Here is a 144,179-nt window from a genome sequence, read left to right as displayed (position 1 = left end):
GTGCGGACACCATGCGGAACGCCCAATGTCGAACCTTGCCAGACGGTCACACGTCGGGACAACTTCCCAGCCACGTAACCACCCGAACTCCCGAACATTAGCCGGAAGTGCGCCGAAGTCAGCTGATGCCAACAGACACCGACCGACCTGTTGATTTTTTAATTGAATATTGCCAATTTTAGCGCACTTCGCTTGGCGTAATTTTCCTGAAACTGAGGCTTGGCAAGGAAGACTGGAGATTTTGCAATGCTTTTATAACATGCGCATAAAACGGCGGCGGCTGCTCAGCAGAAGAACCGGCAATGTGTACGTCATAAAATTTTGAGCAGGAAGTTCCCAGAAGCTACTGTACCAGTGCCTTCCCTGGGTACTCATCCGAGTCTACAAGGTCGATCACTGCTCGTACCGCCAGCATGCTACACATGGTTTGAAAGCAAGGCAGACTAAAACCACCCATTGACTTGGGCAGTCTCAGCAGTGCTGGCGACAGAGTTTCTGTCTTTCCCGCCCAAAAGAACGATCCAAACTTCGTGGCGAGCTGTCAGGTGAATGGGCGTGGCGGTTTTGCTACGCGTGCTACATAAAAAAGCGCCGCCACGACGGACAACATAATGATGCAGCTTCGCTCTGCGAGGGAAAGCCTGAACTTTACTGCAACTGCAAGATGCTCCTCCCCAGTCTCGAGGAGGCACTTCCACGTACTACCCGCCACTTCACCGGAGGGATGGAACACCTCATCAAGTACTAGAAAACCCATCACCCATTTCACGTCGCCCGCCAAGCCATACGCAAACGCGCCAAAACGCACAGCCATACTTTTTCCCCTGTTCAGTCGAGACCCCGACAGCTCACCGTACTCATGAAATAGCCGCATAAACGCTTGATAGCTGTCCTCGTGCCGAATGAACAGGGACATGTCGTCCGCATACGTAGACACTTTAACTTGGCGCATGCCTGGAAACTGAAAGCCGCGCATGACAGTGCTTGCATCAATGCCGCGGAGCAGCGGGTCGAGACAAATGACAAAAGCAAAGGCGACAAGGGGCAGCCCTCCCTTATCCCACGGGTAACAGAGGACGGACTACTTAAAAGCCCGTTGACAGGGATTCGAACACTCAGGTCTGATTACAAGACATGGAACATAGCTGAAAAGTCTGGAGGAAAGCCACATTGACGCAAAACTCCTAGTAAGTATCGGTGGTTGACTCTGCCGAAAGCTTTTTCTTGATCGAGAGAGATGAACACCCAGAAGCGCTGACTTTGTCGCGTAACTGAACAAATCACGGACTAATGCCAGGGACGAGAAAATTGTGCGACCTGACACGCTGCACATTTGCGCTTGGCTTATAATATCGGGTAAAACGGTACTGAAGCGTCTGGCTAAAATAGATGAAACTTGTGGACAGTATAGATCTTGAGACAGTGTTCAAGGGTGCTATTCTAGAAGGGCCAAGATTGAGCGGAACTCGGGAGTCACGAGCTCAAGAGCGTCCACATAACATCATGATAATGTTTCGAGGCGGAGTTCAAGCGCTTTAAAAATGTTTAAAAATGCGATTCATGCTATTTGCTGATTATTCAGGTGACGTAACCTGTCCATGGCAGCGCGCTGCAAGGAGGCGCGGCTAGGGCGCGGCGTATTTGTCAGTGCTTTCTCTCGCTCCACGGCTCCACTGGTGGCTACAGGGGGAAAGAAAATCCAAATACATTACTTTATGGTGCTTTAATACATTAGCGTGTATTTTAATACGAAGTTAATTTATTTTTTTTTCTTTCAGGCGTTCATATGAGCTTTTTGTTTTAAATTTGTGGTCATAACAAGCAGTTTACCAATTTTTGCCGACGGGGGCAGCCAGTGCAATCACGTGACTAAGGCCGACTGGCAAGCACAAGTGATGGAAACGCGCCACATTCAAAATATTTGCTTCTCGGTGTTACGTTATGGAAACCCTCTGTCCGCTCTTCGCTGCCTGTTTTGGGTGATGTTTGTGGAACCGCTGTTGTGCTTCAGGCAAAAGCTTGGCGATACCTATTAATAATTTTACTGATACATTGTACTTGCGTCTTTTTCCTTGCTTTCATTTCGTTGTCTTTTGGCATGAATTACTTCGACCGGCTTCTTTTCTTCTACACGGTGTTTGTGTCAACTTCTTCTCTTTCATATCGTAGCGAAATAGGTCAGCAACAAGACTGGCACACACCACAGCCTTCCTAGAATCAGGCCTCTGCATGGCTGGTGTGCACCTTTCCTCCTGACGTGCCATCACGTTCACCTGTGACGCGGCACGCACTTTTCTACAACTTTTACTTTCCGTATTCACAGTTTTGTGAATTTTCGCAACCGGGACCATGAGCTCCCAAAAACTCCCAATTGCGGGCAAATCGTCCAAGTAGACATGTGCTACGAAGAGAGAAATAACGTTCACCACAAGTTTGCTTTATTTTGCTTTGCTTCTTATCGCTCTTATTCGGCGAAGCTGTCTACAGTCGTTCGTTTTTTATAGAGTTCAATCCCCTCACACTCCTCCCTACCTTCGCTTTCTTTCTGCTCTCGCTCGCCCTCCTTCTGGCGTCACGCTGTTAGTTTCGGTCCCAACTCTCCCCTCCACAAGCTTTGCATGCTCTGCTTCCTGCCAGACGACGAATATGGTGGGCAAAACCCGATAAAATGCGTAGACATCGTCTCCGAGAACAGATACGCGCTGTTGATGGTGATGATAATGGTTGGGTTTTAACGGCGCAAGGCTAGGTGGGGCAAAGTGCGCCAACACCGTGGTTGTATACGAGAGATGACGACATAAACACTAAAATCCTCAACAACAACACAATTAAAATCAGTCAACCACAATGGGGATGGCTGGTGTAGAAGGCCAGGTTGTGATGCGTGGTATGAGACTAGGTATAAAGAACTAGGTACGCGTGATAGGACAGGAGGTGCAAATATTGATTTCGCTCAGAAAATTAACGTGCGTTGTAAAGGAATCATGGGGTCATCCTCTAAAAAGAGCGCTGAGTGCAGTGGTATGTGTTGCCTGTATAGTTGTGGGAAGTTTTTGTGTCTTGTTGTGTGTTGTGCTTGCTTTTCATGTAATTAGAATATGAATTACGGAGAGGCCCTCCCCACACCTACCACACCAGGGCCTTGGACATCCAGTGAGCAGATGGGAGTGTGTCGCGTGTGTGTGGCCTATACGTAATCTAGCGAGTGCAACTTCAAATAATCTGTTGTGTGAGTCAGTTGTGTATCGTCTTAAGTGTGGTTTTATATGTGTAACTTGTGTGTCTGTGTACTCCAGTCGGGTTGCCATGTTTTGCGAAGGTGTTGTGTTATGTGTGGCTTGAGGTTGGTGTAGGGTATTGTTGTTATGTACACAGTATTTCAGGTGCAGTAGGAGCGGCAATTTGATCCACGGTATCGTTACCCGCGATTCCAGCATGGCCTGAAACTCAGAACAGGAAAAGTTGAAAACTTTGAGCCTATACAGACACTATGGCATTATAAGCTATATTGACAATGCAAGCACAACGCTCAAAGAGTATGTAAAGATGATGGACTGAGGAATTTGTTTTTTAAGAATGTGTTGTACGATGAGTAAAATGCCGCATGCTTCTGGGGAGAAGATAGGGGTGTGTATGCTCATGGTTCTGCAAGAATTAAAGTTAGGGCCATGAGCGGCACACGACACCATAATTGAGGTTTTCGAGGCATCACTGTAAAATTCGGCACATTTATATTTATCCTGGAGGGACAAGAAGTGCTGCACAATCGCAGTTCTCGGAACCCTGCTTTCATCTGTTTTCATAAACGATAAATAACATGATACAATGTGAAGTTGCCATGTTGCAAAATGTCAGTAAGGTATGATTTGCATACATATAAAACCCAACGGAATGGCCTGATTGTACCCTATCCTTCTAGTAACGTCTGTGATGTGAGGTTACGGGAGACTCAAGGCGAGGTAATTGGAAGCAGGTTTAAGACAAAAACACGCAGATTTATAGGGACTCACGCAGGGATAGACGGAGACAATAAAGGTCACATACAACACGAACATAGACGACGGAGGAAATGTTCGGGCAGCAGGAAAAGGGATAACTGCTCACTGTCACATTACGTTGTAAATAAAGGTTAGTGCGTTCTTACGAGGTAAAGAAATGGCTGCTCGTGGCGAGGCACATGAGGGCAGGGCATTGGGGATGCGCCGGAGGCAGCGGCCATGCGAAGTCTGCAGCAGAGGCGAAGGGCGAAGTGATGGCGGCCGCACTTCTACACAGTGTAGAGGCTCACCAGGTCGATGGTCGGGACGGGGTGCCTGGGCGTCCTACAACGGCCACAGGACACCGCGGTTCTGGCCGTCTTACGAAAGGCTACCGAAAACCACGACGTGCCCTCTGGGCAGTCTTACTCCGTTCCGAGCATCCTTGCCTCTTCTTCCTCTGCGTTCCTCGGCTGGGATTCCTCGTTGAAACGTTATCACCATACTTTCGGCGGATTGGCCACCCCTCTTGACAGCTACCTCATCACAACGTGTTTGCAAGAATGGTGCGACCCGCAACGACGCAATCGAAACTGTTTGCCGCGCTGACGACAAATAAAACGCATGTCATGCAATGCCTCCTTCAAGACAGTTTTTCAAGCTGACGACAACCGAAGCGCACGCTCCGGCTCAGATGCATATACGCATGGTAGAACCTGCGGAAGCCATGTCCGGTGAACCACATACAAAAGGAAAAAAATGTGTCTGCACTAATCTTATTCCGCACATACCCGCAGACTGTCCACTGGTGGCGGTCGCTGGTGCGGTCACAACCATCGCTTCCGTGGAAGGTGCCCGTCGCGTAAAACCACATTGCACAAACACTTGCTCCTCGGCGGTCATGGAGCGAAAGCCTCCTCAAAGTCGTGGCAAATGGGTTGGTTGCCAGGTGACTGCACAGCCAATGTACAATACTTTTCGAGAGACGAAAACGAGCTCAAAATTAATCCTCCACCTCCGCTAAAATAAAAGATCTGTCGGGTTACGGCGCGATCATGAACACTGCACCACGCCGCAGCAGCCGCCATAACGAGCCTCACGAGATCGACTCGGCCGTGCAATGTCAATGCCGAGTTTCCTCCGATTCTGCGTGTCAATCAAACACACACACAGCATTCGTGGGTGCGGCGTAGCGACCGAAGCCCGACTCAATCATAGCGGCGACTTAGCCGGTGAAGTAGCGTCGCAGCAACGAAACAATTTGCATTTGACGCTGCAGCAACAAAGCTCAGCAGCAAAGAATTAACGAAGTCCCCAGGCCACCGTCAGTCAAATACTGCTACAGTCGTAGGGATGTTCGGTCCGAATGAAGAGTTCGCTGTAATCCGAACGATAGGAGCGGCCAAGACGACAACATTTTCCCATGGCAGCCGTCTTCATACACAGAAAGCCCAATCTATGACAAGTGACACGGCTTCAACGTCTAAAACGCACACGTCAATGTTCATACACGCTCGTGACACACTGAATTGGTGTGATTTCTGATACTACGCCCGCCGTCCGCACGTAAACAGTCACTAACATTAAACAGAGTCGGACGAAGGGCGCGTTTCATTCGCTACAGTCAACTCCTTCGCTTACTTGGTTTGGGTTCGCGCTGAGCTGCACTGGGGTCACCCTCAAATCGCATAACAAACACAATTCAGTGGAATAACAGAACACTAAGAAAATCGGAAACAACTGGCGCCGATTTTAGAAGGCGGAGCTTTGAAAGAAGGCTGGCGCCAGTCCGGAGTTTCAAAGGAACCCTGCAACACTTTTGATAAGCGTTTTCATTCTCTCCTTCGCGTCTGGAAGCACGGCGACAGCTATAGTTATCGCCTCCACAGAGCAGCACTGCATGATTTGCTCGTAGCACCAGATACGCCTTCCATTTCTGGTTAGTTTTTCTTGATTTTTTTAAGTAGCTATCCTTACCGTCGCAAGTGCACAAGTGGACTGCACAAATGTCGCAGTGGCAGGACCCTCACCGCCGTTATCCACCACTGCAGGCTATTGACCCGCGCTGTAACTTCCGCTTTCCCCGTGGCCTCAACAAGCGGTGTGAAGGAGTGTTGCACCGACTGAGCCTGAACTTAGCGTTTACTCGGTGTTTTAAGTTTAGATAGGTTGGGACGATTCGCCCCTGTGCCGGACTTGCGCTATGCGTGAGACTGTAAATCACTTGCCCTCGATTCACTGCTGCGCGAAAAACTGCAGCGAGCTTCCTCTCTCGTGTAGGTAATGGAGGCAGTCTTGAAGTTTGTAATTTTCGTGGGCCCTGGGCCAATAGTGCTGACAGTACCTTAGGTACACAAGTTCTGCTCCAGTTCCTACGAGAGACTGAACTGGACAAATCTCTCTAGATCATAGACAGAGCAAGTGTGTCACGATATCTACGCTTTTGCCCTGTGGCGTACATCTATTTATTTTTCTTGGGTTGGTGTCACAGTGGCTTTCATCTATTTATTTTCGTTGGGTTGGTGTCACTGTTGCGCTCATCTATTTGTTTTTCTTTGGTTGGTGTTGTTACTCATTTTTGGTTGCGTAGTTTGCTTTTCATTTTGATTCAACGTTTACATTAACGGTTTTATTTTCAATGGTATTTTTATGTCCGGACTCTGCTGTCAGCATTCTATTATTTTTCTTTTTTTAACGTTTTTTGTTTGTCTTCTTCCTGCTGTACCCCTCATGTCAATATTCACCACTCATCAACGTAGTCACCCCCAGCTGGTGTAGAAGGCCTTGTACCTAGCAGGGCTGACCTCACCAGTTCACATTAAAGGGCATTCTCTCTCTCTCTCTCTCTCTCTCTCTCTCTCTCTCTCTCTCTTTCTCTCTCTCTATGGAAAAGTGTTCATTTTTGCAACTGAAGGAAACCCGGCCAACAGCCGCTACATGACCTTAGTGACGTAATTCGAGCCGTCGAAGAACGTCAACACCGGGAAAGAGAGCAAAATCCTTTGAGCGAGTTTACAAGTTATCTGATGGGCATACAGCCGTAATTTTTGGTTGTGGTACTTTGTGACCCCCTACGTTCTGCAAGTACTTAAGATTTCAAAAAATTTTGGAAGAAGTGTTACAGGGTTCTTTTAAAAGGAATAGCCGGGTCATCGACTTTACGCGACGGAATGCTTATTGCAACTAGGTTTTAGACGGCGCTGCACGCAAATGTTTGCACATGCCGTGCTTTTTCAACGTGAGCGGCGTTCATTGGGCGCGCTGAAAACACCAAGCGTGCCCCACGCGATTGCGCCGGTTTCACTCGAGCTTATCTGATGCTTTACTATCACTGCTTTGTGAACAGGAGCAGCTGAAAGCTTGGGAGCGAGGTATCTCGGGCCTTCTGCAATAGCGCCCCAGGAGTGTCATCGGTCGATACGGCTGGGGCTGCGTAGGATCCTAGCGTGGTTTTGCGATAAAGACGACACGGCCCTCACGGAAAGATTCAGGTCGCAATCCGCGTTGAAGATAGCCGTTCATTTCGAGGAGTGCACCCCGAATGGCCGGAAGAAACTTTTAGTAACTCACAATGTCACGCGGCGTTGGAGTGCCTTGTCGTAGTCAGCAGGCGCGCCTTGTCGTAGTCCGCAGCCAGGCCACTACACTATAAAGGGAATAACAGTTTCCGGCGCCCGGTTTCGAACCCATGACGCCGCGGGCGGAGCGCAAGGTGCCCGGCGCACTACCGACTGAGCCACGAAACCGACACAGATTTCGATGCACCGAACGCGCCTTATATCCTTCACTCATTTCTGGTTTGTTTCGAAAGCGCCACAAGTTGTCCCGCGCCTCCGAAAGATGGCGACACGGGTCCCGCGATCGAGAGATACGACTTGCCGGCGCACCCCCTCGGAAATGCTCTGCATTTGATCGTGCCCCTCGCGAGGGGGATGTCTTCTAGTCATCATGCTATCTCATTTTTGCTTCCGGTGAAAGAAAACATCTGAAAAGGCTTAACTTCGGTTACTTTTTACAAAAACTTTCGTCCCGTGAAGCGAAACCTGAAGTGTCGGAGTAGAACTTTGGACTTTCCGTCTTTTTTCTTTTTGTAAAATCTTGCAAGGATATCGTCAGGCCCAGGCGCCGATAAACCGTTCGATTTTTTAACACACTCCCTCAACTCCTCGGCATCCACAGGAGCACACAGCAACTCAACCAGGTGATCTGGCACGCATGGCAGCACCCCACAAAATGCGCTAAGCTTGTCCTCAAATTCTCTAAATCCCAAGACACGCTCTCGGTCGAGAAAAGGGTGGCGAAATGCCCCACGAACACATCGGCTATATCTTCAGCCCTCGTGCTAACCGACCCTTCAGCGAGTGTAACATCTGGAACAATGGCTAACCCAACCTCGTCAAGCGAGCCAGCTCCAATACGCCGTATTACGAAGGGGTCCGAGACAGCCCTGCCCAAGACTACGCAAGGCTCGCCGCTTGTGATGACTACCATTAGAGAGACTCGTTGAGTATTTCCAGCAGGTTGATATAGTCCCGCATCGCGAAGGTTAAGGTGCCCCCCTCTGTACGATGGGAAGTCTACTCAACGTGTCGGCCGTGATGCGCACCTTGCGCGCACGACCCTTCTTAACTAAAGGCACGCGCCAGTGGTCCTTCCACTCATCCCAAGGGAGAGAACTGAACTCGCACAGAGCAGTCAACGAAGCCGTTAGCGCTGCAGAACTGTCCCTGTCGGTTAGCAGACGCTAGTCCATCCGCCAGATCTGGTGGCGGGGCGTACAGTTGACAAGGTTAAGCGTTGCTAACACAGGCCGGTGATCGGACACTAGACAAACTCCAGCCGGAAAGGAGAGGACGGCACAGCATTCCACGTAGCAGCTCAGCTCGGGTGGAAGATAGAACTTATCTAGCCGACTGCCAGATTGTCCTCTTTCCCAGGTAGCCACAAACCTGTCGCCGTGAAGCTGCACCCACGCGTCGGAAAGGCATTGAGCGATCAGGTCCTTCAACGCCCCAGCAGCGCTATAGGACCGACCTTGCCCACGTCCCCGCACATCACGCTGAGGGCGGTCAAACAATTAAAATCGCCCACCAAAAATGCTGGGTAAGGCTCGAGCATGAACGCGTCCAGGGATGCGAAAAAAAGAGGACGAGTCAGACTGCTGCGCAGGTGCATACACAACAACAGCTCGCATGCGACGAGCGAGCAAGACGAAATCGACTGCGAGCACGCGCCCTCCAATCCCAAAGGTAAAATGAGCCCTGTGGCCTACGGTTACCTCTAGGGCTTTCATCAGTTCATTCACAGTGACGTCCTTCGGGGCCGCAAAGTAGAAAACATGTGCCTTGGGCGGTGGCTGAGCAGCCTCCCAAGAAGACATGATGGCGTGTCCTTAATACCCAAGATAGACGTTGTCCACGAGGTAGGGGCTACCCAAACGTAAAACGCAGAGTCGACCCGCTGCAGTCACGGCAAAATTAAGAGAGCCGCTCACTGATGACGTGTCCTTACGGAGCACAGAGCCCCGGAGCCCCACGGAGAAACTTGATCTCCTAGTGCTGTGATCCGTGGTTTGCTGCAGAGGGGTGCCCATCGTAGCGGCTGTCGTTTTTTTTTTTTTTTATTGCTGGCCTTCGACAGTACAACACAACAGAAATGTACAAAAAACACACACTCCACAATAAGGCCGCCATGCCCTGGTGGGCTGGCGTTGTCTTTTAAACTTCCCGAAGCGTGGTGAGGGGTCACACCCTTGGCAGGCACTCACGAACAGAAGACTGCGTTCTGTAGTTCAACAAACGGGGTAACAGTTTAGCGGAAATATTGTCGCGTCGGCCGCGCGTCTACACCACAATGGAGCCATGCCATGCGTGACCGCCAAATACTGTGCAGGCCCCACAAAATGACGAGATCACACGGCACCCCATTCGCTCTCTCTATACACAAAAACTGTATGCTCCACAGTTTCCGGTTGTTTCAGCGTATAACAGTTAGTTCCCCATGGCATAGAAATCCCCTTATCCTTCACCCATGTTGCGACTGAAAGCATGCTTGTATGTAGTTTAAAGAAGAAAGACTTCGCTCCTGCTGATACGTCCATTCGGTTCACCCTTTTTAGAACAGCTTGTCCGTGGCCTGCACAGTATAAAACTCTGCATATCGCATACATCCTTTTGTATTTTTTTCCGCGTAGCATTGCCCAAATATTGCATCTAAAATCAAGCAAACAAAAAAGGAATGACACAATAAAATCTTTAAAGTATCCATAACAGCCCGCTGTCATACTACCCGTAGAAACTACGAATTCGGGCAAAGCCCACATTAGCCGCACTTGAACTACTGTGCGTATAAAATGATCTTGAACATCCTGCAAAAACAAAACTCGATTCACGTGTTGTCTTACAAACAGGTGCGTCAGCCCTAAACCGCCATTGCGGGCTTCGGCTTGGCAGAAGACCAGTAGAATTAATTTTTTTTCGCAACGGCTATTGTTGCGGCGTCTCACGGAGGCTTCGAAAGCGAAGCGGTTTATATAGTCATAGGCGTTCGAAACTCGTGAACCGCTGGCGCTTGTTACACATCTCCCCGATATTTAACTCAAAGAAAACTGCAGGTACATTTGATGCAAAATATACGTAATTAACTGTCAGCGGCCGCGTTCATTTTGTTAGGAACGCTCGTTGGGATGGTTTTTACGGTAGTATGCGAAAAAATTGGCTGACGATTACGGTACTCCCTAGTGCGATATTTGGGCGCAGCAGCAGTGCGCTGAGGAAGCACTTACTTGTGGGTTCTCTCGACGGCAGCGATGACGAGCCTTTGCGGCGGCGGCGCGAAGTGCGTCTCAGGAAGGCACTGCGACCCGCATCTTAAGCAGGGAACGCACACAATCATCACACGCACGTCCCCCTCACGTTTTCTTCAGCGTCGCGCCGACCAGAGTCTGGTGCGGGAGCAGCATAGTGTCCCCCCTCCCCCACCGCACACTTTCGGAGTGCGCTCGCACCGCTACGGCGAATCGCCCTCTTCTCACAATTTCACGGCATTCACCTCCTTTGCTTTCTTTCACTATTCGGTCTTCGCGACTCTCCTTCTTTGCTTTCTTACACTATTCGGTCTTGCCATCGTTCACTCGGTTACGACGACGGTGCGGCTCAGCCCAGAGACGGCCGCCAAAGGGCTGCGCCCTAAAACGTGGTAGTGCAATGCCGGCATTTGCGGAAGGAAAAGCAAGCACAAAAATAACAGAACTCCTGCAGGCACAGTTTCAGGTACGGGGCGCGAGCACGGCGGAGGCGGGAAATTCGAAATGCGTTGGACAAGCCTCCATTGAATCCATCGGGAGAGGAGCGAGACAGGGTGGCGAAGAGCGTGACGGGGGTAAGAGTGAGCGGATAACGATAACGGCGCTACAGCACATTATGGCGAATCATCTGCACTTCCGACAGCTTTCACATTGAGTGGAACGGTTTTAACTTTAGTTAGCCCTAAAAATACGTGTTTCTTTTGTTTAGAACACACTTTTTTCCTAAATCGCAGCTCCCTTCCGGCTACAGGGAAAGTGGTTTTCTTCAAAAGACAGTCAGTTTACATATTCACAGACCGTCATGACTACTGGCGTCATAGTTGAGGTACACAAACAGTTACAGCCTATGCTGACCCTGAAGTGTTGCGACCAAATGCAACCAAAGGACCCAATACCCCAGCACTGTCATGTTTCTTGGGGTTATCCCTCGTTTGTGATCATTAATGCAGTAAACCATCCCCGGTTAAGTAATATATGTAGTGATAACAAATGGCTGCTGAGCCGCCATGCTTAACTGTAAGAAGTTCCCACTGAATTGAGAATATTTTAAAAGAGCATATCTTGTTTCCTTAAAGGGGCCCTGAAAGGCATTTTGAGCACACTAAATGAACTAGCGCAATCGCTAGATTGGGTCGCCAACGTCACCTGTGCCAAGTATTACTCTTTTACGCGCAGCGGAAAGCTCACACTTTTGTTGCAAAGTTTGTCGCTTTTTTCTCACCCTTTCCTTCGTGTTTTTGGACGCCGCCATCTTCACATGTCTACATCATCGATTCCCAAATGTTCGTCATGAGCTAGACATCCTGCTATTGGGCGGCTTTTTCACGCACTTCCGGCAAAGAGATGAGTCGTCTGCTCAGCGTCGGCTCGCCGGCTGATCTGCCAGCGGAGTGCCGGAGTGCTTTGACATTTTACGACAAACGAAACAAGCGTAAACAAACGCTTAACCGTTTGTATTGAATGCAACACGGCCATAACACGACGTGGATTTTATCTTACGTGAGTACGTACCATAAAGAAAGTCCCGTGGCACTTCTTTGGTGCAGTCGCAGAGAACGCCCTGAGCCGAATGCCCGGGTTTGACGCGTACATTTTATTCAACTTCAAAACAATCCAGAGATGCGTTTCGAACGAACGCAACGTCACAACATGCGTTGCAAGTCTGAACCGCGATTGACAGACGATGAGTTGCCTCCTCCTGCCCGTCGTAAATACGGCACTCACCTCACACCCGGTTTGCGGGGACGAGCAGCAAGTCACAACTCTGGCGCGCAAGCGAGAAGGCTTTTAGCCAGGCACACTGCACATACCCCATGTGAGGTTGAGTGGTACGTCGTTCGAGGAAGATAATGCAGACCATGGGAAGCACTATCCACCCGCAGAAGTACAATGTCGCATTTCATCGCGTAACGAACGCGTCCACAACACACAGGAGGCGATGCACACACACACACACAGCTTCGGTCGCTGCATTGGCTTAGCTGCAAGCTTCGTTCGGACAATCAGCGATGCTACGACGATACAGAGCTGCGTGAGGACGGCGTGCTAACCACTTCACGTATTTAAAAACACAGGGGCAAAGAACTAGGTTCATCGGAAGCAAAAAATCTTTCCTCCATTATAGGCTCCGTGCAGTCAAGTTTGCCGAGCGAGCGCAGCGCCATCTACCGTGCCTCAGCGCAACACTGGGTAGGCCGAGCCGCACCGTCCTGGCCGGCCGCCTGCTTTAGGCACTGTGCAAGCGCCCTTGCGAAAGGCGTCTATTAAGTGGTTAGGTGCGCTTAAGTTTGCGGAATACGCTGCAACGGCGACAGGATGGAGTGTTATCGACCGAGAGGCTTTAGAAGAAACAGCGCAGAAGGAAAGCTACCGCATTCGCTTCCCTGATTCGTCCGAGTTGGGAGGGCTGGTCACAGCCTCATAGCACAGCACATGTTTCCGGGAAATTTTTAGAAAATACAACGGCGATGACTACCAAGCAGATTACATGCTGCTGTCAAAGTAAAGTATATCGGTTTACCAGCTGTTAATACTCGTAAGCTTACAATAAATTTCTCCTTTTAGCGAATACCGCGCGCATTGGCAGTATTTGCACGAAGGTTGGTTTCTCTGTATCATGCATGCGTCTTCCGCGGCATTTATAATGAAAAGTCACGCGGCACGTAACACTCAGTCATATTTTAATTGTAAGAGAACTAATTAATGGCTGCAACATATCACCCATTTCTTGGAAATATATGATTGTTTTTAAACAAAGTAGCACCATTTGTTTGAAAAAAAAAAGCTGTCAAGAAGTCGAAATACCTACGTCAGCAGAAGGTATAAAAGCAACGCGTGTAAGATCTTTGCCCTGCAAATAGATGCTGTTCAATAAAACAAAGTCGCTTTAACGGGGCTCACAAGAGCAACTTCATAGAACAATAAAAAATAAACGGAGTTTATAATAATTCTAATATTTGGAGGCCCTGCTTACCCTTTAGAAAGGAAGAATTAGTAATAAATCGTTCACGGGCATTTCCTGGCGAGCTTGCAGCGAAACCCGTGTACGTTGTGAATGTATTCACGGAAAAGGAGACGGAAGTCACAGAGGTTGAAATTTTCCCTCACCCCTTTCGCTCCTGAGGCGATACTGCTTGACCTCGTGCGCGGAGCAAGAAAACGTGTTCGCTCCGTGATCTCGGGGTGGGACGAACTGGCACCAGCGGAAACAAACTGCAGGGGCGAGGAGCAGGACGCATTCTCGGAATGTTTGCGATAATTCAAGCCGTGAAATTAAAAATCCTCGTCAGGTTCGTTTCCCGGCCGCAGGGCTCGCTTTCTGATAGAGGCGAAAAGCAAAAACGCCCGTGTGTTCGAGATGTCGGCGCACGTTAAAGATACCGCGGTGGTCAAAATTAATCCCAATCCCTCCACTACGGCGCGCCTCATCGCCTGTCTGACGCCGGCGCGTTGAGCCGCAAAATCAATCAATCAATCGATAATTACCGGCAGTTGGCGCGCAGTTCACGATGCTTCCCACTCGCCTGATCCACATTGGAGCCCGCGTATTTAAGGTAATTATACTTGCTTTGAAGTCAATGCTACTAGCACGTAGCGCAGCGTGCAGACCGCACTACACCCAAACAATCGATCCTGTGAGACGGAGCACCGTCCTCGCGAAACCACGGCGGTACGCGATTTCAAGTATGCCAACAAAACGGCTTCTTTCCAATGCTGTGAACAGCTAATTAATTTGTGTTTTCTAGCAGAAACACAAATTCACTTAAAAAACTGTGGAAACGTGAAAACGTGCGCACGAAATGCTCCACCTGCGTTCTCGCTATAGGGACCGGGCGGCCGTTGTATGGCACCACCGTCGTTTCAGCGAACAGCGCCGCCCGTGGCGAACCGCTCGTCAGTGGAATGCCGGTGGCCGTCAGCGCAGCGTAGTTGTGCATGGCTTTCTGTCGTTTTTCTGCGGTGCGGCTTGCAAAGCGAACGTAACCCCACGTGCATTTTTCAGATCGGTAAATCTTGAGTGTGGATGTGACGTTTACAGTATGCCATGTGTGTTATTTACGCCCATACTCAGTATTTACAAATAGCAGACGACGCTCAATGCGCCAAGCTGGAAGTCGAGCTGGAAGTGAAAGTTCATTGCTTCATGCAATTTTTTCATGCCTGCATGCAGTTTTGCGAATCGAGGAGTATATTCCCGCTAAATGCTCCCACAAAGCCGGTGTGTGCAACCGATCTAGGAATGCTGCGGCGAAGGCCTTTGGCAGTTGATGACGAAACGGCGCCGACGTCGTGCACAAGCGAAAGACAAAGTTGGAGGGTGTCTTCGAAGATTTACCTCAAAACAGAAACTGTGACTGATGACGCTTCCGTATCTTCATTACCTACGGCTGAAACGTCTTTAATTTCACAGAAATGCTCTTACTACAGTCATCGGGAATCCTTGATAGAATAAATACCGCATGATAGTAGAATGTTATTGCTTGTCGTGGAGAAGCATTGCTTTACAAGAATTGCAATGGTTTCTGGCTAGTTGGTAAATGGTTTTTCAAAAACCAATTCCTGCGTGACTGAAGGACGCAAGACAGGAGGGTGCCCGAAACCTGTACTCAGCTTCACAACTGAATGCTGCGGGTTGGTTTACAAGCTGTCACCTACACTTGAAAAATCATGCATTCGTCCGTCTAACGACGATGATGGTTTATCGCAAAGCTCTATTGTATGGATTTCCTTGGTTGCCTTCTGGATTTAAACTTTGACTAGTTAAGCGTCGAATTTGACCAGCACGCAGTTTGGTCTTTTGGTCGCAGCGTCTTTGACTTTGACCATTTCCCATTCGATTTCGCACGAAGAAAGCTTTGTGTTGAACCATCATAATCATTAGATGATTTTGCTGTTTAATTTTGAACTTCCATGCCCCCTCTCCAAATCTACACTTTTTCCAGTGTGTCGGAAATGTGTCTGTGGTGGAGGACTCGGGCTCATGCACCCATATTTGAGGCAACTAATCGCGCGTTTTTGGTGTCTTCACCAGGCATTACACAATTTTTTAGGTACTCTGTAAAGAATATTTAAGCATTAAAAAACACCGGCTGACGTTAACGCTGCCACATTTTTTAACTATCGGTGCCAGCCTTTATTCTACGTAGGGGGTAAAACGGGAAGGGGAGGAGGGATGGTTTTTAGCTTGGGCTGTTGAGTTGGTGAATAACTTTGGCTCTTGTTAAAATGACCACCAGAAACGTGGGTTTTCCACTTCGGCTTTCAGGCTCCCATGCTGTCACAGTGTAGCTCACCAAAACCGAAGGTACAAAGCTCACGGTTAGAGAAAGTGTAAACTATCGCAACATTTCTACGGCTACACGGTAATCCATCTCGTATGCAGGTGCCTTTCTATTTAAAGCACACGTATCGAGGTATCCCAGCGCTAAGGGTGGCGTGGAAACCGTAGTCATTGAAACCAGCGAACATAATTTAAAGTGGTAGAAATGAATTCTAATATTGCTAATAGTTTGATTCCTACTCAGATCGCGCGGAGCCAGGCGCAGAGCGCTGCAAAAGCGCTCGTGTCAATGTAGCCCTTCCCCAACTTTACAAGCATCCAATAAGTTTGCGTAGCCGTGAGTACATTTAAGAAGAAAATAATACTAATAATAGTAGTTTTATTCGTACTCAGAACGGGTGGAGCCAAGCGCAGATGGCTGCAAAAAGCGCGTATGCCATTGCAGCCGATACCCAACTTTAGACGGGTCCGACAAGTTTACGTAGTCATTACTGCATCTAAGAACCCAACACATCTGTTTACACTTCGTTTAATCTCACATGTCTGCTCCCAACGCCACCAAAACATACAAAGCATCGAAGCAAACACGACAAAAACAATGGGAGGCTGTGTAGTCCAATGCACCGGCTCATTCCACTGACGAGGGGAGCGCCGAGTGGTGGCACCACCCGTCCAGCTGCCCGGTCCCTATGCGTGGCACTGGGAAGTCAATATGGCTTGCCCCCCTCCTCCGTACGCGTAGTCAACAGTTCAATCCTTCAGTCTATTCCTAGCCCGGTGCGGTATAATTACTGTATTATGTTTTAATTATTCTAAAACTTAAAAATTGCCTGTACTACATTTCATCCGCTGCCGCCAAGCAGGAGCGCAACCGAAACCCGAGCACGCTGGTGAGCGGTGGCCGACCCAGTATTTTTCTTATAACCCGATGGCGGCGCTGGGTGTCGCGGCTTAGTGTCGCCCTCTGTTCACTGCACGGCGCCTATAGTGCCTGAAATATACTGGCTAGTGTGCCGAGGGCGGGCTCCAGGCGGGCGCCGGGAGCGATGTACGCGGCCGTCTGCCGCTTGGGGCGCTGCCGTGCGGGAGTGTGCGCGTTCATCCGGCCCGAGCAGATCGCGCGGTTACCTCCGAGCTGCGTAGCAGACGGCAGCGGCAGAACTTTCCATTCCCGCTTGCGACGAAAGCGAGCGAAAGCGACGGGAATTCTGTCGCGCAACCAAAATTTGTCCCGACCATTCGACAAAAACGATCGTCGCGCGACAAAGCGACGGAATTCCTGCCGCTCTCACTCGCTTTCGTCGCAAGTGCGAACGGGCCTTTATGCGCAATCTCAGCCCCACATAAAACAAGCTCTTGCTTGTCGCCTGAGCATACGGTTGATATCTGACTACGTTACACTGTGCTTGCCAGTGTATTTAAACGATGTCACTAGGTTTGAAACGTACGCGCTCGGCGTGCAGCTTTGTAAACGCAAGCGGTTTCACATACGCACGCTATTTTGCTGCTAATAGAGTTTTAGTACAGCGTTTGTGGCCTTTGCATACGCTAAACGCTAAATTTTTGCGTCCCGCTACGTGACACCGCGATGGGAGTTTTAGTAGAGCGTCTCATCAGTTTTGCGTAGCGACACACTAATGCATACGGCGCCATCTGTCAAATGTTTTCCGAAATGTCTCGCCGGCTGATCTGCTAGCGGAGTGCCGGAGTGTTTGGACATTTTACGACTATCCAAACAAGTGCAAACAAACGCTTTCCCGTCAGTGTTGAATGCAACACAAGGGTGCAGCTTGTCAGAACACGGGTTCTCGCTGATCGAGTGCAGCGTTGGTTTGCTCTTCGCCTTCACGTTCATCGCCGCTGATAAAGCGATCCGATCCGGCGCGTTTTGTGCACGCGTGTTCTGTGTCGGTTGAAAATGTCTTTTTTCACATGCCGCCGGTAGTAGGAATTACAACCACCGCAAAATAACACCCGGCACCAGCGGGGCCACATCTGAGACCGCGCTTTTTGGATAAACAGTGCGCGGTGCACCAAAGGGAACGAGCGCACGATTCTCCCCACGCGGCTGCGAGTTCGCCGCCGATACCAACTGCAGCCCTGCAGCTACGTACACCGCGAAAGGGCAAGGCCAGGCCGCACACATGCGGCCAGGTCATTCGTTCGCTTTTCCAGCCTGTGTCCATGGTGTCTACAGAGATGAAAAAGCCGAAAGAGCTGGCCCGTAGCAGACGGCAGTCTGTGGGAGCGCAATAGCGGAAGTACGTCACCGCTGAGGAGCGGAGCATCATGGGAGGGGAGGCCAACAGCGAAGAAACAGTTGAAAGGAGGAGGAAATACGTCGCGACGATAATTCGCGGTTTTTGATTTACGATTTCTCAGCTAATACTCATCGCTTTAACAAAATTCTTGCAGGAGGAGATTGCTAATACATTGCTTTATTTGGTTACATGTACATCCATGCATCGGCGGAAGGCATTTCAGGACCCCTTTTCCTTAAGTTAGGAACTGAACGCCCTTCTCGTAAATGCCCAAGGAGTGCTACATGGTAAAATTCATCGCCACTAGGACCATTTCGTCAGAAATGAATGTCACACAAAAGGCGAAGCAATCCTGAAAGCAACATGCAATCGATGACAGAATCTGCATTTTCCCATTACAGTTAAACCTGGATGTAACAAACCTCTATATAACGAATTTCTGGATTTAACGAAGAATCTCAATTCTCCTTTGCCAGCCCCACTGAAGCCCATGTGTTTGCGACCTTTATGTAACGAAGGCGTTGTGACGGTTAACCTTGATATAACTAATTCGCTGCGCCTATGAGTCATTGCTTATCGCACGTTTTCTGAAAAATCGGCTGGAGAATGTACTAACTTAACGAACTTCGCCCGCACCTCAAACTACCGTGCATTTTCACGTGTAAGTGCGGTGAGGGTTAGGTACTAGGCCTGTTTGTCGGCGTGTAGTCGCACGAATCAAATGCTATTTGTGGCTGCGGTTTGTCGCTGATGAGTTCTGCTGCCTGAAAACGAAAAGTTATGTACTTTCAAGATAAGCTCACAATTTTAAATGCCATCTCGGCCCGGTGCAGTACGCCAGCTAGCACCCTCTTAACTATTTTGAGTGCGGAAAAGAGCATATCAAGGGCGAGAAAAAGCGCCGTTCATCATAGGCTCGGTCCTCGAAACGCGTTAAGGCACCGAAATGTGTCGAAAGGCTAAAGTGATACTTACGTTACGTTTGCGAATGTGGCGGTAGGGGACCTTGCTTCTTTGGAATGCCCTTAAGTGACTTAGCTCGTGGGAAACCAGTAGGCGCAAACCACGGAGTTTTTCACTGGAAATAAATCCTTGAAAGGTGAGCTCACCGTCACTGACGCCAGAATTTTGCTTTCGTTTCTGCTTCATTCACGCAAGCCTTAACTCGAACCTGCATGTAACGAAAACTTGCATGTAACTAAAAATGACGAATTTTCGTAAACTTCGTTATATCCAGGTTTACAGTATTACTGCTTTTGCTGTATGCATTGGCCTTTGTTTTCAGCAAGTCTTTTTGTAACCTGTGCGAAGAACTATTCCTGCTTTTGTCGTTGTTTCTTCTTTACTTTGTATTCATTGTGGTTCATAATGTGCTCTGCTCAACTTCTCAGTATTGCCCCCCCCCCCCCCCAACCGCAATAAGGTAATGTCTGCGGTCCCTGAATAACTTCTGAAATAAAATAAACCTAGACCTATTGTTGGATTCTCGACCGGTTCCCCTACTACCCGCAGCCTATCGTCAGTAAAATAGTCGATGGACGTAATTCTAGAATAGATTTGCTGTGAATTTTTACCAAGCGTTATTGGAAGGCGGGGAGTGAAAAGCACAAAACATGCCTGCCTCCCTGGACGGGATCGTGAAGCAGAAACATGAGGCAGTTCGCTAGTGTATAGGAGAGCGACTAACCCTAATGGAGGCAGATAGACACTCAACTGGGTGCTACCCACATATTTCCCTCTCATCCCCAGGTTTCCGGCTGACATCTAGTTCAGCCATGGGCCACCAAAGGCCCGGGAATGAGCGAAATTGTAAGGGTAGCGCTCTTTCCTGGAGGTTTTCAGAAACATTTTAAAATGTTCGGCGAAGTATTTATCATGCTATCATACGAGTGAAAACTACCCGTATGTAAAATATGGCTTACATGTATCGATTCCACTCGGTTCCTCAGAAGTTTACATTGTGAGTATTGCGGAGAAGTTTTAAGCATTGCGGGAAAGCTCCTGTAGGCTCCGGAACAGGCCACACGTTGCTCAATCGGTGGCCGCTTTGCCTCGTGTCTGAATCTTACCGGGCTCAAGATCAGGCGCATATTTTGAAAGAAGACAGTCTGTCTTGGGCTACTCAAACGCGAAAATTGTCTGTCTATCTGTCTGTCCCTTTAGAAGTTAACAGTCTGTCTTTGAAAAGCTAAATATACTTCTTGGATGAGACGTTTATACAGGAAAAACATTTTCAATGTAATAATATTTTGTTCCATATTTTTCCCATATTCGTCAAGACGTTTCAGCAGAAGATAATATCAGTCCTTTTTGATGAAGAACATCCATACATAACCGGTGTCAGCCGTGGTAATTTATATAAAAGTAGATGTGTCTTGGCTTTGCGAGATGAACTAAAAAAACGCGGTACAAAAAATTAGCAGTGGCTTAGCTCGGCTATGCCAGGATATACGTAGCCTGAGCTGAGGTCCAGCTGGTTATTCTTAGGCTTCCTGGTTGTCTAGGATTAGCTGATTACCGTGCTTACTGCTGCTAAAATGATTTACAATTCAATACAATCCACTGCAATCCAATTTATTCCAATCCAATCCCGTCGCTGCGGCGGAGGCTCCGGCGCTCCAGCTGTGCGCCGTGAGAAGTCACTGCTCCTCGCGAATGCGCAGCACGGCTCTCCAGAAGCCAAGCGAAACTGCGAAACTTCGGCCAGTGTAGCTCCAGCTACAAACGTTTTCACCACGAAATACAGGGTAAGGCGGCCGCCCACACCTCGCGCTCGGGGCTCGAGCGCTAAGTCCGAGTAGTCCCAACAGGTGGCGAAGCAGTGCGAACGCGGCGAAATTGAACTCCGCAGATCTCTAATGGGTTGACCGAGACGGGAGGGGAACACCGTGAGAGGTAGAGGCAGTCACGTGAAAACAGCCGCAGAATACTATCCTCTTTCGACAGAATCGAGAGAGAGAGAGAGAGAGAGAGAGAGAGAGAGAGAGAGAGAGACTTTCTTTATGGCCAGCAGGGAGTGGGAGGTCGGGATGCGCAGAGCCTCCACATCCCACCCACGTTCACGACGTCTTCGGGACTAGGCAGCGACGCGAGCACATGCGCAGCCATTTTTTTGCGTGTGTACTTCCTTACTGGCGCGTTGAACCATAAGCGGATAATGATCGACTACAGGGAAGCGGAGGGGCATGTTGTGGGTGCGCGGACTTTGTTCACGACGCTGGCATTAGCATTACCCCGTTACTTGGATGCGCTTGCTGTCCTGACGTTATGTCTGCGTGTCTGCCAAGGAGGGAACCCACAATGACATCCTGCATTTCATGAAGGTTCAACAAAGCAGTAAAAACCAATTACAAAAAATTACGGGAACGTTATATGATTCATATCTCGTTGGATTATTCAATTTTCGGCCTTGTTGGGTGACAGATACGGCCAAACAATCAATTATTGTCATGTTTTTTTGCTCATATATTGCGTGGATTTTTTTCAGTGATTTTTTTTTTGCGTTTTCAACTCAACCCTCACATTAACACCTGTTGCCTATGCCTTTAGGTACTAAAATAAATAAAAATACTAATAATGTTTAAAACTCTTTGAGACCTAAATGTATCGAAAATTATAGGAGATATATTTTTTAAATACATAATCATAGCTGCACTGGCAGCAAACTTTGAAAATTGAATGTTGCTGTAGTTTTCTGATCCTCATACGACTGTTATTCGTTTGCAGAGATACGACCATCGCTTTGCGCCGCTTATGCAGTTCAGAATATTTCCTCAATGCACGGAGTCCTACCTTGGACACTCATTGTAGCGGACCCAACATGTTCAACTTGTCACGCGGTGCATGACCAGAAACTCATGGCAACACCGCGTCGAAAGATAGATACCTGGCGTCGTTTTCCACTACAAAAGTGGCAGTCACATAAGGCAGGGCTTTTTTAAACGAATCTTTAGTGTCTTCAATGACTGCGTCTGCAACGCGAAAACGCCCTGCAGGAACTTTGTCTGGCGATGTTGATGAGTGATCGCGGGTGAAGTGAACGGAAAAAAAAAAAAACGCTTCAGTGGCCCGAATCAAACCTGGGTCCCTCGCGTTAATAGGGCGGCGTCTACCTGTTAAGTTCGGGCTCCGCATGTAATTAATGAAGGCCGCCGGTGGCCCATGTATTGGCGTCGCTTCCGCTGGTAGCTACTTTCCCGTGTCCCTTTCATGTAGCCGCACGGACGACAAGTTCGGAGCCGCGGAGAGCGTGTGTTGTGCCCGTCCTTTTGTGTGTCAAAGGACGGGGGTGCTTAGCCTGAGTACCTCTGTCGCGCCGGAGGTGGCTGGGTCATTCGGCATAACAAGCTGACGGGAGGCCAGATGATCGTATCTCTAAAGGCCCAACCACATGCACGCGTAAAACCGGCGTACTCGCGCAATGACGTAAACCGGCGTAAGCGCGTAAGGAACCGGCGTACTCCGGCGTACGCCGAATGCATTGGTACGCGCTTGTTACGCCGAAGTCAGAGCCCGCCAGATATCGACGCAAACTTTCGGGCGCACGGTGTTGACGTACACCTCTGGCGGTGATGTCATCGGAGGTCAGGTCGCATAACAAGACAGGGAATTGATAAATAAGCTAACGTCACTATTAATTATGCGATAAAACGAAGTAATTTGTAAGATACGGGGACCAAACAACCGGATAAAAAAACGCGAAGCAACGAGCAACTATGGGATCAAGGCAGTTTACGCCATATGTAGCGGAGGGTTTTGTGCCTGCCAAGTATGCATACTAATCCTTAACGTTTTTAATGTCCCAAGAACTGTTTTAGTTGTTTCTGTATTAAACATACGTATTTCTGTGAGAATAGGCATTATTTGTTTTAATTTGAGTTAATATGTAGTTGAACTGGTCGCCACAAAGCTGAGTCCGGAGTAGTCGAGCCACGCTGGGCGCCGCATTGGTTTACGCGCGCGTTGCGCCGATATGTGGTTACTCGCCCTCTCCGACGTCGTCGGTCGGCGCGAAGATGTCGCCGCAGGCGTACGTCGTTGCGCGAGTACGTCGATTTTACGCGTGCATGTGGTTGGGCCTTTAGTGTTGAAAGCGCGCGCGGTGTAAGTTTGGAAAATCTTAGACTCCGGCGGCGGCGTGGGTCGTTGACGGGTCAATCGCCTCGGAGACCACCGAGTGGGCCTGAAGCGCGTCTTCCGGTGGGACTGGCGGCAGGCGGCGGCGCCCTTCGTCTGGGAGGGAATTAGCAACCCTCGTTGTCCCGCGCGTCGCGGGACAATGGGGGCGTCGCTGGAGGCGCCGCGCGAAGGGAGGTCAGCCGCGCGGGGACCGCTCCGGGCCCTCGGCTTGGCTGTTGTTTGCGCAGATGCCGCCTGCTGAACGTAATGGATGGTTCACTTTAGGCCGCAGATGTCCTGTATTTTCTGGCCGGGTGTAACAGCGTGCGTAGGAAACGCACTTTGAGTGCATAAGAGAGAGGGTTAGGTCACGTGACCGCAGGTGAGGACATGTGTGTGATTGGCTGGTTACTGTGGCCAATCAAGGGTTTCTATAATTTGTTTTGAAAGGTTTTTCTCTCTTTCTTGAACGCCCCCTTTTTGGAGGCGGGGTTTTTGCTATCAAAACCGGAGTGTTGGGTTTTGTCGAGGGTCGGTCGAGAGGGGATCTTGTTTAGTATAGATCTCGGCCGAACAGGCTGCTGCTGTCAGAGTGACAATGTAACCGTCACTCTGACCTGATGTAAAGTTGGAGTAATGTAAATAATGTAAATAAACCTAATATCCAGCAAGGAACGCAGTCCTCATCCCTCACCCGCTCCAAGCATCGGTCGTCGGTCATCGGAGCGAGTCGAGATCGTCCTCTCGGCTCGCGCATCAAAAGAACATAACTATTTCGCCTCCATCAGTTCGCCAAGAAGATGGAGAGGCGAAATTTAACTCTACCCGACTGCTCCATTTCGATTTTTTTTATTACATGGGAGAACACGCTCAGACCTGACAGTACGAGGACTACATTGTCAAGCAAACAAAAGAATACACTGAAATTAGGGGAACTGCAAATAGATAGAAATTCAGGCAAACACACTCAAGCTTCCAAAGGGGGGACCATTCAGGTGGTTGGTCCAACGAATTATACCCGCTATGTGCAAATGGCAAAGTTTCTGGGAAAGATGGCTTTCGAAACTCAGTCCTAACTCTGACGACAACCAAAGAATCTGTCGCGGAAAATCTTCGCCTTCAAACATCGTCACGTGTTAGACGGAGGGGTGCATGATTATTTCTTTTCGTGCACTTGGGGTAGCCCAAACGCCTTGCAAAACGCCAACTAGCCACACGCAGGAAACTTGAAACGAAGCTATTAGGCTTTAATAATTTTTGGGAACAAAATAGTTTCCTAGAGGCGTAAACGCTTGATTTCCGCCGGCGACAATACGTCCAGCGGAGAAAAGTAAGCGCTCGCTTCGCACCCACAGTATAGTAACAAAAAGTTGCGTCGGAAGAACCCGGTCATGACAAAGCAGCTTCGAGCCGCTGCTATAGTCACGGCCGAAATATCATGGCCGGCCGGAAAAAATAAATAACTCATAGAGCCAGAAATAAAGCTTAAACGAGGTCGGGGAAACTGTTTTCGAGGTGAACACTACGAAGTGCTCTTGGATACGATACGTAACTTAATTTTTTATCAAAAGAGCTGTTTAAGCCTGAGCTTGGTCTCTTGGCGTTAGCGAAAAATACGAAAAAAAAAAATAGTCCCGTGGTGCGTGGCGCCCCACTCTACCTTCGCGCGCAGCAGCTTTAGCTAACAAAAACTCCCGCGCTCACGTGAACGTGCGCCTCAGGAGGAGCACCCGGTGTCGTCGAGGCCCTCGCGTGGACTTGCGCCACAGTAGGAGCTTCCACCCTTGTCGTCGTCGCCTTCGCCGTGGTTGACCCGTAACCCGCCGGTTACTACAGGCCCCCCCCCCCTACCCCCGTAGAGCCGGAAATCGTTGTATCACCCAACCCGTGACGTTTTTGTTCGTTTGATCTTGGAAATTCAGGGACTGGGTCGTTGAGACGGACAAGCCCTGGGTAGGTCGCAGGAAACTGGTGTAAGCGGCCTTGACTTGGCCGTCGCCGACGACGTCTTGGCGGCCGTTAATGTTGAGCGTGGCAGTCTTGGGTTGCCGCTCTCCGTACGAGGAACGTGAATAGACTTGCTCTTTATGCTCCATCTCTCCTGGGATCCGTGTCAGTGTGGGAAGAAGCCAGGTTGACCCCAGATCGGCTATTTCTCCGACATTGCACAGGCAGTGCAAGCTGCGCCAATTTATTTCTGCCAACCATGAAAGCAGACCTTATAACGGAAAAACAAATCACCCGCTCATTCCCGCGTCTGAGTAGTGAAAAAAAAAAACACAAAAAAATTGTCTTCTCTTAAGAGAAACGAGGCTTATACACAAAGCCATCTCCATGCTAACTCATTCAAATGAAAGTCCGAAATCCCCGCTCCTAAAGTCGAAAACTCAAACGGCCTAAATCCAAAGCCTACTCAGCCTTTGTCCAAAGACCACGCCCGCACTACGAAATCAAAAGAAATGCTGAGCGCTCCGAATGCGATGACAGCGCAGCCCGATAGACGGTTCGCGGTTTCATAACGCGAGAGACCCAGTTTCGACTGAGACCGCGGAAACGTTTTTTTCTTGACCCGCTTGGGTATTCGGAACAGCATCACGAGGTTGATGTACTGAGAAGTGGGTGAGTTTCTATTTATTCATTACGTAACTGCGGGGCAACACCAGAACAAAGAAAGTGGCGGCATACGATGCGGTGATTGTGCACAGGAGCGAAGGTTGACCTTCTTTGGACTAAATTACTCGTTTTCTGAATAAAAATTGGCTGAACATTGCTATACTCTTTAATGCGAAATTTGTGCACATCGTGAACTCCAGTCTTCTCGGTCACGGCGCATAGCTGCTGCGTCTCAGGAAGTGATGGCGTGATCAGTGAACGGAGGGCAGCGCGCGCTACTCTGCCCTTATCTCACAGTGCGTCGTCGCCACCGAAAATGTTGGTGTAAATCGTGTTTGAACCTCCCGCGCAAATGTCACGTGGTTAGGATGAGCCATGCAACGAAAAGGACCTGAAGCACATCCACCGGCTACCTCACTCGTTGTTCAGCACTCACTCCTGAGTTCTGCAGTGCGCTGAGGCAGCAATCACTCGTGGGTTTTCTCGACGGCAGCGATGGTAAGCCTCTGCGTCGGCGGCGCGAACTGCGTCTCAGGAAGTGAACACACATCATCGTCGTCCACACGACGGCACGCTCTCCTATGGCGTCATCTCGCAGCACGTCGCCACCGTCTAGCATGTCTCACTGCCTCCCCGTCACACTTTTGCCATGCATCGCCGCCGACGAGCGTCTCGTGAGGGATCGGTAGGCTGCCCTCCTTCGCACACTTATTCCACATTTTACTCCGCCGTTTTCTTTCTGTTTTCGTTCGCTAGGGTACGAAGCCGGCGCCGCTGTCGAACCACAGTAGCGGCGGCCAAAGTGATCCGCACTAAAAGCAGTTAGTGTGCGCCACATCCTGCATTATATTTGCATCTTCCTTAGTCCTGGCTCGTGCAGGTACATAACGAGCTTGATGTGCCTTTGTAGAATCCCATTGCATAAATGTGGCTTTCCCGCAGTGCGTTTGGCGTATCTAAATAACCATCAGCGAAGCATAGAAAGCTTCGCTTTAAAAAGCCGTCATCTAGCCATATGCAAGTCATGCCTTGTAAAGGAAACACACATTCAGTGAAAAAAGTCGAAGGCTGCAGTCGAATACTCAGCCGAGGTACGTCGTCCTCCTTGTTTATCTTTGCAGCGGAGGCGAAATAGGTGGATAGAAAATAAATTGCCTGCTAGCATTCATGCCGGACAGTGAGACGCGTTTTTGTCCTTTCCAGCCAATCATTTCCCAATATGGCGCTCGTCATTTTCAGCCGCGTAAGGGGGATTCTTGCGTGGGTTTGATGCTCATCGACAATAACAATGAAATTCAGGAGATATGAGGCAGTGTAGCGGCACACCAGAGAGCTCACCATAAGAAACGCGTTCTTTGAAGCTAGTGCTGCAGTTCCCTGCGCTGCGTTCGAAAAGCGAGTCAAGCTAGTCCAGGTGCAGCTTTTGCGCGGTAAATTCCCAAAATTTGATTATTTTACTTTTTACCACTATCATTTATTCGCGACACTGACTATACACTAGTCTTATGCTAAGTCCGGAATAAAATGACCTGCACACATATCAAGGCAGCAGCGAACGCAAGCAACGAAGCTCTGCAAACAACTTCCAGAAGTAAAGCCTCACCGCGAAAGCAAACCAACGAAGAAAAAACATGGGAATAGATGAACCGCTAAAGGCGTTGTAGAACTGCCCATATCCCATATATTCTTCGCTTCGTATCAAGATGTAGAATCAACGTGACTGCCTAGCAGTTTGGCACTGGTGACTGCCTTGACATCTTTTTCTAGACGCACTCTGGGGCACACACGGGCACGATGTGGAATATTGCCATAAAGAGGCCCGCCTGTAACAAACAAATGACAGGCAAGGAAAACTAGAAAGGCGCCGGAAGACAAGTCTGTCAGCGGCTATGTTGTATTCCTGTTCTGATTTGTTTTCAATGTAGCACTTAAGATGAGATGAGAAGTTCATTCGTCCAAACAAAACAAAACAAAAGTGCCTTGAAAATTAGCTTAACTTGAATAAGGGGTTGCCCCCTGCTTTCATCTTTCAATGCACGTGACATGACCATTTAGAACGTAACTTGGAAAATTATTTGAAGTATTGAGATACATTTCTAATGCGCGGATTTCAATACAAAATCCCTAGATTAGGAGTGTATACTGATGATTCACTAACGTTGCCTAGTGGTGTATTGCTGAAGAAAGTTCTGCCTTTGCTAATTGTCAGGGCAATTTATTTTTTTTTTCAAATAGTGCATTGCTAACAAATTATGGACAACAGGATTGCTTCCTTTGGGTGGATGGCATGCCAAGTCTGAACCTACTTGCTAGTTGTCGCACTTGCACCCGACCAACCTGTTTTGGCCACATTCTCGTTTCTGTTTTAAAAGCCGAAATTTTTGCCGAGATTTTTTCCAGAACAGCATTCGTAAATATTCCCCTTTTTATATGCTATGTAAACCAGATTATAGGTGAATTAATAGTAGAAGTCGACGTTTCCACCTCAGGTTAAAAAAAACGTCAAATGACCCCTATTTCGGAAGAGAGCTCCGACACGGAAATTTATGATATTTTGGCTGGTAGGTCACCTCAGCGGATGTACTACAAGTGTGGCTCACATTCGTGTAAAAAAAAAACATTCGGTGTGCAAGAAAAGCCGTCGGGACTGCCATGAACAAAATGTCACTGTTGGGGCGTGTTGTAAACAAACCAGGACACCCTTCCTCTCAAATTTAACTCGTGGGCAGAAAGAGTTTCATAAAAAACGAAACGCCTCAACTAAACGCCAAGGTTAAGATAGGCTCTGGAGGTACTTTAAGTAACCCGCAAACTGAAAAATCATACTGTTGAAAAATCATACAGCCGTGTTAACTTTTGTATCTAATTTTGGAACAGCCATAGATCCAGAGGGATTCCTAGCACTGATCGTGGCACTGTATTTTCTTGATACGACTTGATTTGACTACTAAGGATATCCCCTTTCCAAAAGAAACTAACATACCTATGTTTTACACTCTATATTTAATTTTAGGACAAAGAAACTAATACGTCTATGCTTTATACTGTCCGTTTAAATCCAGCGCTGCTTTTAGGGTAGGCTCAAAATATTTTTTTTCTGTTACAACTGTCTAGACAATATTCCCCTGTCTGCTTTTTGTCCACCAGCATTCTAATCTTCTTTTCGTCCCCTCGACAGCCTTGAAGTTAATTACCTTTGTGCTACCCTTAAATCCTAGGGCTCCTCGATGCCCAATGTTTTCCTTAAATAGATTTAGATGGATACCCTCGCATTATAACACTATGTGCCGCATAGTTGCTGTTTCTTTTCGGCAGACCAGGCATACCCCATCATTTTGTGAATACTTCCCCACAAAGCTCATAGTATTTAAGGAACCTGCTCTATCCTCAAAAAACAAAGCACTGCCCTTGAAATTATCCTAGGAGATTTTCCTCTGATATCGAATTATGCGCGCAGCTCTATCTGACAGAATGCGCGCCTTATAACATAGCAATTTGTCGGCGGGTTGGCTCCCGCATGCACCGGCTACATGGGTAGGTCGTTATCTATAGAGGCGGTTGTGCAATAGCGATTTCGACACGCAGTGCGAATGTTGGTTAACATTTAGCCACAGTTTACCCGGAAGCCAGTAACTAATTTACTTCATCCAAAGGCCTTCAAAAAGAGGCATAACAGGAAGGCTTAGAACCCAGTTCGCAAATTGTATCAACTAACAGCCTTCCCTTAATAAAATTGCACTTCCCTGCCACGCCTATGCAAGCTCCTGCTGCTCAGGAAAAGCTCCGAACATTGTTCTGGCGCAGGCTAGTAAACGCCAAGTCTGCAGAAGTCGTGGTGGGCACCCGGATCCGCGCTCGGCACAACTTGTGAGTCAGTTTAGGGCGAGTACGTGTGATTTTTTTACAGGTGCAACAAAACGTAAACATGGCACGGCTCCATCATGAAATTAGAACAATTTCGATTTTATGCGGCTGCCAGCATAAATGGTGTATATGCAGCCGGCTTTTATTTTAGAATGACTTTTTTGAAAAGTAACTTCGAGGTTGCTGGCTAGGTACATGGTAGAACAATCCCCTCAAGATCTCCAGCCCGTGCTCTGTTTACTTTTAATTTCACCTGTACATGCGAGATGAGGTTGCAACCAACTATTGAAAAGTCAGCTACTCGCCCAATCCCGCAAGGCTCTGCTCTCGTCTACACCTTACAAGGTAAGCCAGACCACGTGTTCATAGATTGAGGCACGTGTTGTTCATACGCAATCTTATTTTCGTGGAATACGCCTGCGTTTTCGAAAATTCTCCTGTCAAAGGCGCGTCGGAATGATAGGCCAGCTTCTTTCCGGCAGCCTCAATCCAACAAAGCACTTGCACCAACGGAAGAACAATACCTCTTTCAACCTTCCTTCGACCTTACCTTCATTTGGGTTAAGTGTGCAGGATCTCTAAACGTGTGGTTTATTTCTTCTGAATGTCCAGTCATTATTCACACCTTCAATGCTCTGTACATCCTGGTTCCAATTTTTAGCTCTTATGAACCACCTGACATGTAGGAATTGTCTTATCAGAACAACGAATATTTTCGCTTTTATTGCACCTTGGTGTAAAGAAGTCACCTGGACCAGGTAGTATTCCGAACTAATTTTTGAGGCGGTATGCCAAGTGGGTGTATGAGTATTTCTTGATTATTTTCACCGCGTCAATAAATCAAACCTAACCGCCTAATTACTGGCTAACTGCAAGATCTGCCCCTGTATACAAAAGTGGCAGTAAATATAATATTCAAAACTACAGGCCTATTTCAAATACCTACACGTGTTGTAAATTATTGGAGCATCTACAGCAATCCCTCGTTATAACGAACTCGCTTTACTCGAAATACCACTTTATTCGAAATTTCTTCTGGTCCCAACCAAAACGCATGCATTTTAGACCGCATTACTCGAAGCGCACGAAGAGCTGGACCCGCTTAGAGCGAAGTGTGGCTAGCGGAGGCGTCGCCGAGCGGCGGCGACGCAGCGGCGAGTCAGGTGGTCAACATGGTGGGTTAACAAGCTGGTGTTTCCCGGGAAATTTTCTCGAACCGGTCGCGCTCTATTCGCCATTCTACTTCAGAGAAACGGTCCAAAAGCGTGGTAGGGTGATTGCATTTTTTTCTTAGACATTGGACTATAGCCTGGACGCGACGGTGCGCGACCGACGACACTCCAACCGCAGAATTGGCAGTGTCGTCGACAGAGCAGGGCGAGGAAAAACTCTTGTTTTGCAGACTTCACTGCGCCACACCTCGGCAATAAATGGCCCAGTGATCATGCAAAGTCCCTACTGCAAAACCGGTCAGTTTTCATGAGTGTGCTGGGCACCCAAAATGACCGGTTAATCGTTTTTGGAGCTCAACAATCACAACATCTGACTCCACCCACGCCATTTGCGGCGCTTTCCAGCGCGAAACTCTAGTAGGGTTCCGTTAAGCCCGCACCTGCCACCTATAAGAGTGCTCACTGCCTTCCCCTCCTCATGGGCTTAGCAGTCTGCGAGGCATTCGGATGCCAGTCACTGCTTGGGCCAATTGGAGCAGGGGTTGCTCGCGCCTAGCAAAAACATGAAGCAGCTAAAGCTCACTGGCTTTTTTGCACCGGAGTAAAGTTTTTCTTCACTGAATACATTGGGCCTTTATTCTTCGCACATGTGGCGCAGTTGAATCTCAACTACTTTAGCTTCTATTGTGTGGTCGCTTATATCGGAATACCGCTTATAACAAAATTATTCACGGTCCCGCTGACTTCGTTATAACGAGTAATTACTGTACTTTCTAGAAGTCTTTTTACACACCTCGAATGTTGTAAGTTAATTTTTCCGAACGATAGCGGCTCCAGACGCAAATTGTCAACAGTAACGCAGCTCTTCCAGACAAGTCATTATTTCGCTAGCGTACTAAACGAATCAGGTCAAGTGGACGCACTTTGCTTGGTATCTGATCTCGTCCCTCACGCTAAACTTGTAATAAAAATTACTCACTTTGGAGTCAATAAGAACCTCGTTAACTGGAATAAATCATATCTCACGAACACATCGCAATATGTCGAGATTAAGGGAGAGACATCAACTCATTTAAAGGTCAAGTCCGGGGTACCGCAAAAAATTACCCTCAGCCTTCTTTTGTTGTAGTGCTACGTCAATTACCTTGCAAAGAGTATTGACAAAAAGCTTACGGTTCGTTTGTTTGCGGACGATTGCCTAATTTATCCTAAAATATCCTGTCCGAATGATCGAGTAACCTTGAACTCTGCATTGCAAACAATCCGCGAATGGTGCACGAAATGGAACATAAAAATTAATTATGAAACACCATTATCCGCAAGGATAACAAACAAAACTAAAACGCCCTCTCTTTTAATTAAGAGCTCCTTGGAAAAGATTGAAAACGGGTAACTTCAAGTAACGGGGGGTCAAAGTTTCTGAAGATTTAAATTGAAAAACACATTCAAATGAATTGTGTTGTGCAGCTTAACTGAAATTGAAACTGAAGCTGAAAGGGACTGATTACGCAACCACTGTCCGTCCACTAATACAATACGCCTGCGTCGTATGAGACTCTTCGAAGAAATACCAAATTGAAAAATTGAAAACTTCAAAGCAGGGCCGCGAGATATATTCTATTCAACTATAGGTAATCAGACTCGGTTACTGCCCTGCTAAATAAACTAAACGTGCCACCCGCCGCAACGCGGCGCCGAGCCGCGAGATTAAAGTTTTAGATGCGGAGCGCCTTATGCTCGGGGGTATGTCTCGCGGCGTCGACGGTGGTCCGGCGTCCACACACCACCATTTCTTGGCCAATCCCCCACGTGGGTACGCGCCATAGAAGAGGAAAAACAACAACAACAGCAACTTCGGTTGTGCTTGCGCTTGACTCCGTGATTCTTCAGATGAAGTAGGATGGAAGCAACAGCCCTGTCAGTAAGTGTGCTAAGTGAGAGCATCAGCGCAAACACTAACAGCAATTACATCCAACTACAATCCACGGAACGTGTATCGATCTCGTCTTTACCAACTGCAACGGCGACGACTACATACAACCGCTGCTACGAGATCCACTGACTGTGCATCTCAGCGACCATAAAGCCGTCATACTCAAAGTAAGAAGACGTGCAAACCTAAATGAAGACCTTTAGATACCACTTCAATCTCGTCTCACTCGCGTATATACGCATACAATAATGAAAATTACACCCATCTCCCCGAAGGGAACCATGAGTAGGATATATGACCATTACGGGGTTCACTACATTTCCACCAAATTTGGCTAACAAACATAATGGAAACGCAAACAGAACCCCCCTGACGCTCCGCATCCTACTCATGGTTCCCTTCGGAGAGATGGGTGTAATTTCTTTACTTAAGCAACGTAACTGCTTTAACACAGAGCAATATTTAAAACTTTGAATGTCTCGTACAGTTAGAAATAGATACACTAACCAATTAATGTCTACAATGACTTGTTTACATAGATTTAAAGGAGCCATGAAGGGAAAATACAACTTCGTGTAATTTGAGAGAACTAGGATTGAGTATCTTACTCAGCTCCATTACAGCCTCAAAAGATGTTTTTTAACGAAAAAAAGCAAGAAGTATTTAAAAACTTTCAAATTTCGCGCCACAGTGACGCGTTATGAGCAAGAATGACGTCATACGGGCCAACAATAAAACATAATTTTCAGTGCGTTAACTGCACGTTAGCATTCAAGTGATGCGGTGAAATGGAACTAGAGGCCCCATTACAGACGTCCAGTCATGCGTCGTCGCGACAGGTCAGTTAGGCGGCCCCCAATCGCACGAACAAGGTTCCGTGACGTCATAGAAAAGTTGCGGGAAATTGGATAGGGGGTCGCGACTGCTTCACACGTTTTCTTTAATATCTCCGTTATTTGTTCGAAGATTGCGATGATATTGGTACCATTGTTATCGGGACTAAGCAGTCTTTCTAATAAATCCAACTTGTGTTTTCTCTTCATGGCTCCTTTAAACCCTCATTCCTTCGCAATACAATTTAGGACTGCAACAATTTGCGGCCAGTAATTACTAAATCAGATACTTTATGACACTTTGAAAAATCCTTGTTAAACTGCACAGAAGCCGATAGTGCTACCTCTTCTTGAATATTTAACCCTATAGTCCTGTCCGCGCCTACACCGAAGCTATGTGCCATAACCAGTTTGGCTGAATTGCGCTTGTGAAATAGTTGCTTATTGTTTTTGAACCCTCGCCCTTTGTACCCTTAATGCATTTTGTACCTGTGCACAATATGGTCGCATACTATACCTGTGCATACTGCACCGCATACGTCCTGCGTGGCTCTCCGTGCCGGAGACGGCAGTTACTGCCTACATTGCCTATGTTGTTCCACCTTGTACCGGCCTCTGGGCTAACAGTACGAATAAACAAATAAATAAATTTACTTTCCTCCGAAGCACTGTTTCGATAGCACGTCTGTGCCACGTTGCGTGCTATCACTGCGGGCTTCGTGAACAGGGCATAGTTATCCTCCTTCAGCACCAATAAAAATGACTGGTATCGTAGTGATGATTTCAGCTAAAGCAGCAAAACATTTTCGCACACAAAATGGTCACGTACCTGTCCCTTTTGTTGTAAATGTCGACAAAAGACGATAGTATTTTGTCGACATTTGCCAAGTAAATGCCTCCCTTTGCTTTTCCGCTCACCTCCCAAGGTAAACACGCTAGAAGTGTGCCCAAGTCAATTTGAAGTTACCGCATTCCACTGCACCAGGCCGGGTGCCTCGATGCCAGCCCTGTATACGGTGGGGACGCGCGTGAATCCAAGCGCCCTACTTCAACGTTTGTAGAACCACGCTTCTTTTCTCCCTCGTCCGTTTGAAGCGGATCGTGGAACCTATCTGGTGGAACCTCTCGTAGCTGGTGCCTATTGATTTATTAAAATGCGGCCAGAAGCTATAGTTGCGCGAGCGACAGTAGGCAACAGAGTGCTTTTTTTCTTGCAGTGAATGTAGAGTTTGCCATCGTAAAAATCTACATCCATGAATGTTTCTCAAATGAGCACTGCAGATATCACGTATGTATTAATATGTTGCTCGCATTTGCATAATATATTGTTATTGCTCAAAAATTTCGACAAGTATGAACATTGCCACTGGACTTAGACGTTTAGATTTGGCTGTGGGTATACAAACCTATTGTGGAGCCGCTAATTCTCTTTGGCCGGGTGGATGAATCGAGGGACGGACGGACAGACAGACCGACAGCCAAACCAAAATTTCTGCGTTTAAGTAGCCCAATAAAGACTATCATCTTTAGAAGTTGCTTTGGTGGCATGTATTTTAGTTACAAGGCGTATTACCACACACCAGTCACCCATTAATGCGGCTATACTCGCGCGAGTCTTTCGCACGCTACACAATCGCGCCTTGAGCAAGATGCAGCTCTACATACCGTGGTTCATAATTAATATTAGAACAAGCGAAAGATTTCTTAATTAGGCTCCGCCAACCTAGACGAGTCACTGTATTTCGGTAGGCGTAAAGGCTGTTTAAATAGCGATGAAAAGTAAAAATTCCACAACTTTATGAATGTACTGCACATTGCTTTATTGTTTCGTGCTGCTGTCCATTGTATTGCTCAAAAAATTATACAAGCAAATTACCGGTGTTTTGAAAAAAATATTGACTGTACACCAGATCCATCAGTAATAAACTCTAGAAGCTCATGAAATGTTACGAAAACCACTTCTACAACGATGCTAACGATTATTTCTGTAGGGCGGCTTGCAGCTTTAGCCAGAATAAATCCTGCTGCTTTGCACAACCACCTACATAAGAGGCGTCAATATAGGTTCGCGATTTTGTCAGAAACGACAATACCGGGCTCATTTCGGATTCTCCAACAAGGTTTCTTTTGATGAAAACCAGGTGATCCTCTCGTTCACACTCAAAAAGACGATGCTGCGCCAAAGTTACTTCGAACATACACCAGCGGCTTTGACAGAACTTTTGGCTAATAATAAAGAGCGATGTGCGACTCTCCGATATGCAATGGCAAATGTTTTCAGCTATAGGGATTCCGGGAATGAAGTCACGTTCGGCAACGCAGATCCGGAATCCCATTTCCGGGGATTCAAGTCTCGATAAAAGAACGTCCTTTGCCCAATTTGCATCGTCATCATGATATGACAAAAACGCGTCCCACAAAAAAATGGTAGTTTGGGATTGCCTTTTGAAGTTTCTGATTTTCACACGCAAATACAGCAGCAGGTACCGAATATACCAGCGTCCCGCATACAAGCTGTAACTTGTTACCGTGCTAACTAGAACTGCGAAGATGGTAGGAATGCCTGTAGTCACGTAGTAGTCATAGAAGTGAGGAGCGCAGATATTCCTGTTCCATTTAATGTCTTGTGCCCTTATTCCAACCAAACTCTGTGGTTCTTTGCATTGAGCACAGACACTACTGCCTACTGCGCTTTGGTTTAACAATGCATGTAGATAATTTAATGAGCAGCTTGCGCAGTCCCATGGATTGCTACAGATATCTAAAGCATTTACGTGTGTTACGTCTGCATACATTTTACTTTTAATTTCGTACAACTGGTTTCCTGTAATATTCAGGTGAGCCAAGACTGGCATCAGTGAGAACAACGGTGGTGTCCAGTTATATAAAGAATTCCCAGACAAGTCTAAATTTTTTAGAGATAGTCGCTCAATTCCATGGAGTTCTATGCCAGTAATGTCGTTCGACGACATGAGCAGTGAAACAAGTGATGGAAGGCTGTTGAAAAACGCGGCGCCTGGAAAACATGTGAGTTTATTGCGTTGGATCTTGAGTATTTCTAGGCTGTTGAGACCTTCGAATCCACTCGGGTTAATTGAAATAATTTGATTTTTCGCCATGTTTAGCTCTCGAAGGTCTGTGAGACAAATGAATGGTGAGGCTGTAATGTCTTCGATTGAGCACTCACTAATATCAAGACGTTTTAGCGAAGGAAATCTACAAAAACTGCGATCTTTCAGGCGACGCAGTGGCGTCCCTGCTAAAATAAGAGATGTAGCAGAGCTAGAGTTATTAGACTTATTAGAGTTGTTAGAGTTATTTTTGCACGTAGAGTTTGTGTTCAAATGAAAACTAGAATTCTCCTCAACCATCGTACGTGACATATCGAGGGAACGTAGGCGCTGTAATGAGAACAAGGCCTCGGGAATAGCTGGAAGCTTTGACCCAATGAAAGAAACGTTTCTTATGTCAGGTATCATGTCGAAAGCGTTACAGTGCACTGATTCAAGTGGAACATTATTGAAATCTATTCCTACTAAATAACGCATAGGCGGTATGTCGCTTGCTTGAATTTGCTTAAAATTACACGCATACAAAACAATACGCCAAATTCGCATTGGCGCCAAAAGGTACAAAATATTTGCCGGTATACTTTTTACTGCCTCCGCGAATGTGAAATTAGCAGTGTGTATGACTGAAGAGTAAAGATTCCAGAGACTGTTTACTTTGAAAGGGAGCAAAAATGGTTGCAACCGAGAGTCAATAAAGAACTTCTCCATCAACCCAAATACCTTGCACTGTAACCTTCCAAACGACAGCATTTTTGTACACTTCGTCACGGCAATTACTGGGGGCTGGCTAAACTTTACCGTTACCTGCAGCCGCCGAATAAAAACCATTACGTAGTAGAGCGAAAAGCCGCCCACGACCCCTCGTGATGTCAGCGGTATGATGTGGTACTCCGTTTGCAAGCGTTCCGGAAAGTCGTCCCACTTTGTGATGTTAGCTGACTTCAGTGACAGGAACACTGGATGCCCACTGAGAAGTGTCTCTTCGTTCACCGGCCCACTCGTCACCAGGTTCTCTTCGAGCGTCATGACTTCTGGGTCCGAGGGCACAAACCACTGTTCCGGTAGAGCCTGGATAAGCACTTTGCAATTGGCCGTGACATGCCCGTTGTTCTGCAAAGTAACGTTGCACTGTGGAAGCGGCAAGAGACCGGCTCTGCTCCACTGCTCTCTGTTGCCGCCAAGACTGAACTGTTTTGCCTTCGAGCTCCCGATGAGGATCGCAACGAGGGTTCCCAAAGAGGCAATCATTCTGCATGAAGAACAACATTTTTGTCAGTTGACTACCTAAGGAAAGGAAAGCTCAAACACCAGTGCCCTACGGCGGTCATTTACTATGAAAATAAGAGTTTTTTTTTTTGTAGCTACTAAAGGACAAATGAAACTAAAATGCTGTCGACACAACCTTTCTTCACAAAAAATTGCGATGTGCATCTTGTTTCCGGGCAGGCAGCCAAAGATGTCCAACTTTTTTTTGCCATCTATTCGCAACTCTGAAAACATATTTCATGAAGTTTCTCACAGGACTAAGATTTATTATAAAACAGGAGGATTGACGCCGTCATCTTTGGCATAAAAACGAAAAAACACCAGTGCTCGCAAAATTCAAGGACTTCAACATATTGTATATTACATCATCCTTCGTTTCGGAGCGTTTAGTGTAGAAACACTAGTAGTAGTAGTAATAATAAACATTTATTGACGTGAAGTGCAGTTCAGGGAGGTGAGTTCAGCCTCCCCTGTACAGGAAGCCGTGATCCCCCGCGGCTTCCAAGGCTCTCAACACGACTTCTTGCTGTTCCTCCGGCGATGTTTTGGTCAATGTGGTCTCCCAATGAAACACTGGGTTTTTTGTTATTCCTTTGATTACATAACAAAAAGCACGAAGTATGTGGACAAAGCAGTTTTTATTGGGGCAATTTCGCATGTAACAAATCCGGGAGAATGCACGATTCATAAAAGCGAAACCTATCTTGCGTGTTCAAAACAGTACATGTTCCAAGAGAATATTTTCCGCAGTAAATTATTAAAATGCGTGTAGTCTCCTATTCCAAATTCATCCCAGCGACCACAGTCGCTACTGAATAAGTAAAACCAAAGTGCCTTCTGGACTTGTTAACCAAATAAACATGTTTTCCCAAAAGACACAGTGTATGCCTTAAAGGAAAATTATTCACTGAAACAAAGGCTTCCGACGCTTTTACGACCAAAGAAAATGTCACGCACTTGAAGAAACTCGCAAGGTGGGGGAGAAGCAGAGAGCTTTGTCTGAACAACTCTCCACAGTTAACACAGGGATTGAATATCCAAAAGTAGGGATAAACATAATGACAAGGTCCAGCCAATTATGACGGTTGTACAAAATTAAGCTGTGGAGAATATAACACTACAGTTCAAGGTGAAGGCGACGTGACATTAAGGACTTATTTGCAAGTAGATGCCGCCGGTCTCATTCGCGAGTCTACTGAGCTGAATTTGGGCTCACACTTATACACGAGTTCGAGTTTGAGATAGCGTGAGACTACTTTAGCATCATGATTTTGAGCCTGTGTGAGGTTGAGTACGTGTGATCTAAAGTGGGCCTCAGCGCGAGTGATCCAGAGTGAGTTTGAGCGCGAGTTTGGTTACGTGTGATCCCAAGTGAGTTTGAATCAGAGTGATTCCGCTGAGTTTGAGCCTGGGTGAGTTTGAATGTGCCCAAGGCCGTGTGAGTTGAGCCCAAGTGATCCTGAGAGATCCCGAGTAAGTTGGAGCTCGAGTGAGTTTGGGCCCGCGTGAGTCTGAGTGTAAGGAGAGTACATCAGACCACTCTAGACTGCGTTACGCCAAGTCCGTGTCAGACTGCGGAGCTGAAGCGGAATTCATATAGTAATGAGCCGCAGTGAATTCACTCCCACGTAAATCTAGCCCAAAGTTGTGGACATACTGTTTCATATTAAAGCCACAGTATCCACCAGTTTAAACGAGACAATCAGAATGTGCGTAGCCGATGGATAGCTCCTTATCTTGTCAATTCAAAGTGAATGAGTCCACTATTCCACACAAACGATTTTGTTACCCGTTATGCTGTTGTGACTGCCAGCAAAGGCAAGCCTTCCTCTACACCATGTAAAGCCTGAGTACATCTGAGCCTGAGTACCTTCTTAGTAAATTTTGAGTCTTGAGGCTGATAGATTGACGACTCCATTTGAGTTTTTCTTATTGTGGCATTTTGCCACAGGGCGTAAGTAACAAGGGAACAATGGACAAAACAGGACAGCAGTACGACGCAGACGGAAAGAAGAAGTGCCCCGCACTCCATTTGAGTTCTGGGCTTGAGTGACTCAAGACTCCACTTTGAGTTCGTAGGCCGAATAAGTTCTGAGCCTTATTGAGTTCTGAGCTACAGTGAGCTCTGAGCCTGAGTATGTTCCGCGTTTTGCACTCATTGTGAATTTGAGTGAGCATAGATGTGTTACTCAGCCAGTACTTTGTTTGGGCGAGAGGTGACTTCAAAATAACATGAAGGAAGCTCACGCTAACGTGTAACATATGAAGGTAGCGAAGCTGTACGCAGCCTTCTCGACCAACACGACGGTTTAGGTCGACGATTGCAGCATATTTGCTTCTTCTTCACTGCCGCAACGACCTTTACTTTATCATTGCTGCTGTTAAGTGTGAGTTTGTTTTACTTTTTTAGAAGTGATTATCATTGGACATAACCATGGAGGGGCGTACGTCATGACGTTTCTTTCTTGTTTCAAGGAAGTGTTACCATGACTACGGCGTACGTTGGAGTCTTTCTCGTACCGAGCAGGAGTTGCCCCGATTTCGGAGAACGCTATTGTTTTTTCATTTAATCCAATTTTTTATTTAATCCAATCCACTGCAATGCTCCTCGCGCTTGCGCAGCACTATAGTGAACTAGAATACCAAGTATTCTAGCTCACTATAGCAGCACAGCGCTTCAAGGTCCACGCGAAACCGCTCTACCTCGGCCAGTGTAGCTTACGCTATAAAAGGAAACAGCAGAAGAAAGTGTGGTGAAAGTGCGAGGGGAAGGGTGGTGTGGCCGAGCAGATGCGCAGCGCCCACTCCGTCGTCCTCCTTGCTGTGTGGCTCATCCCAACCGCGTGACATTTGCGCGGGAGGTTCAAACACGATTTACACACAACATGCTCGGTGGTGGGAACGCGCTGAGAGATAACGGCAGAGTAGCGCACTGTTGTGCGTTCGCTGATCAAGCCATCGCTTACTGAGACGCAGCAGATATGCGCCGTGACCGAGAAGACGGCAGTTCACGCTGCGCACAAATTTCGCATGAGGGAGTATTGTAATCGTCAGTAATTTGTAACATCTTTACTGGATCGTGATGAATGTGTCGATAATATATCTACAACTGACTGGTCAACTGATAATCTTGACTTCGACCCATAAGGTTGGCTGCAAAACTTTGCGCATTATTTTTAAAGGCTGCAACATCTAGTACTAACACTGTTAAATTTAATGAACAGCAGATATTTCCCCATAACCCGTGGATGACAAATGGTTATTCCAAAAGTTCGTAAAAAGGATAACCTTTACAAAAAAAAATGACAGCCTTTCAACACTTTGCTTGCAAGCCGATACAAAAACACTGCAAAACAGTTCGAACGTTTAAGTCCGAAAAGCAAAAAAAGTCTATCACGAAAAATAATTTACTAAACATCAAGGAAATCCGAAAAAATATATTGGAGCCATTTGAGCAGCTTTTTAAACGAACAGCTTTTGAGCAGCTTTTCAGTTTTTTTTTATCCGATCTCCCTACGCACCTTTGTTGCCGTTATTCAAGTTTGTGTCATGCACTACCCCTACTTGGCTGCGTGCCAATATAGCTGATGCCTTCCCTGTGCTCGACAACGCTAGGAGTGCTGAAACTTAAGTACACCATGGGTCGTGGCATCGCTCGCCCTCCTAGACGGCAAAGCTCCGATGCCACTTGGTTTAAAGTATGAACAGCAATGTGGGAAAACAGAAGCCGCTGCGGCAGCAAGCTGTCAGCAGATAGAACCAGCGTGCAGAATAACAGTCAGTGTCTCCTCACTGGGCACGGTACGGTTTGAGCATTGCCACATTGACAGTGCGGCGAGGAGACGGACACGTTTCTTTCTGATACCACGATGAAGCTAACATCGTACAGACGGGGGAGAAACTTGTAGTGACCTTGAAAGCAACTTACCAGCGTCCTTTAATGTTCCTTTAAGTGCTGCGCAGTAAAAACGCTCCTCTTTCTCTTTTTCATGCCCGCACTGTTCAGCCCCTGCAACCACTGCCCAACTCGTCTCGTCTTCCAGAAATTTCCGGTATTCTCCCTTGCCCCACACCCGAGCAGTGGAAATGCGCGTTGGTAAATTCAGACCTGCAGGAGCAGCGCAGCAGAACAGCGGCGGCGCGCGCCTATGTGCACTGACGAGGCCGCTCACTGTTTATTTTTTTCATTTCGGCTCAATGAACGTTTCGCCTACCTGCCGACGTACATCAAGAAAGGCTATCGTCGATAATAAACCGTAGAGGAACATGTTTTTTTCAATTGGAGTCACGAAAGAGCTAAAACAAATATTGCTGCCTGCTCCCAAGGGCATCACCAACAAGAGGCTTTGATTCCCCTGTATAACGCAGAAAACGTGAATTCCTACATTTTAATCGCGGGCGTTGTGAGGAAGAAAAAATATGTAGACCAAAAAACTGGACTTGCGCGTGGCAGAGAGCGTGAGCATGAGGTCGCATGCCACGAAAGAGAAACGCCAGTGCAGGAGGATGGTCGAAGGAGTTGGCCCTAAAAATGTCGACGCAGCGCGCGCAGGTGAAACGAAGCAGGCGCGCCAAAGGAGGGTAGACCACTGCCGCGCGTGCGGCATAACCAGCCATCTTGAGAAGTGAAGGTACCAACAGGCGTACACAGCATGCTCCTGGTGATGGCTTGCTCGGAACGAGCTTCCGGTGGTGCTGTCCAGGGGTCGATCTGGTCAAGCGAGGACGGGCGTGGCCGCAAAGTTGAACGGAAATTTCATCAGCAGATCGAAAGAATGTGCAAGTAGCCTTTCGCCTTCACACTTTATGAAGTTTTAAGCATCCCCAGATTTTTTCTGTTTGCCTCAACGCAAATATTGTGTCAAATATCTAGAAACTTGCGGAACTTCTTTTGAAGTGGTCCTCGTTGTATAAACATTTTGTAAGATCGGGACGCACACTGTTATCTGCCTCGATTGACCAGGTTTACTGCTGCTGGGCACGTAATAATTCCTACCGTTTTGGGGAGGTAATGTGATTGGTTGTTTTGCGAAAGGCACTATCGCGCACATCATAGGGGAGTGCACAAAACTCCAGTTGCATACTCCCGAAGCTTTTTGTTTAAGCTGGGCTGAATAGAGTCGCAAATGTGTACAGTGTGCTCTACTACCGACACCATCAGGCACATTTTAAGCCACTGCCCGCGATATGCTAGTCAGCGGGCAACAGCGTCGAAGGCACTTGTGCGACTGCGACACGGAGGTCCTCTAGAACTTTCACACTTCCTTGCACCTTGCGATATCGTGATAAGGCAGTGCTCGGAACAAAAACTCTGCTTACTTTTCTTGCGGAAACAGGGCCAGAAGAGGTTCTGGGAACCCTCTGAACATATACATCTTATATATGTGTGCATCTCCCCTCACCCTCCACTGTCTTTTTTTCTTTTTCTTTTTCTCTCTCTATTTTCCCGTGTCATCACACTGTGTTCACCCCATCTGGAGTAGCAAGCCCTACCATTAGTAAGGCTGACTTCTACAGCTTTCATTAAAGGTTCTCTCTCTCCCTCTCTCTCTCTCAAGACCCCCCTTGCCTTCCCCCCACCCCATCCCCAACCACCTCGAGCGATGGCAGACCTTGCTGTCCAGGCCCGACCTCGCCACTCAGTACGGACTGCTTGGTGGCCAGGGGCCAGGAGCTCCTGGACACATCAGGGTCCTGTGGCTTGGGAACCACCCCATCTGGTGTCTGCGCGCACACACCTTCTTTAAGGGCTCAGTAAAAGTTGATTCTCTCTCTCCATCGGATAACATCGAAAAGGTGACAGAGGTATACAGGTTGGTACTTCCAGTTGGATACCAATTTTCCTAATTCCTAAGCGCGACAACTAAATTATCGAAGTATCCTAGTATGCAATTAATTTGCATTTCTAAAAACTTTTTTTCGAGAATGCGTACCAGCCCACTTTTTGAGCCTTGAAATATGTTTACACACACGATAAGGACAAGAATTGCAGAGTGAAAACACTCGGCTGCCATGATTCGCCAAAGCAATCGACATAATTCGACACTAACGACAAAAAAAAACCATAAATGAAAATACCGTCCGCAAATAAAGTTTGCTGGAATTACAAGCAACCGGGCAAGAACTTGATGCAGCTTGAGCCCGAGTCGACAATTTAAAACTGACGCGAAGTACGGGAGAATTTCGCGACATGCATCACAAGGTGCTCCTCTCGGAAAAGTACTGCCACCCAACACAAGAAGTAAGGAAAAGCACTTACGTGACCCTATTTGCAAAACCATGGCTCTCAACCCGAACCATGGCTCTCAACTCCAAAGAAGTGTGCGCCGCACTTTGCTTGCGCCGATAATGTCCGCCGAACGGGGTCTGGCGTACGTCCGCCGGAAGAGAGCGAAGACAATGAAATGAATGTCTTCTGACCCCGCCACATTTCCGCTATTCTGCTTTTAGATATTGCCTAACCGTTCGGCCGCGGTTGTTTTTCGCGCCCCGAACGCCACTTTCATCAGAGCCGGCTACTGGACACACGCATGTCTTTCTGTCGAAGCCACACAACATGCGTACTAACGGGGTAAAAATATTTTCTTTTTTTTAGAACTACGCATTATGGAATAAACCTTAGGCTGTTACTGCAGTTTCGCAGCTATCCTTGGATTATTATAGGCGATGGTCTTTCAAGATTTACATAAACATGAGAATTTTGGACTGTCTACCTTGCTGTCTTTCGATTTAGCTATCAGACCTAAAGCGGAGCATTAGAACTATAAAACTTTTCCAAGCCACTCAATCTAGAAACACAGTTAACAATTGTCAACATTTTTAGGTGAAATGAAAACATTAAGCAGAATTTAGGTAAATGTATAATACACAACAGAAACTCGCAGTGTTCTTTGAATTGAAAATAAATGTTTCCTTGATATTTATGACTTAAAATAACACATACACGTTAAAAACAATACTTTGATGCAAAAATGGCAGCATCTCCACTGCGTGGGTGATGGCGAGAGTGCGGAGTACGGGGACACGAAATGACATCTGATTTGCGCCTCAACCGTCATTCGATTTGAGCCGTGAGTTGCACCTTGACTATTCCCTAAATGAAACTGCAACTCACGGCTCAAATCTAATTTCGCTTGATATTCGCTTGATGGTGATGTGCGCACGGAAGCACGCGGATGGACATTGGAAGGTCCTAAGGTACTCCGCACCGTTAGAGGCGAGGGAGTAAGACGTTTGACTCTCGGGTACTAACTCACGGTCGTAGGCCAATGGGTAAGACGACTGACACTAACTCTGTCTGGTCTACCATGCACAGGCTCGTATCCTACCGGTGCCTGTGTGATTTTTCGCTATTGTAAATGCTATGCGCATGAACGCGGACGGACATTGTGCGGTCCTAAGGTACTCCGCACCTAAAATACAGATGCCACGAGACTTGCGGCAGCGTTCGAACTTCAAAACTAACAAATGTTCCAGTAGCTAGCGGGTGAGCAGTGAAACGCGCGTATGTTAATTAAATTAGCGTGAGCGAATCCCGTGCGTGCCTTTTGTGGGCGGAAAGAAACTGGAGGGTAAGTGCGGGACAGGGGGCGTGGGAAAGAAGAGAGGCATGTTCGTGCAGAGCAGACAGAAGACTTCGGTGATATTTGCAGTGAAGGGAGCAGATACGTGGCCATCTTTTCTGGTCAAACAGTATTCGACTGTCTTATAGGAATTCTTAAATCGGAGATATTCCGCGAAACCGAAGGATTTTAAATACCAATGGTACCCCTGCAGTATATTACATTATAGTCTTCTGTCGCCCCTGCCACGTAAATGCCTTTGTTATATTCGGAATGTTTCGTCGCTGCTTCCGCAAGTTATTTAGTTTTTTGCTTTTCGAATTTGGATTGTCATGGATTCGGTCAGCAATAAGGAGATCGGCGAAAGATCTGTCCCCAGATGCCCATGGAAGAGTGAACACAAGAAGAAATGAACGAAATAAAACTGATATATGTGAAACAATCATTTTTTTTATCTCATCTGCCCTGTCTCTACGGAGTGAACCTGGTTTTTGTTTGTTTTACTCCTGTATTTCCCATTTTATTACTTCAGCAAACAACTGCTGCTTACAAGCCCCCCCCCCCGGTGGGTTCGAGCTACGTCAGTAGGGCCAGCCTTGTTGACCAGCCTTGTTGTGAAGCGTTTGTGACCAGCCTTGTGACCAGCCTTGTGAAGCGTTTTAGAAATTCATGGTGCGACAATGAAAAAACTTTGCTTACCTCGGGAGCATCTTCAGACGTGACCAGGAAAACAATCCTGTAGGAGAAATCTATGAGAGCCTCTTATGTTGCCAAGAAGACTCACCTGCTACTAATCTGCACTTATAGAGTTCTTGAAACCTTGTTGCACATCTCTTTTCTGCCAAAACTCCATCGTACCAAATTTAAAAGTCAATTTCAATGATGCTTTCATAACAATGCCACATAAAATTGAGGGTTTCGATTGAACAAGATTTATCATCTCAATATTAATAAAATCATCCACATAATTTTTATATACTCTGGGTTGTAAACATCCCCTAAGTGAAAACGTACAACATATCATATAGTAGATTAAGCAGCGTTGCTTTTATGTCCGGTAACACACATTTCCTTTTTCTCATGTTTTGTTTAGGTGTATTTGAGCCATTTCGAAAAAAAACTCAGTTCCTTCCAGTGTCATCAGGCCCCTAAAAACGGGCACAGAACCCATGTTCATATTTTTCAACGTACTATTTAAATCGCGGAATGGGTGAAAAGATGCACACAAATATTGTATTCTAGTGCATGTTGTCGTGCCGCATGGAGAAAAAGATACACACCAATATTGTACTGTAGTGTGAGTTGTCGTGTGCCCTGGAAAAATAGATACAACCGAAATTTGTACTGTATTATATACAGGGTGTCCCAGCTATCATGCACCAAGATTTTAAAAAAGAGTAATGGTGTAACTCGAAGAAAACCTAGTGCATAATGTTTGCAGTACTGTGGAAAAGGGGCTGCAGTACTGTAGAGAAGCGGGCAGCATTTTATTCGTAATGAGACTTAACTAATTAATTGTAATTATTTGTCTAACTTGAGAAGCACTGTCCTAATCACTAAGGTGTGAATGATGCACTTGTACGTACCCATGAGGGGCATCTAACTGCGGCATTTTCTGCGACGAACTAATCGCGTACTCATTTATTCTGACTGATAAAGAAAACCCGCGAAATATGAAAAATACCACGTGACGGCGCCTCCGCGCGCATAAGCGTGCACTGTACAGCAATGCCCTCAAACAGGCTGCCTCTGAGTTAGCCAGAACGAAATAAGCAAAAGAAAGAAAGAATAAATCGCTACCGAGTTTGTGCCTTATCTGCACACGCACCCCGTGAATCTTGCTGCTGTTGCTCCTTGCATGCATGTCATTATCAAGGTGATGCGCTGTCTCTTCAGGCGGGTGACAGGCGAAGCAGTTGCTTTCAATCAGCTTATTTGGGAACGCTATTTCACAATGCGCGCGGAAGCGCCGTCACGTGGTATTTTTCATATTTCGCGGGTTTTCTTTATCAATCAGAATAAACAAGTACGCAATTAGTTCGTCGCGGAAAATACCGCAGTTAGATGCCCCTCGTGGGTACCTACAAGTGCCTCATTGACACTTCAGTGATTAGGACAGTACTTCTCAAGTTAGATAATTAATTATATTTAATTAGTTAAGTATCATTAACGAAAAAACTGCTATCCGCTTCTCCACAGTACTGCAAACATTACGCACTAGGTTTTCTTCGCGTAACGCTATTGCTCTTTTTTTAAATCTTGGTGCATAATAGCTGGGACACCCTGTATGTCGTGGAGCATGGCGACAGAGACACACGCCAATTTAGTACTCTAGTGGATGGTGTCGTGTGGCAAAAAGAAAGGGAGACACACCAATATTATACTGTTGTGTATGTAATCGTGTGGCTTGGAGAAAGTGATACACATTAATAGTTTACTCAGTATATGTTGTTGTGCCGCATGGAGAAAGATACGGATTTTTACTGTAGTGTATGTTGTTTCCCTGCAAAGATGAGATACACACCAATATTGTACTTCAGGGTATGTCGTCATGTGGCATAAAAAATATACACACCAATATTGTACCGTGATTTTTATTGTCGTGCGGCATGGAGAAAGAGACACACACCAATGTTGTACTGTAGAGTATGTTGCTGTATGGCGTGGAGAATGAGATACAGACTAATATTGTACTGCAGTGTTGTGTCGTGGGTCGGGCATTAAGTAAAAGAATCACACCAAAATTCTACTGTAAGGTAGTCGTGAGACATGGAAAAACAAATACCCACCAATTTTGTACTGCAGTGAATGTTGTCGCCGGGCATGGAGAAAGAGATGCACAGTAATATTGTACTTCAGTTTATGTTTTGTGCGGCATGAAGAAAGAGATAATATTGTACTGTAGTGAATGCTGTATGGCATGGATAGAGGTATTGACACATATAGAGCTCTGCAGTGCATGTTGTTGTGTAGCATGGAGAAAGACATGCACACCAATATTGTCATGCAGGGTATGTTGTCGTATGGCTTGGAGAAAGGTATACACGCATATACAGCTCTGTTGTGTATGTTGTGTGGCATGCAGCAAGAGATGCATGCCAATAAGGCACTGGAAGTGGTAAGCGAATACATCTACTTAGGCCAAGTTGTGACACCGGATTCCAACCATGACGCAGAAATAATCAGAACGATAAGAATGGGGTGGAGCGCATTCGGCAGGCATTCTCAGATAATGAATAGCAGCCTACCATTGTTCCTGAAGAACAAAGTGTACGACAGCTGCATCTTACCAGTACTCATCTACGGGGCAGAAACTTGGAGGCTCACTAAGAGGGTTCAACTTAAACTGAGGACGATTCAGAGAGCAATGCAACTTAAGATGAAAGGTGCAACATTAAAGGGGCCCTGCAGCTCTTAACATCGACTACTAGGAATGTATTTTGGGGTAAATTCTATTGTCCCAGAAATCTCCTCCCGCAAAAATTAGGATAATCCGTTCACTATCACCGACACAACGCGCGATGAGAAATCGCGCATAATTGTTCCCTCTCCACACGACCGCGTACAACGCGACGAACGCTGCGCTCTCTCTCCCGGAGAGGGGGGCAGCTCGCGGCGTTCTTTTCCGCGGCCTTCGATATATCACAGGCGGGGGAGTTTTGTCCTTTTTGTCTGTAACGTGGAGGGGTCTATTTCTCGTCTGGTGCCACAAAAAAGCAGGCATAAATGCCTGCGCGCAAGCGCGCGCTCGGGCTAGAAGGGCGTTTTTGAAGCAATAAACGTTTGTTGTCGAGTGGTCTGGTGGAATGGGACGTATTGAGTTCATCACTCAAACTCCGCGCGCACTCAAAACACAAAAGAAACGACAAAACTGTACCTACAGGTTCAGGAATATAAGAGGTTCGTACAAAGCGCCGACGACGGCGGATTGTCACAGGAAATGCGAGAAATTAGCCGCAAAGATGACCAGTGACAGCCGATTGGACAGCCATGGCCTCAATGACGTTGCTTAGGCCATGCCAGGGGTGCATAATAAAGAGAACTTAAAAGAGAGGTTGTTTTTCCGTGTCTTTCACAGCGATTTGCGCGCTCACCACTTAACGTGCACGTGTAATATTTCGCTCAGGTATTTTGGTAGTGTAAGCTAAGCGTCGCGCAGGTTTACTTGCACTGTTCAAAGAGTGTTGCAGGGTCCCTTAAGGGACAAGAAGGGAGCGAAGTGGCTCAGGGAACAAACGCGCGTTCAGGAAATATTAGTAAAAGTTAAGAAGAAGAAATGGACGTTTGCAGGGCATGTAAGACGAAGGCAAGATAACCGTTGCTCATGAAGTGTAACAGAGTGGATCCCTAGAGAAGCCAAGCGGGGCAGGGGGCGGCACAAAGTTAGATGGGCAGATGAGGTCAAGAAGTTTGCAGGAATAATTTGGTCGCACTTAGCACAGGAGCGGGATAATTGGAGATCTATGGGAGAGGCCTTTGCCCTGCAGTTGGCGTGGATGGGCTGATTATTATTATTATTATTATTATTATTATTATTATTATTATTATTATTATTATTATTATTATTATTGTAATGTATGTTGTGAGGTATGAAGATATGCACACCAATATTGTACTGTGATGTATGTTGCCGGCAGTATTGAACAAGAAATACACACCAAATTAGCTCTGTAGTGTATAGTCTCCTGGAATGGAGAAATATATACATACCAATATTGTATTGTAGTCTGTGTTGTGAAGCCTGAACAGATATACCCCAGTTTTCAACTGTACCGTATATTTCGTTGGCATGAAGAGATACACACGAATGTTGTACTGTATTGTCGTGAAGCATTGAAACAGAAATACACACCAATATTGTACGATGGTGTATGTTGTGCGGCATGGAGAAAGAGATACACACTAATATTGTACTGTAGTGTATGTTGTGGTGCAGCAAGAATATTTGCTCACCAATTTTGTACGGTAGTGTGTGTTGTGTGGCATGGACAGACAGGTACACTAGTATTGCACTGTAGTGTCGTGCGGCATGAAGAGAGACACACATATAGTGTACTGTAGTGTGTGTTCTTCGGCATGAAGATATATGCACCAATATAGCTCTTTAGTGTATGTTATCATGCCGCATGGATAAGGAGACACACCTCAATATTGTACAGCAGTGTAGGTTGTAGTGCGGCATGGAGAGAGACATAGACCAATTTTGTACTGTAGTGTATGTTGTCGAGCGGCATGGAGAAACAGATACACACCGATTTTAACTGTAGTGTATGTTGTTTCCCGGCATGGAGAAAGAGATACACACCACTATTGTTGTTATGAATGGGCCAAGGACCACGCAGGCAGGCAGTAGACGAACACTGTTTAACACGTCGAAGACTATATTTAAGAGGACGGAGGACAAGCACAGGACGTGAGCATAGTAGAACTCGGGATGTAACCGAGAGGATGGGTTTCGGTCACACGTACACACAGTCTACAGTTCAAAGATACACAAAGTAACCTCGGAGTTCACAAGGTCCGAGAGCAATGCCTAATAGGCCAGTCAGCTCACTCAGTCGATCACGACGCGTTTACAGGCGTTCCAACAGCAGGAACGGCAGCGCCCAACAGCCGGAATGGTGCGTCAGCAGTCGGCGCACCAGCACCTCGATGACGGCGCCCAGACGAGGTCTCGAGCCTTGGCGGAGGGTAGTGCAGTCCCGTCTAGAGTGGCCCAGGCGTCTCACGGGGTAGTTCCCACGGACTGCGCCCTGTTCCACCGCTTCGCTTCCAGCCGTTGCCGTTCTAGCCTCCGCGATCACTTACGTGCGGCTCCTCCTCTTTGTCATCGTCGTTGTCATTCTGCTGGCTCACTCGCATGGCCAATCACTCTCGTGGCCATTCGTCACAATTGTATTGTGGTGTATATTGAGCGGGATAGAGAAAGAGATACACACCAATTATGTACTTGAGTGTATGCTGTCGTGCGGCGTGTAAAAAGATACACAGCAATATTGTACTGTGGTGAAAGTTTTTTTGGCATGAATAAAGAGAGACACACTACTATTTTACTGTAGTGCATGTTGTCATGCGGCATGGAGGAAGAGAGACACACCAACATTGTACCGTAGTGTGTGTTCCGCGGCATGGGGAAAGGGATACACACCAATTTTGTACTGTTGTTTAAGTTGTCTGGCAAGTTGTTTGGCATGAACAATGAGAGACGCACTACTATTTTGCTGTAGTGCATGTTGTAATGCGGCATGGAGGAAGAGAGACACACCAACATTGTACCGTAGTGTGTGTTAGGCGGCATGGGGAAAGGAATACACACACCAATATTGTACTGTGGTGTACGTTGTCGTGGCCCTGCGCGCTGGGGAAACACTTTGCTAAGGAAATATCCAACCTGTTGCAGCTTGCGCGCGTTATGAAACAGCGGATTCAACGTTCCCAGGCATAGGGACGCTCCGCCAGGTGCCACAAGCTTGATGCACAGCGAATCGACGAGTAGCTGCATTCTAAACGAACTTAAATGGTGCATAGCATACCTAGTTTTGATCAGCTCGGGCACCAGTAAATTAAAAATGCTCTGGCAGAGCTTTTCCATACCGCAGGATAGAAGAAGGTCGTCACGTGGTTTTGAAATATTTCTCATTATGGCTGAATATGAATCATTTCTTTTTCTACACTCCACCTTTACCCATAAAATAATCGTAAAAACAGAACGTAAGCGGGACGCGGCGCTTGATACTCCAAACGGTGCTTGTCGCTTAAAGGGGCCTTGAAGACAAAATAGAATTCTGCTTTGTTTGAAAGATTTCGTGTTTTATAGTGCACCCAGTGCTTGTCCGGTAGCAAATGGTGCCATCTTCACTGAGAAATTAATCTATGTTAAAAATATGCCCCTACGTTGTGACGCAAGGGCTGCGTCACAAAAAACTGAAAAGGAAACGGGAGAGAGGAATGCCAGCTTCATTTGCTCATTTCTCCGGAAATAACGCATCGTTGCTCGTCGAACAAAAGCCGAGACAGCTACGAAACGTAAGGCCTTTCAGTTAAAAAACATTTCATTCCTCCTTTACAGTCCCTCTGATCTGTTCACTATTTTTTATCCTCTGGCTCTTTCACTCAACAATTCTGCTTTTGCGACTGTATTTTCTAACGATTTTTACTTCCCGGTCCTCTACTCGCCTGTAGCCTACTTTTGTCTGGAAGTCTCCCATTCCCATCGTTAACCACAAAGTGCTGTTACTCACTGCTGATTAGACATCTTTGCAGAAACTGTCTACAAACTCGTCATGTTAGCTGTATATTAGTACAAAAACTCCTATCTGCAGTCGAAAATCGGCAGCCGAAAGGGAACTGAATATCTGTCAGCCGGGTAACTGCCGTTGTGCGTCTGAACTCGGGTGGCCGGAGAAATGCCGAAGCGCTAGTTGCCGAATGTTGGCTGTTCAACGTGTGATCAGTGGCTGCCAAAACCTGAATGCTGGCCGGACATGCCAGAAAGCGGCCAAAGACGGGCCGGTCTTAGGTCACACTTTCTGTGCCGCCTGGGTAGTATCTTTACTTTCTATCGCTAGTTTGTTTTGCTTGTACCGCTTGTTTAGCCGAGAGAGAGAGAGAGAGCTCTTTAATGTGGGCTGGAGAGGTCAGCTCTGCTAGCGGCAGTGCTTGCTACGCCAGATGGGGATGATTACAATGACGCAAGTAATACCTCATTTCAGAGACGCAAGTAATACCTCATATTCGCCCGCGGCTGAAGCGCTTTCTAAGACGCAAGTTACACCTCATCATATTGTGGAGGAGTGATGCGAAGCGGATATATCTAGTTCTCCTCGAGCCTCATCGAAGCACCCACGGCCTAACGTGCGAGTACCGATTTCCCAGAAGTCGCCTAACTTTGCCCTCACTGTGACGCAAATATTTCAGCAAGCCAGTATTGAGGAGTAGCGACAGGTGGCCGAACGACACGCTCGCGGCCGAAGCGCTTTTTTTAGAGACGCAAGTTTACCTCATATTCATGTTTAAACTCAGGGTGGCTGGGTGCATTCTCAACTGCGCTGTAACCCTGCTCAGCGCAGCAAGGTCTGTACTATTGTTGCCTGCTCCCAAGCGATGGCTCGCAGCGATGGCCTGAACCGCAGCGATGGCTCAAAGGTACAGCACTCGCCTCGTATGCGGGAGGTCCGGGGTTCGAATCCTGGTACCGCCGGACACCCACCGGTTTCTTTAATGGGTACAGGCGTCCCTGGTCGAGTGCGGACCCTTGAAAGGGGATTTCACGTCTGGAAAGCTGCCTTTACCCTATCGAGGGGCCCCTGACCCTTGTCCATCTGGCGGGGCCCCCGGCCATCATGCCGCGTTGCGCCATTGCCGGGGGTGAAAGAGTCTGGCGGCTTGTCCTGCCACAGGCGGTTGCGAGTTGAGCGTCCATCGTGGCTGTGGAAGGCACCATGTGAATTCGTGTTCCTTGGTGGCGCCGGGCACCTACCGGTAAAATAGGTACAAGCGACTCCCCGGCCTGGCGCTCGGCCCTTGTGTGGGACTACAACGCTTGGGAAGTTCACCCGGCTTGCACGGGAAATCGCCCCTATGGAATGGGGCGGCTGCAAAATCGCAGGAACTTTTAAGAACCGCAGCGATGGCTCAAAGGTACAGCACTCGCCTCGTATGCGGGAGGTCCGGGGTTCGAATCCTGGTACCGCCGGACACCCACCGGTTTCTTTAATGGGTACAGGCGTCCCTGGTCGAGTGCGGACCCTTGAAAGGGGATTTCACGTCTGGAAAGCTGCCTTTACCCTATTGAGGGGCCCCTGACCCTTGTCCATCTGGCGGGGCCCCCGGCCATCATGCCGCGTTGCGCCATTGCCGGGGGTGAAAGAGTCTGGCGGCTAGTCCTGCCACAGGCGGTTGCGAGTTGAGCGTCCATCGTGGCTGTGGAAGGCACCATGTGAATTCGTGTTCCTTGGTGGCGCCGGGCACCTACCGGTAAAATAGGTACAAGCGACTCCCCGGCCTGGCGCTCGGCCCTTGTGTGGGACTACAACGCTTGGGAAGTTCACCCGGCTTGCACGGGAAATCGCCCCTATGGAATGGGGCGGCTGCAAAATCGCAGGAACTTTTTTTTTTCTTTTTTTTTTTTTTTTTTTTTTTTTTTTTGGATATATCCGCTTCGCAACGCTCCTCCACAAGATGTAACAATCGTTTACATTGGACTTTATCAGATATAGAGTTAATATGAGGTGTTACTTGCGAAAAGTGCAGGTGCACAGCGGAGCTCATTCGAGCTTCGCCGCACCTGCCTGTGCCGACTGGTTCCACCCAGTTCGGCCCTGCACGGCACGACCTCCTCGAGAGAGAAGGTCGCCGGTGGTTAGCGACACCGCACAGCCGGAGCTTCCACGCGCAAGTTGTACCCAATCGTGACGAGGCGCTGAAAGGCCACGGAGAGTGGTCGTTAACGGTGGCTTCCGGTGGCCTGGTCGCCCGCCGGTCGTAGTACAGACCTTGCTGCGCTGAGCAGGGTTACAGCGCAGTTGAGAATGCACCCAGCCACCCTGAGTTTAAACATGAATATGAGGTAAACTTGCGTCTCTAAAAAAAGCGCTTCGGCCGCGAGCGTGTCGTTCGGCCACCTGTCGCTACTCCTCAATACTGGCTTGCTGAAATATTTGCGTCACAGTGAGGGCAAAGTTAGGCGACTTCTGGGAAATCGATACTCGCACGTTAGGCCGTGGGTGCTTCGAAAGAGGCTCGAGGAGAACTGGATATATCCGCTTCGCATCACTCCTCCACAATATGATGAGGTGTAACTTGCGTCTTAGAAAGCGCTTCAGCCGCGGGCGTGTCGTTGGGCCACTTGTCGCTACTCCTCAATACTGGCTTGCTGAAATATTTGCGTCACAGTGAGGGCAAAGTTAGGCGACCTCTGGGAAATCGGTACTCGCACGTTAGGCTATGGGTGCTTCGAAGAGGCTCGAGGAGAACTGGATATAACCGAATATCGAATGGACTAGTTCGATATGCCCCTGTGGCCAAGTGAAGCCCCAAGTTGTATACTGAGAGTAACTTGGAGGCGTAACTTGCGTCTTAGAAAGCGCTTCAGCCGCGGGCGTGTCGTTGGGCCACTTGTCGCTACTCCTCAATACTGGCTTGCTGAAATATTTGCGTCACAGTGAGGGCAAAGTTAGGCGACTTCTGGGAAATCGGTACTCGCACGTTAGGCCGTGGGTGCTTCGAAAAGAGTCTCGAGGAGAACTGGATATATCCGCTTCGCAACGCTCCTCCACAAGATGTAACAATCGTTTACATTGGACTTTATCAGATATAGAGTTAATATGAGAGGCGTTTCACGAAGTTAGGTGTTTCACGAAAGCTTACCTAATGGAATTGTCTACTACATGGATATGAGGCGTAACTTGCGCCTTAGAAGGCGCTTCAGCCGCGGGCGTGTCGTTGGGCCACTTGTCGCTACTCCTCAATACTGGCTTGCTGAAATATTTGCGTCACAGTGAGGGCAAAGTTAGGCGACTTCTGGGAAAAATCGGTACTCGCACGTTAGGCCGTGGGTGCTTGGAAGAGGCTCGAGGAGAAATAGGAGAAATAGATATATCCGGATATGAGGCGTAACTTGCGCCTTAGAAGGCGCTTCAGCCGCGGGCGTGTCGTTGGGCCACTTGTCGCTACTCCTCAATACTGGCTTGCTGAAATATTTGCGTCACAGTGAGGGAAAAGTTAGGCGACTTCTGGGAAAAATCGGTACTCGCACGTTAGGGTATGGGTGCTTGGAAGAGGCTCGAGGAGAACTAGATATATCCGCTTCGCATCACTCCTCCACAATATGTAACATTCGGAGGTGTAACTTGCGTCTTAGAAAGCGCTTCAGCCGCGGGCGTGTCGTTGGGCCACTTGTCGCTACTCCTCAATACTGGCTTGCTGAAAAAAAAAAAAAAAAACGGAAGATCCGATCAGTTCCCGGGCTATGGGTGCTTCGAAGAGGCTCGAGGAGAACTGGATATATCCGCTTCGCATAGCTCCTCCACAAGATGTAACCATCGTTTACATTGGACTTTATCAGATATAGAGTTAATATGAGGTATTACTTGTACGTTAGAAGAATATGAGGTGTTACTTGCGTCTTAGAAAGCGCTTGAGCCGCGATCGTGTCGTTCGGCCACCTGTCGCTACTCCTCAATACTGGCTTGCTGAAATGATGAGGTGTAACTTGCGTCTTAGAAAAGCGCTTCAGCCGCGGGCGTGTCGTTGGGCCACTTGTCGCTACTCCTCAATACTGGCTTGCTGAAATATTTGCGTCACAGTGAGGGCAAAGTTAGGCGACTTCTGGGAAATCGGTACTCGCACATTAGGCCGTGGGTACTTGGAAGAGGCTCGAGGAGAACTAGATACATCCGCTTCGCATCACTCCTCCACAATATGTAACAATCGTTTACATTGGACTTTACGAGATAGAAATATGATGAGGTGTAACTTGCGTCTTAGAAAAGCGCTTCAGCCGCGGGCGTGTCGTCGGGCCACTTGTCGCTACTCCTCAATACTGGCTTGCTGAAATATTTGCGTCACAGTGAGGGCAAAGTTAGGCGACTTCAGGGAAATTGGTACTCGCACGTTAGGCCGTGGGTGCTTCGAAGAGGCTCGAGGAGAACCAGATATATCCGCTTCGCATCACTCCTCCACAATATGTAACAATCGTTTACATTGGACTTTATGTAACTTGCGTCTTAGAGACCGCTTCAGCCGCGGGCGTCTCGTTGGGCCACTTGTCGCTACTCCTCAATACTGGCTGTACTTCCAAAGTACATATACTAAAATTGGAACGATACAGAGAAGATTAGCATGGCCCCTGCGCAAGGATGACACGCAAAATCGTGAAGCGTTCCACATTTTAGGGACCCACTTTTTCCTGACCTGACCTATATGCCCCTTCCGCAGGCAAGGCCAACTTGACCCCAGGGAGACCACCGGTGGAGTGTAAACACCTCCACCTAGCATTCCCGAAGGCAGAAGTAACAGGACCGTCATCAAGACTGGATACTCAAATGTGGCTCATCGTAAACGTAAGACCGGTACTGTTATACCGCAGAGATTCAGAACTAACCCAAGAATTCTGTTTTGAATACTAAAGGTGTACACGTACATTAGGCCCTCAGCCACAACATTTTCGGTTCATGTATTAGTGGCCAGTACAACGTCTAGCACAGTCTATCTTGACGCCAAACCCTCTACGGTGACTCAGTGGCTAAGGCGTTGTACTGCTGAGCTCAAGGACGTGGGTTCGTATCCGGGCAGCGGTGCCCGCTTTCTGATGGAGGCGAAAAGTGAAAACGCCCGTGTCTTGGAGATTTTGCTGCACGTAAAAGATCTTCAGGTGGTCAAACTTAATCTGGTACCCTCCCCTACGCAGCGCCTTATCGCCTTTGCAGCCCTAATCAACTGATCAAAAATTTTGACGCCAGCGTCTCCGTCACTATGACGTTCTGCACAAGCAGATTTAATTTATTTGAATCCATCTCAGTCATCTCTTGAGTGGTGCTGTAAAATTCCGGTTCACAACGCCTATTACGTGGTTTCGGTTACCCACAAGTAATTCCCGTTATAATTCCTTGTTTGTGGCTCTTATTTCTTTTTGTGCGATGGGCCTGCCATGTACACATCCCTAATTGGCTGAAATTGGTCCAGAATGATTACAGCATTATTAAGGTTACCGAAACGCCCCCTTAAGAAAAGTTGCTTCTATATCAATTTTGTCCTCATGCGCATGCAAAACAAGACGAATATACATCGACAGGGTTTCTTGTCTTTCTTGGTCAACATGAGCGTGGCGTCCGACGAACGTCATCCCAATCTTAATCGCCAACATCACGTGGCGGAACCGGAACCTCCAGCATTGCTACATACACGCAACCATCAAACATCTGCGGGATGCGCAGCCGAACTATCTGCGGAAGTTGGTTCGTTGCTTGCGAAGCCAACATCTCAATCAGCTCTCCGACAACATCCGTGATGTCTCATTTGCAGAGGAGTCATATTCTCGTCTGTGCATTTTCGGTGACTTCCCCGTCTTGGCAGGAAGCGTTTGCGATGAGCTATCAGCTGCGTCACATGCTTCCTTGCCTCAGAATGGCTGCGGGCGCATTTTCAATATTGTCGGGTCAGGATGATTAACGGCTGAAAAATGAAGGTGTTGATGAGTTGGTGGTAATACGTGGGAGCGAAGCGCCGAAGCACCGACAAAACAATTTCCCTGACGCGCGCTGTCGTGTGTTTCCGTCTTGTTTATTTGTTACAGCGGTGATACTTTCCCACAATATACGTTCACGAGACCACATATAATTTTGCATGTATTTGGGTTTTCATTGAACGACAATGCGTAGTTTTGTGGTTTTTGTAAGGCGGTCACATCACCCACTCGAAGCTCCGGATTTCCAGCCTGTCCCTCAAGTGGTTATGTGCCTCTAAGAAAGGATAAACAACGACTTTTGTTCTACGCCCACCAACGTGCCGAGATAGCGCAGTGGTATCGTACTCAGCAGCTATAGTGGAGACTCGGAATGAAACATGATCGGATAATATACGCGGTGTTTGTATTATCTTTTAACTATTTGATCTCGAAGTTCAGGAAACAAAACTAATCCGCTTAAACATCATTCGCTGCTGGTGGAACTGAGAAACAGCGAAATAGCAGGCTTTTAAAAAGGAGGCACTGAGGCGCAACGTCCACAATTGTGGACGCAAAATTGTGCCCTGCCTTTCAGTCATTCTAAATAGTTGCCTATTGCCAAAATCTTGATCAATTGCATGCTAGATATCTTAGCTGTTACTGAGAAATGCAAAATTTCATCCTCGCTTGAAAGGTACGACGCAAAAAACAAAAATAAGAGCCTTTGACGTGACCCGACATAAAAAGTGGACGTGCAATTTTTTACTTTATATAGTTTACGATTTTATTTTCAAGTAGCGCAACAAAAGGCGCCACGGGTTCTTGGCACAACATGTAGAGATTGAGGGACCCCTGTTTGCGCGTGAAAACTTCAGCTCTAGATACGGAGGTGTGACCTTGGCGTCCACAAATGTGGACATTGCACCTAAAAGGGTCAAAATATGGACAGCTCGTTTTGACTCGGGTGCTGACATCGCTGTCATCAAAGTTGGCGACGTACCTACCGAAGTTTTGGGGCAGAATAGCGCGAAGGTGCCGCTCACGTGTGCTTTCGGCAAATCAGTCACGGCAAATCTTATGTATATGCATCTGGGGCTCCCCGATGCAATGGGAAGCGCCAGTGAGCGGATGCGGGTGCTCCGTGCGGTGACCGGAGAACTTGGCCCTGGTGGGGGATGCAGTAGCCACACCCGATGTTTTTGAAAATCTGTGTGCGAATGCCCTGGATACGGCCACCGAGCTAAAAGAACCGGTGCGATATGGGAAGAAATGGTAGCGGAGCAGATGAGGCAGGAAGTTGCTGAAGGCGTGCGAATTAGAGATGGCGTGGGCTCACTTGCATCGGGGTCGGTCTGCGAGATCCATTTGGAAAGTGGAGGATTAAGCAGTACCGTTGGCACAACAGCGTCAAGCGGCGGCTCAGAGGCGCATGCGGCTTTGTACAAGCCCACTTTTCAGCGGCCAGCAGACGGGCAAAGCTACAGGCCTAGTGCAATTATCCTTCCTACGACTTCTGAGGAGGAAACAACTCCCAAAGAACCGGTGTCCAGAATTATTGAGAAGAGGATCGTCACCATCATCATCATTTCCATTTATTTCCCATTATTCTCAAATTACCCCGGTACTGTGCTAACTGCGACCAATTTATCACCGCAAACTTCTTGATCTCATCTGCCCATCTAACTTTCTGCCACCCCCTGCAACGCTTGTCTTCTCTAGGGAGAAGAGAATAGACGTGGTTAAAATGCTCCCAGGTAATATTTTGTTAGCCGTTTATGGTGAGCGGCTGACGAGCCGGGGGAGCGGTCCTGGTGAGATCGAGCGCTTCCTCCCCGAAACAGCGGACCTAGAGCCACTAAATGAGCTCTAGGCGGAGCAAGGGAAAGACGAGCCTCTCGCGGAGGCCTGGCGTCAAAACGGGGACGCATGGCATGATCATTCAAGAAGCGCTGCTCTACCACAAGGATGTGTCAAAGTGCAAAACTTGTTTACAGCTCATGGTCCCAAAACCTCGGCGTGTCGAAGGGCTGAGATTAGTGCATGATTGTCCGTGTGTGCCGGCCACTTCTGTAGTTTCGGATGTCCGGAAGCTCAGCCAAGCTTGTCACGGCTGCCAGGTTCATTCTCGCAAGCTCGTGACGAACCGAGTTCCAGTGCCGCCACTTTTGAGACCGGGTACACCATTCGAAGTGGTATACCTGAATTGCATAAGGCCGCTCGAGCCAGGTTCACCGTGGGGTCATAAATACGCACTAAGATTGGTCGACCTCTTCACGGAGTGGGCGGGGGTGATACCGCTAAGGTTGTTAACAGCGAAGGCCACATTGTAGGGTTTGATCAATGTTTTTTTTCGCGATGTGGCACACCGCAGTTAATACGTAGCGACCAAGGCACCAACTTCACCGCCAAGTTGACTTCGGAACTCATTGAGAGGTTGAGCGTGAGTGTGCGCTTCGCGACACCAGATCATCCTCACACAATGAAATTGTAGAGAGGTGGAATGGTGCCTTCAAGGCGGTGCTTCACCATGTAATGGATGAGCACGGCAGCGACTGGGGTCGCTTTGTCCCGTGCCTACTCTGAGCTGTTATGATTGAGTTGCTGACCCGGCATATACCCAATCCAGGACGTAGGGGCTGATTAACGTGTTTTCGTCGCCAGCCCCTGAATCGGCCCGTACAACGTGCTACTCCTAATTGAAGACCGTCCGTCAACTGATACTAGCCAAGGGAACGTTATCAGTAAAATCCGAGTGTTAGTTACCCAAAAGAACAGTGTCTCTGTTATGGTTACTCCTTTCAAAAAGTATCTGATTGAAATTATTTATGTTAAAATAATAACGCCGTTATTTCTCGTTGCGTAGAAAAAGTGGACCGAGTCGACCACAATCCAAAACAATTAATTATTCGGCAAAAGAGCGACAGAGGACGTTTAGAGAATGGAGCTACAAATGTCGCTTTTCTGTCGTGAGTCTGCATGCCGGCTTTTAAGGGCATATTTTATTTTAAAAAATCACGCAGAAACTCATCCGAGGTTGTGTAAAGGATTCGCGAGAGTTTGGTAAAAGTCTCCAGTTGTTTTTGTTTTGTCATACGCTGATGTTTTCGGTTTAAATAAATAAAAACCGCGAAAGAACTGTAAAAACGAAAAAAAAAACGCAGTTGCGAAGCCGAAACGCTACCATAGACCAGCACAAAAAGGCGAATAAGTCACCATCGGAGGCAATGTTTTTGGATCTCTGGAAGCTTCTCGGAGAACTATAGACGGAACTGAAATGAGGAAACATAATTGTGAGTTAAGCCAATTCAAAACAGCGTTTTCTTTTCATTGGCTCCGTCAGAGTATATTAGCAGCGACACGTAGTGCCTGTTTCAGTTGTTTTTTCGCCATCGCTGTCGCGTGGCGTTTCCGCGTCTTCGTTCTTCACCAGTGAGCGGCTGCGCTCGTCGCCGAGCCATTGCAATACCGAAAGTACTAGAGGACGCAAAGCTCCGCAACGAGCGAATGTGCTGCTCCCCTCCACGTAATCACTGGTATCGCAAGGTGCACTGACGTCGAAAACACGCCCAGGCGCGCATCGAGCGGGCCGCTTTTCCCCGCAACAGAAATTCCAGCCATTTTCCGGCGATTGTCTGTGACGTCACGGAATCTTGCTTACAAGTGTGATTGGCGGCCGCCGACATATAAGCCGCAGCCAAGGAACATGACTGGTCCACTGTAGCTGGGCTTCTAGTTCCGTTTAATGATATCACTCGAACGCGAACGTGCCGTCAAAATACTGATAATAATTGTTTTATTCTCCCATATTACGTCACTGTGTCGCAAAATTTGAAAGTTTCCTGATATTTGTTTCGCTTTTCGGTTAAATAAGCGTATTTCGTGGCTGCAATGGAGCTGAGTCAGTCAACAAAAGCCACTTCTCTCAAATTTAACAAGGTTGTATTGTGTCTTCATGACCCCCTTTAAACAGGCGGTATGCGAAGGAATTAAACGTACGAGTCACGCAGCGAAGCCACCATTTTTCAGTGCGAGCAGTGTTTGGCAAAAATGAGAAAAGAATGGGGGAGGAAATGTTTAGGGGAGGGCTTAACGGACCACTGAAATGCCCTTGCGGGCCCCCAACTGAGAACCACTTGCCGCTCCAGCATTTGCAGCGGCCGAAGTTTGTACTTGCGGGCTTCACGACAAGGGCCCATTCCAAACTGGCCGGACGTACATTCTGTAAATCATTAATTTAATATGGTGTCACGGCGCACACCAAATTTCGTGTGACATAGGCTGCTGAAGACCAAGACAGCCCAAGCTCCCTTATAGTAGTAACGTAATATATCTGTGTACGCCAAAGAAATGGAGACTGCGCTATCCACCGCAAAAACAAGGAGTGCACGCGTAGCCAAGAACTGACCATTCACCCAAGCTTCTAAGTCGCATAAATAGGACTGCAGACATGGGTACAGCGGGTGGATTTCTGGCTGAGACGACAAAAAGCAATGTCGTTAGCGTAAACGTACAACTGAACGTCCGGATTTGTGTGCATGGAGCTCATGAAAATGTTAAAAAGCACGGTAGACAAATCAGAGCCCTGGGGAACACAACACCTCTGGATTGACGGTATGCCGGAGAGGGCAGGCCTTGCTGCGAACAAAAAAAGTCCGTAGACAGAAAATGACTAATCAATCAGATGATGTAGCCTGGGAAAGGGTAACGCTTACTACTCAACGCTATCGTAAGTTTCGGCAACTTCCAGGGTGACCATCACCGTGCTGCAGCACGGCGATTGCATTTTCGTAAGCGTGCCAACAGAATGCGGCTTTCCAAATGAATGGGGGCAGACCATATTGAACATCCCGGCGTGAACCATATCTCTTTTGAGCTCATGTTCTGGCATCCAATGACGTTTTCATATCCGTTGAGTAAAATTCTTTCTACCAATTTTACCAAACTTCACTTTGGTGCGATGGGTCTAAAAATATCTGGAATCCCAAGCCTCGTTTTTTGAGGAGACCAATTTTAGCCAGCCGCAACTCAGGTGCGACCCACGAATGCCGTAAGGAGTGGTTACCAAACTTAGTAGAGTGGCGGTGAATTCACCGAACATAAGTTTCAGCATATTGACTGTAATGCCATCATGTCCTGGAGCCACATCGGGGAACGGCGCAATTCCTCCTCGAGTTCGATTTGATTGTGGGGTTTAACGCGCCGACGCAACGCAGGCGATGAGGCGCGCCGTAGTGGAGGGCTCCGGATTAATTTTGACCACCTGGGGATCTTTATCGTGCGCCGAAATCTCGTACACACGGGCGTTTTTGCTTTTCGCCTCCATCAGAAAAGCGGCCGCCGCGGCCGGGAATCGAACCCGCGACCTCGTGCTCAGCAGCGCAACGCCTTAGCCACTGAGCCACCACGGCGGGTCCTCCTAGAGTTCATTCAGAGTGACTTTTTTTCAAATTTAACCCCCCTATATCCCGTAACGATGGATGGCACCGTCTATGTAAAACGCAAGCTCAATCCTTGAGCGATTTTGCTAGAAGGTGTAGGGTTTCATCCGGGGAATCGATGAAAAAATTAACGCTTGGCCGTAAGGGGCCACTTTCCAACTGCGTAACAATTTAAGAAGGGCACTTTGTGGGTCTTATAGTGGGGGAAAAACAGTTAGCGAAAGTTTGTTTAAAAAATTACGCCCACCTCCTCTCGCGGGAACCCTGGTGTGATGCGACGCTGAGGGGGGTTCAAGCGCAAGCGGAGAGCAACCGTCGACCGAAAGGCCGCCGGAGAGCGGCACACCGGTTATATGCGCCGCGCGCCCGAAGGAGAGGAGACCGCGGTGAGAGAGAGTACTGCACATACGCAGCACCGCGCGCAGCGTCGCCCACCGGCGGAGTGAGAGCACGCTGGGCCGCACAGCCGCAGATGTTGAGAGAGTGTGTTCGCTCTCACCTGGGCACGCGCAGGCGCCAGTGCGTCTGCCGCGGCTATGTCGCAACACAATTCAACACAATCCACTTCAATCCAATCCAATCCAAATCCAAGCCAAGCCAAGCCAAGCCAATCCAATGTCCCTCGCGAGAGAGTGTTCGCTATCGGAGAGGAGAGGGGTGAGCGGGGGAGAGTGCGGACGCCGCCGCCGACGACGACGACGATGACGGACGCACGCAGGAAGGACAGGGCCGCCGACAAGAGATGCTCTCAGCGTCGCATCTAAAATGGGGAGAATGAACTCAAAGCTACTCCGATTCTCGACGCACGTGGCTGCGAAGCATCCTGTTTCGAGCAACGCCGTTGCGTTTGAACTCTCGCGTGCACTCAGTACCACCAGAGACTGCACGGACCATGCCTAGCCGGCGAGGCTGTATATTTCAATTGCACTGATGCAGCGCTAAATGGATTTAATTAAAACCCCCGTATCCAAACGCGCTTCGCCAACTACGGCCATTGAAGAAATATCAGTATGCAATTGTTTACCAAAGCCAGTCATACTTACAAATGAGTGGACTTTGTGGTTCGGGGTTCGCACGGGGCATAACAATTCGAAGAACACAGTAACGTTCTCACTATTTGTTGGATCAGAAATCATTTCCCACTCCGTTGCAAGAGTAGATCGAGTCAAGCCCACGACCTAACGTGATTGGCTCCTAACGCAAGTTGTCGTACCGGAGTTGCGGCATTAAAGAATATAGTCCACAACCCATTCCCTTAACAACCCATTCCCTTGATATTCATCCGCGCGGGGTCCCCAATATACGTGGTGAAAATAACCCGCTTAAAATACTCCGCAAAGACGCCAAGGTGTGTACATGAGGCAAGAGTAGCATATAATGGTTTCGTTGCAACCAGGTGGGAAATATGCATTAATCACAGTGAAGGGAAGACAGAGGTCTACTTCTAAAATTTCGTATTCACTTGAAGACAACGTAAAAGAAATAGACGACCTGCACCGAGATGAGGACGGCGACAGATTTTTAGAGAGATGGCCGTGTTTCTCGAAACAGAAAAAATAGTATCCGGGGAGATCTTGGAGACTTGATCGGAAAGGTCAGTATTCGAGATGCAAAGATCACACGAAGGAAGTTTATCTCCAGAAACAAAATCCGCCCTACGGCGACTCAAGCTCTGCAGAAGCGACTGCCTGTTTCAAAAATGCCCCAGAAGGAGAAGACCGAGACATGATCTTTTCTCGTTTTTGATTTGAGCCCATTATCTATTTTTACATGCCTAATAGCGCGAGTCCTCATGTTTCTGGATTTGGACTAAGAAATAGCAGTCTCCATCTCAGAAGAGCTGCCATCAGAGGATAGGGATACCGGATGGGGAGTCATGCTTGAAAAAGACTGTAGAGCTGGGTGGTTTATCTCAGTCTTGTGCCATACTAATAACGCGTTACCGGTAACTAGTTACCTTTTAGATGCGACGATGAGAGCATCTCTTGACGGCGGCCCGTTCCTTCCTGCGTGCGTCCGTCTTCGTCGTCGTCGGCGTCCGCACTCTCCTCCGCTCACGCCCCCTCCTCTCCGATAGCGAACACTCTCTAGCGAGGGGCATTGGATTGGATTCGATTGGATTGGCTTGTTTTGGCTTGGATTAGATTGGATTGGATTAAAGTGGATTGTGTTGCGTCATAGCCGCGGCAGACGCACTGGCGCCGGCGCGTGCCCAGGTGAGAGCGAACACTCTCTCTCAACATCTGCGGGTGTGCAGCCCAGCGCGCTTTCACTCCGCCGGTGGGCGGCGCTGCGCGCGGTGCTGCGCATGTGCAGTGCTCTCTCTCTCCGCGGTCTCCTCTCCTTCGGGCGCGCTGCGCATATAACCGGTGTGCCGCTCTCCGGCGGCCTTTTGGTCGACGGTTGCTCTCCGCTTGCGCTTGAACCCCCCTCAGCGTCGCATCACACCAGGGTTCCCGCGAGGGGAGGTGGGCGTAATTTTTGCAGTTACTTGTAACTGTAACTAGTTACTTTTAAGTTAGAGGAACTTGTAACAGTAACACTGTTACTTTTTTACGCAGTAACTGTAACAGGAACTGCCTTTACAGTTACTCCCTTTTTATGAAAGATCATCCAACAGCATGCGAGGTGCACCAGATACTCCAATCATGCATTCACACGCCCTGTTCACGTCCTCTAGACCCGTCGGAGCACGACCACGCATGCTCTCGCGCCGTGTGTGTCTACTTGTCTGTGTCTCTCGTCTTCTGCGCTACATATTTGTAAGTTATGTACCAACAAGCCCAAATTTCCTCGCCCGCTCATCCGCAGCGAGTGCTGTACCCGCTCCCGTTTCTGCAGCTGTCACTGGAGGACACCCTACTCATCAAAAAAGATATTCTTCGGAGCTTCACGCCTGCCCTTCTTTCTCCGGGTAGGTCTGACCTTCCTCGCGGCTTAAGCCCCTGTGAAGAGGTCGTGCTCCTGAGAAATCGCCTTGGTGTCGCACTGTCCCCTGCTGTGCGAGAAACGTGGACTTCTATCCTTGCGGATCCCTCCCCGACCTGCCCTTACTGCCCTGCCCCTGTTGCCGAGGCGACATTGGAACACTTTTTAGGGTCGTTTCCAGGGCTCCAACCATCCCGAGCTCTACACATAGAGGCCACAGGACATCGCCCAGGCCGCCCTCCTTATTTTCATTGGTTGACGTACGGACCCCTTTACAAGAAACTGCTGGAATACATTTCCAAAACTCGATTCTATAGTTTCCTGTAGTGCACCCGCATCATTGTGTTTTTTTTTCCTTCCTTCTGTGTCGCACCTCTGTCGTGTTTTGTCAATTGATTCCCTGTTACTTATGCCCTGGCAAAATGGCGCAATAATAAAAAAAAAAGCATGCAGACTCGTTAAAGGCCGACGTGCAGTTTGCGCTTTCCACATTTTCGGACTTGCTTATTTTTCACTCTCCCAACCTTTTCACAGCACCCTTCCCTCGCAGTTTATGGGAGAAGGCCGCTAAAAAGTTTTTTTTTTTTTTTTCCTGCAGAAGACCAGCGTGGGACGGTCGGTCCTTACGATTATTTGTTGAAATTTTCCCGTCACCTTGAGTCGAACGGAAACAAAAAAAAAATGAAACCGGCAATTGGATTCAGCCGAGGAGGAAGCTGGCCTACCCTTGTAAAGAAAGACCACGGCAGAGGGGCCTACTGAGAACGGGGTACCCATAAGGACACCCGGGGTGCATCAACAAGAACGTTGATGGGACAAAATGGGGCGTACACAACGATTCTTGGTGTCGGGCTTGAATGTGCTCCTTTTTAGATTCCCTTCTACCGCCTGCACTTTTGACTTCCCGCACGCCTTCATTGGTTTCTACTAAATATACTGTCATTTGGTGTATCTATTAGTTTTATACAGTAACAAAAAAAGTAATACGACGGCACTCCTTCACAGTAACTGTAACTGCAACAAGTCTCTTTTGGAAACTGTAACTGTGACTGTAACAGAGCTACTATTTGGCTTAGGTAACTGTAACACTGCTACTTTTTTTCTGAGAATGTGCCCATGGCTGGTTTATCTAAGACTCTAATGAGACTTCAGGTGTATTCAAAGGGGCGGTGGCTCCAGAATATTTTATTTCCTGACTACCCTAAGCTGAAGACGGGGTAGAAATTGTCGGGCAAGTTTCAAGCCCAATTTAGCATACCCCGAAATTTATTGCAGTATATACGCTTTTTAGCATTATACTTGTACTTTACCTGACAAAGGTGGCGTCGTTACTTGAAAAAATTAGTATTGCAACTCGCATTAATATCCATTCCGCGAGCGCCGTGTTCTTATATAAGAGCTCGTAACATAAGAACTTAATAAGAACTTGGCATCGTTGTGTTCCTACAAAATTTAGGAAACCAGTCAATGTGATAGGGGCTTCATGGCTCGCAAATGATTGTAGTTTTTTTTTTTTTAACTTTTTGCTCAGTAAAATGTGTGTTTGTACTGTTTTACCATAGGCATTACACACATGGAACCTCCGATGTTAAGAAGTTTGGCGCGAATTCCCAAACGCCTTCACAATTCCGCTGATAATATCTTGCACAAGAAAAATATGGTCTGATTTCATGGCGACAAACCGTAGTTGTACACTTGGCAATTCTGTGGCGGGCCTAAGCCCAACTGCGTTTGTCGCACTGTGTACGGAAGTCACAGTGCGATAAACTTGATGTCGCCTTGATGCACTGATTCTCTGCGCTTTCGCTTCTCACGCACATGACTCTGGTCAAGCGTGGCCCGATGTAAACTGGCCAAGGATTATTTAACAGTGAGCAGGTCAGTAAATCACAGGCTTTTCTTGCTATCTCTGAATCGGAGTTTCTCGCCTTGTATATACTGGACAACTTTGTCCAACAGTGACAGGTGTGAAAATAGGGTAATTTAGATAAGTCGTTTTATATGTGGTCGCGCGTACCTGAAACATGTAAAATAAATTAGCGCTAATGGGGCAATATCTTGCCCATGAGTTCTGTGGCTAAAAGGTATATTCAAAACTCGCGCGTTGAAACTTAACAAAACGACAAATACTATATAGAAACTTACGATTGGTAGTTTTAAAACCATTTTGGGTATTATAGGTAATTCAAGTTGATATTTTTAGCCAGTGAGGTAATAACACTAACGGTTTTGCTTCTTCTCACGGCAACAAGGATAAAAAGCGCCGAACCACAAGGCGGACACCACGAGCGCGTCGTGAGACTTTTGAACCCAAATCCACAGCCATAACGTTCTCAAACATGGCAGGAGCCGGAGGTAAGTTGATGTACTTGATGTTAAAGTTTACGTTCAGTCCTGAAGTATTTAGCTTATCGCTCACAAGCATCACAAGCACCCTCTGAACGCTGTCTGAGCTGTGCCGCATGTATTGTCTCATTGTACGTTCCGCCATTTATTCGTTAACCCAGAGAACCACCCGGCAGAAACCGAAACCGTTTCTAGCGTGACTGCACATGTTGCAAAAGTTCAAAACAACCAAAGGTTCGATCTATTCGTAACTCTTCACGTACGAAAGCGATACATGAATGTTGTGTTTGCGCGAGCCCTCCTGTGAGGACTGTTGTGTTTCGTGTCATTTGATGGCCTCTCGGTTAACCGATTTAAGTGCATCGAAGAGTGAAATTTCACATCGTCCGCCCTGTTGTGTTCGTGCATTGTCATGCTATTCGCCCCCTAACAACAAAGCGTGCTGCAAGACGAACGGTGATCGTGCCGTACAGGCGATGGCACTCGAATCCTGGCCGGCGTGCAGCACGTCATCCTCGTCCTGTCCGGAAAAGGCGGCGTTGGCAAAAGCACGGTCGCCGTCGAGTTGGCGCTCACGTTGGTCGCCTCGGGAAAGAAGGTATACGTCGGACCTGCGTGCAGTGCATTTAGGGGTCTCGACCAGACGTTATTAACCGAAGTGCGCTGTTGCTTTTCCATTTACGGCTTTGTGTTCTAGGGTATACTTACGTGTTGAGATTAACTGCAGTACGCTAAGATTCGGGGGGTAGCTTGTGTTTGTTCATGTTGGATTGCGCTGACTTTTTACATGCGACGAAGAAAACTACGGAGGGGACATTTAGAAGACAAGCGCACACGACCAACTGATTTATTCACACGAAGTACACACGATTATGTGAACGTGAGCATGACAACAGCAGAACAAAATAAATTCTGTTGCTAACCCATCCTATTATTAATCTCTGCATTATCCAGTGGAGGCATCATGCTATCAAAAACGGTGTGGCGTAACGAATCGCACGTGCGAACACTATTTACAGCAGAACCTCGTTGATACATTCTCGGTTCATGCGATTTCCCGGTTAGTGCGCTCTCAGTTCTGAACACTAAAAATTCCCCGTAGTATGCTTCTTACCGGATAGTACGTTTTTCTAGATGGTACGTTTCTCCCTCGCGTTTTTTTTAAAGCATTCTAACGAGGTTCTACTGTATTTTGGGGTTGTCTTTTCACTCTCACCCATACCGTGATATAATTGTCTGGACCTTGTGGGACTAATCCAGCCGATAGTTTGCGCTTGTCTTGTAAATGTCCGCTGTGTGTCTTTCTCTGTCGTATGTAAAGAGTCAGCATAGTCCAACATTGACTATAATAATTTAGATTGTTGGACGAACTCTGAATATAATGGGCACAGTAGTGAATGCGCGCTACATCTATTTACGTCCTGCAAACCTGGAAACTCGGGGGAAATTTTACAAGCATGTAGCAGTGATGTTTAATGCATTCAACATTGTACGGGAAAGATTTTATCACTGCTTGCTTCACAAATCCCGTTGGTTACACACCAAAAAAAAAGGGGCTAGCGTGTAATGCAGCCTGACTCGTGTGAAGATACTGACTTGTCTGTCTGACTCGTGTGGAGATACTGGATTTGTGAATCCAGGCCAATCAGCCTCAAGTAATCTGTGCATTCTGACTTGATTTTTTAGGATTGTTAATGTTGAGGTGTAAATCAACGTGTCACGTTACATTGAGCAAGGGCTTTCATCTGATATTTTATAAAATACACACAGCCCATGTCCTTTTCTTGAATTGAGTGGGAGAGGTTATGCCTGGCATGGCAATTTCGCATGCAGCAGCGCCGTGTACTGAAGCTTCGCTGGAACAAGTGTGCGGTAGTGTCTCTCTGTAAGAGAAGCCAAACCTTGGGGGGGTGGGGGGGGGCCATACACTCCAGCTCAGTCACACTTGTAACGGCTCCACTTTTTGAACAAGTGAGATGCGACTGGTACATTGAACACTATTGTTGCGATGAAAGTGTGCGTATTGTGAACTTGAGGTATGGCGGGTACACAGTGGGCGACAATTGAGTTTGCGACAAGTGGGCTGTCCTGTGCATACAATAATGGCTCAGAAGTGCCTGCTGCCACACTTGCTACCAATTGCGAGGGCTGTTTTGGCTTTGTGCTGTCGTAAGGCTCGTAAAGATGCCAGTGTCCGCTTCTCTTCATCAACCAGTTTGTCAGATAGTGTACTGGGCAAAAGATCGAGCCAGCCTCCAATCAGGCCTAGCAGGCCAACCGCCCTGTGTTGTTCTGTGGTAGTAATCTGTTGATCACTTCTGGTCCAGAAAACCCCCAATATTATGTCAGAATAAAAAAAAAAAGAACAGAATTGAATAAATAATCGAATGATTCATCGATTGTTTGTCTCCCATGTTCAGGTGGGGCTCCTAGACGTTGACCTGTGCGGGCCCAGCATCCCCAAGATGCTCAACTTGGACGGACACAGCATTCACCAGTGCCCGCAGGGGTGCGTACTGTCGCCGATGCTTTTCATACATTGACCATGTTTCAAAGCAGCATGCTGGCAGTCATAATCCACACATGCGACTGTGCTGCAGGGCAGTGAGTCACGATTCTTGTAGTTCACTGGGGTTTAGGATCTCTGAGTGAGCTTTCTGTTGTAGCATGACACTAATTTAAAAAGAAAACAAGATTTCTATGCCTCACGGATGATGTTTGTGCGCACTACAAAATGCACTGTAGTGCCCGTGTCAGTAAAGCAGTAGGAAGCACCATTGCAGTGCCGTAAACCATCCCGGTATGGAGTTTTTTGTGTGTGTGATAAGGTAGTGGGGTGTGGGTCCATGCATTTGTTTGTTTCGTGATGTGATTAACTTTGGAAAGCTGCACGTTCCCCCTTCGTTGTTGTTCCCACTGAGGGGTTGTCTGTTTTTGAGTCAGAAATACTTTTGGCCCTTTGGTCCTGCCTTCTTTACTTTCATTGGTTTCAACCTGTCATAGCTTGATGGAGCAGGTTTTGTTCTCCACCTTTTTATTGTTTTTTAGGGGGAATGGAAGAAAAACGAAGAAATAAAGGGTTGAGGACCTCTAAGTCGGCTTTCTGTTGTAACAGGGCTCGAATTTTTTGAAGAGTCAATTTCAGTACCACAGAAACTGACCAGGTCAAACAGCGTTCATCAGAGGAGAAACATTTCCTTAGCATAGCCCTTCGAAAGAAAAATAAAGTCCTTGTTTAAGTTGTTTGGCGTGCTGAAGGGACCTCTGGGGAGGAAAACGCTGTGAGCCGGCTCCATGGCCGTTCATGTACTGATGCATACCAGGTATTGACAAAGTGGAGAGTGCAAGTAGCTTTCATCATTCACAAATTCCATTTCCTAGCCTTGCTTCAAAGAAGAACTGGGCAACTCTGCAGCAGTTCCACCTAAGTGGCAATACTGTTAGAGTGCTGTCCAGAGTTACGAAGATTGGCCAGAGGGGGGTACAACATGTTCGTATGTTAATATACATGTTGTTGCGACTAGTACTGACACAGACAACACTGAAATCTGAACAGATGGGGTGATGTTTATTTGATCGGAAAGCTGAAGCCAAGCAAGGAACGGCTGCCGTGCTTGCCGATTGGGCTTCGTCTGCCTTCTTCCCTTTCATCCCCTAGGATAAGGTCTGATGATGATCGCTGATGGTTCATCGCCTGAGTGTCGCTGAGAGAGAGGTGACAAGTACAATCAACAATAGTAGCAATACGTAGATGTCGGAATAAAATTTAAGAAAGCACAGGTGCAGGCGTTATTGGTGCTGGCATGTTGGATAAATCCTGCACGTGGGAAGAGCTTTGATTTGCACCGTTCAATTCTGCCCCCCCTTTTCCACTCCTTATAGAGCTGGCCGAGATCAATTGCTTGTATGGCCAGCCATCGCTAATGGTGGCCGTATTTATTCTTTCTCCGAATCTTTCACGGTTGGCAGTCGTCCCCAGACGTATTTCCATGCTTATAATCTCTGTCTTGGCACACAGCGTCGCAGTCTTGCTGATGATAGCGGTGAAGGTACCATCAGCTCCCCCGTTTGCCTTAGGTTGCAAGCCCATTGCAATCTCGTGGCGAACCTGCAAAAGCCCACTTGGGCAGCCGAGGTGATTTGGCTCGGTCAGCGGGCATTCTCCAGTAGGCTGAATGCCTATTGGGAAGCATGGCTGTGGATTCCCTGCTGTACTCTCAGGTGTCCTGGCTGTCATAGGAGACAGCACAGCCCATGTCTTCCCCCACCCGAAATTGAGGTCCGGTTCCCTCTTGCACTTGTTCAGCTCCCAAACCACCTTTTGGCACAAACCAAGACCGCGGCTTTAACTAAGCTGTTGAGGCAGCAGGAGCACAGCTAGTACTATTGACTCAAATGCACAGGTGATTTGGAAAGAGACGGAAACCGTACTCAGTTTGCTGACTGAACAAAGTGCTGCCTTCCTGGGAGGCTGGGTTGCCTGAGAGCAGAGTCCTTTGCATAGGCAGTCACATATTAAGAACGAAGCCCTTTAGCAAATCCTAATTTTTCGTGTCTGCAGTTAAAAATACCAAAAAATTGCTGAGCTTGCGCGCAGGCGCAGGCCTTGCAGGCCTGCGCCTGCGCCTTGCAGGCCTGAGCGCAGGCCTTGCAGCGACCGCCCAGTGTCATCGGTGCACTTTAGCAAGCCAAGCATACCCACTTGCGAGGTTGGCCAAGATTGACGGCCGTGTGTTTGAGATTTCGGCACACGTTAAAAGATCCCCGGGTGGTCAAAATTAATCTGGAGCTGTCCACTACGGCACGCCTCATCGCCTGCATTGCTTTGGCACGTTAAACCCTGCAATCAATCAATCAATGGCCGAGATTGGCCCCCTCCAAGAAAACACCTCCAGCGGTCGCCGTAATCGTGGCAATGCTTGCTCAGAATGAGAAAGACAGGTCATAGCGTACGCCCCTCCAAGGTGATGTCCAATTAATGTTTATCAAAAAATGAAGACAGCTCCCACTTACAGCAACAGTGATGGAGTAAAGGTCGTTGCGCCAGCAGCAAAGGAGCAAATCATCTGCAATTGTGGACTTAAAGGGTCGTGATGGCCGTGAAGGTTGCATACAGCTTCGCTACCTTCAAGTCTTGCACGTTAGTGTGAGCTTCCTTCATTTTTTTTTTATTTATTTTGAAGTGTGTACGTGTTGCCCATGGGACAGGTTGTATGAGGAACTATTAACGTTCATGAGAGCCTAAACAGGCTCACAGGCATCCAGCCTTGCAGCACTGCCTGTCAGCTTGGGGTCATGCTTAGACAGAGTTCTCTTGTAGCCCTTTGGGAACATCTTTGGTAGGTGGGTTGCAGAGGAAACAGACAGTGACAGTGAAAGGAAGGAACTGCCGTCAGCATTGGGCAGGGTTGCAGAGGAGGTGGCGGTTAGGACTGTTCAGACCCGCTGCGGTATCTCAAAGGCTACGGTGTTGTGCTGCTGAGCCGAAGGACATTGCAATTTCTATCCTGGCCGCAGTGGCTGCTTTGCAGATCGAGGCGAAAAGGGAAATCACCCATGTGTTAAGAAATTTCGGCGCATGTAAAGATACCCCTCATTATCATCATCAACAGCCCACTTTGTCCACTGCAGGACGAAGGCCCCTCATATCGACCTCCACCCGCTCCTGTCCTGTGCTGCTTGAGTCCATTTTTTGCCTCCGCAATTCCTTATTTTGTCCCTGCATCGAGTCATTGGCCTTCTCCTTCTTCTAGACTTGTCTCTCGGCGTCCACTCCGTTACCCTAATTGTCCATCGGTTATCATTTCGCCTAACTACATGGCCAGAAGAGTAAGACAGGGAGATATACCATCTCGCCCAAACTATTCACAGCATGTCTGGAGGCTTAAAAAACATGGTACTATTAAGAATAAACAGGGAATACTTTAGCCATTTGAGGTTGGCAGACGACACAGTCTTGCTGAGTGAGGCTGCAGAACGCATGCAAACAATGCTTGAGGAACTGCAGTCGGAAAGCACGGCTGTGGAGCTAAACATAAATATGAATAAATCTAAAGTGATGAGGAATAAGCAGGCTAAAAATGTCCTCTTGAGCTTAGGAAAACGAAACGCTAGAAGAGGTAACAGAATATAACTACCTCGGACAGATGGTTAGTGCTGACCCTAACCACGAGAAAGAAATGCGGTGCCGAATAGGTATGGGCTGGTGAGCACTCAGCAAGCACTCCCAAATAATGAAAGTAAGCTACCTCTGTCACTCAAAAGAAAAATCTACAACCAGTCCATACTGCCGGCTATGACATAGCTAAAAAAATTACCCCACCTTCCAGAGAGGGAAACCCTGTGGAGATGCGACGCATCTTGGGGGATCACTTGGTGTTTCCGTTGGGTTGATTCTCTAATTGCGTGAAACGTGTGAGCAACGCGTATGATGTATTCTTTATTTGACACGCGGCGTAACGTTAACGATGATGGCCTTGTGGTCGCTGAGGTGTACGGGTAGTGGATGGTGAAGTAACGGGACCACCGTGCAATTTGTAGCGAAGATCAAGTCTATGCACGTGCCCGAAATTGGAACGCCGGTGCTGGAACGACCGCGGCTATGACGCATTGTGGCGCGGCTATGGCGCAACACAATCCAACACAATCCACTTTAATCCAATTCAAATCCAAGCCAACCCAATCGAATCCAATCCAATGCCCCCTCGCGAGAGAGTGTTCGCTATCGGAGAGAAGAGGGGGTGAGCGGCGGAGAGCGCAGCTCGCGCGGCGAGGAGAATCGGGGAGGGGTGTGGACGGACAACAACAACGCCATATGGAGGGACAAGGCGAGTGAATGAGATGCAGTCGCATCTAAAACCTGGCACCTTACTAAGCAACTAGAAAGCAAGCTCGGGTTGGCTCAAGGGGCTGTGGAATAAATGATGTCAGGAATGAAACTCGGGGGCAGGAAATGAGCTACATGGGTCGGAGAACAAATTCGAGTTGACGATATCATAGTTTAAAAAAAAAAAGAAAAAGAAATGGACTTGGGCTGGCCATGGGGTGAGACGAACCGACAACTGATGGACGATTAGGGTGACAGAGGGGATACCAAGAGATGGGTCTAGGAGAAGGGGAAGGCCATTAATCCGATGGGGGAGGAAATGAGAACTCCCGGGGATAAACTGTTGGCTCGAGCAGCGCAGGACAAGAGCGGTTGGAGGTCAGTGCGAGAGGCCTTCGTCCTGCGGTGAGCCGCAGCAGGATGATGATGATGATGATGATTCAGGGTTCGCACAGGTCCTTGAAAACCTTGAAAACCCTTGAATTTAGAAGTGTCAATTTCAAGGCCTGGAAAGACCTGGAATTTTTAAAGGGTCCTTGAAAACCCTTGGTTTTTCTGGAGAGAACCAATGGCCCTATTTTTCACAAGAATTTAAAGTGTTTGTCGTGAATTTTAGGTGTTAAAAATGTAAAGAAACATTGTAACAATCAGGTTGCAGTGTATTGCGTGAAATTACGAGTTGTGGATTCTCATTATTACGAGGCAACATTGGGAGCAGCACTCCTTGTCACTCATTCATGTCACGATACAATCCCGTGAAAGCCGGCTTCTGTTCTCTGTCTTGCATGTTCCATCTAGTCTGTGGACAGCCTTTCATTGCATGTTTGCTGTGCATCATACACTCCATCTGGGGTTGCTTTTACGTGCAAATGGTGGACGTGTACATAGTTCATCCTGCCTTGCAGCAACACTTGCTGAGTTAATTTCAGCTGATACTCTTGCTGACAAAGCAGGAGATGCAGGCAACATTAACTAAGTTTTGAAATGAAACAGCCTAAGCAAAACACCAAGAAAAAAGGAAAACCTCTAAATACAAACTATGAAATTACAAATAAAGCTGGGGGAGCATTCATGAACCCATAGCACCTATCTAAATGTGCAGTAATCTTCTTAGGTATTGGGCAATAACAGAATTTTGCATTGTGTTGAAAAAGTTTTAAATAATCCCAGATAAAACATAAGATGCGGACCTTGAACATGTGTTTTCTGGTCCTTGAAAGTCCTTGAAAACCCTTGAATTTTTGCTTTTGAAGCCCGTACGAACCCTGTGTCATTCAGGTGGCCTCAAAGATTGATCTGGAGCCCTCCCCTACTGTGTGCTTCATGGCCCAGTTGTAGCTTGGTGTGTTGGGCCCTTCAATGGGCTCGCAGTATGTTACAGATACATGAATAAAATCGCGATGGAGTTATAGCTGTGCTGCCTTTTTCCCCTCGGTTGCCTGCAGCTGGGTCCCCGTGTACACGGATGCCAGCCAGCGACTGGCCGTGATGTCCATCGGCTTCCTGCTGCCCAACAAGAACGACCCGGTCATCTGGAGGGGACCCAAGAAGCACGGTCAGTCACCCCTCACGTGCGTCGTGCACCCTGACCAGGGCTTTTCGCTAGGGCTTTTAACCCTGATGCTGTTTAAAGGGATCCTGCAACACTTACCATCGACTACTCGGGATGTATTTTGGGGTAAATTCTATTGTCCCAGCAATCTCCTCCCGCAAGAATTATGAAAATCCGTTCACTATCACCGAAACTACGCGCGATGAAAAATCGCGCATAAATGTTCCCTCTCAACTCAACCGCGGACAACGCGACTAGAGTTCTTGTATACAGCTCCCCTACGCGATATACAGGAACTCTAAACGCGACGAAAGCTGCGCGCTCTCTCCCGGAAATGGGGGTGGCGCGCGGCGTTTTGTTCGGCGGCCTTCGATATGTCACAGGCCGGGGAGTTTCGTCCTTTTCCCCCGCAACGTGGACAGGTCTATTTCCGGTCTGGTGCCACAAAAAAGCAGGCATGGTGGCCTGCTCGCAAGCAAGCGCTCAGGTTGGTAGGGCGTTTTTGGAGTAATAAATGTTTGTTGTCGAGTGGGCTCGTTGAAAGTGGAATATTTAGTTCGTCACTCAAACTCCGCACGCACTCAAAACAAAAGAAACACCAAAAGCATGCGGACAGGTTCGGACATAGAAGAGGTTCATACACAGCGCCGACGACGGCTGATCGTCACAGGAAATTCCAGAATTTAGCCGCGAGGTTGACCGGCGACAGCCAATAGGACAGCCAGGACAGCCATGGCCCGATTGACGTCGCAGAGGCCATGCCAGGGGTGCATAATGAGGAGAATTGAAGAGAGCGCGGTTGGTTTTTCCGTGTCTTTCACGGCGATTTGCGCGCTTACCGCTTCACGTGCAGCGTAATATTTGGCTCGGGTGTTGCTGGAAGTCTAGTCTAAAAGTCGTGTAGGTTTACTTGCACTGCACGAAGAGTGTTGCAGGGTCCCTTTATGCTGGTGGTCGGGCCGGCGAACAAGCGCAGGAAAACCTCTCGGGGCAATCACATCATTGCGCCCGCCGGGACTGCATCTTTATCATAGCTTTGCCTCGCCGCACTCAGGCGGGACTTGTGTCGCCACCTGTCGGAAGTGCGAAACAACTGGTACAAGCAGGGCTTTGTAAATGCGTTGCAGGGTGGCTCACTCTACATCACTTGTTGCAACAAGTGGTGGACGGTGCGAAGAGAAGAATTAATGCCAAAGTGAAAGAAGCCAAAAGGCCAAGAAGCGATGCCGTTAATCAATCTCTTTAAATAGCATCCTGCATGCCAGACCACGCAAGCCAAACGGTGGCCACTGAACGAGTTGAAACATTTTGAGGGAAAGTTCATCCCGCTGCGCCCTATGCTACTTTTGGAGCTTCACCGCAAAGTCGGTGGGCACGCGTACATTGTACATATTTTAATGACCGAGTGTTCAGCGCTCTTTGGGGGCCAACGATCACACCACACAGAAAACTTAAAACCGAGTCTGTAAGCGTAACCACGTGTAAACTTTGTTGACTTAAGAATAAGCTAGGTCTTGTGCAGCAGCCAGGCATCACCAATGCCTGGCTGCTGCACAAAGGATGACGACTTCAAGCTTTAGCTCAAGGCGATACTCGGCATTTGAGGGCCCCTATATAAACTTACGGTAAACATTCAGCCTGTACTTAGCCTGCTTCTCTCTCTGCTTCGCCCCGCTACACTCAGTGTTCCCTCACCAATCACATACCAAATAACCAGTCAATTCTCAGCGGGTCGCAAACCTACCAGTGAACTCGCCCTTAACATTTCTGGCTGAATCGAGTGACATGCCGACAAAAAACTTTCGCGTTAAATTATTTGAAAACGAACAAGGTAGCCCAAGAAAGACCATCTCTTTTGTAGTAACCACTGTCAAGTTCTAGTGTTGCCCTAGCCACTTACTAGTTTGTTTTATTTCTGGCCTCGTTACTTTTCATGCCTTTTTTGTTCAAACAGGAATTGCCCGTCAGTGCTTGTTTTCATTACTTCCTTTCTACATGCTAGTGCCAGAGTCTTCTTTATACAGCACGTGTTTTACATTTGCAGAGGGCCTTGACAACTTTTTTAAAACCACCCATTGTTGCCAGGTATGAAAACAAACGTTGCCCATGCCCTCGCCACACAGGGGATGTGATGATGATGATGATGGTGGTGATTATGATGATAGAGGCCCTCCCTTTGTATTTGGACGTCGGGATCACCAACCGACTTGCCTGTGTTATTCTACTTATTTGCCACACCCTTCACTAACCTAATGGGTTACTCCCCTCCCCCCTTCCTGTTTTAAACAACTTCCCTCTTCCCTTCCCCCCCCTCCCCCCCCTTCCTGCCTTTGCACCCCTGTTTAACCCCCCCCCTTTCTGTTCTAAATTCATCATCATCATCACCAGCCTATCTACGCCCACTGCAGGGCAAAGGCCTCTCCCATTGTTCTCCAATTATCTCGGTCCTGTGCCAACTGTGACCAATTTATCCCCGCAAACTTCTTGATCTCATCTGCCCATCTAACTTTCTGCCACCCCCTGCAACGCTTGCCTTCTCTAGGGATCCACTCTGTTACCCTTAATGACCAGCGGTTATCTTGCCTTCGCATTACATGCCCTGCCCACGTCCATTTCTTCTTCTTAATTTCTACTAATATGTCTTTAACACCAATTTTCTCCCTGACCCACTCCGCTCTCTTCTTGTCCCTTAATGTTACACCTATCATTTTCCGCTCCATTGCCCGCTGAGTCGTTCTCAATTTAAGTTGAACCTTTTTAGTGAGCCTCCAAGTTTCTGCCCCGTAGGTGAGTACCGGTAAGATGCAGCTGTCATACACTTTCTTCTTCAGCGACAATGGTAGGCTGCTATTCATTATCTGAGAATGTCTGCCATATGCACCCCACCCCATTCTGATCCTTCTAATTATCTCTGCCTCATGGTTGGGATCTGGGGTCACAACTTGGCCTAAGTAGATATATTCGCTTACCACTTCCACTGCCTCGCCACCTATCTCAAACCGCTGTGCTATCCCGAGGTTATTGATCATTACTTTAGTTTTCTGCATATTAATTTTCAGGCCCACGGTTCTACTCTGTTTGCCCAGTGCGGAAAGCATGCTTTGCAATTCGTCCCCCGAGTTACTTAACAATGCAACTTCATCAGCAAATCTGAGGTTACTGAGGTATTTTCCATTAACCCTTACTCCCACCTGTTCCCAATCCAACGTTCTGAATACTTCTAAATACCTCTGTTCTAAATTATATTTCGGTATATTTATGGTTGCTGCACTACATCAACGAGCAATGGGAAAAGGGTCAAGTACCTGCTTTCTGGAAACATGCTGACATCAGCTTAATTCCCAAACCTGGAAAACCCATAAACTTCGCAAACATGCGTCCAATTTCCCTGACATCGTGCGTAGGCAAGTTATATGAACATATGGTGCATAATAGGCTTGCCCCTTACCTCGAAGACAAGGATCACTGGCCTCACAGCATGTACGGCTTCCGCTCGCACCTTTCTACACAAGATATACTCCTGCAAATCAAAGAAGACATCCTGGACAATCTAAGCAGCCAACACAAAAGCGCCATCTTGGCCCTTGACGTCAAAGGGGCCTTCGACAATGTCACACACCATGCTATATTAGAAGGCCTACAGTCAACCCACTGCGGCGAGCGGGCATACAACTTTGTACAAAATTTCTTGACAGACCGCACAGCGACAATTGTCATCGGGAACCTTAGAACAGACAAACTACCGACACCACCGAAAGGGACACCCCAGGGCTCTGTCATATCCCCTCTACTTTTCAATTTGGCAATGAAAGACCTTCCAGCACAATTGGATAATATCCCAGGCATCAGTCACGGTATCTACGCCGATGATATTACAATATGGACATGCACGGGCTCTGCCGGCACACAGCAAGACGCCTTGCTAGAAGCAATTCAAACCACCGAACAGTACCTTCGCCGACGTGGCCTGTACTGCTCTCCAGATAAATCCGAATTACTGCTCCTCAAAAAGCGAACCAGAGGTCGACCCCCAGCGCCAATTCCTGATATCGAACTTCGAGTCAACAACGCTCCAATCCCCCAGGTCAAAACTCTCTGCCTGCTAGGACTTACGCTACAGCAAGACGGAGCCGGCATGGCAACGCTCCATAAACTGCAAACTACAATTCATCAAGTTCTACATCTCATACGCCGTATCACAAATCGCTGACATGGCCTCAAAGAACAGGACGCAATCAAAATTGTGCAAGCATTAATAACGAGCAGAATTACGTATGGAACGCCGTATCTAGCCCTGAAAAATAACGAAAAAGAAAAACTCAATATCTTGATCCGAAAAGCCTACAAATTTTCTCTCGGTTTACCCCTCACTGCTTCTACAGACAAATTATTGCAATTAGGCCTGCACAACACTTGGGAGGAATTGGCTGAAGCCCACAAAACTAGCCAATTGGAACGCCTCAAACTCACCAAGACGGGAAGACACACCCTACGAAAACTGGGTTACGAAGTCCCGAAAGAAAATAACGCTAAACAACGCATTCCTCTACATGTTAGAGAGAAAATCACTGTCGCCCCAATACCAAGAAATATGCATCCGATCCACAACAAAGCACGACGCAAGGCAAGAGTTCAAGCTCTTCGAACTGCATACGGGAAACGGCCTGACGTTAGGTACACGGACGCATCACTATACCCCATTAGATCAGCCCACGCCATCAGCATAGTCAATAACCAGGGACTGGAGCTAGCTTCAGCTTCTATACCTACCAAGGACATCGACACCGCCGAAGAAGCAGCCATTGCCCTTGCAGCTACCACTGGCAAAGAACATGTCATCATCCTATCAGACTCCCAGACGGCGTGTCGAAACTTTCAAATTGGACGCATTTCATCAACAGCAGCAAAAATTTTATCGGCCCACCCTGATTTACCCGAAATTTTCATCATATGGACACCGGCTCACTCATCACTGGAAGGGAATGAGGCGGCTCATGCCGCAGCCCGAGCCCACACTCACCGGGCGTCTCCTTCTGGGATGTCAGCCAGTCCTTCCATTAGCCCAACGAGAGAAATAATCCCCAGAAGGTAGTGACATCCTGGCCCACTACCGCTTGGGACGAAGAGCCTTTCCGCCTCCACATCTCAACATGTCTCGCGAAGACACGGTCATCTACAGACAGCTACAGACTAACACATTTCCACATGGTACATTACTACACTCAATGCATCCGACACTGCACACGTACACTTGTAAATTCTGCGTGGAGCCATGCACTCTCTACCACATGGTATGGGAGTGCCGCCACACACCATCCCTTGCCCCAAACCCAAATCCCTCACTTGAGCAGTGGGAGGGTCGGTTGACCAGCTCCAACCCGGATCACCAACAACATCTGGTAGACCGGGCGAGACAGGCCGCCAAGACCCGGGGCTTCCTGGACTAAGGAGGTCCCCCACCTGGCGGTCAACCCAACAACATTGACTGCTCAATTAAATGTTTATTCCTCCTCCTACTCATCGTACATCCCACTCTCTTCCATACTTTTCTTCCACCACCACTCCAGCTGCCTCTTCGTCACCTCTATGGCCTTGAAGTTGAGGTTCCCCCCACCCCAAATCCCAAAGCCTCCGCCAGCGTCGCTTCCCCATCGTCTTGCCGAGGTCGTATCTTATGCTCTACAGTTTCCCGAACCCTGCCACAGCATACACAAGTTTTGTCCTGTTGCCTGCAGTTAGCCGTGTATGCTTGTGTTCTCAGACACTCCGCCCGTGCTTCAAAGAGCAATGCACTGCCTCGCGAATTGTCATAGAAACCTTCCTTCCTGATTTCTAGTTTTGCTGTTCTATAAGTCTTCAGGGTTTTTTTTCCCCTTCCATTCTCTGCACCCAATTTGCCGTCTCTGCAGCTTTTGCCTGCTTTTTAACTGTTGTGTAAACCCCACTTTCCTCTACCGAATTTCCGTACTGCTTGGTCAGCATCTGGTCCTCCGTCTCCACCACGTGTCCATGCTCCTCGTATGCAGGTACCCAAACACTCTCGCGGCCCATTTTTCCTCCTCCATGTCACGAAGTCGCTCCTCAAATTTTATCTTGCTCTGCGCCTCCCTCGCCTCAAAGGACGACCAGCCCATATCCCCCTGTACCACTTCATTCATAGTTTTGCTATGGGCCCCTAGGTCCAGCCTACCTAGCGCCCTCTGATTTACCGCCAAGCCCGCTTGCGTCTCTGACTTCATGCACAGGCCCGAATTTCTGAAAGTCAATCCTGGTAGTATGACCCCAGGATTGGTGCCCTAATCCCAGCAGAACCTGGAATTAGGGCGCCACAAGAGAGAACGATGGAATTTCTAGCACTGAGCAGGTGAAAAGGCGTTATACAGGAGGCTATGGCTCAGCCAAGCCAAGCCAGTGTCAGTGGCCTTGTTTTTTTTGTGTGTGTGTGTGTGTTTGTGTGTGTGCGACCAGTGGCATGAGCGGAAGGGTGGCTGATTTCACTGTCTCCTAAATGAAGCATAATTAACGCTGTCAAGCATGGGGTAAAACAGGCTGGCATTGCCAGAAGTAGAGGCCTGTCTAAGCAGACGGTCCTCTCAATTGTCAAGAACCAGGCCGCTGCAAATAAACGCAACTCCGGCGAGATTGAACGGCGCTATCGAATGTGTAAAGTGGTGCACCTGGAGTCGAGTCTGCCCTCGTCAATTTTTTTTGTAATGTAATAAAGAACTCAGGTTCAGTGAAGCTCGGCATTTATTATTCCCACGCATGCATCGTTCCTGTTCTGTTCGGTGAAAAAGGTATGCCTCAAGTAGGGGTGTTGGTTCCCATACGTTGTGTGCAATCTGTCGGTGGCGGTGCGTAGTCCAGCTGGTCTGACTTTCGATTTCACAGGTGTCCTTCATCAGATTATCTTGTATCAGCCGTTTTAATGATCAGACTAAAATCACAAAAAAATGTGGAAGCTGCCTTGGGGGAACGTCAAGCAGTGGTCCGATTTGTTTGACGAATGGTTTCGGGGAATTCTTCCTCGTCATGGAGGGATTTAAAAGAGCCTTGCTAATTCTGATGGCCACGACTGATTTTGGTAGCTGGTTAATAATTGCGCCTAGTTATATTCTTGTTGCTTTATTGGCTCAGCTTATCATGCGTCTTTACACACTTGACCGCATGATCTAGGCATTTTCCAGGTGCCGGTGCTAAGCTTTGGAAACGGTGTTTAGGCAGTTCTTTGCCCTCGCGCGAACACTGTGCAGAGGTGCTGCAAGCGTGTAGAAAGAACAAAGTGTCTATAGTATGTATATGCATTATCGGTCAGAGTACCCACTTTTGCACTCATATACCCCCTCCCCCCGGGGTCGGATACTGCATACCGTATTTGCACGATTCTAACGAGCACCCTTTTTCGCTAAAATTAGCCTTCATATTTGTGTGCGCGTTAGAATCAGGCTAAAAACCTAAATCGGCTCCAAAGAGGCCAGCAGCTTTGCCATGGACACAAAGTGCTCCCGAAATCTAATTCTAAGTTTATGCGGTAGAATCAGGGTGAAGTAATTTTTTCCGAATTTTCGTATGTAAACATACCTGTGCGTTACAATCGGTGGTGCGTTAGAATCGTGCAAATACGGTACTTCAGCTACAGCAGACATTTTTTTTTTTTTCACATTAATGTGCGTAGACTGCGCATGAAACTCTTGAGGTGTGAACATACCTCTCTGTGCCATGGACTGGGCACTTAAAGGGACAGACTCCGGCAGTATACATAGAGGTTTTATATAGAGTGGTTTATATAGAGGAGTAACCACAAGGAGTCCCTAAATAAACTGGTGGAAATATTTTAATTTGGCAGTAAACTTTATGAAACCTGAAAGGTGGCTGCATGTACTAGTAGTAGCACAAGCAGCTCCATTTTGTTTCAATGCGTGGTTCAAAAACTGCAGAAAGGAATAGAAAAGATTGTATTTTATTGTTTTATCAGAGGACAAGTTTTTAGACACCTCTTATTTGTCTCACACCCTGTTAAACATATGTTGCCGCAAGTCTTGCTGTCACAGTTCCCAGCATTTCTTCTGGCAGCAGGCTCAAGGCTGGTACTTCTAAAAATTCCACTTTCAAACCTCTGTAGGGCCGTATTGGGGAAGCCGTTTCTGTTTAAAGGAGCACTGACACGAAATTTTTATGTTACACTTTTATTGCTTTTATCGATGCTTATAATGACCTGGCGAACCTGAAACAGCACTTCAAATACTTCAGCGCGCAATAGTTAATTACATTGAACGGCCTGAAAATCGTTTGTTTCAAATTCCCGTGCTTTCATCCCGAACAGCGCATATGACAGACTCCCGGCCTGACCTCACCACTTTGTGCGGATGTCACCAGCACCCGCTGAGAGGGTGTTGCGCCCGCTCGCCGCTCGTGGGGCCACGTGCGTGAAGTGACGTCACGAGCTTTTGACGAGCGCTGCCGCATCACTTCTTTTGGCTCTCACTGGTTGATGTCACACTCATGTCCATTTGCTGAGTGCCGCTCCATGCGCTGCTCCGTCGGCGCGATAAATGAGATCCAATTAAACTATGTTCTTCGCGTCGCAGGCCGCTCATATTTCACCCAGGGTATTCTGTTGAGTGAAGGAAGCGAACTGTGCAATAATATTAACGCTGAAAATTGGTGTCAGTGCTCCTTTAAGGTGTTTCAGGTGATAGGCTTTCCTTTTGATTAGAAAGTGTGTACTCCACAAAAAATGGGTCATCTGTCCTTTAAAGAGGCATTGTTTGTGAGGGGAGTGCTTTGTAAGTGAAGATGTCGATGTCCTGTCTGTGTCTGTCTGTGTGTGCAGCCATGATTCGGCAGTTCCTCGCCGATGTGTGCTGGGGGGAATTGGACTACCTGGTGGTGGACACGCCTCCGGGGACATCTGACGAACACATGTCCACTGTGGAGGCGCTACGCGGCCTGAACCCGGACGGTGCACTCCTGGTCACCACGCCCCAGGTGGGTATACCAGTACCAGTAGTTGCAGCGCCAGAACAGAGTAAGAGAATCAGGTACCGCTGCTGCCCGGGTGGCTGCCGGAATCACCAAAGTTGTGATGAGTAGTTCATGGTGCGGCCCAATTTGGCATGCAGTGTTGCCAACACCTTCTGTATTTATTCATTCATTCATTCATTCATTTATTTGCAATACTGTGGGCCACAAATGGGCCCAAGCAGGAGTGGGGTGTTACAGTGAAGTTAGACGAATTATGCAATTTCTTGTGGGGAACCAAAATTGTATAATTTTGTTGTTTCCCAAATGGTAGAACCAGTGCTACCACTTCACTTTGGAACCCAACTGGTACTCCCCTAAACCACTGCTGGAAGAAAGTTAAATGTGCTAACCAAGTGCCAAATAAAAATGAAATTCTTGGGTTTAAAGTGCTAGTTGATGCTGTTAATAGCACCAGCTTTGGTGTCATTGCCATTGAGCTGCCATCCACATCTCCCATGCGAAAACAGTTCTTAACAGTGGAGCTTTTGGTGGCTGTAATGTGTCCAGCGTTATCAAAGAACTCCGGGTCATAGTCACTCCTCGCATTTGCCACACTCGCGAGCACGCGTTTAAGGGGGCAGTTGGGTCTTTGGGGCCGAAAAACAGTCAAAAAAAGCGTTTTCTCAAAAATGGCATTTTTGGCCTCCACGGCCATTTTTCCATCAGTCTAAATTTCCTCACCAAAAGGCACCATATTTTGTTGTTACTATATTATAATAGCATTTTAAAGTGCACTCTACAGCTCAGCTCAGCGCAGAATTCGATGGTGAAATGGCACTTTTCTTGCAATGCAAAGCTAGCATTTCATCCTCAGATATCTTGGTACCCAGAGCAGGTACAACTTTAATTCTTTTTGCTTCTGATACCGAAATGTGTGGAGAATACAATGTTGGAAACAAATTTTTCAAATGGAGGCTTTGGAAAATTATTATTGGGTTCAATTGGCACCACCTGCGAGCCATTTCTGGCAGAGCGCAGGAGAAGCGAAGTTCCCTGTGGTGTAAAACAACCAAAAATAGCTGAATCAAAAAAGTTCTTCCTATGTTGTATTCTTTAGTCATTTGTCTGCCTAGCCACATGGTAATTGCCATTATGTATGGAGTGGTTATTTTGTAACTGTGACCCAAAATAATGTCAATTAATTCATAATTAACTCAAAATATAATCAACTTACAAAAACTCTAATGGCAGATTTGAAATCAGCACAAAAAACTCTATAATGCAGTGCAGTTTCATTAAAATTGGCTGGTAAATAAAAAAAATAGCTCTAAGACCAGTCTGCCCCCCTTAAAGAGGAGCGCCTGGTGTTGTCCAGGCTTGCGTGTGGCACTCACAAAGAATGTCAAGAAAACAGTTCATGCGCGTCCATGCCTCAAAAAGGGAGCACAACTCAGCTCCCACTACAGATGCCCAGTTCGCGAAGACAGTTATTGCTGGTTCTAGTCCGTGCTGACATGTTCCACTCACGGAAAAAATGTGAAGGCGTGTGGACAAAGCGATCCGGGCCTGCCAGTCACGCATGAGGCAGACGACGATATAGATGGATAGGACGATTACTACTACAGTCTAGTCCACTTATAACAATATCCAAGTGCCAAGGAAATTCCATCGTTATAACCAATAATTGTTATAAGCATGTTGCAAAATGAAACGACGAAACAGAGCTCAAAACATTTTATTCGCATGCCAGCAAGGTCGTACTACTGCTAATTTGCGGAAAAGAAGCCACAGTCGGTCACCTTTGTTTGCCGCGTGTAAAGCTAGCACAATTTTTTTCCAAGAGCATCTATAGGTGCTTCACCTAGCTGAGGTAAATGTCCTTGGTGGAAACAAAGTCCCCGAAGGACTGTGTTGCGCATTGGGCCTCCTACGAAGACACTACCTGAGTTGGCTGTGCAACCGCGTCATTAGAGTCGCCACTGTTGCATTTTTGGTGCACAATACAACCAGATTCAATCGTTATAACCGATATCGTGGCACTGGAGCATTGTAATAAGCGGTTTATTTTACCATGGGAAGAATACAAAAGGTGACGGTACCATAGCTGTTCATCGTTATATCTGATATATTGTTATAAACGGTATCGTTACAAGTGGACTTGACTGTACTACCACAGCAGAAAGCGACGACGGAACATGTAAATGAAGAGTTTCAAACCTGATTGATTAATTGTAGGGTTTAACGCGCCAACGCAACGCAGGCGATGAGGTGCGCCGTAGTGGAGGGCTCCGGATTAACTGTGACCACCTGGGGTTCTTTAACGTGCGCCGAAATCTCGTACACATGGGCGTTTTTGCTTTTCGCCTCTATCAGAAAAGCGGCCGCCGTGGCGGGGAATTGAGCCCGTGACCTCGTGCTCAGCAGCGCAACGACTTAGCCACTGAGCCACCGCGGCGGGTAAAACCTAAAGCAGTGCAGGATGGTGTTTCCAATTCAGTGCTTACATAGAAATAAATCCTCCAGCTCCACTATAGTTCAAACCTTAACCAACTTAGTCAAAGCTTCGCCAATTTTTTGTCGTACTCCTAGGACTAACTACAAGTAACAAAGCTTTCACGAGGCTTCTGCATTGTACATAGGCACAAAATCACACGCACGCACACGCAATTGCTGTATAAAGGAGGAAAAGGCAGCTTTTGCGGTGAGCCATTATTTGTGTAGCAGGGGTCAAGGAATGACTCACAGTCCACTCCAGCATTTCTGCAAGCACCATATGCCACGTTCCCACGACATCAGGTCTCAAAGCTGTTGGTGAAACCACTGGAACAGAGTCCTCCCCACGGTGGGCAGAGGTGGAAATGCCACCCACTGCTCCACTCCACTGCCCAGTGCTTACAATAGCACCCCCCCCCCCCCTCCCCTCCTTCACATCTCCAACTGACCCACTGGAAATGCGCGCCTGGGGAACCAAAAAACAGCCACTGGGCCAGCAGCTCAAGGCCGCCCCTGCACATCTGAAAAGGAGTCTTAAATAGTCGCTTTGCAACTTCAGATTGCCAGCTGCGTGCAAATCAATACTTGTGCTTGTTGCATTCTTGTTTTGTTGAGGAGCTTCGACTCTAACCACGCTGTGGCACCACAGTACCTAACATTTGAGCATAGTTGTTTAATGTTTGTAATGAAAATTTAGTTACGGTTGAACCCGTTTACTAGAGGCACGTACGGGGGAGCAGTTTCTGTCTCTTATATGAGACGTCTCTTATAAGCAGGGAACCATGCTTTCACTAACTGATCAACCCCTAGTTCAATGTGGGCACAGTATGACTAAAATAAGCTTTAAAGAATGCTATAGCATGCTGCAAAAGGTTCTATCCAATGTATGTTTAGCCCCAGAATTCATGATATACAGTCAAACCTCGATGTAACGAAGTCGGTAAAATTCGCAATTCACTTCGTTACATTGAAATTTCGCTACATTGAAATTCGCGGTTATAATGAAAGATTAGCCACGTAAAGCAGTACCTGCAAGCAAAAACGTGACACGCATACACGGCTGGCGCACTGACATCGCCGCGAGGACCACCTGCACGATGTGGCAGCCGTGAAGCGAAGCAGGTGCAGGTAGCTCAAACTACTTACGATTGCCAGAATGGACCTCTTCGCTTAAAAAAAAAAAAGGGCAACGCGCCGTCGGAGCTTAATCGTCTACACGGGCGTCAGCGTGAACTTTATGGCACGTTTTCTGCACGCAAAAACGCACCACGCAAGCCACAGGCGCGCTGACACGCAGCTGCGGCGACTACCTGCGCGGTGCAAGTAGCTCCAGCGACCGCTTCTAACCGCTCGCTAAAACGCAATAAGAGGGGTAAACGACGTTGTTCATGAGGGAAAGAAGCTGATAATGTGGGTGAAAACTGAACTGCAAAACATCGTACGCCCCACTTAGGAAAGGGCCCATCAAATATTGTCTGCAGTGTGAGGCCTAATCGTCTCTGGCATCCCCGAGCCGGCCGTGCCTAAGTGCTTCGAATTTCCCGCCATGTGGTGCATGCCTCCCCATTGGTGCAAGTCGTCAGGCTGCTCCCACTGCCGTGCGCAGCGCTAGTAGTTTTTTCAGCTGAGGCAGAAACCGCCATCGGTGCGTAATCACGGTCATGGGCGTGAAAAAAACTCGCGCACAAGGCTCGTTGCGATCCACAAATGCGATCCACGCTCTTGCTGGAATGATGAAACACAACAACCACAAGCGAACACGAATGAAGGACAAAGTGGCGGCGGCACCTTACACAGTTTGTAGGCAAGGAGCTTGTAGGCACTACGCTCGCTCACGGACTCCGTGACTCGCGGCATTGGGCGGCCTGTGTAGCCGTTCGCGGTTTATTGAGACCCCGTTCCAGCGCTTGCGCCTCACCAGTTATACTTCTACAACCAAAATTTTGTGCCTTATTGTCCATGAAACTTCGTTACATTGAAATTTCGGCAATCGGGACTTCGTTACGCAGTGGTTAAAAATGCATGGTGTGCAAACACTTGAGGTTAGAAAAAATTATGTGGTTCATTACATCGGGGGTTTCATTACATCGAGGTTTGACTGTAGTTCTGAATCTTTGTTTGCTTCATGACTGTACTTACACTGTTTTCTACAACACCTTCTTCTAGCTTTATCTTCTTTCACTGTCTGCAGAAAAAGCATTGTAGATGTCGAGTTCACAAGCCTGATGAATAGCCAGAGCGCACAGCTTCTTCCGATGTGTGCTCTGGCTATTCATCAGGCTTGCAGTTCTCAACGTCTACAATGCTTCTTGATTGGGAACCCCGCAGAATGCGCTCAGAAACTCGCAGAACCCCGCATGTGCGGTCGTGCTTGTGCGCTTGGTGGCAGGCTTTAAGCACTTGCGTACACTGCATTTCTATTGACAGAGCTTCTCATCGTCGTTTCATAGCTGAATGTACCACTCTGCATTTGTTAAAGTTATAACAAACAACGACTGCAGGCGTCTGTCGTCCCCCTGTGTTTCCACAACGGGCGCTGCTGCACTTAGCTCCACATCTAAACTTAAAATATCCGTTACAAGTGAGATTGTTTACCAGAATTCAAGGATAACTTCTCCTTTATAAACAACTGCGTATCTTCTACATCCAACGTGTGTCATAAAAGTGGTCAAAGTATTGGGGAAGATGGGGCGGCCACCCATGTGGATGAGTAGTCTCTCTTATACTTGGCTGCCTCTTACATCCATGTCTCTTATAACAAGGTTCGGCTGCGTTACAGACAATTGGGCGATTAATAACTTTATTTCTAGCAAGAGCGAAAAGAGCACGAGACAAAAAGAAGAAGAGGGCACAAACAATGTTATTGAATTTCTTCCCCCCCCCCCTCTTACTCTCCAATAACCAACTGCCCACCCCTCAAAATTTCCAGGAAGAGCTTTGCACAGCAAAGTGGAGTAGAAAGGGCGTCCCAAATGTGTGTGACTACATGGGAAGGCTGTGTATGCAACGTGTGACTGGTGCACACAGGCTGTGATTGGACGCTTTGAAGACAATGCAACCATGGGAAGGGGGGAAGAATGGAACTATGACTGTTGAAGTGTGTTTTTGTTCTCTACAAAAGTGTTTGGATACACTGTTAATGGACTGTAAATACTTGTGCAAATATTCGAATATTCATGCGAATATTCAAATGTTCGAAACGATTGCGAATATTCGAAACGAAGAAGATAACGCAGTCAGAAACTTTGGCTTTGGTTTGAATGGCTCTGTTAGAAAATTTTGAAAAAATTTTTGAAGTAAAGTTTGGAAACATGCAGTCTCCGCTAATGGTGAAGGGCTTTCCCGCACTGATCCGGTGACGTGCTGGTAAGCGGCAAACAAAAGGTGCTTTGGGCCAACTCTGCCGTCCTGCTTCTGTTTTGGCGTCCTGATAAGATAATTTGGCTGAACCTTTCCCGGTGAACATTATCTAGATAAGAAGGCTTAGCTGGGTACAGTCTTGGAGCCCTTGGTTTTTTTTATTAAACAATGCGGTAATCAATTTTTTTTAACCTGTAATGTGCCCCCCTTTCCCTTTTTTACGGCGAAAAAAAACAAAATGAATTTCACAAGCTTTGTGTTTCTATACACCAATATATACAGCCTTCTTGACAAACAGGCATTGACACTCATGCACTTCCAGTTTGTTGCTTGCCTTGATTTTTGTCTCAACTGTTTTGCAAGTTTGTTTTAGGCATGACCCACCCCTCGATGAAACCCATATCTGAGGTTCTTGTGCACGTGTGCCGACATTTACGATGCAAGTGCTTTTTAAAAATAAAATTCGTGTGTTGTTGTACAGGGAAAAGGCCCGTGAGCGAGTTCATTGTTAACGCAATACCACCACATCATGAAGGCATGCAGAGGAGGTTGTATGAATCATGCTGTGAGTCAGGCTAACTGGTGTGACCAAACATGGTACTGTCTTTGGTTTGTTTTTTTTTTTTTTTTTTTAAGAGGAAAGTTGTGAATACCAGCAGCAGATTGTGTTAATCAATTGAACCAAAATGCTCATGGCAATGGTATCAATTCCACCTAGCAGATCTATTGTTGGGCTACCTACATCACTGGCATCCACAGACCCCCCCCCCCCCCTCCTCGAAATGTTTTTAGCTTCCGAAAGGGTTATGCAAGACCATTAACTTTGCATTTTATTACACTACGGCTGTTGATTATTAAATTTCTGCTGCAAGGCACACAGCAGCCTTCCCGCGCTTCTATGTCTGCTCTTACCTGATGTTCAGCCGTTTTGCAATGTCGTTGGAAAAACAATAACAGAAGTGGGTGAAATGATTGAAAGGTCCTGTAGAGTACGCCCAGTGGCATACTGAATATTTTTTACTCTTACTATCGAGTTGCCTGACTGTGTCTTGTGTCAAGGTGCATTTTACGACCCAGCGAGTACTATGGAAAGGAGGTAGCTGAGCTCCAAAAATGTGTGAGAAGCACGCCCGCCCCACTTGAGTGTCTCCGACAGCACAGAGCACTGGCATTCAGTCACTGTATGGAACGATACTTTCTTACTAGAGGCAGTGCTAGAAGGTTTATCCGAACAATCACTGCAGTCAAAAACACGTGAATGGCGGGGCAGGTCTTAGTGATTCCTGAAGTATCTGTAACGTGCGATTACTGATAGCGTTGAAACGCATGGACATGTTGCACAGAACCAAAACCAAGACTGGTTGGAACAACTGTCCCAAAAATAAATCACAATAACTACATTCCAACGCGTACTTGTGGCAAATAGCACTTAAGTAAAATAAATCACAATAACTACATTCCAACATGTACTTGTTGCAAATAGCACTTAAGTTTTTCCTAATGAAAGTGATAGCATTGACACAAACGCAAGAGCGTATGCATGACGTTTAAAATCTTGGGCATTGTCCAATCACATCGCAAGACGAGTTCGCATCGTAGGAACCTTCATGGGCAATCGGGAAGGAGGGTGCTGAAGGGAGGACAGCGCTTTCAAATTGATTTTTATACTAAGTAAGGTTGCACAAACGCACCGAGAGTGGTCGAAACATGACCTAGGTATTCCAGACTTCAATTTGTGCAAGTAATGTCACAATGTTTCTAAGTCACTTCAGTGTCCCTTCAAGGCAGAAGCAGATTGAAGCGAGTAGTGATTGCGTGCGTGTCGGCATGCACACATAAACTATCAACATACTCCGTGCTCTGAAAAGGCAGAACTAACCGTGAAATATTTTTGTTTTTGTCTCCCAGTGTTTCTTTTAGTTCAGGTGCCTTTAAAAGGGCCCTTAAAAGCGCCCTCTTTTTCTTCTCCTTATATGCGCCATGTCTTGCGTGAACCAGTCAATGCGTGTGTTTGGTGGTGCAGGCCCTCTCTGTCGGAGACGTGCTCCGCGAGGTGACCTTCTGCCGCAAGACGGGGCTGCCTGTTCTGGGCATCGTGGAGAACATGAGCGGCTTCATCTGCCCAAACTGCTCGGTGAGCACGGTGTTGCTGTTCGCTTTTCCTGCTTGTGTCCCTTTGCGTGGTGGACACGCCGTGTGAAGTTCCAGTTTATTTTGAGCGTTGTTTTATTTTGCCATACTTTGTATACGCTGTAACCCATTTATGACCCTACCAGCCGCGGCAAACTTTCAAATGTAGCAAGCATTTATTTGCAGTTTCCGTTTCTGTTGCGGGGATTCTATGTTGTAGGCAACTCTTCATATAAACCAAAAACGATAGATGTTTTGCGAGTAATGATGGAGGAAACGTGCTTGGAGTATGTCAGAGTGTTTGGAAGGTGCAAGAGGCAATAAAGTTTAGAAAGTTGAATTGAGGGTAAGCAGGCAGTTACCCTTGCTGTGACTGGCAAGGATAACTGCCTGTCAAGGCAGGGGTATCCCTAGAGAAGGCAAGCATGGCAGGGGGCGGCAGAAAGTTAAATGGGCAGAAAGTTTGCGGGGATAAATTGGTCACAGTTAGCACAGGTCCGGTATAATTGGAGATCTATGGGAGATGCCTTTGCCCTGCAGTGGGCATAGACAGGCTGATGATGTATTCTCAGTGCATACCGTTAATAAAATATCACTCAGGAAACAAAAGCAAAAAGGAGAGTCAGCATACCCACCTCAGCCCCGGCAGCGTAGAAACATGAACTGCAGAAACTACATGTTTGTGTTTCTCGCATAAAAGTACACCGTGTTGGCGGGGCTTGGTTTTTGTGCAAATAGGGAAGGGCGCATTTATAGTGCCAATTTCACAGGACTTGTATCAAATGGGACCCTCTTTTTCCAATTAGCATGGAAAGCTTTGGGCTTAGCGTCGCAGTGGATGTTTAATCGACACTCTTACTGGCAGCATGGATGACGATCCCTAGTGCAGTAAGAGTGCTGACTTTTGCGTCTCCAAGTCTGAACCAGTGTTTTTGTTGTCATTCCACCTCCAGGAGTGCAGCAACATCTTTTCAAGTGGTGGCGGGGAGGCGCTGGCTAAGATGGTCGACGTGCCATTCCTGGGTGAGCTACAGTGGTCCTTTTCCTTTTTACACCTGTTCCATGATGTGGGACATTTATTGGTGTCAAGGTTGTCTTTGATTCGTGTTGGCGCTTCAGACCTTGGAGGAAGCAAAGTTTTCGTGCAGGCTCTAGCCAGCAGAAAGTCTGGCTGTTTTGGATTCTTTGTGGTGCTGAAATGAAAGTCAGTACAGAAATTTAAGTTGGCGGTGAGTCACAAAGACATTTCCATGGCTGTGACATGCTGGTCTCTAGTGAGGACTGCTCCCAGCATCTTTATAGATCTGACTGAACACAATACAGCTCATTTGGCTGTACAGCAAAGCCCATACATGGTTTGACATCCATTGTGACTAAACAGTATCATCGTCGTCCATCAAGGCGACTTTTCTCCCATGCTTTGGAGCTGTGCGCGAAAGCCAGATCTATTTATAAATGGGTGCTGCAGCTAGTAGTGTTCCCGATGCAGTTATGGTTCAGAACCACTTCCTCGAAAGAGCCATGAAGACAAAGAACAAGTTTGGTTTATTCGAAAGATTGCCGTGTTACACGTATACTTCGCTAAAATAAGCCGTATAATGAGAAAAACAGGCAACTCATTGGCTAATGACTCACACTAGAGCTATGACACAATACAGCATGCGTGTGTGATTGGATGAGGCCAACAAAATCAAGTGTGGAATAAACGGGGAATTCAGAGTTGTAAAATGAGGTATATGCTCTTAAAATTAGTTCAGATTCCTTTTGTAGCAGTAGAGATGACGGGGTAGACATTAGAAGTTTTGAACAAGCACGTTAACATGTACACATTGCCACCCGCCAACAATGTGAAACAACATCGGCGTGCAGATCATTTCCTGATAAAGCACCAGTCGACTCGCATAGGCAACACTGCCACTTACGTGACCCTGTTTGTCAAGTCCTGCCGAACATTTCACGAAACGATTATTATGAACAGTAACAGAATGCAGCGTGTAAAGGTACTGTCAGTAGGAAAAGTGGGCAGTAGCTGATGCTGAGTGGCATTGTGTCTTCTAGGAAGGCTAACAGGAACTAAGCACGTTTTGGTATGGCTTCCTGTATAGAGGAAAGCTCACTTCCAGTTCCTGTTTGATTGTAGTGATTGGATGCTTCGCACAGTCAACATACCAGCTCAATTTTAGGCACCTGCTTCTCATATGTAATGGCTGATGTCACAGTTCTTGCAATGCTGCTAGAGAATTGAAGTGTTTGCTGGAATTGGTAAATTTCTCCATGAATAAGGCGTCATTTGCTGCCAGACAAGCGATGAAGTTACTTTTAGATGTGCATTCTTTGGAATGGAATAGAGCCTTAGGTTGTATTCATGACTGCTTTATGGGGGATGTAAAGACAAAAAACAGCCTAATCCAATTTGACAGAACTAGTCTTTGGTAAGTTACTCGACTCTATTCTGGCCACAAGAGAAGTTTCTGAACGAAAAAAAAAAGCGAAAGAAGAAGAAAAAGAAGAATGACCTTTATTTAGGAAGAGGCCTGAGGCCCTGGTGGGGGTTAGGGGAAAAGGAAAGGGGAAGAACCATATTACAACTAATGTTCACATGACGTTGCAATCGTTTAGAGTTTCTGTTCCGGTTAGCTGCAGTCATGGTTTGAGTGTTCACATAGGCACTGGTCGTTGGTATGGGGAGCACTGTCAGGAAAGGTCACACGAGTACAGTCGCGTGCACGAACACTTGAAAAAGGGTGGGAGTCAGTCAGCCATTATACAACTCTGTACAGACCATTTTGTACTGCAAAGTTTGCTACCCTTTCAAGGGTGCGTGGATTGCCTCTAATAAGCTGCAAGTGTGCTATTAGTGTATGCGGGGCTGCCTGAGAGTCTAGGAGTTGCTCTCTGCCCCACCAAAATGAAAGAGGTAGGGGATAGTATGAGCCGCACGGAAGGTACATTTCGATGCTGAAGCCTGATTTCTTGTCCATTTAGAAATGATGTCTGGTGTGTAAGCCGCATCCGCATACACCTTAATGGTGAATACTTCTTCTCGTCTCGATAGCGTCTTTAAAGGTGTCAAAAACCAGGCGGGGAAGCTTCAGCCAATTGTTGTCTGCTGAGTCGTTTGAATCGTCAATACTCCTGTTGCCAATTGGTACTGGGTACGTCTGTCTGGGCGGATGCGGCGGACTCAGTGACGACGGGGGGGATCAAGGGTGCATAAAGTACACACTCTCGGGCAGCATTATGTACCAGTTGGTTACCCTGCACTCCTGGTGTGTGTGCTGGTGCCCAAGCCATGCGGACTTTTATGCCTTCAAAACTGAGTTCTTGTACCGTTTTTAGTATGGAATTGGCTGTAAAGTTTTGCGTGGAGGCTTTGCTAAGCTCCCGGAGTGCCACGTAAGAGTCCGTTATGACTGAATTTCCTTGTTTGTAGTTGTTCTGAGTGATTCTGAATGCTTTGTAGAGCGCCCAATATTCCAAATAATTCCGCTTCGTCAGTCAGTCCACACGTGTTAGTAATAGTGCGAGACCCATCCAGCTGAGGAAGTTTTGGGCACTTCCATGCGGTGGCTGCAGCAGTGTCAGTAACGGCAGCATCGGTAAAAAGATAAACTTTGCCTTCTTCCTTGTCGTGTGTCAGCTTTTGCACGTATCTTTCCCTGGCCTGGGGGTGTCGGCGAAAAATGGGACGCCAACGAATGATGCCAAGGAAGGGTCTCTCCCATGGTGGAAGCGTTTTCTCGACAGTCCGGGGGTCAAAATCACTTTTTAGAAGATCCCACCTTTCTATGGCACGTCTCTGAGGAGTATGCTCGAGATGGTTTAGAAATCGGAGTTGTGTTTCTTCGACAAGTTAGTAACAGGTGGTAGAGAGACAGCTTGCTCGAGGCTGTCCGTTCTTGTATGCCTTGGAAGTTCAGTAACCGTCCTGATTAGTGTCCCATTCAGAATGCTGAGTTCTTGGATTTGTCTTGACTTGAACTCATAGACGGGGAAACCATACATCATCCTGCGGTGCGCTACAACATGAGGCAAGAGTTTTGCAAAGAACCGCCATACTTACTAGAGATTCTTGATATTAGATGCATGGTGGATCTCCATGAGGTACGTAGATGTCGTATCCACGCATTAGGGCTATTGCAACTGCTCACTTGTAGGCCCAGCAGTCTAATGGTACCATTCTTGAAGTCGATACTTATGTGGCCAATTTGGAGTAGGATGACTTGCGCTGGATTTGTTGAGCGTTTGCCATCAATGCTGAGAAACTCAGTCTTGTTTGGGAAAAGATTCAAGTTGTTGAAGTTCAAAAGGGACGTTTCAAGGCTGAAGACTGCAGCTTGCGGTTCGGTTTGCATAACGTCTTGGCTGTCATAATCCGCTGCTTCAGTCCATACGACGATATTGTCGGCATAGAATGCGAAGCGAGTGGCTGAGTCCTCTTCCAGTTTGCGGGCTTTCAAAAAGAAAGAAATATTGAAAAACTTCCAAATTCTCAGCTACAGTGGTGCAATACGGGCAACAGGGTCGCAATAAAGGGGGTCAATAATGCCATAGTTGTCAGTATATTGCCATCATGTTAGTGTTCAAGGGATACAATAAAGTGGAACTAAAGGCCCCACCATAATCGCCCCATCATGTTTTTTCGCGGGGGCTTTGGGCGGCGACTGCCCAAACTAGATTCTGTGATGTTTGGGAGATCTTGCCAAAAGGTGGCTGGGGGGGTCACCATTGGCTCGTCTGTTTTCCTTATTATCTCTAGGGATGGGCGAATAGTGAATTTGAGGCTCGAAGTGAATAGTGATGTGGTCAAATAATTTCGAATCGAGTAGTTTGAATAGTGCACATCACAAATTGCAATGACAAAATGAGCAAATTGTGACCCGACTAAGAATTAGAACTGCCGTAAGCACAGCATTTTGTGAAACTATTGCCAGTTGAGTGTTATTCAGAAATTCCATGCACAGCTTTCCTTTACTGTATTCACAAGTTTTCGTGAAGAAATGCTAGGAGCCCGACACGCGCCGGGAGAAGGAGCTCCCGCCAGCTGCTGGCAAAATTTCCTACTGTCAAGAACAGCCTCACTCCTTGCTTGCGTGGCAGGAATCGAAAGGTACTTTCGTGCCACCATGCAACGGCAAAGACACCAATACAAAAATAAGTAGCCACTAAAAAATAAAAGTGGCATGCAGTTGGTTCCAGAGTTTTTACCACCACCAAGAAGCTCAGCTAAAAAAAAAGCACTGTAGCCATTAGTATCCGTGGCCATAGCCAACCAAATTGCAAGTTACAGGCTGCCATTTTGAACATTGTTCCGCTAATTCCGCTACGAATCGGCAGTACAAGTGTGCCGGCTTGGTGCTGCTGTGTTGGCAGCAATGTCGTTTCAGGGCAGCCTTTGAATGGAAAGTGTGGTGGCGGCCGAGAACTCGTCGAACCTCTAGGCAAGGTAACAACTTGGCACTGATGATAGAAATGTTCACATTGGCGAGGTCTTGTGACAAGCCTGGGATGACGTCTCGAAAGGCCTGACCGAGACGCTTGGCTTTTGGCTGCCTATTCAGGAGCCCCGAATAATTAAATATCAAATACTTGCATTCGGGTGCAGGCGAATAACAAATACAGAGCGATTCGATCGAATATTCGACGGGACCGAATATTTGCCCACCCCTAAATACCTCAGTAAGGTTTCCTTCCCCTCCATTTCGCGTCCTCGCGAGGTGGGCGGTGGTGACCCTTGGAGTTCCTGCTTGCCCTGCACTGCGTTTTGGTGCAGCGCTGCGGCAGTGATGAAGGCGACGACCCGTTGAGACGAAACGGAAACTTTTGTATTTATACTTTTTACAGTTGTTTACAAAGAAGATACTTCGAGACCGTCGGTCGATATGGGCCCACCCTGACTGCTCGAAGCGCACACCCTAGCAATCAAAGAAAACCTCGTATTTGGGGGAGGAGGGCGTGCTCCTTCCCACTGTGCTTCCCACGCAGCTGCCTGTTGCAGGCCTCGTATGCAAGCGCGCCCAACAATACACGGCGCCTCAACCTAGCGCTTGTTTCGACATGCCAACGCATTGCGGCCGCCGCGCGCAACTCCGCTTTACAAAGCGCGGTCAGCCTCCCAGCAGCTCCCTCGATTGCCTGTGTCTTGCACTGAGGGCCGAAACACGGCACACAAGGGGGGCCCTCTGCGCCTGCGAAGCCGTTGCCCCGTTGCCTGCCTGGGCATGCAATTGTGACAGTAATGACGGGAACACACGACCCTTACAACCTGCATCATTTGTTTGAAGTTTATGATTGTATTGGTAACATTGATTGCGACAATGTGGTCTTTTGAATGAACTAAACTTATATGTAGTGTTTGTGGCTGCTTTCAGCTGCAATAAGCTCTGCCAGTGGCTAAGCGGACCTCATTGAGAGACAAAGCTCACCGGTGGCACTGTTCCCCTTGCAGGCCGCATTCCCCTGGAGCCCAGGCTGGCCGAGTGCATGGAACGGGGGACCAACTTCGTGGACCAGTTTGCGGACTCGGCTGCCGCCCTGGCCTTCAAGGACGTCGTAGACAAAGTGGTGGCTGCCAGGTGATCTGCGGCTGGTCCACTAAGCCGGGTACGTTTCCCCCTGGTGTTCAGACTGTGCGACGCACTCGTTTTAATGCACCAGCAGAGACCACAGGCAGTGTGTGCAGGCATAGGGGAGGACCAGGGTTGTAGTTCATAGTCATGGCTGCCCTAGAGCTTTGTATTAATATGTACTAGAAGCAAATCTGCCACCACTGTTTAGGTGAGCCACTCTTCAACGAGTGTGCCGTCAGCTACCGGGTAGGAAAAAGATCCCACTTCTCTTCGGCACGGCTCATAGAAAGGCTGAAAAGTTGTCTTTGGCTGTGAAAGAGGGTGTTATTGTGAACGATTGTTTAAAGTTGTTTTAGTAGTCGAATAGCGGAGCCCCCCAAAATTTATTTTTCAAGGTCTATTCGGAGGCTTCATGCAGTGTGAACTAGAAAGAACGATGTGACGCATTTTTTGTTGGTTTTGGCTTCAGGAGCACAAAGAAGCCAAGTAGAAGAGGAGCTTTGCCAGCTGCCATGGCACCACCAACGATGGCAGGCAATTGCAGCAACAGATGTCCCTCTAGGATATTCCATTATGAAACCCTATGGTATCCCATTTTTATACAGTGGAACCCCGCCGATACGTTTTCCGGGCTTTAGACAACTCGCTTCTTACGACGGATCACTGCGGTCCAGGCAAACTCCCCATAGAAACAATTCATTGAAAACTTCGATGATATGGCACTCGGGTGCACACGGTCCACTTCATACGACGGACCCTGGCGCAGATAAACCAGAGCTTGCCGCCTCGCCCTGACCTTCTTTATGCTTAACCCCCATTTGACGCTGCTTGATGTAGAAAGGCCCGCAGGCGGGTCACACCACTTACTGAACACTCGCAAGCAAGCAGGCGGGTACTCGTGCAGAGGTGGGACAGCTGCGCATATTCCGCTTTTTTGATACAATTCCATTTTCCTGCGCCAAGCTGCTCCCAAAGCACGAAAATGGCGAAAATTGCGCCAAACTGCTCCAGAAGAGCCTCAACCGCACGGATTTTGATGCTCATGTCAGTTTCGGCGGGGACGAAAGCCTCCAGCATCCCGGTCACCGTTTTTATCGTCGGTCAATCGCAAACACAGAAATGGCACAAATAGAAAGACTGAAACGAAGCAAGCGATAGCTTCTAAAACTCGATTCGCTTTCCGTCCGGGTTCGCTGAAACGTCCTTCTCGATTAGGCATCGCTGTGGCAACAAACATGGTCGCCGCCTGATCTGGCTGCTACCAACGCGCTCAGTGCGCATCGCCAATATTTTCCCTGGTTTATGTTACGCTATCAGCTGGGTTCCAGTCTATTCATTCTATCTGTTGTGGCTCTGAACAGTGACGTTAACGCGGGGATATGGTCTGAGATTGGTGCCATATTATGGGAAGTTGCGTGGCTCGAAAAAAAGTTCATTGAAATGTGGGGCCCACGACTTCGGCATGGTTTGTCCTTGAGTGCGAAACGCGGTGCGTGCGGCTATAATCGGGTTCGTGAAGTGAACTTTTTGGCTCGTTGTGGTGTTGTAAAATGCTGAGGTGTCGCTGTGCTACGAAGCGCCATCGCGAACCTCGGGGACGGAACGGTCGACACGAAAGTTGCGGGCTTTGCTGCGGCGCCGCGACCTGTTCAGGCAGCGCCCAATAGCTGCAGGACTGCATGTCTGCATGCGACTAATAACACTTGATGTATGCGAAGTGAAATTTAATGCCAAAATCTCGGTGGTTAAACAGTAACGCTACTCAAACGACCATGGGGTGAACGTGCGCCCCGGGGACTGAAAATGGTAGGCTGGTTGGGCTATGCGACCGTTAGCTCGAAGTTGCTCAGCTGTTGCTGTGACTGCACTTGTTCGTAAAACGCAGCCTGAAATTACAAAAATAATAATTTTTGCAATGAAACGGTAAAGAAAATTACGCCCATCTTCCCACGAGGGAACCCTGGTGTGATGCGACGCATCGGGGGGTTCAATTGGTGTTTCCGTTGGGTTGATTCTCTAAATCGGGTGAAACGTGTTGTGAATGCGTATGATGCATTTCCATCACATGCGAGTGTTCTCATACGTGGGAAGATGGGCGAACCGCCACAGCGCGATACCCGCTTTATATTCACAGCACTTGAAGGAGAGGAGACAACGGAGGAGAGTCGCGCATGCGCGCACTTGCGCACACCGCACGTCGCCGCGCGACGGGAGTGGAGCGAAGCGAGCAAAGCGCGCGCGCAGCTGTTGTTTATGATAACGAGACGGAGTGAGAGTGTTGCGCACAGCTGTTGCGCACAACTGTCGGAGAGAACGGAGGAGGGATGCGGACGGACGGCGCGACGACGACGACGCAGGAGGGACATGCCTCAGAGCAAGACATGCGTCGCATCTAAAAACACGCCACAATTGCAGAGCCCTTAAATTTGGTAATGTTAGCGGCAGTTTTGTTGTCAGTGTTGCGTACAGCCACAACACAATATCACAATTTAGGAAGAAGGTAGTGCAGTTAGAACTTAGTGATGCTCTTAAAAAATTCTTTCACGTAAGGCTGTCTCATTGTTCTGTGCATTCAAAACGGACTGGAATGTGTACTTTACCCTTCAAATTGCTGAAATTATGATTTTTTTAAACTCACAAGATGATGTATTAAATGTCCCTAACTGCTCCAAATCAAGATTCTTCTGCTCCAAAATCGAAATTTTGCTGCTCCGAAAACTGCTCCCAAATCTCTTTGGGCTGTCTCACCCCTGCTCGTGAGCGGGAGTTAACCTGCGACGGCCCCACGCGGCAGCAATACGCCAACGCACCAACCGCGAGAAGTCGAAGTTCAGGTGGCTGGTGGAGCGTGAATTTGAAGCTCCCATCGAGCCACTACCGCCGAACATGAGAGAAGGTGTTTATTGAATGGATAATATTTACATGGCGAAGTTTTGCCTCTCAGCAGAGGGCGCAGGTGTCCAACGAACGCAAAAACACATACAACGCAACCCCACGGCAATGGTGGAACACCCGCTTTCCTCAACGACTCAATCCGAATTTCTTCCTTTCACGACACTCTCTCTCCCTCTATCTCTGCTCTCTGCTAATCAGTGTCTTTCAAATCCACGTTGTCACTCCTCTACTTTCTTTGCCGCTTTTTTTTTACATCGCCGTCTCAAACTGTCGTTCGTTTCACTTGACCTTGGCAGTTTCACGGTCGCCTTTTCCCCTCTTAATTTGCTCAACCAATTTCAGCCTCATCTTGCGTGCGCAAGGCACCGTGCTGGTGGGCTACCAGCACCGTGCCTTGCTCTACCAGCACCGAGCTGTAGTGGGGAGAAGGGCACAAAATAGGTGTTTTTTTTTTTTTACATGGAATTCTAGCTATATGTTCGCAAATCACGTGAGAACATGCTAAATAGGGCAGGCTAAATAAGGTCTTAGCCCACCTGTTGCGTGAGACCGTCTACAAGGCTGGCATTTACGCGCACTCCGGTCATACGACACCCCGGTCATACAACGCTTTCGCACGATCCCTCGAAAATCATATTATCGGGGTTCCACTATATTTGGAAGCTGGTGCATGGCTGAAACAAAACAGTCAGTGGAATCAGCAGCGCCACACCAGAGAGTTGCTTTCCCTGCGTCGGCACAACGCTGGTACTAATGAAATGGGCACAGCTCAGTATTCTGCCCCTGGTCTTTTTTTAAAGAAGCACTGAACAGGGAGCTGATGAATTTTTACTCGCGTACTCATGTTATCTGTAAGTACGCCATGCGGTGCAGAGGCTAGATTATTTGTAAGGTATGGGAGGGAAGAATTACTCTCATGAATTACGGTAGTGGTAACACTGTCTTCCTCCATTGATGCAGAGCCAGCAATTCTTGCACGATGCAGGGATTTAATTAAATGTGGCTACAAAGCTACGCCACACATCTAGTAAATCAATCTAAACAATAATTTTTACTCGATTCTAAGCCGGTAGTATTTTTTTTAAAGTTGGATGCAAAAGTCGTGGGTTCGCTTACATTCAAGGATTCGTAATAAAACGAGCCGAGTGCTCGTCCAAACCTGGAAACTAACAGGCAGTTGGTGCCAGAGCTCTTCAGTGTACACCAGTTGCGAAAACTCTCCTTCAGAATCGAGGCAGTGTGAGCACCCCTGCTTTGTTGAGGTTGAGAGGCAAGACCTAGGGGACAAGAACTAAACTCTGCAAAACATGTTGAGAGGAACGAATTGCAGAGGCTGTGGTGATGTTGCAACCAACACATATTTATTCTACAAAAGCATGACGATGACTAGAACTGGAACGTGCATGTGGTGACTTCTTCTTCTTCACTTCTTCTCCTTCGCTTCTTCTCCTTGGTTTTCTACTCATGTACTTTAAGAACGCAACTTAATAAAAATAAAGGTTGCTTTTGAAATCAGGAAACCATAAATTAGGTATGTTTACTTATGTTGGCACGGTTTCTGTTATTTATTTTTATTATTTATTGTTTATTTTTATTATTTAATTTGTTTGTAGCGTATGGAGAGCCCACGTGTGCGTGACCAGGCACAGGCCTCAACGCTGAAGAAAATTTGTTTATTACCATATTTACACGATTGTAGGTCAACCCCTTTTTTCAAGTTTGCAATCCAATGTTGGGGGGTCGACTTAGAATCGATATCGAACTTTGTGCAACGGCAAGAGAAATGAGAAATCAGGGCCGCTGTGAGCTGGGGAAAGCGTAGCACCTTCGTTTCTATGGTTACGGTTGAAGTGTAGCGTTTAGCATTGCATACATACTGGCCGACTTTGAAAGTTGGTGTTCCCAATCTGTGCACTTCGTCCACCATACCTAGAGCGGCTAACCTTCTACCAGCGTGTTCGGAAGGGTATTGAACATGGTATGATTGTGCCTACGTCAACGCTGTGCAACAATTCAAGGGATTCGGTAATACTTATTTTGTTTATGAGAGGCAAACAAAAGGCTCCTTGAATGCGAGTAACGTACTCATGAACCAGAAGAAATCGCGAGCGGCCGCTTCTGTCAGCCGCCATGTTGTTTGTTTTGATAGTGCGCGGCAGTGGCCGCTGCCGGTAGCTTCAATGGTTGTCATCTCGCAGCCAATGTATTCTCATGATTGGGAATAAAGTTTCCCGCTCACCCCACAGCGCATGCTTATTCCGCATGCTTATACAAAAGCTTTTCTTTTTTAACATCTACTGCGCGCACCACGAGCGTACGACTTTTGTGGGAGCATTGATCATTGATGGAAGAGCCACTGTATGTGGGTATTGGTAGTTGACAGAAGAGCTCCTCGTTGGGATACAATTTTCTAGGCGGCCGCGTTTCCACATGCTTGTGCGACTTCTGTGTTGTGCTGAATGTTCCCGCCTGTCATGAGTGCCCTGAGCCCGAAGAACTCTCTCGGTGCTCATTCACAGCAGCGTTCAAACTGGCTGCTTTCTGCAGTCGCACTTTTTTTTTTTTTTAGAGATGCAATTTTGGGGCGGTTGACCTACAATCGAGTCAACTTATAATCGTGTGAATACGGTATATTTGGTTGGGTGCCCTTCAGAGTGGGAAATCAGATGGAGCATCTAGACTGATGCGCACCACTAAGAAATTGAAATGCGAAAATTTAAGGTAAAGTAGTGCACGTACTTTCTACTTCACCGTATTCAGTTCTCGTCACATTGGTGTAATGATAGGGCGTATTTTTATTTCTGAACCACCATCGCCTTGTTCACCAGATGCTTCGCAACATCACGGGGTTGTCTCAGGCATAAGTTGGTATGCTGAGAAAAAAGCAACCTTGTGCAGTGGTTGCTCAGCAGTACTGCTTCTCTAGCACGCGAGTTTGATTCTCGGCCATGGCAGCCTCATTTCACTGAGTGCGACGTGTAAAACACACGTGTGCACAGACATAGGTGCAGCACTGCAGGTCGTCTGAATTAATCCGTTCTCTACTTCCACGAAAGTGTGAAGACGGGCTAGTGAAGGCAAAAAACAGCGCAAAGAAACGACGCGGAAGACGAGAAAAAGACAAGCACGGGCGCTCGTGTTTGTCTTTTTCTCGTCTTACGCGTCGTTTCTTTGCGCTGTTTTTTGTCTACTTCCACGTTCCTTGTATCGTATCCTTGATATGTTATATACCTCGAAAGATGAAATCATGATGCAGTGCATAAAATTCCATTAAAATAAAGAGTTCAGTTACTGTCAGTTCCTGCAAAAAAAAAAGAGGTTTTTGAAACAATACATACAACTAACATCAAGAAACATGTGAAAGTAAACTCTGAACATTCTTTGCAATGCTCTTAGTCACACTTCACATTGGAAATATTAACGGCCAGAGCCCGTCACTTTAAGCCTGATCCCGGCCAGCGCTCATGGCGTCAAGCCCGATCCCTACCCGGGCCTGCATAATACGCTTCGGGTTGCTTTGCCCGGCCCGTGGGCTGGGGTTCAACTCTGCCCGGGGGTCTAAATTTTGGTAGTGTCTATTATCCTGGCAACCGGTAGAATTACCGTCAGAAATTTCTCACGGCAGTCACTTCTCATTGGCTAAGCACGCTACGCGGAGATTCAACCTGATAAATATCTCCCTAAAATGCCTTGTCTGCAGCTGCCCCTGTAGCGCTGTGGTATAGCGCTCGGTATTAAACGAGAAAGCTTAGGTTTGAGTCCGACGTTTTTTTTTTGTTTTTTTTTAGCTTTTGGAATTTTTTGTCATGATTTTGTTAGTGCTGTTTTTATTTTACTCTGGTTTTTACTATATCAAGAGATCGACACACATGACTTCTAGAATTGGTTGAATTATGTTCATTACAGGTTGTGTTCTGTGTCGTTTGGCTGGGTTAGATTAGGTTTGTTGCAGTTTGGCAGGATTTGGGTAGGTTATGACGCGTTCAATTAGGTTACATAAGGTTTGGTCAGGTTATGTTACGTTACGTTGGGACATAATAATATTCAGCAAATTACCGGCCAGCCAGCTTTTATGGAAACTGCCGTGAGAATTTCCCGGAGGTAATTCTCACGGCTGCCGTGAGATTAGACGCAGCCTTTTTGTTGATGTAATTTGGCACCAACTGATAACCACATGACCACATTTATGGAAAAGCTGGATATCCTTCATAAGGTGGACCAAGACCCAAAAAACAAATGCACTGACCTCGCCAAGGGGTTAAGTTTAGCTCAGTCAACGACCACGGCAGCAGCCACGATGGCCACCGACGACGGCTGAGATGCACCTGGCGCTCGACATACTGAGGCATGCAGTGGTGGGCAAAACATTCGTGAAACCACTTGCACACAATTTTACGCCTTCCTTTGCGCGTCGATCATTCAAGATCTCAGAAGAAGAAAATGCAGCCGGATATAAGGAATTTTCTCTCCCGCAAATCAACTTATTTATCTTTCATTTTGTGTATGTTTTTGATATTAATTTTGAATGATACAAATATACAAATATTTCACGTGACCTCGTGAAATTCATATTACGGAGATTTTACTGTGTAGAATTCTTTTAATTAAGCATACCAGTTGGAATTGTTTTTGCAATAGCGAATGAAAAAAAAAAAAACAGCAGTACAGGGGCTCTATAGAAGAGAGATGAGGTAAAAGCAAACAGAAAAGCAAAAGGTGTTGGCTCGAGCTGCGCCAAGTAGAGCAAAAATAGAAATTAAAGAAAAATGTACCTGCTGTCCCAACAGATGCCATGCGAGCAGTGCAAATGTGGGAAAATTGAATTGAATTGAGCAGGCTATCTTTGCACTCATCAAGGGAGGAGTGAGAGGGTACGGGGGGAGTTTTAGTGTTTGAAAGGCAAGTTATGTGTAGTAAGTGGCAGAAGGCCGTCTTTCAACGACACTTGCAACAAAGCAAGCTGTTTCATTCAAGCAAATTAGGGACCTAACTTTCTTCTTTATGTTCTTCGTTTTCAGGTGCTAACTTTCTTCTTTATCTTCTTTCTTTTCAGGTGGTGGTTTTAAAACCCGCTATATTGAGGCCATTAGGCCCTGCCTCTGAAGCGTGGAGTTTGTGACGAGAACAGCAGGAGATATCTTAACCGGGTCAAGAGAGCAAGAACCTGCCAAAGAGTCCCGGATGACTGACCACACGCCATTGTTTTTATATTTCACGCAAGGTTTCTTGTGTTATAGTGTAAATATACGTAGTTTTTCATCACAAATATTGCTGTGCTGTGCCTTAGTGCTTTGCCAAGGGCACTGAAGGGAGCTTCTTCAGAATGAAAACTAATGCATTTTTGTAGCCAAAGAAGCTGAAGTGGCTACAAGCTGTCGGTTAGCAAATATGGTAGCTTCTCGCTTATTTGATCGTGAAGAACTACATTTGTGTCAAAAATTAATCAAGTAGCAGAGAAACATGGCGCTCAATCCTGACAAGACCACTAAAAGACCACTCTCCCTCATGCAGTTATATTGAACTTATTTCGGCTGCACGCACAGTTGATTGGGTAGGATACCGTAGCTGCGGTCTACTGTCTTTTGTTTTAGTTTGGGAGCTTCAACGCCCCGAAGCTGCACTTTGGCTGTGAGGCGTGCCATAGCGGAGTTCTCTGGAATAATTTATACACATGAGGATCCTTAACATGCACTGAAATCTCAGTGCAAGTGTTTTCGCTTTGGCTGTGTGCGAAACGTGGCCACTGCAATTGGGATGGGAACCGCATCGTTGGGTGCACCAGCACAATGCCTTAGCCACTGCACCACCACGGTGGGTTTCAGTTTACTCTTCAATATACACCTGTTCAATGTACACCCATTGCGAAACTCCGCTTCAGAATCAGCGTTGCACCATTCCGAAGCGGAGTTTCTCGTTGAACCTGAGGGGCAAGTTTAATGGTGCAGCGCCTGTGGGACAAGCACTGGAGTCACTGAGCACTTACCTTTAATAACAAACCTTGCCATGATGGAGTAACAAAGAAAGCTGGGTAAGTTGGTTAGGGGTTTCATGGTTAAATTAAGCACGGAGAAACGATGACAACCAGGAGGAAAAAAATACAATAGGACAGAGCACTATCAAGCTTGTTTCTCTGGTTGTCGTTATTGCTTTGAATCAGGTACTGACACTAATAAAAAAATATTTCGAATATTTTTTTGAGGTATTTCGAAGTTCGAAAACACCAACAGACACTTGTTTATGTCTTGTTGAAAAAGAGAAACATCTGGGGCGGTATTCTCGAGTTTTGTCCCTTTTGCGTCCCTTTCAAAAGTGTCCCTTTTGGTGAGCCCTGATTGGCTAAGAGCAAACTACCAAAAGTGTCGTAACGCAAGCGCAACAACTTACTGTCAACGCCCACTGCTTAACCGGAAGTACGTCACGATGAAAGGGACACCAAAGGGACGTTTTCAAAAGAGACAGTTACGAGAATACCGCCCCTGGGGCGGTATTCTCGAGTTTTGTCCCTTTTGCGTACCTTTCAAAAGTGTCCGTTTTGGCGAGCCCTGGTTGGCTAAAAGCAATCAAACGGAAGTGACGTAACGCAAGCTCGGCAAACCTACTGACAACGCCCACTGCTTAACCGGAAGTACGTCATGATGAAAGGGACACCAAAGGGACGTTTTCAAAAGAGACAGTTACGAGAATACCGCCCCTGATGAATGAATTATTTACTACAAGTTTCAACCAGCTAAGCGTGGGATATACATTGCACTTTGAGCGCCTGCGGTCGGCTGCTCCAAACGTGCACCGGCTTCCTCCACTAGGGATGACAGGCTTTCCCACAATGCACCGATATCGTGCCGCAAAGGTGCAGGAAGGAGGTGCTAGCCACTCTTATCTCCTTGCCATTGGGCCAACCTCACCCTCCTGCTTCTGGCGTCGTGATAACGTAGTCGTGCTGAAGCTGCCCCCCACCGACACACCCAAAGCCTAGCTGCATTCTGACATATTCTCTGACTCCCTGTTTAACTGACCTAATGGGGGCAAAAGTGATGTTTTTTTTTAACCTGCAATGTTCTTATTTTTTAAGAGCAAAGCAAAGCTGTTTAGCCAATCGTAATTCTTCGTGTCCACAGCATAAAATACAAATAAATTGCCAAGCACGTTCACGTAAGTGCGGGCCATGCGGCAATCACCCGGCAGTTGACACAGCCAAGAAAATGCCTAGCGTTCGTGTGTGCGTGCCTCGCGACTACTGCCCAGCGTACCCTGTGCACATTCGTCAAGCCAGGCATAGCCACTGAGGGAGATTGGCCTAGATTGGCCGTGAAAAATAAAAAACTCCAGCGTTCGGCGTAACTGTGGAAACACTTGCTCAGAGGAACGAGAAAGACTCCAACGTTTGCTGTAGTCGCGGCAACACTTGCTCGGAAGGAGAAAGACACATCATAGCGTACGCCCTTCCAAGGTGAGGCCCAATGATTATCCCTTCCAAAAAAATGAAGGGAGCTCACACTTGTAGCAACAATGATGGAGTAAAGTTGGTTGCGGCAGGGAAGAAGAAGCAAGTCGGCTGCAATCGTGGACTTAACCCTTTGTGATGGTTCAAGACTTGCGCGTTTGTGTGAGCTTCCTTCATTTTTTTATTTTTAAAAAGAGCGATGACCTCGTTAAGCTTTGTGCTGCAGGCAGGGAGGTAATGCATTCTACCTCAGAGTAGTGGTAGAGCCTGCTGACCAGACCAGTCCGAGGCTTAATTGAATGTCAGAGGAGCCTGTGGTCTCCAGGGCGGTGTGGCAGCTAGAGCGCAAGGGTTCCTGGACTAAGAAGTCCTCCCACTGGCTAGCGGCCGTAACACCTTCCGCTATGCACAGTGCAAGTTTTCGTCATTCCTTGACAGGAGGGTGATGACACTGGGACACTTCAGAAGTTTCAGGACTAATTGACTCTTCATGCTTGTTGTCACCCACTTGCACCAATTTTGGCCTCGACCCACTTTGTGCGTTTATACTAGGCAGGAAAATGCCTTGTGCGGAAGTCACGTGCATGCATGCAGGATACAGTCATTTGGGGTGCAAGTGCTTTTTAAAAAAAAATTGGGCGCATCTCCCCGCGAGGGGGACTCGAGTAAATGCGTCGCATAGGGGGTGGGTGTATTGCATTAACATTTAGTGTTTGGGGAGTTGGTGGTAGTGAATGCGTTGTATCAGCAGCTTCTTGACATAGTTTGAATGAGTCAAGGATATAAGGCGCGTTCGTAGCCTCCCATTCTGTGTCGGCTTTGTGGCGCAGTGGGTAGAGCACCATGTACATTGCGTTCCGCCCGCAGGGTCGAGGGATCGAAACCAGGCGCCGGATAGTATTTTTTTTTATATAGTGTAGGGGGAGGGGTGCGGACTACGACTACGGACGTCAACGCGGGTGACATCGTGAGTTACTGAAATGCTCTGCATTTAAAATAAGATTTATGGGTTGTTAGTTGTACCGGGAAAGAGACCCATCAGCTGAGAGTTGCCAAGTGGGGACGGCATCACTGAGCCACCGAGACTTAAAAGCATGGTTTAAAAATTAGGCTAATTGTTCATGCCTTGCACTGACCAAGTTTCCTTTCTAGAACTGATGGGAAAGTTCAGAAAACTGCCGTTCACATTCTTTTTAAGAGAAATGTATCAATGATAACGTCTTACAAAAAAGAACGAATGTAAATGGCGTCAGCATTTAGTTATATACTCTCATTACACTAGTACTGTAGTACTGTAACACTTTTGGTGGAGGGTGCCATGTGAGATGACGGTTGTCGCCATACCAAATACAGTGGAACCCTGATTATATGTCCCCGGGTTTTGCGGCACCCCGGGTTTTTACAATGGACTAGTCGAGTCCCGATGAAGTTCCCATAGAAATTGTGCATTAAGAACCCCGGTTATCCAACGCGATTTTATTTTTGACCCCGGTTATCTAACGACCATGGTGTAAGAACGGACAAGCCACGCAATGCGCACGACCAACCTTCGGATGAAATGGAAGTGCCGTGGGCCTCTTTGACGGACCTTGAGCCCACTCAAATCTGTCCGGCATAGCTTTCATCTCCGTCCCATCTTCCGTATCTCTACCCTCCAGTAGCGGCCCGCTTCTCTGCACAATCGCTTTCCCCCTTTCTTTAATGGCGTCTCTTTTTCTCTTGTTGCGCAGCGGTCGCAGGAGCAGTGTGCGGGCAGTGGAGGCGTTCATTTCTTCCTCCAAGCTGTTAAATCTCCCGTTGGGTATGGGCCGATTATCATCATCAACAAACTCGCCGTGTCCTTAAATCTGTCATCGCCGCTAAGGGCAGCCATGGCCCCTATCTCTCTTCTGTCGTTCTTCCGCTACATTTTCTGGTGCCATTAAAGGAGCCATGAAGACAAAACACAAGTTTGGTTCATTCAACAGATTGCCTCGTTAGAATCACACTGACACCACTTTTAACGTAAACTTGGCTCAAATAAGCGACATAATTAAGGAAAAAGGGAATGATAAAGCCATCCTTGCCCTAGATCTAAAGGGAGCATTGGACAACATCCAGCACAGCAGCATACTGGTAAACTGGAGGGGGACAGAGCTCTTGAAACAGCTTCCTTTAATGGTTTGTTAAACTCTGTGAAACTTGCCAGTCTTGCTGCTTTTGTTTGCCACTGATTTCAAAAATTCCATTATTTCTTGAGTAAGTCAATTAGTTCCCTACATAATTCAAGATAATTAGTCATTTTTAGGGACAATAGGCAAAATAGTGTTAGCCATAAAACTGTAATCCGCATGTTTTCAAATGCTATGAACCGTGGTGAATGCAATGAGAGAATGGGTTTTTTGATGCACCACTTGTAACTAATTTTACAGCTCATTAAACTTTGGTGGCACGAGTGGCAATTGAAACTATTTCGAATGCCCATTTCAAACACCACAGTTTAATAAGCTGTAAAATTACCTCCAAACGGTGCATCAAAAACCGATTCTCTTATTGCATTCGCCAGGGTTCATGGCATTGCAAAATATGAACATTACAGTTTTATGACTAACACTGTTTTGTTTATTGTTCCTCCAAAAATTACTAATTACCTCCTATTACGTAGGGAACTGAATGACTTACTCAAAAAATGAAATTTTTTAAATCACTGGTACAAAAGCAGCAAGACTGACAAGTTTCACAGAGTTTACTTAAAATTAAAAGAAATTGCTTTAAGAGGAGTGTTACGGATTGTGGTCGGACTCGGAAAGCCTTCGCGTACGTCAGAGATTTCCTCTCCAAACGTCAAGCATTACATAGGATCGAAAATGAGGGGTATGGTTCATATAACATGGGTATCGGTTCGTTGGCATTCGCCGAGCACCTTACGGGGAACGGTGCGTCTAGCCGGCCAGGTCAAATACGCTACAGGAAAGTAGCAGATCACGTACGGCGCACATGTGCACATCTCTTGCTACCGAATACGCCTGCGCAGAGATTCCGATTCTGGCAGCACTTCACACAGCATTTCATGGCGGCATTTATTCAAATTCCACAACTTGTTTTCACAATCTGACACCACTGTATCAACACCATTTTTTATTAGCATTCTTATGGCTGAAGTAGCAAACTGTGCATTTGAACGAAATAAATAACCATCTCATTATCCACGGGACTCTGGTGCGGGCATCTCAATCAAGTGGCCCGACTTTGGGCACAGGGGCTTAGTTGCCTGTAGAATGTTCCCTGGCGAAGATGTCCAGGTTTGGTACCGGAAGCATCGGCGGATCCGGGTTCTTCAGGGCCGACGGGGAGCATTCCTGCGTCGAAGTATCCCGCTGCGAAGCGCTAAGCTTGGGGCCGCCCGTCCCGGTAGCCCAGCTCGAAGGAGGTGCGACATCCTCGTGCCAGCCGCCATACTGCACAATGAAGGTAACCACTATTTATGCCAGGAGAAAATACCTGGGGCTCACCAAAGTTGTAAGCACGTGGCAATGTATAGTCAGAGTCCGTCAATTGACGAACTCTGGTATAGTCTTCGTCAAAACTTTCTAGGCCACGCCCGAGGTTTCGGGAATGCAAATCCCAAGTAAAAGGGTGGCTCTTAAAACAATTTCCTTTAATTTTTAAGTAAACTCTGTGAAACTTGTCAGTCTTGCTGCTTTTCCCCCACTAATTTCAAATATGCCATTATTTTTTCAGTAAGTCAATTACTTGCCAAGATAGTTATAGATAATCAGTCATTTTTGGAGGAACAATACACAACTGTGTTGGTCATAGCATTGCAATTGCTGCAATTCTTACATTTTCCAATACTATGAACACTGGCGAATGCAATAAGAGAATAGGTTTTTTGATGCACCGCTTGGAACTAACGTTACAGCTCATTAAACCTTGGTGTTTGAAATGGGTGTTCGAAATAGTTCCTTGCCACTGGTGCCACAAAGGTTTAATGAGCTGTAAAGTTAGTTCCAAGTGGTGCATCAAAAAACCGATCCTCTTATTGCACTCACCAGGTTCATAGTATTGGAAAATACACTGATTACAGTTCTGTGACTAGCACTGTTTATCTATTGTTCCTCCAAAAATGGCCAATTATGTGTAATTATCTTGGTAACAATTTGACTTACTCAAAAAATAATACCATATTTGAAATCAGTGGGGAAAAAGCAGCAAGACTGGCAGGTTCCACAGAGTTTACCTAAACTGTGAAACTGTGACGAAATTATATTACGAGAGTAAGGAAGGTATTTTGTCTAGATTTCTAGCGCGAGTTGTTTTGGCCTTGTTCGAGGTCTATGCTTGTACTTCGAATTTTTCGCGGCCTGTATACATTTACGTGGCCTAGAAAATTTTGACAAAGGCTGTACATGCCCTAAGTGCTTTCAGAATCTGACATGCAGGTTAAGCTTTGAACTCAATCACCCAGCATGTCTGGAGGGACTGTGGCGTAAATTGAGCTGTCGTGTGGGCAGGTCGCAAGTTATGAAAGGCTGAGAGGTTATCCAGGCTTAGAGCCCGGATTGCTACTCCACACTGGGGAAGGGGTGCGCAGGGGATGAAGGAGAGGGCAGCCGAAAAAGAGGGGATAGGAGCTGAGCCGCGCACACACGTTAGTCCCTTTGGGGGCACTATAGTATTTCAGCTAAGCCTGTGTCCTTCATGTAGCCTTCTGCGAAGTCCGTTGTAGTGGTCGATGTCCTAGAATAGTCTCTACTGCGAATCGTTGATTGTCCAATCGGCTGAGCCCGGCTGCCAAAACGCGTCTTTCCGACGAATACTGGGGGCAATGACAAAACACATGTTCGACTGTCTGTTCAACCTCGCAGGCGTCGCAGTACGCACCACTGGCCTTCCCGATGAGGAAGGAGTAGGCTTTTGGAGTAGGCTAGCCAACTTGTTAGGCGCAGAAAAAACGCGCCAACAAGTTGGCTAGCATGTGCCCCAAGATCCTGAAAGGAATGGAACAGACACCAGGTTGCCTAAAACGACATGCGACGCCATACATGAAGTTCACAACCGGCGTGGTGTACATGATCCCGCTCACGTGCGGGCGGGTGTACATCGGACAAACGGGCCGCTTTCTTAACGACCGTTTAAGGGAACACCAGCTGAATATGTGTAATAAAACAATAAAATAAAACGGGGTCCCTAAAACGGGATCCCACCTTCCACACCATTGCATGGCTTGTGAAAACAAGCCATGCGAGCCAGTTTTGACTCAGACGAAAGTACTGAGCAAAGGTAGAGAACAGGTGGCAAGGGAATTAATCGCGGCCTTCTTCATTCGAAAGCACGGTGAACAGTGTGTAAGTGAACCATCTATATCTTTGTATGGAAATGAATATGAATTTCTAAACCGTTATATCATGTGATAATGTGGTGACATGTGTGCGCATGTGCTGGTGTGGGTATATAAGCATGCTCCATTTTTCAATAAACTAGTTGTGAGTCTGCGCTCGTCCTGTGTCTTCTTTTCCTTGTCCCGCCCGAATGCGCAGTTTTAAGTATGAATATGAACCAACTAGCCCAACAACATGCTATGGCGGTACTTGTTCGTGCTAAGCACATGATGTGTGTTGGGCGTTCCAAATTCAACCCCACCCAACGCGAAGTAGTGCCTCGACTCCAATGTGAGTGCGATTAATAACATCTATGTTGACACCACCGTTGAGAATCGGGTTCAAACGGACCATGCGACGCACGCCGGTGTTCTTTTTTGTTCTGCGTGCGGGCGCAGTGGCTCAAGCCGCGCCATGCCCGCGGCGCATCGGCCATGTCTGTGGCCGTTTCCAGTGTTGCCAAGCGAAGAAATTGGCAGCTAAACTTTTCAGTGAATACGACCTATAGGTAATGCCAGCAGTGAGTGGCACTCCGCGATTCACTCGTACCCACACAGTCAACCTCTACACTGTGACCGACCGCCACCTCTACACCGGAAAGAGATAGATGCATTGGTCCGCGATAAAGTCTCACTTACGGTCATTGCGCAAGAGGACGTGCACGGCCCCTTCGAAGCAGTGGAGGGCCGGCGCTACGCGTGCGTTGAAGGAAGCGCGGCGGCCGACGACTGTTCAGCATCAGCGGACGACGTGTCTTTGCCAGAGGTCTCAGTCGGCGACTTGGCCGACATGTCGGGGTTTCGCTTGTGCTTTCGCTTCGTGTGCGTTACACCTGTTGTGGGAGGTAGAGCGAGTTAGTTCTACCTGAGACATCGCTCGCAAGGCAAGACAAGGAAAGAAGTAAAGGACACGAGTTTTCATTGGGGCATACACCTTGTCATGGGACTTACCGTATTTTCGCGCGTATAACCGCCCCTGCGTATAATCCGCATCCCCTCTTTGAGCCCGCCGGAAAAGAAAAAAAAAATTCTCGCGTATTGCCTGCAAATTTGATACCGGAAAGGCTGCACCAAAGCTACTGCTCAAGCAACACATCGCATGCTATGTAGGCAGAAAAAACGTATATTTAGCAAGTAGAATTCGCTGACCCTCAAGGCGAAAGTCATAATTCACTTATAAAATTCCATTCTTAGAGTGCGCTCGCCCTTGTTTTTTCTTCCTTGTCCTTGTATGACTTGCGCAATCGCTGCCAAGGAAGCCTTAGTGTTGCTGCGTAGGAGCTTCACGGCACAACGCGCATCGCCGTGACGCGGCACTAATAGGGAAAAACCCGCATAATATCCGCACCCCTGCTTAGCCACCGAAATTTTCGCATTCTTGGTGCGGGTTATTCGGGCGAAAATACGGTAGTTTACGCTGTCAGGTGGGCACTTTGACGGTTTGATGCTGATGCTGAACGTTAGGATATTTGTAAAGGACGGACATCTTCGCAGCAAGCTTTTAGGATTCTCAGCTGGAACTGAAAACCTGTGCTTTCAAAGCAGGTAGATAACAACGCAGATGAGTCAGCATCAAAGGTTTATGGCACCTCTCATCGCCATTTTCTTCCTGACAACACCCGCGAAAATTTGCAAGGGGAACATACCTGGAAGCGTCCATACGTGTACAAAAAAAAAGGTAACTCATGACCTCAGAGTGGCGGCGACACACCTAAGCATGTCACTACGCTGCTCTTAATACGGAGAACATCTCACGGAGTAAATAAACTTACCAAAGATAAAAGAAATAGTGTGAAAGTATACACAATTCACATTTACTGTCGGGCCCATTTTGCTTGCGACTGCAGTATAAGTTGGAGTTTCCTGGCAGCCGACACACGTCAAACAGGTCGTTCGTGCCGGGATTTTGAAGAAAGCAGTGCAAAAATGCAGGGATTCTCGTGGAATCCATGCGACCTTAAAGGGGCACTGACACAAACATTTTGCATCTTGTTTTTTTATGTTGCGATAAGTAGCCAGTGACCTACTTATCACCTGTAGAAACCTCATTTGCTTCAGCGTGCGAAGGTTGTTTAATTAGAGGCATTTTCAATGCGGCCAGTCGCTGTTTCGGTTTCAGCGGGTGCCGCGAAACGTGGATTTTGTGTGAACAAAGCTGACCACGTGACCGTCAGAGCGATATCACAGGGCAGAGTTGCCGTAGCACTGTCGAATCCGCATCGCCGGCAGTTCCTGCGAATGTCCCCACGTACTGATCTCGTGAGCCGCTTAAATAAAAAGCGACCGTGGACGTTACGCAGGCGCTGCGAGCGCAGATGCAACCGCGACTAAAGAACGACGCGCGACGCTCGAGACAGTGGGTAGCAAGACGCGCGCTGGGAGCAGCCGGCCGGTCTGCCTACAGGTCCGCCTACAGATGTATTCGGGTTAGCACTGCGGCGGATATTCGATTGCCGCTCTCGTAAGCGGTGTAGATGACAATTTTTAATGCAACCCGCCGTCGCATTATTAACTCCTTTCTCATATAAGCTGCCATGGTTGGGACTTGGGTGCAGTTTCGGGCAGCGGTAACAAGCTGTCACTCGAGCTACCTGCGGCGGCCCGCGCCACTTCGTGGTCGTGGCCGCCGCCTGCACAGCGACCGTGCGCCTCGCTCAGGGGGCTTTTCGTGTCTCCGGCGCGTTTTTGCGTCCAATGTAAAAAATTACGCCCACCTCCACTCGCGGGAACCCTGGTGTGATGCGACGCTGAGGGGGGTTCAAGCGCAAGCGGAGAGCAACCGTCGACCGAAAGGCCGCCGGAGAGCGGCACACCGGTTATATGCGCAACGCGCCCGAAGGAGACGAGACCGCGGAGAGAGTACTGCACATGCGCAGCACCGCGCGCAGCGCCGCCCACCGGCGGAGTGAGAGCGCGCTGGGCCGCACACCCGCAGATGTTGAGAGAGAGTGTTCGCTCTCACCTGGGCACGCGCCGGCGCCAGTGCGTCTGCCGCGGCTATGACGCAACACAATCCAACGCAATCAACTTTAATCCAATCCAAATCCAATCCAAGCCAAACCAATCCAATCCAATGCCCCTCGCGAGGGAGTGTTCGCTATCGGAGAGGAGAGGGGGTGAGCGGAGGAGAGTGCGGATGCCGACGACGACGACGGACGCACGCAGGAAGGACAGGGCCGCCGACAAGAGATGCTCTCAGCGTCGCATCTAATAAAAAGTAATAAAAACAGAGTGCCTCGAATCGCTGTAGAACTTTGGTCGCGGCCAGCTTGCCTGATGAGCCGACGAAATCCCGGCGTCTCCGCCGCCAACGCTCGGGTCGTTCGCTCTCGAGAGCAGAAGCTCTGCCCTCCGATTGGAGCGGCGAGAAGGGAGAGCCGGCGAAAAACGCCGGCAGGGCGGAATTGGCAAACACAGACTCGTGGCGTGTTTGGATATTGTTTATTTACAAAATATCCACGGGATGTCGATTGCGCGTGGTCCTCTGCTGGCTGCTCGGTTGCGTTTCGCGCACTTTAAAATTGATTTTAAATATGTTCTAGGCTGTATTCGCCGCTGATATTTCGCTGATGATGTATGTGTGTTCCCAGCAATCTATCTCCGAAGTTATCTCGCCTTCAAAATTTTATGTCAGTGCCCCTTTAAATTAATCAAAATCGACGTTTGACAAACTTAGGCGCGAAATAACTGGTTCCGAATGCTATAAAATATTCGTCAAGCAGATGATTATCTGGCGTTGAATACAGAACCTGGGTATTATAACGTTTTCTTTTTACGCTCAATGTTGATCAGAAAGCAGCAGTCGAATTGTTAGAAAACGAAGAGAGATGGCAAAAATATAGAAAAAATTCCCCCGCATTTCCCCGAGGGGGAGAATGTGAAAGTGCGAATGCACGGTTGTCGGCCCGCTTGCGGCGCTTGCGCTCGGCCCCCGCAGCCCACCGCCTCGCCGCCTTCTCTTCCATCTCTTCCATCGGGTTTGTAGTATCACGTGTACACCACGCAGTTATCAAGCCGCTATAACGCCGCTGAGTCGCCAACGCACGCCGCTGACGACGTAGTTTGAATGCGTTAAAGATATAAGGCGCGTCACTGTTTTTATCTGGGGCTCGACCTGGGAACGGACGAGTAGAACTAATCTTTTCAGACGTGTGCGTGATGGTGGTTTGTCACTATCGCATCTTTTTCTGCGACAAGTAGTCAATAGATTTTATTTCTTGCGTGAGGTGAAGGACCCCCTACTTCGCACTGTAATTCAGGTTAGGTTAGGTAGATTTCTGCCTCAGTTTGTTATTACGTCATCTTTGTGTTATACCGGAGGACTTCACGGATATCTAAAGGAAGTCGTACAGGCAACACAATTTGTATGTTCGCGTTTTTCCATGGAGTATTTGACTTCAGTGTCGAAGAAGTTGTACAAAGATCTCGTTGAAATCGGCTTTCCTGTGCCACTATACAGATCCATGTTTCGAAGTGGACCAGGACAAAATGTTTTGAAACGTGTAAAAGCAATGGTTGTTCCGCCGGGTGTTAAAACGTTTTTCTTTAAGCTTCATGTTGGTGTGCTCCCGGTTAAAACGTGGATGATTGAGAAAGGTTTGTTCGTGCCCTGGGGAGCAGACTGCTGGCTATGTAAGAAGCCGGAAACTGTTGAACATGTATTTTTGGACTGTTGGGATGCGGTGTTTTTGTGGGATGTACTTCAGAGAACTTTGAAAAAGGAACTCCCCTTGGATCCTCATGGTATACGGTTTCTGGCAGTTGAGAACGATAATGGAGTGCCTTACGACCTATTGATGTTGCTGGTCCTCCACGGAATATGGAGGTCTCGATTGGCAGCTCGTTACTCGGACGTTGATGGACGGCCCGCGAGGCAGTATTTCTGTGAAAGCGTTCATCGCATTGTAGAAATGTGGAAGGGTCAACCTTGTACACCCGAGTGGCTGCAGGAAGTAGAGAAAGTGTTGTCTATGCCCCGTTTTTAGACATAATACGCTGGCTTAGGCAAAGCTAGCGTTTGTTATCTGTAGCACGTTTTTGTGATGTCTGAAACCGGTAATAAAGAAAAAAAAAAAGCGTCCGTGGCTTGGTCGGTAGAGCGTCGCGCTGCGGCCGCAAAGTCCGCGGATCGAAACCTGGCGCCGGATGCTGTTTCTTTATAGAGGAGCACTGCGGACGCCGACGCCGCCGCCGACGCCGGCGGTGGATGGTTTGGGGTCGCTTATAAAGTGCATTACTTAAAACAAAAAGGTAGCCAAAGTGTACAGAAGGCAAACACTCGCACGATAGCGAAGAATGCTGAAAATTTTGTTAAGTCTCCCGTCTATGGCGCTGTTGCAGAAGAACTCGAATACATTCATGGCGCGAGGCAGTGATAACAGTATCGGAGTGGTGTTACCTACAGCGTCGCGAACATAGTTTTCTGTATACACGTACGCCCTTTCGGTCTTTCTCTTCCTTTCTTTTCAGTTTTCCTAACAGCGAAGCTCTTAAGCGGAGCGTCTGTGTATGGTGTCGGCAGTTAAAAATAGCAAGAAAATCCCCAGCGCTCGTACACGCGTGCCTCTAGCGCACATTCATCAAGCTAAGCATACCGACCTAAAGAAATTGCACACACACGCACGCACGCACACGCACACATACGCGCGCACACACACACATACAGGCACACACACGCACGCACGCACACGCACAAACTCCAGCGATTGTCGTATCGTGGCAGCCCCTGCTCTGAATGAGAAAGACACGTCATAGCGTACGCCCTTCGTTCGTTCGTCCTCGTGTTGTCGTGCGCATGCGCCCTGTACCGTAGAAGAGACGAGACTTGAATGTCGAAGCTGCTGTAGGTGATCACTGACTCCACATGACCCGGCCGCGGATAGTTCACACGGCCGAGGAAGAGGCCAGCCACACTTAGAGAGGCTCGGCGTGCAAAACATCCGCAGGGATGATAAGGCACGCTTACAGGGTGGCGTACGGAAACGTCTACCAAAACGACGAGCTCACTCTGGCCTTGCTCAACATAGGTAAGGCCATTGAAATGCCATGGCGGCGACGTCAACCACGACACCTCAACGATGCTAAAACTCAACTTTGTGTCCGTCGGACAGTTGCAAGTTGGGCGAGTTGGTACGTGTGCATACTTAATCACAGCGCCAAGGACGGGACAGACAGAAAGATCAACCACTGGACAGGTCTTTCTGTCTGTCCCGTCCTTCGCGCTGTGATTAAGTTTGTGGCCGTCAATGATCACCTACAAGAGTTTCGCCATTCAAGTCTTGCGGATGAGGGCAAGCTTCCCTGAATTCTGTTTAGGTCATTTTAATTTGCTGTTGTTGCGACGCCTCCCAACTTTCCGCCGTTTTCACTTTTTAATAATGTTGTCTTTTCCGCATTCATCATTTTTATTTTATCTTAGGGTTGTGATGTCGTTCGTGTTTTTTAAACATGAAAGTGTTTCGTTCCCGGATACACCAAGATTTCGGTCACGTCATATCCGCCACGCAAGTGACGCAAGTACAACGAAGCAAGCGGCCTGTAAAGGGTGCACCCCTGCACACATGGTCTTCTTGCGGGGAAGCAACTTTTACTACTAAAGAAGCCGCCGACCTCGGGTGAAATTTTACCGCAGAAAAATCAGGAATAATGGTTTTCAATGATGCTACCACTGACGCAGTCTCTATCCAGCAAGGCGAATTACCCAGAGTGAAGGAATATAAATATTTGGGAGTGTGGATAAACGAAGGGGATAACTAGTTAAGAACTCACGAGGAGCAACTTAAGGGTAAGGGAAAGCGAAACGCAGCTATAATGAAACATAGAGCTCTGTGGGGGTATAACAAATATGAAGTAGTGAGAGGAATGTGGAAAGGAGTAATGGTTCCGGGTCTCATGTTTGCGAATGCTGTACTCTGCTTAAAATACGACGTTCTATCAGGCCTTGAAGTGAACCAGAGAACGGTAGGCCGTTTGGCCTTAGGCGCGTATGGAAAAACAACTAACGAAGCAGTACAGGGAGATATGGGCTGGGCGTCGTTTGAAGTTCGAGAAGCACAGAGTAAAATATGTTTTGAGATGAGGTTGAGAGCAATGGATCAACGAAGGTGGGCAGCTACGGTTTTTAGGTACCTATACTTTAAAAGCCTGGACACGCAGTGGTTAAGGAAGACTAGAAGGCTAACGAAGAAATACGGAAAGAACAGTGGAGAATCCAAAACAACCAAGGTAACCAAAAAAGAGGCAAGGTAGATTGAAACGAATAAATGGAGAGAAAAAATGAAAGCTAAAACGTCGTTAGAGATGTACAGGGCTGAGACATTGGACATCAGAAAGAAAAATTTCTACGATAATTCCCAGGGCAGTGCTTTGCTTTTTGAGGCTAGGGAAGGTTGCTTGCCAACTAAGAGCTTTGTGAGGAAGTATTCACAAAATGATGGGGTATGAGTGGTCTGCGGAAAAGAAACAAACTGTGGCACATAGTGTTAGAATGCGAGGGCATCCATCCAAATATACACGAGGGAAATATTCGGCTTCCAGAAGCCCTAGGATTTGAGGGTAGCACAGAGGGGGTTAAGTTCAAGGCTGTAGAGACGACGAAAAGAAGATTAGAATGCTGGTGGACGAAAAGCAGAGAGGGGAATATTGTCTAGGACAGTTACCACGTGTAACAAAAAAAGTATTTTGTGCCTAATAAGCTTTTTTCGCCTGCCGTAAGCAGCGCTAGTATTAAACGAAGACTATTAAACCAAGATGACATGTCATCATCCCGCTACAAAGAGGAAACCAATAGCAATCATCATCATCAGTAAGTTATAACTAGGCTTGTTTGTTTTCGGTTTATTTTAACACGCAAGTGTTTTATTCCGCGATACCCTAAGATTTCACTGACGTCATATCCGTCACGGAAATGACGCCAGCACACCTTTGCCGAAGCGACCCGCCAGCAGGACGTCACTCGCCAAGCAGACCCACAAGACAGCCGCTGACCCCCAAATCATGCTCAGCTGGACATTTCGCTCCACATTCCTATTTCGAACTTTACTTATACCTATGACAGAGGGATCAACCACATGCAGCGTTTTTCTATATATTTCAGACCGCAATAACTATATGCCGAGTTGTTAGACACGCCTGCAGTGCCCGGCATTCCTTCCGTCCCCATCCCTACGCTGTTTTCACCGATATGTCACGCAACAAACCAGCTCAAACTCAAGGTCTAGTTAGACAGACACTCACTCGTTTCTTGCTGCACGTCAGGCTTCTCGAGCGATGGGCTGGTGCAAGAGGAACCGGGAGCACTGCCCTTCTTGCGCTTCTTGCCCTTTGACTTCGTGGGCTCCTTGGACACCTGCTCCTCTGTCCCCCTCCCACCGGACGAGGGAGATGCAGGGGTCGCTGTCGTCGCCTGGAGCTCGCCAGGGTCGTCGCCACCCGACAGCCCCTGCTTCTCCTTCTCAGCAGCGTCTGCTGCTCTCGGTGCTTCTTTCACAACGGCTTCGGGGTCTTTCTTCTCCCTCCCCGGCTTTTCGGCAACGTTGCCATCACTGATGAACTGCGTGGAAGGTGACGGCTTCGTGTTTCCCTTTCGGTCCGACGATGGTGACGTTGCCTTGGTGCCGGCCGTGGCATCATCCTTAGGTGGTGCTGCGTCCGATCCTGGTTTAGTCGCTGTGTTGTCTTTATTTTCCAAATCCTCGTCCTTGGGAACCTGCAGGAAATTAAGAAGGGCCTATTTCAGGCGTCAAAGCTCTACTTGGCCGCCAACCTTTTTGTTTGAAACCTCTGCTCGGGTAGTGAAAAAATTAACTAAAAGGCTATTGTCGTGTCATTAGAATTCGTGAGCAGCTTCCCTATGCACGCAAACGGCGACAAGGTGCGTAAGCACATGCTCGAATGCTTCCTCAGATACCTGGACCTCTGGTTAATTCGAGCAGCGCCGCCGGTGCGACACTGCCTGTCGCATCAAACCCGTCCCGATGGCAACTACAGGGACGCCTAGCTCGGCCGCCCATCGGCGGTGTGGCGCGCAACGGTGGACGTGCCGCTAGGTGACCGTGCAAGCCTTTCTTTTCTTGAAACCGCCCTGTTCTGAAGGCACTGTCTGGTCATGCCGAAAGGCTAGCTACTGACGATGGGAGGAATGAACAACTGGAGACGTGCATTGTCTGGCGTCTCCGGCAACGCCACTCTCTAGACTCTGGAAGGAGGCTAACTCGCGCGTTCTTTCCACTCTATTTTCTTTTTTTTTTTTTGCTGTTGCTGGCTAAGGCACAAAAGGACTCGCATTCACACATGCATTTTTTGACATGCCATATCTAGACATCAGAAATTATCTGGGGGGAGAAAAATCATTGTCCCTGCAATAGTACTACTACTATTACTACTACTACAACTACTACGCTACTACTTGTACCACCAACAATCAAAATGATAGTAGCAGTAACGAATCACCGGCGGAATCACCACCAACAGACTGTACATCCACAGCAGGGCATAAGAAAATACACGTACACATATCATCTGAATATTTTCCTGATCGAAGTTTCCCTCCCTATATCCAGCTTTTCTTTGTGTGTTATCACCTCTCCCTTTACATGGCACGCACTACACCACTATTTACTTCGTTTGAGCAAGCGTTGAAACCGTGAGGCTCATACCATACACTCTCCATATAGGGTGATACAAATTTAGAACACATCCAAGCAGAAGTCAAGCCCCCAGGACAGGGAACAGCAGAAGTATCCTTGGGTGAATCGCAGGCTTCAGGTGTTGGTGCAGCAGATGAAGCCCAATATTGGGGCTTGAACAGGCGATGCTGCTTAATTAAAACGATGCTCGGGATGAAGCTGAAGTATGAAAATAGATATTTTTCTTAACGAGGGATTAATGAGGGCGGAAATAAGTTAGTCGAGACATAACAAAAAAAGCCAACAAAACACTTCCGCGAATATATTCATGGAACAGCAATTCTTCCTTAAAAATTGTCATTAATAACACAAAGCCTGTATTCTTCAGACCTAAAAATAAAGCCCTCTCCTCATCATCCCCCCTCATGCTTGATGCACAGTGCATTGAAGTTGTACAATCCGTAAAAAGCCGAGGTGCAATACTTCAAGAAAACAATATGCTATGGGGTTTACACGTTGATAAAGTAAGAGCTAGACTGTCTAGGATAACAGGCATGCCATCTAGGATTCGTTTTTCGTGCCACTAGCAGTTGAGATCATCATTTACAACTTTATTTCTCAAAAATGTAGTACGGCCACCTGGTGTTGGGTACCAATACCGACACTAACACATCAAAACTGATTCTAATACAAAATAGGTACTCCTCATAATGGCAGATGCTTCTTACGACGCACACACAGCCCCAAATTTTAGGTCCTTATCAATTACACCTGTAAATGGCCTCTGTAAGCTGCAGTTACTGCGCCGGTACATAACATGTAAAAAGATAACACGTAATTGAACAAAATGGCATTTGGAATGTCCCCTTCTCCCGCACCAATTACGGCCTACAGATATTGCGTTATCAGCTACCTCAGTTACTGAACACGCGTACGTCAAGTGAAATTTAAAAACAGTGATAAATAATTCCATAACCGTTTTCCTTTTTCTCGTTTTTTTCTTCTTTGTTTGCGCAAACCCACGCACAAGTCAATTTTTGCTGAGTGTTTAATTTTTGCACAAACTTGAATGTGCCCGTACACTTCTTCGCATCTGTATAGTACGTTTATTTGCTCTGTAGATTTATAGTTATGTGAAATTTACACGCGAAATTGTAACTTGTACAAAATTTTAACTAGTAAGCATTTATGTTTCTCAAGCGTTCGCTGCACTCAGGAGCAGTTGCTTCCCATCAATATGATGCGTACACTCCACACACATTTGGCCAAACACACTGGCACTAGCTACCTGCTGGGCTGGGTTCCTGGTCACGCAGGCTTCCCGGGCAACGAGCTGGCGCATCAGCTCTCCCGTGCTCCGTCCCAACCGCGAGACTCGGAGACGTCCTGGCCAATCCCTTTCCACCCGCCCAAGAAGGCGCGACAAGCCCGTCTACGTTGATGCCAGACTGTGCAACAGTTAGCCAGGGATAAGCAGACTCTTCCGCCTCCCTCTCACCTGTTACCCCGGGCAGATGTCGTATCCGGCAAGCGCAAACGGACACCTTTCCAACACCACACATACTACATCGATTAGAAGGCCATCGCAGCCCTGCACAGTGCTCTAAGTGTTCTGGTTTTCCCAATAGGCCAAATGTTCTTTGGGACGGTTCTGGTTCGCAACCATTTCTTTCAACTCATCTTAAATCCCTTTCACCTTCTCCCTCTTCTCTCCAAGACTGGCTCGCGCCACCGGAGGGAACGGACCGAATGGCCTGGTGGCGAGCTTCGGTGGCTCATGTTCGTGGGATCCTCTCGTCTGTATAGATATTTCTTTCTCTTTCAGAACCACAGACTTTGGGGGTCTTTTTGTGTGATAAAGTTTATCAACAACAACACTTGCCGTGTATACGGTGCATTCTCATAGTCAAGCCGAGCAAAGGTTTTTTGATTGTGCCCCCCAGCCTAAAGAACCATGTACCAGTCGCCTCCGAACTGGGACCAATTGCATCCCAACTGGGACCAGTTAGCTCCCAACTGGGATCAGTTAGCTCTTAACTGGGACCAGTTAGATTCCAACTGGGACCAGTTGATCCCAGTTAAACCAGCTGAAGGATTTTCACTAGGGGTAGTTGATCTTGAAATAAAGATTTGATTTGATTTGAAGTCAATTCCGTGTCGAAGACCAGGACGGTAGCTTATTTTCTCTAGGTTGTGGATATTGTGCCGGCAGCCTTCATTTTACCTTTCGCAAATATTGTGCCAGCTGCATTGTATTAGGCACTAATATGTTCAAAAAACAAACGCGATATTTGCGCCACTGTTGGCTGATCACGACTATGAGAACATCCTGCCGGCAGTCGGCAGTCGGCATTTTGCTATCTCCCGCGCAGGCGCATTTTTTCTCGTGCATGCTTTATCGCATAGGTATTTTAAGCAAACATCTTACCTAACCTAACCTAACCTAACCCAGCCCAACCCAACCAGTAAAAGCAGCTACCCCAAACTAACCTAAGCTAACATAAGCGCAGGTCACGAATAAATGATAAGACAGAGTGCCGCAAAAGAACCCAATTTCTGAATAAATAAACACAGTGAATAAGGCGAAAAATCACAAGGAACAACTTTAAAACATCAAATGTACACAACTCTTCCGAAACCGGTAGCCACTCAAGTTCTGGGTCCTGTGACTTCTACACTTCGTACAGCAGCCTGAAAGTTTGTGAAAAATACCTGCTCTCCGTGAGCATAGAGTATGAAACTTTGACGGTGAGCGTTTTCAGATCAGCGTGGCGCACAGCCATTCCGGACCTCCAGATGGCATGCAACCCTTCAAATTATATAAGGCATCGTATCCGTGGCCAACCGGAAGAAACCGAATGCCTTGCGCTGAAAGGGGTAGGTCTTTCTTACACGCTCTCTGTAGACGTCCCCTACAAATACGGCGTACCAGCACTCCGTGAAAACATGCTCCACTGTGTTGGCTTTCGCATACAACGTACACATGTTAGACCAGCGAATAAACAGACCCTTCTCCTTCACTTCGTTTTAACTGCCAATGTTCCTGTATGTAACTTTTTCACGAATGCTCGAACTGCCGCCTTTTCACCTTTGATAACACATCTTGTCTCGGGCCAGAACTAACTGCGCCACGCTAGCCACATCTGATTCCGCGCCTGGCAAAGGCAGACATGTAAGCCTGAGGTAAATAGAGGTAAATATCCCTACAGGCTAACGTGCCGGCTGCCAACAACATATCCACTTTCTTTGGTCTATTTGAGCATTACGGCCGCTGTGAATACCGTACCGTCATGGTCTAACCTCGTGGTTCTCTCGTGGCACACGTGAAACATTTACTATAGTCAGTCTATTCGGCACTCTGGAAGAAACTGCTGTTAAGTGCTGAAAGTGCCTTGTGTGATAGCCTCACACTAACGAAAAGTGGCACAGTAGCGGTCCCCTTTAGCCAGACATGACTTCCGCTGGAACTACGAACTTCAATTTTCCTTGTTGAGAACCTTCGCAACTGTCGTAGGACCGATTAAAAGGCAGAGAAGAAAACCTCTTTTAGTTAAAAATTAGGTAGTGTCTATTATCACGGCAACCGTGAGAATTGCCGTCAGAAATTTCTCACGGCAGGCGCCTCTCATTGGCTAAGCACGGTACGCGGAGATTCCATGGAACAAATATTCCCTAAAACGTTGTGTTTGCAGATGCCGCTGTAGTCCTGCGGTATAGTTTTCAAACGAGAAGGCTCAGGTTCGAGTCCTACAAGAAGAGTTTTTTTTTAGCTTTCAGAATTTATCGGTGGTCCTGATTTTGTTAATAGTTTTTACTCTGGTTTTTACTATATCCAGAGATCGACGCGCAAGACTTCTATAATGGGTTGAATTACATTTATTACAGGTTGTGTTCTGTGTCGTCGGGCTGGGTTAGATTAGGTTTGTTGTAGTTGGGCTGGATTTGGGTTGGTTATGACGCGTCCGGTTAAATTACGCTAGGTTTTTTGGAAACTGCCGTGAGGATTTCCAGGAGGTAATTCTCACGGCTGCCGTGAGATGAGACGCAGCCTAGGTTGTTGAACCCTTTGCACTGCCAGCAGCTGCCTCACCTACCTGTGCGCTGATGGCTCCCGCTGACAAGGACTCCAGAAGGGCGGTGGTCTCCTGCTTCACGGCTTGACTCACGAGCAGGGATGCGCGCCGAGCCACGTCCCCTATGCTTCGCCGTTTAGCCGCGGGGCCCTCTGCACTGGTGGCCCCGGACGTGACGCCAGCGGGGCCCCCTGAACTGGTGGCCCCGGACGTGACGCCAGCAGCCTGCTTCCCACCCGGGGTGACAGCCATCGAAGGCTGCGCGGGCGACGCTACCGCGGCCGCTTCCTGCAGGGTCGCCGGACCGGGTGGGGCAGCCTCTTTCTCCGCCGGTCTCTGGGCGGAGCGACCAAGGACGAACTTCCTCACAAGGAGCCAGAGAAGCGCGATCAGGACGACCACGCCCACAAGGGCCGCAATAACGGTGACTATTTCGAAGTACGGGTCCGAAGCCATGGCTGCTGCTACACGAAAAACCTTCGGGGCAGCAGAGTGGAAGGGTTGGTTCTTGAGGCGCGAGCTAGGAGCGTGCGCAGGACGCGTTCCCCGCTTCTTTCTTCTTCAATCTGGGGCGGTATTCTCGTAACTGTCCTATTTGAAAACGTCCCTTTTGCGTCCCTTTCATCGTGACGTACTTCCGGTTAAAGGAGCCATGAAGAGAAAATGCAAGTTGGTTTTATTCGAAAGATTTCGTGTTTTATAGTGCCCCAGCGCTTGTCCGGATACAAACGGTGCTTTATTCCCTGAGAAATTAAACAATTTAGGTTAAAATTTTGATTTTCCCGCTCAATCGTGCGTTTTCGTGGTCCCAAGTGACATCACTGAAACCGACCGCTCTGCAGCCTAGAATACCATAGAGTTAATACTACTGACTCTAGAGCAAAAGCTGCCCGGCCAGCCCGTGCATTGAAACCGTGCTACACCTGGGCGCTGACATGATGCCACCCTCAGAGTTGCCCGCTGCCTTTTTGCCTACTAGAGTTGGCGGCAGTAGTCGGTATTCACCTAGTAACCAACGCATTCCATCATGGCAGCCACCGTTGCTGTGAGTGCGCCGTAAAAACTTTGCTGTGCAGAAACGTTGTGTGAAGCTTTTCCTGTGGTAGGTAGCGAACTTTTGTGCCATGCTGGCGCGTTAGATGCAGTTTTGCATTCTCCGCAACTGAGAAGGGTAGCGGATAGATTAGCGGGTACTTCGTACGCTCGGAGAGGTAGCTTTTGCGGGTGCGTCAGGGGAGTTCGGTCGTCGCTTCGGATTTGAGCGGACGTGTTTTTTCGTGCTCCTGTGCTTCGGAGGGGCTTCATTTCGGCGGCCCGCGCTTGCGGGCCGTTGGACGTCGCCTGGCTTTCGCTCTGCTGGTGTGGGCGGTCGAGTGCCAGCTCCCGCCCCCCCCCCCCCCCCCCCCCCCCCCTTCCCAGTACCCGTCTCCAAAGCGGTCGGGACCGCCGCAGACTTCGCTCTTCGTCGCACCATGCTCGCCTCCGCGTTTCACTGTTCCCTTCGAGGTTTCTTGTCTGCCGGACGCAGCATTACGCCAGCCAACAGTGTTCGTGGTGTGTTGTGTGCGACGGAATCGACCACAGTGGAACTACTCTTTTCTACTCTTTCCTCACCTTTCTAATCTTTACTTTTCTTTCTCCTATCCTATTTCCCCAATTATTCCCGCTTGCGGACTGTGTTAAATGCAGGTGAGCTCTCATGAGAGCTTAATAATATCCCCAGTCCATTTATTTTCCTGCTTCCTTTAACAAGAAATCCCTTCCCCTTGATTGCTTTTTTCCCCTGATTTTTTTCCTGGTGGCTTCCCCTGTATTCGCGCATGCGCTGTTTCTGTATATATCATTTTGTGTGTGCTAAAAGAGTTCAGTTGATATGCAGCGCTAGTCCTGTGTAGTCTTTTCTTTGTTGTCCCGTCTGTACAGCGCTATTTTAACATGTTTCACACGCCTCCTCCCCCCCCCCCCACACACACACACACTGTATGCGTCAGCTGATTGTTTTCGCAATCTATTGAGGTGCTCTTTACAACTACTTGCTGTTCTAGCGAATGGAAGTTCGAACTGGACAACGCTTCCAAGAAATGCATGTAAATGGAAATCGTATTTGTGACTAAACTTTATGCTAAACAAACATGCTTTCTGTGCCTGTTCCTGTGCCAGTCTATGAGGCCCCTGCAGCACGTGTGTCAACTTTTTTCTCCAGTTGAAATGCTTTTAGGTAGTGGCCCTTGCATTAGCTTAGATTCAATAACCGTGAAATACCCAAGCCTAATATTACCAAGTTATGTGCATCAAAAAACTCTCTCAAAAGATTTTCTGTTTTTCTAGGTATACGCTTAGAAAATTTGTCATTGATTATATGCTTGGGGACGTCACACAAGGTACATGATTAATGTTGTCAGGTTACATTAGGTCGCAATAATTCTATTTAATAGCAGCTTAAACAAAATCTCGACAAAAGCAAACCAGAGACTAGAAGATATCATGTAGAACGCGCATTTCCATTCTGGGTTTGTGGAACTATAGCTTTCAGTACTTCCAACTACAAAGAAAGTAGTGCAAGTGTTCATTAGTCGCTGCAGGGCTCTTTACTTTTTAAAATTTCATGCCCCCTCTCCCAGAATAAAGAAAGAGGAAAATTGTGTGAGGAACTAACTATTTTCAGCAAAGCTATGGCAGGTTTAAAGCCAATAAACAGACAGGGTTAAAAGCCAAAAAACCTTTTTGAAGAAAAAACAATTTCATGATAAAAAACCTAAGCACTGGAGAAGAGGAGAAGAACTAAATAAACAAATACAAGCAGAGGCAGCATAAAAGAGCAAAAAATCAACAAAGCAAAGGCAGTTAGTCACGAAAGCTTCCACGATGGAGCAGACACTTCAGGAGAAATTTTTAAAAATTAGAAATTATGTACCCTATTTACATTATGTACACAGAAAATCAGACATATTTCAGTGGTTTTAGACAAGATGGAGCTGAAGTAGCCAAATCAGTTCTTGCCTTGAAGAAGCAGATTGCAGTGATTAAGAGAGAAAAACAGTCACAGGTGCTGTAGGGGTGTTACCAGCATGTAGCATCCTTCGTTTTCCCATTTTGTCATTTTGCCTGCTTCTTTTATGCCTATCTTTTTTTTTGCCCATGGTGCTGTCTTTGTACTGGCCATTTCCTTGCCATGTTTTTTTTTCTCCCGAATTTTTTATCCTTTATTTTATGCTAGTCCTTTCCTTTCCTTTTAAGTTTACTGTTCTCATTTCCACATGTAGCACAGCCAGCTGGACAGTTCTTCTTCTTTCCTTGGTTAACCTCCCTAGCTTTCTTCTACAGTTTCTTCCTTTCTTTGAAGTCGCACATTAGGTCATCTTAGCCTTGCTCTTACCATCGCAAACTTCCCTAGAGGTCTGGTGGTATTACTGGTGGTGAAATAAAATTTGTTGGATAAGAATTGCTTGTACATATGAACCTCTTGCTTTTTCTGTGTTTATTTTTGCTTCTGATACACGGACTGATGGCATTGCGATGGCCCACTATTTTTGATGAAAATAAGAATGCTGATGACCACAATCTGAATGAGCATTAGCCAGAACTTTCATAATCAGCTACAGCATTACTGGAACCCAGCTTCGGTAATGCAACTTCGTCATCATCCTTGTTGCTGTGAGCACGCTGGAATGGAAGCTTGGAAATTCTACAAGGTCTGGTGGGGCACCTTTGTGGCCACCGGTTTGATGTTGGCATAAATGAGAAGGCTGTGCTACACATATCGAATTCCTTCGTTCTATCGCATTCGCATATTGCATTCCTTCCTTTTATCTAGTGTATATAGCTGAAGAACGTCTCCAGATGGCCCTGGCTGAACCGATACGTGCAGATGTAACTGTCGCAAGTAATAAAATTGAGAGTTCAATTTATTGTCGGCTTTCTTAATGACTGCCATATGCAATGCACATTGTCTGAATACTCTATATTAGCGATTGATAGTCTCATGCTAGGCAGTCTGATTCACCTGCCATAGTTATGTTTGGCAGCTGTTTCAAAATTAACCACTATGATTGAACTAATGAGCGGCAATAACAATTTATAGGTGCACTCAAATAATTTACTTTTCAAGGGAGACGTATATCCTTCGTCGACTTCGCCTTGCACAAAATACATGACGGTCCCATCGCGACCCAAGAAAGCGCATATGTGTGTTACCCATAGCCTCCTTAACATGCTTCCTCAACATGCTTCCTAGGCGGTCTCTGTTGACAGACAGATTTCCGGCCGAACCCGCAGGCATTTCAGGCAAAACCGCCTGCAGGCGGGGTGGTCCTGATAATTGGGCGTGAACAGAAGTGGCCGTTTCCGTTCATTGGCGAAGGCACCCAGGGAAGGACAGAATAATTTTTCTTAACGCCCCACAACACGGGTGCCCATCTCACATGAACGAAGTTTACTCCTCCCCCACCTCCTCTGTGCAGGTATATACATGGGCCATATGAGAGCAGAGGTGCAAGTATACGTAATTAAACAACGTCGCTGATCCGCCGAATTTAAGAAATGTGTCATGCAAAGCATCAAATATATTCTCGAAAATTTCAGATTGCGTGTTTCAGCGATCGAAGGAGCATGCACCAATCGCACACACCCATACAGGAGATTTCTGCACCTACATTCGGGATGACCTTTCGGCTTCGCCTTGTCCTCCTCTAGAAAACCACCTTATCGTGCAAATAAAGTTACCATTATTATTATTAGTTGGCGGTTGTTTTATCTCTGACTCGAGTAAAAAACCGTTCAGTGGAAGTATAACAGCACCCGTAAACAAGAGCCTAGTTATACGCTAGGCATGGTAAAATGGTTCGTACATTTGTTTGTTTTTAATTTGTGGATCATATACGATTAAAAGGAGCCGATCTGCCCAGACAGGTTTCACGTAACATGATATGACCGGCTGACGGCGAGTTCAAATCGGCAGCAGCCACTACCGACATGTAGAGAAGGTGTCCTTGAAGATAGGCGGCGGCGCATTATTCCTGCCGTATCATCGGCAGTCTTCGCAAGCGTGTCTTCGCAAGCAACGAAGTGACACAGCAGACACTAAGGCGTGTTAGAGTGAACCTTTGTAAATTAGCCCCACACGACTGATGCACAGAACAGGGAGGATTTTAGAGAAGCAAAGGTCTAGCTTTGCCTGTAGTGCCAGAAAAAGCGTAGTGGCGGCGTCGTGAACTACCCAGTACGCCCGCTTGATAGCGCTGTAAACACAGCTTTGTAAACATGGCGGATGCTTTTTGCACAGGCCGCTTGAGCTCCTTAATAACATGGCTGCCCTCGCACGGCGGCCGCCGGCTCGCTGCTCCACGGCCGGACTCGACTCTCCTCCTCCCGCGCGCGAAAGGGGCGTCGAGTCCGGCCGTGGCTGCTCCTGCTGGCTCCTGGCTGGCACGCTGGTCGCGTGTTTACTTGCGCCGCGCTAGTGAAGTGATGTTACGCCAGGTGACCAGATGGCCTCGACTGGCACAGACCACAGTGAGCAGCAAGTGAGAACAAATCGTTTATTGACATCCGCAAGTTTACAGAGGCCAGGACATCATTTCATTTCGATCGCTGCAATTGTACGTCGCTTTCGTGACAACATTTTTTTTTTGCCATAACAACTCGTTCACTTGCGCTAAGATTTCGAACGAAGGGCACAAATGAAGTATTGACGGCGACAACGGTTTCCTTTGCACCGTCTTTCTAGCGGAGTGCATAACACTCACCTTCTGTTGGAAGAATCGAATATTCTGGCCTCGACAGCTGCCTTCCGATGCGGAATTTCCCACATTTGTCATTCCACAAGCACTCAATTCCCGTGTTTTGCCAGTCCTCTCTACAACTGATGGACGCAAAAGCACATAACAGCAATAACAGTCACGAAACCGGTGCTCCGCGCACATTGAAACGGTCGGCCGTTGCAGCGGTTTCAATTTGAATTGGCGGCTTTGTGGTTGCGAATTCAGAAACGAGGTGGTGCACCAGTCGGCTGTTCGTAAAAAGTTGCGTACATTTTTGCTCAACGGATGTTTGATGCGGAACTTGTTAATAGTATTTTTAAATAACACATTGTAAGCGAACTGTGTGGGCTCTTTGAGTCACGGAATGAATGTTTTGTATTATATACCAAAAGTAACATTTTGCCTGCGCCGTCTGGTGGGCTTGATGGTCGAAAACAGCGCTTTAGGTTGGTCACGTTGGGCGTCGATTTTTACGCCGCCTATAGGGAAGACAGGGAACGTCCAAGCTTGAGAGGCCTGACTGATGCTCCTCACAATATACCGAAACTGAATTTGGCGCTTCAGCCCGACGTCATCTTTTTGCTTATAATTTCATTTATTTTTGTTCGTCAAGCATGAATACTTCAAGAAAACTAATAAAAAGCATACAAACTCTTAAAAAAACTCAGTTATTGCAATAAAAGTTGCCTAATTTTAGCTTAGGGCCCTAAATTTGTGCCTCATTTTCAAGAAAAATTGTTAGCCATATCTTCAACTACTGATCTGGCAACTACAGCGTGGCATCATGGCGGCATTCGTGTTTAGACACATTTATGAGCCAGCTTTACCCGCCTGTAGAATACCTTCATTCACGCATCCGCCGTACAGGGTAGAGACACGTATACGCTGGCGCCGCCATTTTCAGTTGCTCGCTCGCCGCCGAAGCAAGTCATTGTGTCAAAACCGCGCTAAAATTATCGCCGCAACGCGGTTTACTGAAAAAGTTTGAATCATATTGTCTGTTTCGCGTTGCTAGGTCTCGTGGGAAACGAAAAGAATAACGCGTTGAGCCCGTTGGCCCAATTGCGGCGGCACGGGACCGTTCAAAGGTTGTCTCCACCCTGTACAGCGGTGTTGGTTTGTTCCCGCGTTTCTTTACGTTCCGTAACCTAGATGGCGCCACCATACCGTGGCAAGCGTTTGGTTTGTTTTTGCCCGCATTTAAACCTGGCTTGTTTTTGTTCTGGGAGAAAATATTCGTTCCCTGAAACAGTGCTCGCTCGACAAATGGGGTCACGTAAGACACCGTTGCTTGCGTCAATCGGCCAGTGTCGTCTGAGACAACCCCAAGCCCCGTAGTGCTGTGCAGCGAAACCAAAGCATGCTGTGCGCAGTACGAACAGCAGAACGCATCAGTACCTCTATGTTTACATGTGCTTTCGTAACTTCCACTGTTTGTCCCATCATTCTTATTGCTTTGTAAAGAATGTACCCTAAATTTAAGCGCAAATCGCTCGTTCGTCTAGTTTGTAAGTTCTACCTAATTTGCGTCTGCTTCTGCCAGCCTCCGCCAATCGCAGAGCTTAGCTCATGTGACGACATAGGTTCTGTTGCGAAAAATGAGCTGGTGGGTCGCATGACCATTCCCGTTTTTCCTATTTATGTAGCTTATTTGAGCGAAGTTTACGTTAAAAGTGGTGTCAGTATGATTCTAACGAGACAATCTTTTGAATGAACCGAACTTGTGTTTTCTCTTCATGGCTCCTTTAAACAGTGGGCCTTTGATTCAAATACCGTAACTGTTCTTGCAAACGCATTTTAAAGAACTGAAACCGTATCAGAGTATCTTTGATGTGTTTATTGTTCCGCCAGCGAACCAACAAAAGGGGGCCACGAAAAATCGTCTGCTCCAAATCGGCTGCTCCGAGTAGCCACGGCTCATAGCTCCGCCGTGCTTGCATGGCGTCACATCCGGGTGTTCGCTTTTAGCCAATCAGGGCTCGCGCAAAAGGGACACTTTTGAAAGGGACACAAAATGGACAAAACACGGGAATACCGCCCCTGGTCGAGCGACTCAGAAAGTATCCGGCAGATCACGATGAGGACCTTTACTGGTTGCGCCACAGCTCCTGAGGATGTTTGCCCTTGCTCGCTGGTGTACACTCATTGCCGCGAGTAATTTTGGCAACCGTCTAAAGTGTGATAGAAGCGAAAGAAGATCGGGGCGGTATTCTCGTAACTGTCCCTTTTGGATACGTCCCTTTTGAGTCCCTTTCATCGTGACGTACTTCCGGTTAAGCAGTTGGCGTTGGCTGTAGGTTTGTTGCGCTTGCGTTACGTCACTTCCGGTTGTTTGCTTTTAGCCAATCAGGGCTCGCCAAAAGGGACACTTTTGAAAGGGACGCAAAGGGGACAAAACTCGAGAATATCGCCCCTGATGCAAGCTTGATTCTCGTGACAACGGCGGGGAACCAGACAGTATGATGGGCTTGAGCTGAAATAACTGCCACAGACTTTTCATTTGGTTTTTTTGTAAAGTCTGAAGGAGAGATAACTTTTGGAGGACACCGAAGTTCTGGGCGTATGCGCCATTCCCCATGAAATATCATTATAACCACCACCACCATCATCATCATCGTTTGAGAATACGAAAGCACAGGTGGGCTGCATGGTATTCTGAGATCGCTTTGTGGTTTATTCACGCATATTCAGGCGCTATAGCTGAGATAGGATTGAGCTTCATCATTGTTTAGTCCAGCGTTCTGAAAAAGCGTCTTCCTTCCCCATCGCCCTGCAAGAAGTCCAGCTCGCTCTTTAGCAGCGGTGACGTGGAATCACGTGACACGTCACAGCCAGCGGGGACGTTAGGACGAAGCATACGCGCGTTCTCCACCAATGGAGCTTTTTCTTGTGACCGGCGACGTGTTTTCGTTCCGTGGGTCACCAATGCCTTTTCATGAAACCTTGCTCGTACGTAGGTCGTCGTATCCATAGACGCAGCAGACTAGCCAGGATGCTAACCGTCAATAATAATAATTGCGGTCATCGTATTCGTTGACGCGTGGACAATCCGAAGCCATTGGGATCATCATTATTGCCGTCGCAGCCTTGGTGGAAGCAGATTTATCCAGCATGTGTATGTAAACTGCAGTAAACTATTGTAATTGTCTGCAGTGGTATTGAATGGAGATAATGGTGATGACGATGAATTTATTTTGCCCCCCAAAATTAGCAGTGGCTTAGCTCGGCTACCTCAGGATATACATAGCGTGAGCTAACGTTCAGCTGGTTATTCTTGGGTTTCCTGGTTGTCTAGGATTCGCTGATTAGAATGCTTACTGCTGCTAAAACGATTTCCAATACAATCCAATTTAATCAAATTCAATTAAATCCAAACCAATCCAATCCACTCGCGGCGGCGGCCGCTCCGACACGCCAGCTATGCGCCGTGAGACGTCACTGCTCGCGCATGCGGAGCACGGCTCTCCAGGAACCACGCGAAAAGGCTCAACCTCGGCCAGTGTAGCTCACGCTACAAAACTTTGTGAAAGCCGACAGGGGAATTTGCAGCCTTCCTGGATTCCCTTCCCCCTCTCAGATGGCGGCCTGCAGCCCTTGGGCGCGAGCGGCGTCCTCGGCCAGTTGGACGACCTTGATCTGTGCATCGGGACTCGAGCTACATTAAATTATACCATTATCACCATCATAATCAAAGAACTATCAAAGGCTGCGTTCCAATTCGTGGACAGCTTAGTAGACAGGCTACAAAGCAGTCAGATTAGACGTCTAAAGGAAGCAGAATTCGAACGGCGCAGCGGTCACCAACGCAGATGACAACTTTGTAGCCGACATGTTGAGAAACGCACGCCGCACGTTTCGTAAGTATTATTACCGTTATTATTACCAACATTGTGTAATTTAAAAACAAAACAAAAGCATCTTCACCCCTACTAAACTATACTACATATTTCAGTAAAATAAGAAGTTGATTTGTCGGAACATTAGTGCGCAAAAAGGTGGCGCTGGCGTCGCTTAGTAGTTTATACAGGAAGGTAACCTGCATCTTTGCTGACTTCGGCGCTGTCTCTTCGAGGCAGTCTTCCTTGACTGCTTCATTCGATTTGGAACGGGGCTTAACATGGCGTACTTTCCGCGAAGATGGCAACGAAGCCGTCTAAAGGGGAATTGGAACGCACCCAAAGATTACATTATGGAGGATACCGGAGGCGTTGTTGCCAAGCCTGGCCGCCTAGACGCTGCCCCACTACCGCCATCTACGGCTTCGCTTGGAACGCTCCTTATGTTCTCTTGAGCAACGGCCCAACACGCTTTGTTATTCGGCCTCAGTGGCCTAGCGGTAAAGTCTGGCGTTTTCATGCAAACGGCCTGGCTTCCCGCCCGAGTGGTTCCGACCGACAGTTGTTTTCTGCTCCAACTTGTTCTCTTAGGTCAATTTACACGTTCTTATAGAAAATAAGAATGGTTTGTGTAGTGCCGCGACGGTACGACGGAGAGACAACGCACACGTTAAAGGTGGAATCCAAGAGTGCGTTCCAATTTCCTCTTTAGACGGCTTCGTTGCCGTCTCCGCGGACAGCCGCCATGTTAAACGCCGTTCCAATTCGAACGAAGCAGTCAACGAAGATTGCTTCGAGAAGACGGCATCAAAGTCAGCAACGATGCAGGCTACTTTCCTATGTAAACTAATAAGTGCCGCCAGCGCCACCTTTTTGCGTATTAATGTTGGAACAAAAGCACTTGTTCTTTACTTTAAATATTTCTTATAATTTACTAGTTGTGAAGATGACTTGTTTAATTTTTAAATCACGTAATGTTGGGGATAATAACGGTATAGCGGACAGAACCATGTCCGCGTGTCTGTCAAGGCTTGTTGAAGGCACACGATTTCCCTATGGAGGTCTTGATGGACGGTCCATACAGTTTTGTCGTCCGCGTAGACGAGGAATCGCATGCAGATGCCAGGCAAGTGGAAACATACTAATATTAAAAAGGAGGGCCGAAATAACCGACCCCTGAGGTACACCGCGAACTGGTGTGAGGTGGCTATAGCTTGCTCCGGCAATTCGTATAGAAAAAGACATTTTAGCAGGAAAGGTCTAGATGAAAGAGCACGGCTTGACTGGGAGGCAAAGACTTCGGAAAGTTTTCAGGATAGCCTCGTGGCTGACGTTATCGTAGGGCTTGTGGATGTACATGGCAAGGACTGTCCGCACTTTGCGTGAACGACCGCCTAGTAACACCATTGACGACAAGTGGCTATGCCTATCCTCTGTACCCAAGACGAGGTCTAAACCAAATCCAACTTTGTGAAGGTAGATGACTTTCGTGCCATTTTGAACTGAGGTACGAACTCTAGCAGCCATAAATTTTAGGGAATTATTACTCTACGTACAAACATATAGGCAACGCCTTTTACCTGACCTCCAACGCAGGCGCCTCTTGCGTTCAGGGTCAAGCAAGCGCAGATGAGGTTCTTTGCGCTGACGGTAGCGCCACCGACCTAACCCATGCGCAGCGGCTACGGCTTCTGCAGTGAAAGCGTCTCATCCCTTGTTCGTTTCAAGGGAGGTTGCGAAGAGATAAACAGAGGAACGCCGTGCCATAGAAATGACGCAAGGCGAAGGCAATATCACACATCACTTTGCGTTTGCTCCCACAGCGTCACTGTGCCGATCAGCATCTGTGTTTTATTTTGCCTGGAAATAATGAGCGCCCTGGCTCCACCCCCAGCCTGAAAACCGAGCTTTCGCTCCAAAAATCTGGAGTAACCTCGTCCACAAAGACAAAATTTGTGTTGCACGTGAGCACTTTGTCTACGACGCAAAATTTTAATATGGTGACCGCTGTCCATGCTTTAAGAGATACAACTTGCTCATACCGTTCGCCCGAATTTTGTGCCGCATCTACACTCTTAGCCAATTCCTGGTTATACGGCCCGCATGCAGGCGGGCCGCCGCGTCAATTTAAAGCCGCTTATAAAGCGGCGGTTCAGGCGGTCTCGAGCGCAAGTGGCCCCCCAAACACGCGGCCCACCGAACACGCGGCCCGGCGTTTAAGCGGCCCTCTTGAGGGCCGCCTAACCAGAGGGTTACCTAAACCCCGGGCCTTGTGTTCGGCGGGCCACTGGCCGTAATTTTTCTACGCGGCCCGTTATGCTAATCTATTCCCGCTTACGAAGCGGCCCCCAAATCATACGGCCCCTGAAATAAGCGGCCTTGTTGCTTTTCACCAAAAAAGAAAAAAAAAAATCCACTCGGCCAGAATTGATTTTATCCGTTTTTCTTTTCGCTCGCATTGACAGGCCAACGCCAGCACCCCGTGACGAATGCTCTAACATGTTACATCATGCGAGGCATGTAAGCACATATATACGTAACCCTACGGAGAATCGTTAACCTGGGTCTACTACAACACATCAAGAGGCAGATATCATAACCACTGCGCCACGAACCACGGGCTGCTGGGGAGTGCAAAACAGGGGCTTATAAGTATTCTGCATGCTGTTGCGCGTCAAGCAGGAGTCTTAACACATTCGGCGGCGTGTCTTAACACATCCGACTGAAACCACAGCCCCTTGAAAACAGTGCGAAGGAAACGGAACCGAAAACGAAACCGAAAGCAGTAGGTGGCGGAGGGTGCCTCAATTCACCCGCGCCCCGCGTACACGAAGACGCTGGCATCGAGGCGCAAACTGTCGGCGCTCATTAGTGTCATGACACGGCCGGGCTGGAGGAGCGGCGGGCGCGCGCGCGCGCTCGCCGCTCCTCCAGTCCGGTCGTGGTCATGATGAACTACTTCGCTTCACTTCTCCTAGACGGCAGCATCTCCTAGACGGCATCCGAATGAACAATGTAGTGAGAAAGATATACGTCTCGAGCGCGGCCTATACGCCTCGAGCGCGGCCTGTAGGGGCGCCACTGAAATCCCCCTAGCGGCCCGTTTCGAAAGCAGAAGCGGGAGTCCCCGGCCCGCTCCCCCCTGTCGCCGTTGCTTTTGGGGCTCGTTCAAGACAGCGATTTACCGTTTGTCCCCGTTCGAAATACCGAATAACGTGGAGCAGGCACTCTATTTGCAAGCCTGGTGGGTTCACGAGAGTATAAACGTTTATGACGCGATCAAAGATCTATATGACCCATGAAACGCAAAAAGGGCTATTGTAAATCTAAAAGACATCTACACAAGACGATTCGAACTGCTTAGAGACATCTTGGCAAAGAAGTTATTTATAAAAGCCGTCCTGAAGAAGTCTTGTAGCTGTGCTAACGCGACGCTTATAGCCGTCTATCTGGGTGCTTGCAGGACATCTACAGGACTTCTTGTAGGATGTCTCAGCACCTTCTTGATGACGTCTATACAACTTCTTTTCAAGGAGTTTTAAGACCTTTTCAAGAGGTTTCAGGAATTACGTTATCCACGTTTACTCAGGGGTTCCTTTGTGGCACCCACTAAATTCTTTCTCTGTACACACAGGCTAGCCTGAAATATCGCTACGAGCTGTC

The 144,179-nt window shown here is 47.5% G+C and overlaps 3 protein-coding genes and 1 non-coding gene across 4 annotated transcripts; 2 read left to right on the top strand and 2 right to left on the bottom strand.

The window, feature by feature from the left end:
• Window positions 1-35,744: 35,744 nt before the first annotated feature.
• Window positions 35,745-44,563, bottom strand: LOC144172748 (toll-like receptor 2 type-2). The gene is made up of 2 exons (XM_077701358.1): window positions 44,454-44,563; window positions 35,745-38,177 (listed from the first exon to the last, which is right to left on the bottom strand). The coding sequence occupies exons 1-2, from the start codon at window positions 44,492-44,494 to the stop codon at window positions 35,837-35,839; spliced, it is 2,382 nt and encodes a 793-aa protein (XP_077557484.1). The 5' UTR covers window positions 44,495-44,563; the 3' UTR covers window positions 35,745-35,836.
• Window positions 44,564-57,546: 12,983 nt separating this feature from the next.
• On the top strand, window positions 57,547-57,649 carry LOC144172836 (U6 spliceosomal RNA). The gene has a single exon (XR_013323118.1). It is a non-coding gene; the product is annotated as a U6 spliceosomal RNA (small nuclear RNA).
• An 11,899-nt stretch (window positions 57,650-69,548) lies between these two features.
• Window positions 69,549-109,688, top strand: LOC144172781 (cytosolic Fe-S cluster assembly factor NUBP2-like). Its single transcript, XM_077701386.1, has 9 exons — window positions 69,549-69,642; window positions 70,107-70,231; window positions 72,054-72,142; window positions 77,905-78,014; window positions 86,845-86,999; window positions 94,852-94,962; window positions 95,912-95,981; window positions 101,407-101,561; window positions 109,476-109,688. Exons 1-8 carry the CDS (start codon window positions 69,627-69,629, stop codon window positions 101,535-101,537), a joined length of 807 nt encoding a protein of 268 aa, XP_077557512.1. The 5' UTR covers window positions 69,549-69,626; the 3' UTR covers window positions 101,538-101,561; window positions 109,476-109,688.
• A 4,834-nt stretch (window positions 109,689-114,522) lies between these two features.
• Window positions 114,523-131,423, bottom strand: LOC144172747 (uncharacterized). Its single transcript, XM_077701357.1, has 4 exons — window positions 130,943-131,423; window positions 125,458-125,929; window positions 117,862-118,055; window positions 114,523-115,300 (listed from the first exon to the last, which is right to left on the bottom strand). Exons 1-3 carry the CDS (start codon window positions 131,375-131,377, stop codon window positions 117,916-117,918), a joined length of 1,047 nt encoding a protein of 348 aa, XP_077557483.1. The 5' UTR covers window positions 131,378-131,423; the 3' UTR covers window positions 114,523-115,300; window positions 117,862-117,915.
• Between the last annotated feature and the right edge of the window lie 12,756 nt (window positions 131,424-144,179).

This window comes from Haemaphysalis longicornis, unplaced genomic scaffold (assembly GCF_048455015.1).
Source record: "Haemaphysalis longicornis isolate Haplotype H1 unplaced genomic scaffold, Haemaphysalis longicornis Haplotype H1 scaffold_26, whole genome shotgun sequence".
Taxonomy (NCBI): Eukaryota; Metazoa; Arthropoda; class Arachnida; order Ixodida; family Ixodidae; genus Haemaphysalis; species Haemaphysalis longicornis.
Note: the sequence above shows the minus strand (reverse complement) of the source record. Positions and strands in the feature narration are given on the sequence as shown.

Bases quoted from the DNA above. Each gene is read 5' to 3' on its own strand.
- LOC144172748 (XM_077701358.1), bottom strand. From the start codon at position 44,494: ATGGTTCGGGTTGAGAGCCATGGTTTTGCAAATAGGGTCAC. The intron at 38,178-44,453 runs GTAAGTGCTTTT...TTCTTCATGCAG, and splicing joins GGTTTTGCAAATAGGGTCAC to AATGATTGCCTCTTTGGGAA.
- LOC144172781 (XM_077701386.1), top strand. The intron at 87,000-94,851 runs GTGGGTATACCA...TTGGTGGTGCAG, and splicing joins TCCTGGTCACCACGCCCCAG to GCCCTCTCTGTCGGAGACGT. The intron at 95,982-101,406 runs GTGAGCTACAGT...TTCCCCTTGCAG, and splicing joins GGTCGACGTGCCATTCCTGG to GCCGCATTCCCCTGGAGCCC.
- LOC144172747 (XM_077701357.1), bottom strand. From the start codon at position 131,377: ATGGCTTCGGACCCGTACTTCGAAATAGTCACCGTTATTGCGGCCCTT. The intron at 125,930-130,942 runs GTAGGTGAGGCA...AATTTCCTGCAG, and splicing joins CGGGAGCCATCAGCGCACAG to GTTCCCAAGGACGAGGATTT. The intron at 118,056-125,457 runs GTGAGTGTCTGT...CTCCCACAACAG, and splicing joins TGACGTGCAGCAAGAAACGA to GTGTAACGCACACGAAGCGA.